The sequence below is a fragment of the Embiotoca jacksoni genome, unplaced genomic scaffold (assembly GCF_022577435.1).
Source record: "Embiotoca jacksoni isolate LCO1_2020_lvr unplaced genomic scaffold, fEmbJac1.0.p SCAF_11, whole genome shotgun sequence".
Classification (NCBI taxonomy): domain Eukaryota; kingdom Metazoa; phylum Chordata; class Actinopteri; family Embiotocidae; genus Embiotoca; species Embiotoca jacksoni.
This window is the reverse complement of record NW_027185241.1, coordinates 13,572,260-13,716,438: the sequence shown is the minus strand read 5'-3', so window position 1 is coordinate 13,716,438 and position 144,179 is coordinate 13,572,260. Positions and strand designations below refer to the sequence as shown.

Here is a 144,179-nt window from a genome sequence, read left to right as displayed (position 1 = left end):
TGGATGACACTGCTAAGCTTGTGACTGTGTCCTTACTATCTACAGTGGTGACATGTCCCACACCCCCACCCATCCCCAACGGCCTCCAGGAGGGCTCTGTCCTGGAGTGGGGCACCAGTGTGAGCTACAGCTGTTTGCCCGGCTACGAACTGTCCTTCCCTGCTGTTCTTACCTGCACGGGGAACGGGACCTGGAGCGGAGACCTGCCTCAGTGCTTGCGTGAGTCAGCATCTCCTCCTTTCATTTGTACCTACCTTCCTGATAATTATAATCATAAGTATAGAAATCTGTGGAGGAAGTCTCTCTGACCTTGGACTGAAATGGTCGCGGTGACATTTCTGTTGCCACCTGAAATGTGGCAATATACACAGTTAGTGAAATAGGATCTTTTCTCCTGATTTCTCTTTTTAAACATGTTCAGGCATATGAAGTGTAGGCCACATAATTAAATTCTGGCATCCTGTTGCTTTCCCTCTTTCTCATCTATTGATCAGAAATTCATATTACATGATTGGGAAATAAAGATCAAAGATTCTGTCTTGCCACATGTATTTGACAATGAAACTACCAAGGTTTCCACTGTGCATGAAAGTTGTGAAAACAGTGAATACGGAGAGGTACAATACTTCCCTCAACATTACACATTATTCTTTGAGGAAGTCATGACAGGTAATGTCTCAACGCTCTCTTGATGGTGATACCTGCGTGCTATTTTACAATTTGTATCACCATCATTACACTAGTTTTAAGTTGTGCTCTCCACACCACTTTGCTGTGTGGCCCTATAGAAGGTTATTTCAACTTGATAAAATTAATGAAATTCACGAATAAGAAATATAATTTAACATCAGCACCTTTGTGGAAAAAGCTGAATTATGCTAAAAATAGAAGAAGACAGGTTTGTACACAACATCAAGGTCCTTTTTGTAAGCAGTCCGTCATACTTAATCTTAAAAACACTTTCAGAGCTACAAAATGGCCTTTTTTAATATCAAATATTGGAACTTTTTTGGGAGGAGAAGGACATTAGATCCTTCTTGTTCATGGACATTGCATTACTTGTACATTAGTACATGAAATGGAACTTCGAATTAACATTTTGATTAAATGAAAAGTGAATTGACCTCTAGCCCGAGAGTCAAAGCTAAAATGTTAATGATTAAGATGATGATCCGAGTGGAGGCATGAGTGGAGTGTCTGATGCTCCAAACTACATTAAAATCTTCTCAGACTCATCTTTGCAAGCATAATAATAACCTCTGGTATGCATGACTGCTCAACAGTGTCTCGCTGTCATCAGAATCACTCTTGCATTATATCAGTCAGACAGAAATGAAATATCAAGAAGGTTCAAGTACTTACACTACATGTCTTTCTTTTTCTCAGAATGTTAGTTAGGACTGAGTGGAATAAAACAAACGCAGCTAAAAATAATCACGTACGATACTTGAAGTGCTAAAAGATGTGTTGTTTTTATCTGAAGCACTATCACTGAAACTGGTTAATGAAGACATTCCTTTTGTTTTGACTGGTAAAGAGCTGCATTTTCTATCACACTGATTGGTAATTGCACCTTTTTTACTCGATTTCATTTTGGATTTTATTAGCTGCATTCATTAATAGTGCATACAGTTACTACAATGTATTTCAGTACCACATGTTGGATCACAACAAACACAAACTGTCAGAGAACCCTGAGCTCACTTAAAAAGGACTTCATTTACATGTGTGCTCCTTTGAAATTGATGCTAATGACAGGATTGGATGCTAGTGGCCATATGTATTCAGGCAGACGTGGCCCCATTTGGGTACTTAGGATCTGAGATTGAGCTGACAGACTGCTTGTGTTTGTGACCATGCAACTAGAAGCACAGTACCTCGTGCAGCCATTTGATCTCCTAAATGCCCACATTGCAGTCGCTTGTTGTTATTTGTGCAAGTGAGTGTGCACATTGCTTTCTGTCTGCAGATATGTGCTTTATCAAAGCAAAATGACCAAAGTTTTCCTTGAGGCACACTGGTATCTCTGTGTTGTGGCCCTGCATTGCTGTGATGGGTGAAACATGTCAGGAAATGGAGAAGGTTCCACTTGGTAAATGTACCATGTCTGGAAGCTGTATGCTGCAATTATGACGAGCAGTGTCATTCCTCAGCACACTACAATCATTTTTCCACATCAGCACCCCCAAAACAACCCCCTACAGCACCGTGTGTGTTTGTGTAACATTGACAAAGAATTGTTTGACGTAATAATTACATTTAATAGCTCCATTATTCATGACACAGAGTGCAGGTTCCAGTGATTGACAAAATCAAAAATTTACACAAATTGAGAGCCATTCACTATAAACATAATTCAGTGTGATCAATAACCAACTTCTGGAAAGGACTTGGCTCTCCTGCTACATTACCCGAAGTTGGAGTAAGTCTGTGATAAATCACTTTGGCTTACCAAGGCAAATAAATGAGGCTGGGAAATGGGAACAAAGGGGGAGAAAATGCTGATCATATTTGGTGTAGAAAAGGCTATTATCTATCCATTAAAATGTCAGCACAGCACTGCCTACAGCAGCCTCAGGTGGTAGTTACTATAAATCCTGAAGCCATTATTAAGAGGTAAATCCTTAGTTAGTGTAACCGCTTGCATGTATTTAAAGTACTGACCATTACTGTAAATATGCTGTATTATTTAATAAATACATGCATTTGTAATGAAGAAAGTTTAAAGTCACATTGGCTTATTATGTTTCTGTATCAGTGCATGATGTGCAACTACAAAAATATTATCCAAGAAATAGTCAATACTTTAAATTTACTCATACCAACAGAATATTTAACTCAACAGGATGGATAATCAGATTTGGCTCCATCACACACATTTGCTGCAAATGAAACCTGATCATTTTATTCAATTTATTTTTGGTGCAGACTCAATTTAATGCCACCGCCTTGCTGTTTATTAGGCATACAGTATGCTTGCACTGCTGAATATTTCAGAAATGGAATTGCAGTTCATCTTTAACTCAGCACTTTTTTAGTTAAAATACACTACAGAAAAACTGCAGGAGTTACAAGGAATCTGCAGAAGCCAATCTTTTCTTTATGTCTGTACTTTGGCAGCCAAACAGGATTAAGATGCATGGTCATGTTCACTATAATAACACGCCAAAAACGGTCAAATTCAGTGTCTGAGAGCGCTGGTTCATGTGTCTGCAGGGATAAGTCTGTGATCCCAACTTTGAATCTCGCCTTTGCATACTGATTACTTCAAAGCATTGATAATTCATCAAGGAAGGGAAGAGGGTGTGAGGGTGTGAGAGTGGGAGAGAGAGAGAAAGTTTGACTCATCTCTCTCTCTCACTCCTCCACCTACACACACACATATACTGTATGTACATATGCACACACGGGCACATTAAATATGTTGAGCTTGGGTTGGCCTGGGACCATTTTTCTTATATATCCATAAAACAGTACATTATTTCCCTGCAGCTTGAAGCGTATGACTGATGAGCATGTCACCTGTTCGGCCTGTATTGTCAACCCTCCACAAAATGCCATCTGAATACAAAGTCTTTCTATGCCGGTTGAGAAGTGACGGGAATCGTTTTCAGTTCTGGCCCGACATTTGCATCTTTATTTGTTGTCATATCAAACACGGTCAAACTAGTGCATACTGGGGGGGTTGGAGCTCATAATGCGGCGTTTTCACAGGGGAACCTACAGTGCTGGCAAACACGTTTTCTTGGAGAAGATATGTCTTTGAAAACAAGGATTTATTTCTGAAGATAATAGTATTTGCAGTAATGGCTTTATTCAACCATTCCTGCATGGGCTGGATTCTAATCTCCTCTTTTACCAGATATCTATTATGTATGGAATTGGCTGTGGGAAGACCCTGTTGGTTCCTGACTTCTAGGAAGAGAGAAAGCAAGAACTTATCTCTGTCTCCAGACCTCCACGCAGCAGCACATGTCAGGTCTGAAGGAGCAGTCTGCCTTATTATTGGCTTGATCCCGCAGTGTTCTGGCTGCGTGACTGAATGTTGTGACTCTCATCCTTGCCTCTGCTCTCACACACACTGAGCATTTGTGAACCTCCTTCAGCCAACAAAAAACTTTTACTGATTAGTATGCTTATAGTTGATTGATGGATGCACATATAAATTAAAGATGTATAGAAAGATACTGTGGGAGACCGTAAAATGGCCTAGTTCTCTCACCATCAAATCCATTTAGGCTAAATTATTCCAGTCAGTTTGATGAGATGTCTATAAGCAATAAACTGAAGCAGCAGAAGTGATAATCCATCGAGCTTCGTCTGCCGAGGCTGCGGCTGGAGTCCCATTAAAAAAAGTGATATCATAAGAGAGACTTTAGAGAGCAACAGCAGCAGCAGATGGCTTCAGTTACGTTAACCTCAGGGCTCTGTCAGAGAAATTAATATTTCACTTGCTAATTATTTTGATCTAAAATTGAGAGGCATGACCTCCCTCTCTCCCTCTTTGCTGCCAAGATGGATATTCACTTACCTGCTGGAACCACTCGCCAGCAAGGCTGATTGTTGAGAACAAAAAAATGATTAGACGGAGCAATTCATCCTGAGACAGGAATGTCAACGCATCTTCCCACGTGCAGTAAAGAATGGGTAAAAGACTTTGTGTAACGAGCACAATGTCAGTGCAATCTGAATAATTCAGTCCTTGAACTTAAATAAATAGGATGTAATAAAACATTACAAAAACAGAATGACTCAACACAGCAACGAGAACCACTGCAGAAACTCGTGGACGGATCATGTTTAGGTACAGCAGAAGCCGACACAGCTTTTTATTTCTAAATTAAAAACTGAACAGACATCTGAATGCTGCATTAATCTGACTGTCTGCTGCGGTGTTCCTGATGTATCATGAAGCGAAAAAGTAACAAATGTTTGAGTTGTAAAAATTAATAACCTGCAGATCAATAGGTCGACTGTGTTGACACGAAGGAGAAATGGTGCAGCAGTGCAGTGTGAATGTACCCTGTGTAGTTACAGGAACATCTGCGGTGGATTTGTCGGCTCCGAGCTTATCATGTCATATTACACACTTTTTCCTCTGCAGCCAAGTTCTGCGGAGATCCCGGCACACCTGCCAAAGGACGGCGAGAAGGACGGAGTTTCATTTTCAGGTCAGAGGTGACGTTTAGCTGCAGTGCCTCCTACCTGCTGGTGGGATCAACAACAAGCATGTGTCAGGAGGACGGCACCTGGAGCGGATTGCAGCCTCGATGTATAGGTATTGATTATTAGTCTGTGCACTGATTCAGCTAGACCACAACTAAAAAGAATGTTTGGGACTGGAGTGTAAAGTGATTTACGATGCACTAAATGGTGTTACAGCAGAATCTGAGACATAGAGACAGACGGAAACAAAGACTATTCACACTCTCATTAACACCTAAGGGCAATTTGTAGAACCACCAATTAACCTGACATGCATGTTTTTTGGATGGTGGGAGGAAGCCGGAGTACCCGGAGAGAGCCCACGCAGGCACAGGGAGAACATGCAAACTCCACTCAAAGTATTCACAGTCAGAGAGGTTAAAGATGGAAAAGTAATTGTGCCAATGTTACCACGCCACTTCAGTAATTGTCCTACGCTACATGGTACTCCAGGGAGAAATTACTTTTTCATTATCAATGTTTGCCCCTTTGTCGTATTCTAATTTTTGATCTCCTACAATCTATTATCGTCACAACTATTTCTTGTTCCAGAGCCCATGAGAACCACATGTGAAAATCCAGGGACACCGGAGCACGGCTTCATGAATTACACAACAGGCTTTAAGGTAAAATGAGCACTTGTTATTTGTTGAATTTGTCCTAATTATTTCAAACAGAACCAGAAAATTGCAAAGAAGCTCAACGCTGACCTGCATTATATGGAAAGGTGTTTGCAACATGTTGTGCCTCAGTGTAATTGACATGCATGCATCATAAAAATGGATTTTTGGGCACTCAACTAGGAGAACATACATGATATTTGAAGTGTTTGGGTATTGTCCCGGAGAGGACGAGAGAGATGGCCGTGAACAAGAAGCACCAAATCAAAGTACCACTTAAAGTGCTCAGCTCCACCGTGTTAACCGTACTTAGTCCTCCAGTGGGTTTTCCAGGTAAAATCATGAGTTATTCCTTTGGATGATGTTATGTGGGTGCAAGGATGTAGCAGTGACGCATGCACATATCCATCCCTGGTGGTTACACAGAAGAAGAAAAACAACCGGATTCCTCTACTGCCTCGAAAGTGTGTGTGAAGACATGGTGGATTTGTCTAGATCTATGATAATGTGTGCTGTGTGCAGTTTGAGGGTGTGTGTGTGTAAAAATGAGCGAGGAAAAAATGCATCAGAGTCAAGAGAAAAAGTAAATTGATATCAGGACCACTGGTGTATGCTCAGTAGCTCCCTTGACATGCTCTCAGGCAGTGTCATTTTATTTTTTCATTTTATTTCCTCCCAGCTGCTTTTAGAGTGTCACTTACAAGTTAAGTGCAAACAATTTCTTCACAACATTCAGCAGAATATCTGATATGAAATTTGTCTCAAATGAAAGCAGAAGCAGCTTATTTGGATCAGTGCTTTGTAATGGCGGATGTCATGCATTTTTCTGCATTACTGAACAACTTTACCAACATCTTGACACCACCGAACGAGAAAAAGACTTTCTTTAAAGAGTCGACTGGGATGGATGCTGAAAAAATAAAAGTCATTTATTAAGATAACAGAAAACAGCTTTGCTCCATATTTTTTTTTTTTACCAAAAAAAGCCATCTCCCCCACTTTCTAATGTTTGTGCATCAGTCAAGAACACAAACATGGACTAGTATTCATCTGCCTCCACACGCTACAGATAATCATAAAAAAAGGGAAGAAAACCTCTAGTGTGCAGTATTGTTTCCAAGCTCTTCAGATTTGATGCTGGGAGCCTATTGGCATTTGCATCAGTGTATTGACTCTGTCTGTTTGTGGCCAGGTGGGTAGCAGAGTGGACTTCCAGTGCCAACAGGGACACATCATGCAGGGCTCCACCACCAGGCTCTGTTTGCCGGATCTCACCTGGACCGGCATCCAGTCCACCTGTATCCGTGAGTGCTTGTTCTTCATGCTCTCGCTATGTCTTTAGATCACTCTCCCTGGTTTTGTGTTTCACTACCCCTCTGGTATCTTGTTACTATTTATCCGCATTGCTGGCTCCTCTCGTTTTTCTTCTCCTCACCCCACACCCTCTCTGAGTCTGCTGATGTCTTCTTTCAGTGCAACTTCTCTCATTCGCACAGTTCTGCTGTGACCTCTGACCTTACAGTAGATTACAGCTTGTGCCTCAATCAGCCTGCCATCATTCTGAGAGTGAAGTGTTGACCATGATTACTGTCATTGTGTTTGAACTACCCAAACTGTCGACCATCGCCAAACTAGAGCCGTGCAGTGTAGCCTGTTTGCTTTGCCGAGAGAAGGGGTTTTCTGAAATGTGATGCAATTCGCTATCTCAGTGGAATCCCTTTCATCTGAGGCATTTTTTTTTTTTTAATGGAAATATTCCCACTTCAAATCTTACTATAGGCTGCCTTTCACTAAGCACTTACATTGTAAACACTTGAGCTGTGTGATGATAAGGGGATTCAGATGATGTTTTGCAATCTTGATTTCATAACTACAAAAAGACGTGACACCCACTTGAGGCCCGAAGACATTTATGCTGAGGAAGCAGAAACATTGTATTACCTACCCTTCATTCTCCGCCTGATCTACTGTGCAGCATGGCTTCACGTGTGTGTTTGTTGCAGTAGGAGAAGGGGAACTTTTATAGGGATTGTGAATTCTTGAATATGTGCTTTTTACTGTGCACACACTCAGCAGTTTATCAGGTACACCTAACTGGATCTAATGCAGTCTATTAGGACATCACTGTGAAATCCTACTCTCATGAGAGTTAACAGTGTGTTTTAACCGCTTTAGAGACTTGTTGATTCCACTTTGTGTTCATTTTGGAGGTTGTAGTTTGTTAAGCTGCTGAATTGAATTGGGTTACACTGCAAGGTGCTTCAATATTCACCATCACTGAATTAAAGCTAGTAGGGTGCATTTATATGGTTGAAAGCAACCAAATACTTTATGAAATAATAATTGTATAAACTGTAATATATAATGCAAATTTACAATAATATAATTTGCACTCTTTTTCCTTTATTGCATTTTTTACAGTTAGAACATTAAATAACAAAAACAACAACAAAATAGTCATTAAATCATCACTGTCAGGGTCTGATTATCATTCCTGGAGTTTATTTTCAAATTGAAAATGTTTTAAACATTCATTGACAACAAAAAAGAATGCAAAAAGCACGCCTGTCTATACTTCTGTCACTTGATGGCTCCTTAGCCTTTTCTGCTCCACCTGCATCCTCTGTAACTGTTGACCCTGTCAGCCTGCTCACTGTGAAATGGTTCTGGATGTTGCGCATCCCCTGACTGATAGGTACCTTAAAATAAAGCAACAGCCAGAGCAAATTTAAGTCAAAATAATTATAGGCTGGTGCTCCAGCAAGCGCCTAAAAACTGACACTTAAAAATGTCATTCTAGCCAAATAACTATCATTTTGTGTCTGGAAAAGTTTCAGCAGTTGTGGGTGGGGAAGAATATCTGCATGCAGATGAATGACTGATGCAAACTGTGCCATACATAGTGTGAATGCACTGCTGCCAAAATCTTTGAAGGTTTGAGATGACATGATCCTTCGGGAGACAAACTTTGTGTTGGACCTGCTGAGAAAACAGGAAAATACCATAACATAAGAAACAGACTCCCAACCTCCAAACACGAATATAGAGTTTCAAGTTTTAAAATGAAATTTCACTTTCAAGTCACTTTCAGGTTGTTAAACACCAGACCTTTTTATTATCCTGTGAGGAAGCCTAATACATCACAATGTAGCCTGCATTGTCATGGAAATGAAAGTGAATATTCTACCAGCGCTGCAGTTTGTCAGCAGCATCTCCTTCTGTCTTGAAGGGGGCAACACAAGCCAAATTTATAATCCTAAAAAATTTGTATTGATATCTAACCTGCTATATGTTCAAAAACGGTAGTTGAGGTTGTAGACTTTAAATATAATAGTGGGATTAATAGATGACCCAAAAAATGTCAATATTTTGACAAAAACTCAATACAGACTTAAAGTTAAGCAACATCTGTAAACATAGAAGTGGATTTTATCACAGATAAAACATTTTTAGATTTTCAGTTTTTACTGAATTAAATGATCAAACATTTCAAACCTACTTAAGTCTTGTGATTTCATTTGATCACTGTAAATATTTTTACACAGCAGGTGACACATTGAACAACAATCTTTGAGAGGTTTAGAGGAACATGGATTTGGACCCCCTAAAAAAACAACATCTCCGCAGTCACATTAACTTTAATGGAAGATATGATGTTTTGAGATTTTTCACTTCCTCGACTCGTGCTGTTCAGCAGGTACTGTTTCTTTGTCAGGTGGGTTGCAGCATTTCAGGAGCAGCTCTCTGGCCTGTTCATCGCCTGTTGTGGCTTGAAAAATGTCCTGTCGTTTTTTACTGCTGGAATTACAGTACAGAAACGTGTCTTTGCTGACCACCAGTTTCTGTTATCCCACACTTTTAGGAATGAATTCTTAAATTTGTCAAATAGTGTTTGACAGAAATGATTTTACCTTAATGTCACAGAAACATCAGTGAAGTTTGGTTAAATATTCTTATTTATGGCAACAACTCTGCAAACTGTCAGATTTATTTTATATACAGATATCTTTTATATCAGGTGAACTTGCCTTTAACTTTACAGCACATCGGCTCTTAAAATGGAAAGTAGTGTAGAAACATCCAGCAGATTGTATACATTCATACCATACTACACGCTCTGTTTTCTGAATATTTTTTTTTTAAAGACCTGGCCAACTTTATGTTTCCAGGTCTTGGCTATGAATATATATTATTTGTGCAGGAAGAAGCCAGCTTCATTTCACAGCTGCACATACAGTGGCCGAAAAAAGAATCCAAATCCTTTGGAGTTACCTGGTTTTCTGCCGGTCATGAAATGTGATCTGACCTTCATCTACGTCACAAGTACAGACAAATACAGTTTGCTTCAGCAAATAACATACAAACAGTCATCTTTCAACATTAAACATTCATACTGGTGTTGGAAACAGGGAGTGGCCCTTTGGATTTAATAATGAGTCAAACCTCCATCTGCAGCAATAACCTTTAGCTTGTAGCTGCAGATCAGATCTCTGCAACTTTCAAGAAGACCGTTGGCTTGTTCTCCTGTGCAGATAGCATTCATTTTTCTTTCTTATTTTTTATCTATTTGATTTTTTTTCACCACAGTAAAGATCCTGTGTGGTGCTTTTGAAGTAATTTAGCAAGAGTAGTTACACAACTAAATTGTCTGTATTTATGGACATTGTGGACTGATGGATATCTGAACTCCTTAAGATTACTTTGTAACTCCATCCAGCTTTATGCAAATCAGCAATTATTGCCCAAAAAGCTGTAGTTTACATCAGTACAGGCTTCTTGTGAATAGCAATGTTAAAATGGATTTTCTATAAGTCACTAGTTCTAACTCGCAACTCCAGTCAAGACTCATTGATTGTTCTCCAGGTTTGTTAACTCCACACTATAATTAGCTTTTGTTGAGTCTACAAGTTCACATACTTTTAACACTGTGAAAGTTCTATTCAATATGGACCAGAACAATACCATGACGTGTATGTGTTAATAGTTCAAATGTGCTAGTTCGTAATCATTATTTCTTGGAATAGGTCTTAACAGCCTAAAAGTATTTTATAATAGTATGAATAGTGTGTTTATATAACAATTTAAACATAAAGTTATTTCTGTTTCAAAATGAAGCAGGTTGATTTCTAACTTTTATTTAGTATTCATGTTTCAGACATGCAACCCTGATGGTGGGCATACAAGGCCCAGTGGGCTGTCTGGCCCATAATTTATTAAGGGTAAATGGTGGTTATGTATATGTATTTGAGTATGATTGCTTTTGTACAGATCCGACACACTGTGTCGACCCTCGGTCACAACTGAGTCATAAATCCTCTGAAATACCTTTATCTGTGATTAAATGACCTTCTGTTGCTATTAAGCCACTTAAATGGATTTAAAAGTGAAGCCAACCAATCTTGTACAGCTGGCGAAAGCAAAAACTTAGAGGCATTATCAACACAATAAATGTAATAGATGCAAAATGGACACAAGTCTGACTTTAGTATCACTGGCTCTTAATCATGTTATCTTTCTATCACGTTAACATTTTTGCTTAGTTGTACAAAACCTAAATCCCCAAATGTATTTCTAGTTCACTACCTGTTCCTCACCAGCGTTTTTAAATTCAACAATGAATACTTCCAAAACAGCAACAGTGAAATTTTGGGATTTGAGTTTAGGAAGCATTCAAATCAGTAATAACTTTAAAATTAAAAAAATTAAAAAATTGATGTCAAAATCTGCATGCTAATCTGTAAACAACAGCAGTGAATTTGTAATTATCATAATTTGGATATCAAGGCATGTTAACAGCATCGCATGTAAAAAGAAAAAAAACAAAGAAAAAAGCTGCAAGGAAAACATTGTAAATCTAAAGTTAACTTTACTGTAGCCTGCCGTTACTGAAGCTCGCCAACCTCCTTCTCTCCAACAGAAATCCATCAGCAGGCCTGTCTATACGTCTACCTGTATCTGTCTCTGTCTGTCTGTGTCCCCAGTCCCTAACTAATGCACTCTGTCTCCGTCAGATTTACCAGCTTTGAACTAAGAACATTACATGCTGTCGTGTGACATAAAAAGTGTCCTTCGATGCCAAATGTAGTCAGCCCATTGCGCTGTTTGAAGCATACATAAACATGCCACAGTCAGCAGACCCTGATGAGGAATATGAAATGTCGTTGATACAATAATTCATCAGCATTGTATGTGTCTGTAGTATTCATGGTCTACAGACTCTACAGCCACTATGGACATGTGCTGACAGTCCCTCATTCTAAATGGGTTACATATACTTGTGCTCAGGCAGCGAAGACTTTATAACTACAACTTGGGGAATGAGTGAGTTATTCCTACGACAACGCTGTAGGAGGCATGTACACTTTGACTTATACAGTTTCCCTTGTGCTTATCCTATTAGTCTTTCTTAGAGGTTACAAAATTGTTACATCACTTTGTAGCTGAGTATAAGATGAATCAGAGAAGTATTCTGCTAGATCTCTGCACACAACTTTCACCTGTGTGTCTGCCGGCATACGCACACACATATAATATAACTAGCTCAAACAGCAGCAGAAGTAATATCCAACAAGAGGACTTTCCTACAGTCTCCTCGTCTTTCATAATGCCCAGAAACTGGGTTTCATCCTGGCTTCCCCCACATCTTATTGCCACTAATGTCATTAAGACGCCATGAAGGACCGATTTGGTACTGTGACTCACTTGCAGCTGTCTCCCATTTGACAGCTGGCAACGTATTCTTTCACTCACAGGCTGCAAAATTATTTCACTATTTGCACATTATTGTTGACACCTTGGAGCCTGAGTGTTCAACCCCTCAGTCTTTTTTGCTGGTGTAGCCTGATTTGCATAATTTGTTGTTTTGTAGAGAGAGTTTGTTGATGTGAAAAATTAAACTAAGTATACTCAACCCACTCATGAGAAAATGAAAATATTTAATATGGTCTATAAGAGGCTAGTGTTTTGGAAACACTGCATTAACAGCTTTTGTCCCAAGTTTCCCATTTAGCTAAAGCTTGTAAAGTACACTTTATAACTCTACTGTAAATCACCATATCACTAGCCACTTTTGCAGTAATTACAGCTTTTGAGTTTTCAAGGGAAGTCTCTGCAAGCTTTGGACACCTGGATTTAGGCAGTTTATCCCATTCTTTCTGGCTGTTCCTCAAGCACTGTCAGATGATCCGCCCTGTTCAGGTTTCTCCACATATGATTTGTGGGGATTCTGTGCGGCTAGGCCGCTCAGGGACACTTAGATACTTGTCAGAATGCCACTCCAGTGCATGTTGTCTTGACTTTAAGCATTGGGCCTTTGTCGTGCCGAAAGGTGAATTATCGCCCCAAGTCTCAGTTCATAGCACTCTGGAGAAACCTCTCTATATTTGCTGCATTCATTGTTCCCTCAGTTCTGACCGGTTTAATGGTTGCTGCTGCTGAGACACACCCACATAACATGATACTGCCTCCAGCATACTTAACTGTAGGGGTGGTATGAGACACATGATGAGTAGTGCTGTTCTTCAGGCAAGGTGCTCGCACATCTGGCCAATAGTTCAGTTTTTGTCAAATCACACCACAGAATCTTTTCTCGTGCTCTTAGAGTCTGAAATACAGTCTAAATGCAGTTTGACAAACTTTAAGCGACCGTCATATCTCTTTTACTTCGACTGGTTATACTAAATACTCCATTATTCAGTTTGGTCGGACAGGCAACTTGAGGAAGCATCCTGATGTTTTCAAACTTCTGGTGTTTCACAATGATTGAGAGTATAAAGTTTTAAAAATGGTTTTATACCCTTTGCCTTATCTATAGCTCTCTACAGTTTTATCATGGAGGTCTATAAAGAGTTCCCTTCATGGCTGGGTTTTTGTCCTGACATGCAACGTGCAATGAGTGGCTTTACATACACAGGTGTGTGCCTATCTAAACATGTTCACTCCATTCACTTTGCCACAAATGGACTCTAATCAAATTGTAGATATCTCAATAATTATAAAAAAATATTTGACCCTAACTTGGAGTGTCACTACGAAGCATCTGAATAATTTTGTAAAGGAGAGATTTAAAATATATTTTTGCTTTTTCATTAAGAGTAATTGAGTGACGATTTCTGGACGGCTGTGTGTAAGAATAGCGGTTCAATCCTGCAAAAACTGTAAAACGCTTTGTAAAGTACAAAGGTAAAAAGGCAGTATTTAAGTCCATACCATTTACCATTAATGGAGAAAGTGGAAATTTCTTTCTTAAGCATGTATTCTTAGGTTTTAGTGGTTGTTGTTTTTTTTTTTTTGAGAGAGCTCACACTCTTTCGAGCATGCAGCCTGACCAGGACATGGGCTGCACTTCTAAACCTCCCACTGGCCAATTATTTTAGTCAGCACTCTCTTTCCTTGAAGTGCCCATGAGTGTGTGACCGTGCAACCTTTACGCACATTCTCATGATAGAAAATGCTCTCACAAGGTTAAAATGAAATTCACTTCAGCACTATTGTGCAAGGGCACTCATGAGCTCAGTCCAGTTTGGTCTTGACCTTGAAAATGTTGATTATTTCAAGAAATACAAAAACAACACCACCAAAGGGTTTTCCCATCGACTGACTGAATTATAATGAGGCCTTGTGTTCCATTGGCACTGCATTGCAGCATGAGATACCTCATGTTGTGGGCTAATTTAAGTCCAAAATTAAGCATTGCATAACCTGAGCCACAAGTGACCACATTCATGTCAGAAAAGCATCCAAAGATATTAAAGTATCAACATGCTTCCTATTAGCTCTTTGGACTCAATGAAATTAAAAAATGTGTTTGCTTCCTTTTTTAGTCCGTTTTTTTCCTTTCACCCTTCCCGATCACTCCCTCCCACTAGTGAGTGCATAAATCTGGATGTGTGTGTGCGTCTGGGTGTGTGCATGTATACTGCTCCCGTATTATGTGTATCTGGGTGTAGATGTGTGTGTACTGATGTATTTGGCCCTTTGCTTGATCTCCAGCTCACTCCTGCAAACAGCCGCGGAGCCCAGCCAATGCTGACGTCACGGGTCTAGACCTGCCCTCCTACGGCTACACCCTGGTGTACACCTGTCAGCCAGGTTATTTCCTCTCTGGGGGTTCAGAGCACCGTGTCTGCCGCTCTGACGGCAGCTGGACTGGCAAGGTGCCTGTGTGCCGAGGTACGTGCTTGTCAGAGGTCTGCGGGGGCACATGATGGAGAAGGTGGAGAGAAGATGGAGTGAAAGTTAAAATGTTCCACAGGAACGTTGTGCAGAATATAAAAGTAAACTCTTGATATTTCAAATTCCTTCCTGTGACATCTGCTGTAAATAAATTAACCCACTGTGTCACTATCATTATCCAGTTTATATAAACCTGTTGAGATAATTTCTTTTGTAAATGTTTACGTTCGAACTGAACCAACAGACTTCTTAGCTAAATAAGGAAAAGTGTAACTCAGGCAGCACATTACAGTTGAGTTGTATTTACTTTGAAAAGTAAAAGTTTAGGCCATGCTGTGTATCACTGTATCTTTGTGACATCCATATTTATGTTATTCTGCAGTCGGTTCCAAATCACATGAGAAAACTGTCAAACCCGTGCTCGGAACTCCAAGCCCTAAAATGAATGGTAAGTACTGAATTATACAAGCTGTTCAGCTAAAAGACACAGTTGGCAGTGCTATATCTGCGTTTTGATAGGACCATTTCAGCTTCAGGGTAACATCTTGTTTTATGAATGCAACAAAAATCTTCTAGAACCTCCACTCACAAGCAGTCGGTGACTTTTTCATTGTATGCACTTCGCATAGTGTGAAAAGTGCAGCTCTGTGCCTGCACAGTAATCTCTTATAAAGTGAATAAATCTGTGTGTTTTCATCTAAAGCACAGTCTTTTAGTCCTTAAGTGTTGTTGCAATTGTGGCCCGTTGTCAGCATCTTGTCAGTTTAGAAGAGGAAAATAATTAAACTAATAGGAAAATTATTGGCATGTGTATTGTTTGTGTAATGACAATATTACAAATAAAACAGTAATTCATCTTTTGCAGTTTAATATCCAGCACTTTCTAATTGAGTAAATAATTACGACAAAAATACAAATAAATTAAATTAGTAAGACAACAAATTGACAGTTCATAATAGAGGCAATATCTACTTAATATGCACTATATAAATCATTTATAATTAAAAAATATTGGTTCAGCAGAGTTATTAGTCCGATATTCTCCCATAATACATGCATGTAATTGGTAGACGTGTGTTTATGATGTAAATATTCAAAAGGCTCTTGATCTGCCAATCAGTGTGAGTGAGTGTTGTAATACCATTCAATAATAATTTCAAATGTTAGTTTGGAATATTTTAATTAAAAGTAAACAATAAATACAATTAACTGGAACCATGCGGTTTGAAAAAGAAAGCTTTCAGTATCAGGCTGTTGACGGGTTTTTGGAGACGTTGCATTACTTTTTATCAGTACTTTTTTTTGTTACCAAATTCTTGCAACTATTGACTTTCCCACGAGTTGTCCTCAGTTGTACTCAGTGTTTAGTGCTAATTAGCAAATTTGAGCATGCTAACATGCTAAACTACTCTCAAATGGTGAAGATACTAAACATGGCCTGCTGAACATCAGCTTTGTCACTGTGAGCATATTATTGACATGAGCAGTTATCTTAAAGGTAGTCAGTAAAACATGAATTATCATCAAGTTTTGTGTCATTATTACCAATCAAGTATGGGAGGCAAACCATTTAAATTTATCCAGGAAGGCAAAACATGATTGTTAAAGGAAGTGCTGGCAATGTTTAGCTCTGTTAGAATTACATGTGGCTTTTGCATAATCAGTATCACACAAAGTAATTAGTTATTAGCAGTAACTAACAGTAGTCACAATCATGTTGTATGCGGCATCAGCAATACATCTCCTTTCCACCTTACTTTGCCTAGTAATTCTAATTTAAGTACTCTGACAATGACTTTCCTGTTGTTAAGTAGCAGTAGGCAGCTTTTTATGCTCAGAAGAAACAAAACAAGTTATTGTTGTACAACTATTTAAGTTCTGTGATTCCACAGCGCCAGTCTAGTTTTATCTCACTCATAATGTGTTTAATTATCATTAACTGAGATTGCCAAAGCATATAAGGAACGTGATGTTATTCAAATTGAAGGAAAAGATTATCATGTGATGGATGTGTTGATTCCGCTGCATGTCTAATTACCCTTTCGCTCTGTGGGTGCAGGTGTTCCACTTGAATTAAAAACATAACGTCGATTTGATATTTAAAAAAAAAAATATATATATATATATACATATACAGTGCATTCGGATAGTATTCACAGCGCTTCACTTGTTTCACATTTTGTTATGTTACAGCCCGATTCCAAAATGGATTAAATTATTTTTTTTCCTCAAACTTCTACACAAAATACCCCATAATGATAATGTAAAAAAAGTTGTTTTGAAATTTTTGCAAATCTATTAAAGATAAAAAATTAAAAAAGCACATGTACATAAGTATTCACAGCCTTTGCCATGACACTCAAAATTGAGCTCAGGTTCATCCTGTTTCCACTGATCATCCTTGAGATGTTTCTACAACTTGATTGGCGTCCATTTGTGGTAAATTCAGTTGATTGGACATGATTTGGAAAGACACACACCGTCTATATAAGGTCCCACAGTTGACGGTGCATGTCAGAGCACAAACCAAGCCATGAAGTCCAAAGAATTGTCTGTAGACCTCTGAGACAGGATTGTATCGAGGCACAGATCTGGGGAAGGGTACAGAAACATTTCTGCAGCATTGAAGGTCCCAATGAGCACAGTGGCCTCCATCATCCGTAAATGGAAGAAGTTTGGAACCACCAGGACTCTTCCTAGAGTCGGCCGCCCGGCCAAACTGAGCGATCGGGGGAGAAGGGCCTTAGTCAGGGAGGTGACCAAGAACCCGATGGTCACTCTGACAGAGCTCCAACGTTGCTCTGTGAAGAGAGGAGAACCTTCCAGAAGGACAACCATCTCTGCAGCACTCCACCAAGCAGGCCTGTATGGTAGAGTGGCCAGACGGAAGCCACTCCTCAGGAAAAGGCACATGACAGCCCACCTGGAGTTTACCAAAAGGCACTCAGACGATGAGAAAGAAAATTCTCTGGTCTGATGAAACAAAGATTGAACTCGTTGGCCTGAATGCCAAGCGTCATGTTTGGAGGAAACCAGGCACCGCTCATCACCTGGCCAATACCATCTCTACAGTGAAGCATGGTGGTGGCAGCATCATGCTGTGGGGATGTTTTTCAGTAGCAAGAACTGGGAGACTAGTCAGGATGGAGGGAAAGATGAATGCAGCAATGTACAGAGACATCCTTGATGAAAACCTTCTCCAGAGCACTCTGGACCTCAGACTGGGGCGAAGGTTCATCTTCCAACAGGACAACGACCCGAAGCACACAGCCAAGATAACAAAGGAGTGGCTTCGGGACAACGCTGTGAATGTCCTTGAGTGTCCCAGCCAGAGCCCAGACTTGAACCCCATTGAACATCTCTGGAGAGGTCTGAAAATGGCTGTGCACCGACTCTCCCCATCCAACCTGATGGAGCTTGAGAGGTCCTGCAAAGAAGAATGGGAGAAACTGCCCAAGAATAGGTGTGCCAAGCTTGTAGCATCATACTCAAAAAGATTTGAGGCTGTAATTGCTGTCAAAAGTGCTTCAACAAAGTATTGAGCAAAGGCCGTGAATACTTATGTACGTGTTATATTTTCGTTCTTTATTTTAATAGATTTGCAAAAAATTTAAACAAACTTTTTTCACTTTGTCATTATGGGGTATTGTGTGTAGAATTTTGAGGAAAAAAATTGAATCCATTTTGGAATAAGGCTGTAACATAACAAAATGTGGAAAAAGTGAAGCGCTGTGAATATTTTCCGGATGCACTAATATATATATATATATATATATATATATATATATATATATATATATATATATATATATATATATTACAATGTAATTTATATCTTTATATCATTATTTGATTATGTCTCTGTTGTTTTCTTTTCCTACAGTTCCTGACGATGTGTTCGCCCCGGATTTCATCTGGAAGGGCTCGTATAATTACAAGGGCCAGAAGCAGCCAATGACTTTGACAGTCACAAGCTTTAATACCACTACGGGAAAAGTCAATGTAACTTTAACAGACAGTAACATGGAGTTTCTGCTCTCGGGTGAGTCATCTATAAATCATCTGTCGTCGGCTTCCTCCCCTCCGCCTCCTTGCTCCTCCTCTCACTACCCCCGTGTCACTTCCATTTATTTTGAGGGTGCCTCATGTCAATCAGTCAATCACCAAATGATCTCATGCATGAGAGTGGAAATTAACTATTGGCTCTCAATACGGATGTATTATTCTGCACCGACTGACTGACTAACTGCCCACTCAAGAGCCACTCGTCTCCTCCCTCCTCACTCTTCCTCACCTTTCCCCTCCTTGCTCCTCCCTACTCTTCTTTTCTTCACCATACTACCACCCACATATCTTTTTACTCGCATCATTTCTCTTCCTGCCTCTTGTCCTCTACCTTGTAGGAATCTACAAACGGCAGGAGGCCCGGTTAATGCTCCTGCTGTACCAGATGAGAGCACTGGCCCACAGCTCCTTGAGCAGGATTACTGATGAGACCTGGGCAATGGATGGATTTGTGAGTATACACAAGAATTTGAAGCACATGGCTGGTGATCTTTTCAAACTAACCAGGAGGTTCAACCGTATTTAAATGTATTTTATTTTGTCAAGTCTGACGGACAAGTTAAATTACACGCAGATGGACTGGAACTTCTTGGAAGCCAGAAAAATAAGCCAGTGTTTCCTCATTATTAGTTTGTTGTGATCCTTCGAGTGCCAAGAAAAGCAAATTGAAATCACAATAGATGAGAAGAAACTGAGAACAAGCCAAACAGCAATATCCAAGTACTCTGTCATATGCAAATATATTTGCATTGGCTGCACATCAGATGCATCAAGTGCTGTGTATGAACTATTTCAGTGTTGCTGCATTGACAATTTGCTGAATAAGCTCCGACATCCACCTGTCATTGAAAGGACCTGGAACAACTGCAGAGCAATTTTTGTCTGTGGAATTGAAGTTCCTTTTTTAAAATAAACTTCAAGGTCCACCTTATTACTGTGACAGCTGACTGCACACCGCAGAGCTATTGATAGCATCCTGCACAGCCTCTCGAGCCGAGTTTAAAAAAACAAAAACAAAGGTGTTATTTTTGAATGTAGTATGACAATGCGTTGACTGTCATATAAATACAGTATTTCAGCAGTTTGTAATGTGGTCTGGAATAGATGCGACGCTCTCGTAGGTGCCAAGAACAAAAACACTTTATTTACAGTATGCAGTTGAAACAAAACATACTGTATCTTAAACTGTGTGTTACGTTTTTCTACCAGGTTTCAGCTGAGCCTGAGGGAGGCAGCTACGTGTTCCAAGGCTTTATACAGGGTAAAGACTATGGACAGTTTGGACTACAGCGGCTTGGTAAGTGTCTTCATTCACAACAAATCCCATTGCTGATGGTCACTCATCATTGTCGTCCATTTTTCATGATTAAAAGAAAAGAGGTTGATGTTGAAGTATCTCCTCCTTTAAAAAAAAAAAATCTGAGTATCATGACTTCTCTTGCATGTTTGAGCATCACTGTGCAGAATGATGTATGTGAGTTGAAGGGAGTTTAGATGTGCTCACCTTAAAACTGAATTTAAGACACATATACAACTATGATTTAGTCTAATGATCAGCTTCTGCTGGGGTCCAACTGAACAATATGGATGAGATGGTCAATGTGTCAAATTAGGAGATTAAAGAGTCATATATTTTTGCTGTGACTCAGTCGAGAGACATGACTGACCCCAAATTGGTCACTGGTCAATCACAGCTTGCCGTCTTTCACAACGTGCATTATGTTGTCTTACCCAGCACCCGTTTTCAGTCCTGATGCCCTCAATCTTCCTGATGGGGCTATATTTTCACAATGTTACATAGTCCTAACACTGTGGGATGTGGAGACCTTAAAACAAACAGAGAGAAAACAGAAAATGCAACTGCGTTTAATTTTAAAACATATTTTTTTTAAACTACAAACTGAAGTCAAAAATGGGTCTGATGGGTCTTTCTAGTTACTCCTACAATTTCTCTGGAAATTGTATGTTTTCATTAGTCTGTAATTTATATTTATTGTGTATTTCTCCTTGTACCTGGTGTCAGTGTCCTCTTGGCACAGTCAAGCAACAGTATCATTTCCTTCAGCATTATTGTCCTTAATTTCTTTGTGCTCAGTGTTGCTTCTGCCATCATCATCACAGTTGTCTTCAACCACAATATCTTAGCGACACTGATGATTATCAGTGTGATCATTATGATTATCATCTTAATCAACTGGCTGCTGTGTCTCCAACTTGTCAACATTGTGATCTTCATCTTCACCATCATCATCATCATCATCAGTATCATCATCATTTTCGTCACCATCGTCGTCATCAGCAAATGATATGTATCTTTCTAATATTCCATTTTGTGTCTACAGTGTCTGTTTGTAGCATTTTAGAATCCAAATTTTAATAAATACACTTCATATTTACTGTTTAAATGTTCTCTGGATGAATGTTCTGTTTTATTTTCCAGGTTTGAGTGTGAGAGAAAACGTTACGCTCACTGACCCTGAAACCAATGGCTCCACCAACAGCAGTTCTGTTGCCGTCGCTATCCTCGTGCCTTTCTTTGCTCTCATCTTTGCAGGCCTCGGTTTTTATCTCTACAAGCAGCGGTACGTCATGTATCCCGGTGTCTTCCATATTAGCTTGGAGTCTAAATTTAGCTTTTTCTGTAATCTGCATTTTTTTGGGGGGGGGGGCTCGAATGACATAGAAAGTTTTAAAGTTTTAGTAATTGACTCCAGATGTGAAAAGTTTGAGAATGTTAGCCAAAGATGAGGTAGACGGTACACAGCGGCCCACTTCCTGTGCCTGCTTTACAGCGGTGAGGTTCCTCTCTGGATACAGTTGCTCACTTGTGAGAGACTTTGTGAGAAAGCATGATGCAGTAGTAGTCAACATATTACCATGCAAACCGTATTACACAGTCGCATACGTCAGAGATTTTTAATGAGAGCTATTTTGATACAGTATATAACGTGCTGTACAATATGTTCACGTGCGGCACAGTGTGAATATGTGTAGATCGGTTGTCAACACATTACCTACCTCAACAGTACACACACACACACAAAGTGTATGACATGCAGATTTTGGACTCATTGTGTTTGTTACCAGTGAAATGGCATAGGGCTCCGCTGACTACTCTTTTCAGCAATAATTCAGCCTCATTTACCTACTGCAGCTGTCCACACCAAGATAATGGAGGCATGTTTATTTGATTGGAAGGAAGGGGATATAATTGGGCCTACTGTCTCTCAACTAATATGCAACCTCCTTTTTTTTCCCCTGCAGGAAAACGGATAAAGCGCAGTACACAGGATGTTCTGTCCACGAGAACAACAATGGACAGGCCACTTTTGAGAACCCTATGTATAACACAAACACAAAGGCCGCTGAGGGGAAAGTTGTCCGCTTTGACCCCAATCTCAACACCATCTGCACCATGGTTTGATGTCTACTGAGTGAGGGAAAGACAGAAGGAGAGAAACACATGGATGGAGAATACAACCTCTCCTTGTTTGCTTCACATGAATATATATATATATATATATATATATATATATATATATATATATATATATATATATATAGACATATTTATATTTTCCCAGTTTCTGATAACACACTGCAAAGACAGAAAATTGCTCAGAAACATAAAGCACACTTTCAGCAACACTTATTTGGTTGTAATTGATCGTCTACAGAAGGTAAAAGGTGAAAGATGGGGGAAGGGGAGGTCCCACACCTTTTCAGATCTTCCCAAAGTGCAGAGAAGAGAAGTGTTCTTGCACTCTGTGAGTGTTGACTTTATGAATAGAAGAGCCTCTGGCATATATAGAAAATAGAGTATTTTATGCTCTCTAGTATAAATATAGAGGGGGTTATTTCACAATGCCAAATACGAAATTTACGGTCTTTCTTTTCAAAAACACAGCCTAGATCTAGCCCATTTCTTTTATGTTGTTGTTGGTTGTTTTTTTTTGTCTTCGTCTTGCATTCGTCCTGATGAGAATTATTTTCTGTTATGGAGCTGTGGAGCTCCTCGACTGTGAGTTAATCAATGTAATCTGTTTTCTATTTTCCAAGCAGTAGGGTGTGTAAGAGGAGATGAAGAAGTCGAGAAGAAACTGCCTCTCTTTGAATTGTGTCGATGCTGTAGTCTGTTCAAAGTTACATGGTCAATTATACCTCTTAATTGGACCGTAACTCCTACTGACGAAGTATACGGCCGGGGATTTAATTACCGACGTGCAGTACAATTTTTCGAGTGCCAATGGGAATGCTAGGGCTTTTATTGTTACAGTGCAGGTTCTCTGACAATAGAGTGCATTTTTTTTCACCAGAGATACAGTCAGTGTTATAGTTTATTATCAAGTTGTGCTGTTAATTTGTTTTACACAGAAATGTTCATTAAGTGTGACAGTTGCCGACCAGCCTGAGACACTTGTCAAGGCATACTGTACCTTTCAGTACACTGGTGATGTAAGGGCATATTAAACTATTCTGAACTATTGAGTTATATTAAGGTAATTTTTCTGAGTGTGATTATTTTTCCAGCTCTAAATCCTGTTCCTAAATAAATCTTATTTGGAGTGAATTAACCCCAGCCTTGAGCCTGGATATATCAAGAATCTTAAAGTAGGAGTTTCTTGCCTAATGATTTCAGTTTTTATTAAATGACAAGGTTTAAAATAACCACAGCGCTAATAGCCACAGTTTCTCAGATGTTTATTTAAGCCGTGATCTAGGTAAATCAGTGAAAAGATATGTCCGTGAGGTTGGATGAAGTTTGATGTCTTGGTTTATGTTAGTAAAAATCTTGGCGTGCGTCTGCCTTACTTTCGTAGAACTCCAAGACAGAGTACGTGCAAATATCACATGATCTCTGGTTTTCATAAACTGATCAACGTTTGTTGTTCTGTGATTCTTTTGGGAAACCGTGCCTCGCTCAATAAATTCTGGATCCACACTTCTACTTTAAGACTCTTGATGAATACACGGCCTCGGCCTATTTTATTAACACCCACTGATACAAATGGTTATTTCAATGTCTTATAGAACCATCAGCTTCTGCCAACAAATGTACAGTATTCATGAAAGAATTTGCACACTTACACATGAGCCACCATCAGTATTGTACGATCATCCCACACCGATTATGTTTTTAAAAGTGAAAAATGAATTTGAAACTGTCATCACATTTCTACATCATTGCAGTGCCTTGAATACTGTATGGGCATATGTTTTTTAAGGAGGACAGAACGTTCATTAGTAAAACTGCACACTGTTGTAAGTTATCTGCACAGTTTGCAATGATTTAGCAGAGTGATGTCAGCTGGTTTATTTATGGAGAGCAGCTCATAGTTTCATACCTGTACATGTTGGCAAAAAGTGATCCAGTATAGCAATTGCTGCTATTGTACTTTGTACCACTATGTTGACTCCTGTCATTGCTGTTCCATTTTGTACATTTATACAGTTTTAATACTTGATGGCATTCTTTGGCAAGATGTCTTGTGTTATCGAAATGTAATATATTTTGAGAGTTCATATTTCTTATGGATGAGAAAAGACATGCACCTGGGACAAACAGTGTACAGTCAGTCAGTCTTACATCCCAAGACTCCGGAGTAGAGTAGAATGCTTTTCAATGTACCACACAATTGTTATCCCATTCGAGAACCTGTGTATATGAATATGTACATATGACAAAACTTTTGTAAAGAGATATATTTTTTATGCAAATAAAGCATTTGTAAGTTATTGAATATGTTGTGTAAAGTTTTACATGTATATGTCATGTAAGATCAACAAAGTTTTGTATTTTTTTCTTTATCAGCAATGTATAAATCGTTAATTTATATATAAAATCTAAAATAATGAACTTGTGTTGATATTCTGTTATTAGTTGAGCTTTGAAGGCCTCTCTTACAAAACTCTGCATTTGCAGTCTAAGGAAAGTTTTAGTAAACTAAGCAGAGGACTTTCTAAGTTGCTGTCCACTGCTTAATTTACCCAGAATCAGATTATCACAAATTTCCTCTTATCCGAAGGACTCTAGATCTTTAAAGATTGCCTGTAGCAATGTAGCTGTTCATTTTTTAACATTATCAGAAATTCAGTCTCAGCCTTCAAAACATATTTAAACCGTCTTTCCATCTATTGAATCTTCACACAGCTTTCCACTCCCCTGCAATCTGAGTCTCATTTAGTCTTCTTCTCTGGCTACAAATAGCTGGAATTTACTCCAGAAAAGGCATGATAAAATGTTAATGTACTTTACTTTGCATACAGCAAGACATGCAGAAGTAAACTGTTGTTGTTCTTGTTTCTCTCAAGTCATCCAAATGAGCAGTTTTGATGATGAACCATGTAAACACAATAGAGATACAATACTGCAAAAGTCTGACTGTTTTTACATGTATGTTGTGAACACTGAGGCATATGAGACACATACTCCTGATTTAGCTTGCATGGTAAAGTGTCTTTATTTGTGAATGAAATAGTATAATTCCTGTGTGTCTGTAGAAGTTTTCTCACGTTCAAACAAATTAGAATAGGGTGTCAGAAATGATTGAAAGCAGAAAATGATTGGTCTTCCACCATACCTTTGTGACAGCCTGGATTGAAAGAGGTGGTTCCCTGCCACATAGCTACAGTATGATCATCTTTGAGGTGATAGTTTGTCAGGATGTTACGTAATGGAATGAGTTGAAGCTAATTTCAGCCATCAAACTGGAGGCGATCAGCAAGGGAGTGTGACGGAGAGCACGTAACCCTCTGTAATGAAAGTATGAAAAAGCCTCGTATAAATCAAACAACATTCACTTGAATGGCAGGAAGTGGTTTGATTTGAGACTCAGGTTAAGCATATACTTTAATGTCTAAGCCTGGGATTTGTGTATGGATTAGAAATATTTGCCAGAAGGATTTTCCATTGACATGACTCAGAAGATTCATCAAGCAGGTTTTTGCCAAAGGGGAGATGATGTAATGTAAGCTGGTGCTAGGCCAAGATGTCAAAAAGCCTGCGGATGTTTGCTCAGTATGGGTGTCGCTCTGTGTAATACACTAATAGTAACACCCTCTAAACACCGACCCTGTTTGTTCTTGGAGCTGCATATTGCTTCATTAGAGCTTCTGCTTTCTGTGTCAGTGAATCCTGTGAGGAATCTCTGATGGTGCTCGGTGCTCAGGGTTCCTGCTGCAGTTTGTACCCTGTCATCCCTACATAACTATCTCTAGTTATGTAGGTGATGGAGTACGTTTGTGCAGTAAGCTGATTTCACTGTCCTGTTCATGAAGTGCATTTTGGAGTCTTGTGGCGTGGGCATGTGGCTGGTGGAGAGAATCAATTTGCAGAGGTGCATGCGCACTAACAATGAAGGGGATGTTCCTTGCTGCCTCTGATGTTCAGATACCCCGTGGTGCTCCGCCACTTTCATCAAGAGGCTGAATGTGTACCGTGAAATCACACCCCACAGCAGCGCAATATTGGCACGGTGCGTCATAGATGGAAACACTTGTGTTTTTATGTATAACTCTAGATTTCTCACCAGAAACTCTTGCTCATATGCTTAAGCATTGTTAATAAAAATCCTCTAAGAGGCAGAGTTTTCCACTCCTCGTCCTTTATTGCAAAATGTTTTATGTTTACAGTGAGAAGCACAAGAAGTTGTTGGTTTTCTTTCCCAGCGAATGTCAAAACATAATGAGTAGTGTGTGTGTGTGTGTGTGTGTGTGTGTGTGCGCGCACCGCGCACTTTCATGGATCTTTTGGCTCAAATATGCTGCATTGTCAGTTGACTAACTAGCCCCTCTCTTGCTGTATATTTCAGTCATTCACTAATGAGCCATTTTCAACCACTCTCATCGTCCAGATGTCCTCAGGGTGGAGGACTGTTCATGATAAAGATGGGAAGCTGTTGAGAAAAGAAAACCTATTGGAAATATCAGTCAGACACTTATATTCAGGTGAAGTAACAAGACTTTTATGGCCTAACTATCTCGGCACACACAAAAAAAAAATACGAGAAAAGAAGTATTTTTTAATTTCACTCTGCACTTTCATCGACATTTGACAAATGAATCAAACCTAAAACTATTTTACTCTGGAAGGTTTTAAAGGGCACAAATTCCTAATGAGCCGTGTACTATGTGGCAGCATTATATCTACTCAGAACAATAAAATGTATTTAAAGGTTATGTCTTGGAAAATGGTCTGGGATTTAACATTCTGTGGAACAGTTTCCGAGAGCAGGACCTGGAAGAGTTTTATAGTTTAATATGCTCATTTTAATCTTAAAGTGGATGAATAATGTAAATTCCTCCCCAATCATTTTCAGCAAAATAAATGTTTAACCTACAGTGAAATCACGGGGGCTTTGGGAAATAGCCCACAGTACAGGGGGAAAGTCTCAGATTAATACAAATTGAATCATGTTAAACTGAGGTCAACAAGCACCATCAAAGCCGTCGTAAGAGCAACTGAGAGGGTAGAGAGAGACTTACATAATGTTTTAATTTGATTAGATGAATATGTGTTGATTAACTTTTTTGTAATCCTACCCAAAAACAATGTGTCCACCTAAAACAAAGAGGGAACAGTGTGACAGTTTGAAGAATATGCTTATTCGTTTCCTTGCCCGCAGATGAAAAGATACCATTGTCATTTCTTGTTGTCAGTGTGAGGTTACCAGGCAGCTATCAGAGGCTCAAGAAAGGCATTGTAATTGGCCAAAACAAGTCTGGCATATATCCGCCCTCCTGTGCCAGTGCTTTTAGACACTGTTTTTTTGTTGAGATTTAACAAACAACATTCATGTTAATTGGTGACCTATGGTGGCAGATTTTGTTTCCTGCAGACAGAGCCAGGATAGAAATTTATATTCTAGGTTAGCTAAGCTAATTGTCTGCTTCATACTGTATTTAACATGCAGACATGAGTGTGATATCAATCCTCTCCTCTAACTCTCTGCAAAAACAACTAATAAGTGTGATTCCCAAAATAGTCAACTCTCCAATTAATATATAGATTCCAGAAGAACTACCTTTGAACATCTCTATGTCTTATTCAGTTTAAACAGATACACACCATGATGACCCAGGTCTAAGAAGGAGATTGGGTATTGATGTAGAGAGAGTGACGAAGTTCAAACACAGGACTCTCACCCAGGAGACCGGTGTTCGAGTCTGTGAGAAAGCAAAAGTCAGCATTGATTTCTTTTAAGTAACATTACTTGCATAATAATTTAAAGTATGTTACTTACGTAAATTAACTTTACATATGTTAAATGACATCATTTTACCTTAAACAAGTAATTCTGTTGCCAAACCTGACCAAAATTGCAACCGTGTTACAAGTAACCTAAACCAGGATCTTTTCCTAAACATGCAGTTTTTGGGTGCCTAAACCTTAGACACCTTACCATGTCAAAGTGTATGAGACTTTGACAAATGAGACAGATGACAATGAGTTGCAACTTTTCCTCTCTTAGTGTTCAAAAATACTCCATAAAGATAAGTAAATGTGTACAAATCATATAAATTAGAACCACAGCGCCCTCTGGAAATACATTGTATTCATGTCACAACCCAATAGGTTGCTTTCATACCCATTGAATCTCAACATCGCATAAAACGTGAAAAATACTTAGTTTGTGCTGCAGAGACGTATTGACCAGTCAGATGTTGATGATACATATTAAATCAACAAACTATAAAGTTTGACAACTCCAGGTGTGAGGATTCCTGTCTGACCCTAGTGTGTTTCCCTCTGTTTTGTCCCCAATCGCCTCTCCTCGTGTGTGCTGTCATTTCCCTGTCTGTTTGTGGTTGTTTGCCACGTGCTTGTGTTTTGTTTTGTGTTCCTCCACAGTACCCTCCTCTGAGCTGCGCCCACTCACGCACCCATCTCCAGAGATCCAGCTGGAGCTCATTCCACTGATCACCTCCAGCTGGATTAAATACCTCGGTCTTCCATCAGCTCTCCGTCAGTCCGTCCGGTTACCTGCATGGTAAAAAAAAAAAAAAGTCCGTCTGTCTCATCATTGAGAGTTTCCGGTTCTGACTCCCGTTTTGTTTCCTGCCTACCTGCCTTTCACCAAAATGAAGAAGATTCCAGATCGTTCCTCGGAGATCATCTGCTGCAATCTTGGCAATCCTGTGTCGAGCTTCGAGCGTCACACAGTCGACCCTGCCTTTCCGTCCAGTGTCGAGCCACAGGTATCACCTGTACGAAGAACCCTTCCAGTTCGTTCCTTGGAGATCAGCTGTCGAAGGTTTGGCCATCCTGTGTAGAGTCGCGAACGTCACACAGTCGATCCTGCCAATCAGCTGCGCTGGTGGAGAACCGCGGGATTCCCACCCAGCCACGTCAGCCTGCCGCTGGCTGTGGAGAAGCCTCGGGATTCCCCAGCGAAGCCACGCCCCGCTGCGTTCTGCCTGCCCGTCCGTCCGTCCGTCAGCCTGCCCGCCGCGTTCGCGGAGGAGCCAACTTCCGGCTCGGATTGGGACTCAGACTTTTGGTGTGTTTTCGTGTTTGCTCTCACTGCCAGGGAGAAATAAATACCTGGTTCCAAAGAGACTTTGCTGTGTGTCTGCATTTGGGTCCGTTTATCTACACACCCCATAACACCAGGCTTGATTAGATGATTACAATGATAACAATGTGTTTCAAACAATAGCCTGTGAAAGAGTCAGTCTGAGAAACGGGATATAAAAAATGTATCAGTGCCTCCTGCTCACAGCTCTTTATCCAGAATCCCTGGACATGCAACTCAGAGAATACCTGGGAAGGGAATTACAAAGCCTTGAGCTACATCCATATGACCTTGGTATACTGTACCAACCCAGTGTGAATACAAAACCTCTTCTAGGCAAATGACAACTTTGATCTAATTGCTCACAGGGTGTCTAACTTGATAGCCCCCCTGTCTCAACCAATTAATTGTGGACATTTTCCAAATTAGCTTCTATTGCCTTGTGACACTCTCCTGAAGGGAGCAGATTCAGTCTGATGTAAAAAAAAAAAAAAAAAAAAATAGCCGCACACAACAGATTTTTTTCTTAGAAAAAGATGCTTTTGACCAGCCATTCACATCTGTCACGTACGGCAGTCTTGGCCACAGAAAAACCATGTCTCCAACAAGGCAAATCCTTAAGACCTCAAATGGAAGCTGTTAATGTCCTCCGCTGTATGAAGGATGAGCCTTACAAACGACATGACTGTGGTTTTAAAAACACATGCTAAACTATTGTCATCAGCTCTCAAAAGCCTCAATCACAGCAGTCATATAAAAAAAAGAAAACTCCGACGCTTCCCAAAATTCTCCCCAGGAAAATCGAGAGAAAAGAAACCCACATCAGAACAGAGGAGCCTGCTTTTGATCACTCCGGCTTCTGAGTAATTGGACTTCATAACTGAAACAGCATCTGTAATATTTTATTCAGGGGTCCAGAACAACCCAATAGTATTTCTGCTCTGCTTTTGTTTTCTTGTACTTTCTCTCTTAGATTTTGGTGACAACACAAACCAAACAAACATCCCACTGGCTTCATGTGGAGCTGTAAATACTGAAGTTTTAATGACCCACCAAGATATAAGATGTGTAAAATATTACAGTATTAAGTACTACAGTTTTTTTATTTTCCAACTGAGAACATCAAGTGCAATCAACCCGTCACGAGAAGCTTAGAGATGTGTTCAAACCCTCTCACCTCGTCCAACCAGTGATTCAGTCTCCTTTGTCTGTCTTGTTTGTCTTATGAATGGAAACACAGAGTTTGCTGTCACTGAATATCAGATAATAGGTTATTCAGATTCCACCGGCAGAAAGTAAGCTGCTCGGCGAGGACACACTTTAAAAAAAGATGATGGCTCGGCACAGTGATCAGAATATTTATACCGTATCGTTTTGAGAGATGTTTTAGAGGAGGAAAAATAGCTGCAGTTATGAGGCATGAATTAATACATAACATTTCATCTTGTCAATGAAATGTTTGGGCATGATATACAACTGCTCAGTGAAGGAATGTGGTGTAAATCACAGGAAGATAGCATTTTGGATTTGTTATCATGCATGCTGTGCAGGAAGAACATCTCATTTTCTCATTAAACCGAAGGGGAGGGGGAAGTGTGCCACATATGATGCTATCTAAGCATATGATTGAGCACGTTTGTCCTGCGAGGAATAATTACATGGTCTTCTGTTGACGTTAATGTGCCACAGTGGTGCCTGCAGCGACTTCTGAAGGAGGACGGCTTAAGTTATCCATTAAACAGCAGAGAGAACTCATGGCAGGGATTTGTGTCTTCTATAAGTGGCAGGTCTAAGCACAGGTTTATTTATTTTTTGGTGTTTAGTTGGTTTGTTTTATTTCCTTCTTTAGCTCCATTCAGAATTTTGGTGACTAAATGTGAACTTGAATATGTCTCAGTGGAAGGAATGGCGTCGGAAGTAATGTGTGAGAGGCTATAAAGGGCTGCTTTTGTGTCATGGATCACTCCATGTGTCCGTTTTGAACACCCTTTTCTGCTCGGATGAAGTCAAATGCACAAAAACAGACAGGCACAGCTGCATTCTGGGATACAGGAACACCTCAGCTCACTATCTGTTTGTGGTCAATTTAGCAGAGTTGATGTAGAAGTAGATAAATCCAAATGGCTCGCACAGTTAAAAAACTTATTCTGGCTGTTTACTCTTCAGATGTCAGAGACATTTTTGATGGATGACCCAAACTGTGCCTGCAGTCTGCTGCCACTTCTGTTGAACCGTCCTCTCGGACCAGACCAACATTATACGGACGTCTAATGTAAGTGAAGGTGCCGTACATTGAATAATATATTGAATATGTTGACCAACTTCTTTGGATTCCTCCTGGCTTATACTTTTGTTTCATTCTGCTTCAGATTTGTAGCTGCATTGCAAAATTATCAAAGCTCACTGGTTTTGGAAAAGATGATCCGGTTTGCGATGAATGAAGTTAGTCCTGATTTTGTCCTCCCCAGGTTCCGAAGCTTGCTGCCATCTGGCCATAATTTCCAGGAGTGCGTGGTCATTTCAGAGCTTTCTGCCATCATCTGGGTTTTGCATCATTTAGTATTGATTTGCACAATTGGAGCCATATAACAAAGGTCACTTTCTTTGTGCTGCTGATTTGGAACGTACCGCAGCTTTTACCAGCTGCCTCTGAATGTGTGCTGGATGAAAACAGTTATGCATACAGCACACAGAAGCACGTTCCACTGGTGAAATATTCCCACTTGTTATCATGTAGTGTAGCAAAAAACACTGCCAAAAAGAAAGAGTTGCATAATGTAATATATTTGAAAATAATATGATATTGAACAGTACATGAAATATTCAATGTGAGCACAAAGGAAGCATTTTGCTCAACGTATGAACAGAATTACGCAAACAAGGATGTGTTGATTTCGAATTTGTGGATTTGGGGTCTTCCCTCATACCATTACTAACAGCAGGTGCCATGGAGGCTATTAGAAAAATAATGGATGCGTGAACACGTTGATTTATTCTGTGTATCACCCTGGAGCTAGCATAATGTGCAGACGGGGAGAAAAACATAAGTAACAAGAGCAGGAATCTCAAACACGGTTTTTACTCAGACTCTGCAGGTGCCCTGCTTTTGTTCCCTCTGCTGGCACAAAGCAGTTTGCACACAGAAAGTTCAAGGTGCACTGTAGCTGCACTGATCTTCATCCTCTGCTGCAGACCAACGTGGCCCTTTGTCATCACTGTATTTATTTTCTGTCTTCTTAGTCAGCATGTTGTCCTCCAATGCAGCCAAAGAACACCACATAGGACATACAGAAGTCGTTTTCCTGCATGGGAAACACCTGAGGCTCGTTCTTTTTCCAGCAGTTTTTAACTTCTTTGTGTAACAAAAAAAAACCTTTTCCTCAGGGACTAATGAGCAGTCAACGCATCAGTGGACAATGACGACGAGTGAGAGGCATTGCAGTGCTGCCAGCCGTTGATCTGTCAATCCTTTGTCTCCGCCTCCCCATTAGTTTGTCAGTCCATCCAGCACAAGTCCAGTCAAGATGTCATGACATCTACCTGGGTTACCATGGAGATGACCACCTCTTCCTTTGTCAATGCCCCAATGATAAGCTCGATAATTCCTATTTTGAAATGTTTGTCTATTGTTCACCAACAACAATTTTTTTTCCATTTTTAAGCTTCTCTGTCAAATCGAAAGTAATAGGCTCTGAATAGTCTTTGGGAAATAGAGTTTAACCCCTTAAAACATTGTTTAAAATCATCAGGGTTTCTCTACAATGTCACATATCCATGACAAGCAAGTTTAGGATCAGAAAAAAAAACCTCTATGGTCATCATTAAAAGTTAAACAGCAGCCATAAAATAAGAAAAGGAGCCCAAAATCTTCCATGTGAAAATACCAGAAGCTCTTTTGTTTCAGTTTTCATACAGCGGCACTGTTCAGCGCTTTCTGGTCCACTAGATGAAGAAATGCCTGCTGCTGTATGTAAGAACATTAACCAAGCAGGCTGTGTCATTAAAGTGAAAGAGGAACAGGCTGACATTTGACCACTGGATGGTGGCAGCAGTCGTTCCTCTTGTCAGAGCCATAACAGAAGTGAAATGCCACTGTCAGTTATTGTTCTGTGCCTGTCACGGCTTATGTGAAATCCATTTTCTCTGTTTGAATACATTCTGTCAGGGAAGAAAAGACACAAACTCAAATCTTCTCTGCCCAGTTTTTGACAGGGAGCATCTGACAGCAAATGGCTGTATGGCCTCTTCACAGATCAGACATCCATCTGTCCTTGGACTGCCCGCTGTCTCTCACAATGACTTCATTTTCTTTACACTAGTTTGCACTTACTTTAGTCCTGTTGCCTTGATCATGTGCCAGATTGGAGGAGAGATTGTCACAGTGTAATCACAGGCATCAAAGAGCTTTATCGTTCCAGTGATTTGTATGTTCTTATAGTCAGAAGATAGTTTATCCTTTTTATAGCATAATTATGTTTCGATAAACGTTAGCAGAAGAAAACCTTTATTCCTCGTTAGGTTTCCACTTATTTAGACATAAATAGTGCTGTATCTGCCTTTTGTAATCAAATTGACAGATTTCATATTTGTGCATGTATGACAACAATAGGTGCCATTCACACTGAGATTAACATCAGTAATTGGATGACAGATTACACATAAAATCTCAACATCATTAGGTATATTGTTAGGTATGTCTGCTGCAGGAATACGTGAGGTATCCATCCGAAGGAGGTATCCACCCGAAGGGGTTTCATAGAGCTCCAGCATGTATTTGACCTGGCAGGATGTACCAAACCTTTCAGACACAGCCAAGGCTTTGAAGAAACTTTCCCCACGATCCTTCCGCAGCATCATGCCACTCCACTGCACTCTTAATCAAGCCAAACAACTCAAAGTCTGTATCCTAACATGGAAAAGTAAGCAGTCAGACTGCAGTCAGATGGTCAGATCAGACATCTATAGACCCGTATTAACTGGCTGAGCTCTTGCAGTGAAAAAATACAGAATTTTTCTGTTTAGTCTCGGAAACACGCAAAACAGTGTAATAATATCAGAGGCCACACGAATCAAGATAACATAGCCAATATTAATACCAAAACACAATGTCCGACATAAATCCAATTAGCTAAGTTTACTAGCTCAAAACTGTTTCATCACTGACAACAACATCTCAAAGCATTTCTACATCTATTGAAGTATTACATTTCATTTTAATTAATTTACGTCTGTGATGTCTTAAAAACTCTCACAATTTGGGTTTGCGTTAACAGTATGTGTATTAACCTGAAACAACTTGGAAATTGAGTTGGGTGGAGAACTGTTGAAACAAGTAGGAGAGTGCGATATGTGGCTGATTAAATCAATAATGACTTTAATTATCAGCGCGGATATTTATGTATTCCAGTTTGTGAGTAAACGTCACACAATAGTGTGACAGAGCTCTGAGCAAAATCAAAAGTTAATATGATGCAGTCTTTTACAAGTAAAAGTGAGTCAGAGAGGAGTTAGAGATACACGCTTGCCAAAATCCCACAGAATTAGTATGCTGTAGGAGATATGTTAACATACATGAGTTATATTTTGAATATGCTCATTATTGCCTAAATTGATTTTACAGCCAGATAGATGATTGATACAGAGCACATGAAAGGTCATAGTGGATATTTTTCTTCATTCTAGATTAGTTTTATGTTCCGTCACTACATTGTGATAAGTATTGCATTACCTCACGATAAGTTTTGCATTCCTTTTGATCCATATAAGCAGTTGACGTGTTGGTCTAGTCCACTTATAATACAATGCCAGTTAAGGGAAATGTGGCCCCAAATTCTTTCACTGCATTACTTTTATGTTACCTCGCAAAAAGTTTTGCGTTACCTCAAGAAATGTTTTGCTTCATCTCACATCAAGTTTTGCTTTACCTTAAACAGTTTTGCGTTAACTCAATAAGTTTTGCATTACCTCTAAAGGTTTAGCGACACATAATTAACATTTTAGCTTTACCTCTGAAAAGGTTTTCTGTCACCTCAGTTTTGCGTTACCTCATCAAAGGTTTTGCTTTATCTCAGTTTTGCATCACCTCAGTTTCACGCTACCTCAGGAAAAGTTTTGCGTTACCTTATACAGTTTTGCGTCACCTCACAAACAGTTTTGCGTTACCTCCAAAAAGTTTTGCATTTAGTGCTCATCACTCATTATAAAAGACGAACTCTAACAGGATCCAGCAGCTGGTTATGAGCACAGCTGCTCAGCCTGGCTGTGATAGGTGAATCTGTGGCTGTATATATGGTTATTGTTTCACCTTCTGTTGCTGCTAGGGTTAAAACAATGCTGCTTTGGGTATGTCCTGATGTTGCTAATTCAACCTGCGGTGCTTCTCTATGTTATTGATGGGAAAAAAAGATTTGTCTCTTCCTCTTGTTTGCATTGTGGCTCCGGAAAGTCTCTTGTCAAGCAGGCTCCGAAAAGTCTCTTTTGTTGTCTGTCTTATTTGCAAGTGATTCATTTTTGTTTTTTCGTTCCGCATCTAATTGACAACTCCCCTGTGTCCTTATCTTGTGACCTACAACCAACTCAGTATTACCATACGAAAGCAGATACAAAGGGAATGGGGGTGACTGTCAACTGTTTGTTACTGTATAAAAGCTGCCCTACAGAGGAGATCTGGGAGCATTGCTGGACACCTCTCTTTGAGTGTACATGTATTTGCTCCTTCTTGCAAGAATAAATGTCCGATATGTTTGATTTTGACCCAAGCCTCTTGAGTAATTTTTCCAACAGTTATTAACACATTGCACGAGTTCTGGAATTCAGAAGCCTCAATACAACGCTCAGCTAACAAAAACATCTCATGCAACTGCTGCAGGTAGTCAGTGCTGAACCCATTTGAAATGAATATGTCACAGCCATAATCGTAACAAACAAAGAAAAGCTATGGCTACAGCCACAATCACAGCGACAGCTATGTCATCCCAAGTCTGTAGTCCTAATCAGAGCTACAGTCTGTCTTGGCAGAGGTCAGGGAGAGAGCTGGTGAAACAGCTCTTCTAGTTCTTTCTCTAAATGCAATGGTACAGGCTTGTGCCTAGGCAGGCGAGGCTGACGGTGCACTGGCTCTCACTGTTGTCACGAGCAGTGGTGGTCTACTACATAATACATGATACTCCATCATCATACATCGCAGCCTTTGTTTGTGGGTCAGAGGCAAATAAAACATTGTTGTGAGGTAACACATAACTTATTGTGAAGAAATGCTTTTGCAGTCCTCTGAAAAATTATCGCCGTGTCCTTTTGGGGGCTTCGAAGGAAAACAGTCTCACAACTAAAGGAAGAGATGATGTGACACATTACGAGATGCATTTGGTGCATATTTTTCATTTCAAAAGGCCGATATCCGACGGTATACGGCTGGTGTTTGTAAGCACAGCTGCAGCTCTGCTTCCTGGCTATAACAGGTGAAGCTGTGGCGGGACATGGCTATTGTTCAAATTTCTGCTCAGTTCAGTCTCCGGAGTTATGGTAATCCTGCTGCTATTATTCAGACCCGTGGTGCTTCTATGACAGAAATTTGAGCAACAAACCCCAGAAGTTTGAGAAGTTGGTCAGTGAGAGAGGTAGTGAAGTAGCTCCTCCTTCTCTGAGGGTGCACTGACTCTTGCTGTGGTCACAACCAGCGGTAGTCTGCTGCATAATACATGAGGCTCAGTTCAGTCTTTTTCTGTGGGTCAAAAGAAATGCAAAAGTTACTGGGAGGTAATGCGAAACTTTTTGGAAGGTAACACAAAAACTTTCCAGAAAAAAAATTACCACCATGACCTTTTGGGGGCTACGGAGAGTAATTATACAATCGGACCGTACAATGTAGATTTCCACTTCAAACTAAAGTTGTCTTTCTTAGCATTAGTGTTGGTATCTGTTACTACTGTAAATGTTGTTCCTGTGGTTGCATAAACAGAAAAGTTGTAATATTTTCTCAATGGTGGCTTTGCTGCTGTGTGCATTAGCTGGTGTGCTGAAGAAGAGTCAAATGACCGGCAGAGCTAATTGTTAGACTCACTAGTTTCAACAGCGTAGAGTTATTGAGATGACCATAGGCTACAGGTGGTGTTACCTTTATAGGTTTAGCCTAACTAGCCAGCATAGCTGTAATTCCCTAGCACCCTGCAATGGAAGTGTTAGCTCTGGTTTGAAAACAGTTTAGCTAATTAACATTGAGCCAGTAAAGATATGCTTGACTGACAGCTACCTCGATATACTCAAAGAACTGGGGTTATGCAAGTAACCTCATGTATTGCTGTTGTTGTTTTTAAAGGAAACTCATTATGACATTTTCAAATAATTTAAATCTCAACAGTTGAAACTTGTGTATTTCGTGGCATGTGCTACATCAAGTGTGCCACTGTAAAGTGATTACTTAAAATTGGGTCTGTGAGTTTATTTATTTTGCGGACGCCAAATAATGTCAGACTAATTTCCTTTTAAGTTATTTTGAAGACAAATTGTGACAGACCCGCAGATGAAAATAACTTTATTATCGTGTATCATTTCAGTGAATGTAGTTTAGGTATGTCTGCAGCACAGCTGATGATACTCAATCAATTATGCTTCTCGTGTTAGGCAGAACTTTCTCAGAGATTATTTATAATTCAGTAATGAAGTTCTCATTGTTGACATAGCTATGTAAACTCTGACTCTAATATGGATAAATTCATCTGCAGTTTTGTGCTCTCTGCTACAGTAGTGTAATATATCAAATCTACTTTGGATAACAGTCATTTATTCACTTAATTATGTCCATTGAGTTAGTTTGACGGCAGCTGTGCCTTTTGTATCACACTCATTTGCTTAACAAGATAATGCAAGTCATTCTAAAAACCAAATGCAATGCTGATTTGGCCCGCACAGCAAGTCAAAATTGTCAGGGTTGTTCATTTTACTGAAATAATATTCCTTACTCGACAGAGCTGGACTAGCTGAGGTCATTAAATGTAACACAGTGCATAGAGTCTCATTATTTACAGTAACACATGCAGTTCCACTGCGTGTGACTGCAGAACTCTCCCACCAGCTATACATCCTGCTGAAATTCTACATTAGCAGCTTCAAGAGGGTTGTAAATTAGAAATGAAGAGGCGTCTAGAGGCACAGACCCACAGACCTGTGCTGTGGCTCTCCGAGGTCACACAAAGCACCATTTCAATTCTCCAAATAAATCCTTCTGTGGCCAGACTGACTGGGGAAGCAGTAATTCATGAAAGCATGCAGTGCAAAGAGAGACTCACATGATGGCTACATCTCTTCCTTCCTCCAGTGACACCAGAACACTCCCCAAAGCCCCAAAGAGCATCGTAGCAGTCTGACGAAACACAACTGTCACAATCTGTCCGCATCGAGACGGAGAACATACTTAAACTATGTACGTCTGTCTGCCTTTCTGCCTTTTCTTCCTTTCTTTTTCATTTTCTTCAGTCTTCACTCTTCAGTATCTGTTTGTCTGTCTGTCTGATAGATACATAGGTGGATAAAGTAGATAGATGGATGGATGACGGATACCCTGCTTCTTCTCTACGTCCCTCCTTCCTTTCTTCTTCCGCTCCATCCCGCCGTCCATCCTGTGTACCACGCTCTCGACACAGCTCTCTGCTCTGCACACATTTTGCTCCGTGTGGCTTCAGCCTCATGTGTTGCTCCTGTTTGGACAGCGGCGAGGCAATCAGATCTGTTAAATGCGGCCTCACACTGGGCTCCACACTGATTGGTGTGTCAACACAGGCTGGATTTCAACTGCCTGCTCAAATGTGACTTTGTTTGTTGTGCCACCCATTCAAATCCGACCGAGATCTCATGAATAGGTGAGAGCAAGCTCATCAGATTTGAGCAGGCAGTGTAAACCTAGCCTGTGTTGACTGACACACCAATCAGCGCAGAGCAGAGTGAGAATCTGTGTTAGTTGCAGAAAAGCTTTCTGCACCTTCAAACTATGATACTCATAAGTATTTATTTTCTTCTTGTATTCATGTTATTCTTTATTTATTGGTGTCTAAACAGGAAGAAAAAACAATGTCCTGTTTTGTTTTAGTCACACTTTGATAGAGACAGAAAAAGATCACATGTAGGTTATAAAAAAAAAAACGAGAGTTTTGAACCAGCAGTTAAAATGAAGTGGCAGCCAGTTTAAAAGCTCTCTGGAGGATTTGATGCTGCTGGTGCTGTGTGGAGGTGGCAGACTGAGAAGGGGGGGGGGGGGGGGGAGTCACAACCAAATCACTGCAATTAGCAGAAGAAGCACAGGAGACTAGTGCCCCCCAGTGTTTGCCTGGTGTATATATAGTTTCTGTATGTTGCTGTGAAACATCAGGCTTGAAACCTCACATCGAAGAAATCCTCCTTTTTTGTGTCATGCGCTCTGACTTTATTTTATTTATTTTTATTTTAGTTACACACATTCTTATGTGTCTTCTCTTATTTCTCATTGTCTTTAAGCATGAAGATGCAGGCAAGCAGAGCCGCTGAGTGTTTGTACATGAAGTGATGCAGCAGGTCTGTTGGATCCTTTTTGCCATTTAGACGTTATCTATAGCATTGAGTCGTTACATATGTAACATACGGAGCATGTAAATGCCAGATTAAAACACTTAACGTCTTGTGTAATCACATGTAATCATGGCTAAAGCAAGTGAATATTAGAATGTACTGAAGCTAGTTTTTTGGAGGGTTTTTTTCACAGAAAATGGATTCACACTGGACTGGTTTCGGATTCATGGATGAAGTCTTCAATATTACCCTTTCAGCGGCAATTCTCCACGGAGAAACACTAAGACTGTATTGACCTACATTACTTCATGTTTTTTCAGCATACAGTATGTCTTTAGCTCCTCTTCCTCAGCGTGACTCAATATCCATAATCCCTTTGTATAGGCTGGATTGATGGCGTGCATCATTCATTCGCCTGCTTGTCACTGGAGGCTTTCTATGTGCAGGGTGCTGTCAATGTGTAACCAAGGTGAACCAGGAAGGCCACGTGACTCATGGGATTTGACAGGGTGCCCATTGTGTGCTTCATTTTGCCTTTTTGTATGAAATGTCAGAGGCTTATCCCACACAGCAGGCTAATGATACATCATTACAGGAGATTGAAATGTAAAACTTTATTTAAGTGTGTGAAACTAACCAGTATTAACTTATCCCACAGGCCTGTGTGGATCAGTGTTGGGGGGTAAAGAACAAGGTGTGGACTCGCTTTGCTCTGACAAAGTGCCGGCTTCATCGGTCTCATGAGGTTTTCAGAACTTCATCTGAATATCCCATTGAGCCTAATGAGGGATACATCCTTCCCCCCTGGAGCTAAAGTCCTGTCTCTGTGGGAACCGACTGATAGCAGGTAGACTTTGCCCTGAAGGGGAACCAACACTACAGGAAGAGGAGCGGAGCAGATTCCCATCTGTCACAGCAGAGGTAAGACACATTATCACGAGTTCATTGATTTGTGTGAACAACTGATCGCTTTTTGAAAACTTGTAAACCAAGAGTGATGCTTTAAAAAGTAGTTCTTTCATCATATGTCTGAAATGATGTTTAAACCTTTAGGTAGGTAGGTAGGTAGGTAGGTATTTACTTTATTAATCCCCGAGGGGAAAATTTTTTCGCTACAGCAGCATACAGAAGCAATAAGATAATAATAGAAATAATAGAAAAAAATAATAGAATAGAATAGAATAGAATAGAATAATAGAAAAGCAATAAAATAGCAGTGAAAATATAAATATAAAATATAAAATGCACAGTTTATACAGTACATCATATATCATTTTCCCTTTGTTTTGTCCATCTGGTTTTAGTCTGGTTTTAGTTCTAGAAGTTGAATTGAGGAAACATTAAGTAGGAAATAAAAGTCAAAATGTTATTTTATCTGGTAGATGATTTATTTAGTTTGTGAGTGCAAAAGTCATTACTAAATACTGATAATACAGGAAGGGAATATTGTTATTCATTAAGCCATGAATGGATTCATGTGCGGTGCTGTTGTATGTAACAGATTCTTATCTTATGTCATTTCTGTACTGAAGTTTTCAATCATGCAGCATTGATAATTGTGTGCCTAATTATGAGTTCATTTCTTGAATGATTAATGCAAACCCAGGGACCTAAAAGGGAACGTTTTACTTTCATGTTGTCACTTCATATAAAGTAGAATCCCAGAGTTTTAGTGTATGCCAATCCTTCATGACAGCCGGATTTCCTCTGACATCAATTAACCACAACCTATTTGGCCATTAAATGTACATAGAGCTCCATTAATTTGAGGTTTGAGGTCGTAATTAAGGATGTTAGTCATGGATGGCTCTGTGTTTGTGTGATGCATCAATTTGTAATTACCCATGTGTTTGTTCCACGCTGACATCCCTCCATTTGTCACTTTAACATCACTGATGAAAGCGCTGACATTGTCCAGAAGGATGCTTCTGCATCTCAGCCGTGAACTGAACTCACTCGTACATCTTGGTGTTTCTTCTCTTGGCAGTTTTGTTCCTCGGTTGATGAAAAGATTTGGTAACTTTTGGAGGAATGGAGGAGACTAATGGCAGCAGTAATGGTGGAAATGGACCTCGTCCCCCTCCGTACAGCCCTCAGGACTACGGACAGAATTCTTATACAGGGATGAGCTATCAGGTCAGCAGCAATACTGAATGAGGCAGAGAGCTAAAAAAAAAACATTTTTTACTTTTCATTTAGGATTTTTATGGGCCAAAATCACATGTGGAATCATCACAGTGCAACAATGAAATGCACTGTATTCACACGTGTAATTACACATGGATGATTGAGTTCCTTTCATTAACTGGGTTTAGAAAGAACATTAAGACCTCTGTTGTGTTTTATTTGAAAATAAAGGGTAGTTTGAACTTCCTATGTTGCTGCGCCTGCTTTGGATGATGTAGGTAGGGAAGGGTGACATCGCAGTGGTTTCCCCTCCCAGCACCTACGACAATGTGGTCCATCCTGAGGGCCCAGCAGCAGTTGGAGGACACCAGGAGAACAGTCAAGCTCCGCCTTACGACTTACCATTCGGCTCAGAGGAGAGCGGCTTTAGTGACGCTGCCATACGAAGAGGTGAGAGGCCGAATGAGGGGACAAATAATCCGAGAGACTGAGAGACTGAGAGACTGAGAGACTGGGAGACTGGGAGACTGGGATTTGGAATTGAAAATTGTTCCTTGATCTCCACTGTGCCCTGCCTCAGCTCTTCACACTCCCACACGCTGCAAAATCATTTAAAATGAGAAAATGAAATGCAGGTTGGGGTGAAAACAAAACTATTTTGCAGCATAAACAGCCCTACCTGCATGTCAGCTTCGCTCTGACAGATCACTGCTGTTGTCTTTCTTTCTCCTGTCTATCTCCTTTTCTATCTGTCTTGCCTCACACTCTGGGTCTTTTTTTTTTTCTCACAGGTTTCATAAGGAAAGTCTACTTGACCTTGTTGATTCAGCTGCTGTTGACAGTCGGCATCATCTGTGCTTTTCTTTACTGGTGAGGCAACATTACGCCAGGGAATTCTCTCCAAAAAGAGATGGCACCATGTCAGGCACCCATCCATCGAGCCACCTTAAGAGTGTAGCCTGTCAGCGTGTAGCACCCATCATCACAGTGTAGTATTATAGCTGTACACATAGCCTACATATCTGAGCATGGTGAAAAAAACCACTGTTTAAACCAGCTGTGAGGTGAGACAAGATGGAACACAGGATTTTCTGTTGTTTGCAGTGGTTTTCTGTTTTCTATAATATGTGATCGACGGCTGTTGCAGCCATTTCTTTTTATAAATTGTATTCAGCTCCGATGTGCACAAGGCACTGTCCTCTGTTAATATTTATTAAAATCATTCTACTGCTTCAATCAAATAAATGTCGCCTTTATTAAACACTCTCCTCTCATTCTCCATCTCTCTCCCTTTTCCTTATCAAATAACAGGGAAGCACTCCGGAAATGGACATGGGCCAACAACTGGTTCTCCTACTCCATGATGTAAGCATTAAAAAAAAAACATTCAGTTACATTGTCTGGATTCTGCACACTCGCTTGTTTGAACCAGTTTGTCCAATGAAATTAAAATGTGGAAAATCCATAGACGCAAATCACAAACTGTCATTTCAGTCTGAATCCAAGAAACTGCCGGTTAGGCTGTGCACGAATAATGCACTCAGTGAATTCACACACTGAACGCAGTGCCTTTTTTTTTTTTCTTCTTCTTCTGCTTATAGGCTGTTTATTTGCTATTTACGATACACTCTATATTCTGTGTGAAACAGGGCGGCGGTGCTGGTGCTCATCGTGGCCTTGTCCTGCTGCGACAACCTTCGTCGTCAAGTCCCCCTCAATTTTATTGCCCTGGGTCTGTTTGTGAGTAGACGCAGCAGCAGCAGCCAGGCATCAAATTAAACTGCCATCACACCTGCTCTATTTCACAGTTTTTTCTTTTTTGTCATGTATTTACTTTCCATTTGTCTCTCCGTCTCCGTTTCAGACTGTAGCAGAGGGCCTGATGCTTGGATCAGTGGCAGTGTGAGTGTTTGTTTCCAGGGATGACTTCCCCACCTGATGGGGACTAATTTACACAATAATAATCCTATTTGATCCTTATCTGATAGCATGTTGGATGTCAGCAATGAAGCCATCACCGCAGATAAGATGTTATCGCTGCTGGTTATACTAAATTAAAAAAGCATATGGAATCCCATTTTCTGGGGTTTTGGCTCAAGATAAATCTGAAGCATCACAAACAGTTCAAAACCAATTTCTCTGTGGCAGTGCCTGTGTAAACGCAACTTACTTTTTTCTCCATCTGTGAGACGCTTCTTTCTTAGCAGCGTATCATTCTGTCAGAAAAGGCATCGGTTGAGACCTGACTATCAATAATACATTTAAATTATCATATTTATAGGACATTGCTATAACTGAGGCTATAACTGATATGAAATGAACATTGGCGATACATTATGCAGTGCACGTCCAGTGGGGGTCTCTGTCATCGCTCCAGTTGAGACACATAATACGGACTATTTAATGACAAAAATAGCACATTTCTTATAAAAAAGTAATGTTTCTCTCTTTTGGGATAGAACAGAACCCCACTGTTCATGTATCCTCTCTGCCTGCTGAGTAGTTAGACATGATACTGTGGGGGGGGGGGGGGGAGGAGGGGCGTCTTCCTCACTGCACATCTGTTTGATATTTCCGTATGCAGGTACTTTGAAGCCGAAGCAGTTATGTGGGCCGTGGGGGCAACCGGGCTTGTGTCCTTCTCCTTGAGTCTGTTTGCCATGCAGTCAAAGGTAAGATCTGTCACACACTCTGAGCTCCGTTTGCTGTGCAGCCAAAAGTGAAATTTCATAAACTGCGGTGACTTAGCTATGCAGGCGGTGGTAAATGTCCCCACACTGAGCTGTGGTTCCTGTGCAGTCAGAGAGAACATGTTGAGCTGAGCTGTTGGCCAGGTTCTCTCATGCAGCATTTGCTATATGCACCCAGCGAAAGGTTTAAAATGCTGAAGGGTTTGCTATTCAGGCAAAATGATGATTACTGCTGAGATCAGTATATTTGTCGGTCAAGTTAATTCCTTACGTCCAGCGGCGGGACAAAGTTAAACCTCTGTCTGGTGTGTCGTCACGCTGACTGAAGCTCTTACCACAGATCTGGAGTTCAGAAATGAAGTCATCTTTTTAATCTGCCCTGTTTACCAGTTACTGTCTAATAAAGCAAATATCTTACCAAATTTATCTTTTAAAAAGGCCCATTCAGAACAGCTTTGTATCATACAATCTGTGCAATACACCCGCCAGTCCACTAGAGGGTAGCTTGTCACGTATGACAGTTTCCATCCCCGATGCGGGAAAACGTCTACGTCACAGCCACACGCTGTATATAGCAATGGACGCAGCTCCCCGGTCCGAAAAATTAAGCCAATACGAAAGTGCCTTAAAACTGCAATGCCACTGATGGCCACAAAGGGGCGGGCTCCTGTTCAACTTCGCATGAAAAACAAAATCATTTTGATTTCATTTGCGAAATTCACTCCCTCTGTTCGGTGTTCCGGTCGTCCATGTGAAAATAATCCCATCATTAATTAGACATCAGGTCTCATAAAGTGGTACATTTGGTGGCTTGTCTACTTTGATTGAAATGCCTTGGGTGTAGTCAGGTTTCAGTTACAGGTGGGTGGGCGTAGCATCATCGGGTTGTCAGTCAGGTCGAATCAGATACAACTCTTGCTCCTTCCCAGTTTGTCCAAAATATGGTCACTTCTGGCTCCAAAAAACCCAAGATGGCAATGGGGAAATGCTGAACTTTAATCCTCAAAACTGCAGTTTACGGGCACTGGGTAACATCACTGTAGTTTGCCACTTGGTCACATCAGACAGGCCATGTGTCAAGGTCATTTGACAAAGTATACAACCAGTGAAGCCCTTGGATGATAGTGTAAGGAAAATTGCGGACTATTGTGCAATGTAGTTTTGGTAGGACTCTTAACTATGTGGGTATTTATTTTTTTCCTAACCACGTTTGTCACGTGGTTTTGTTGTCACAAACCACATGATTTTGCAAGGCAGCACAAAGACACGCCACCTTCTAGTGGACAGGCGGGTGTATTACATGCTTTATTGTGATAGCAGGTTGATCCGAGGCACATGATGCTCCTCCAGAGAGAAGGTTTGTGCAGTGGCATGTCCGTATTTTTGTTTTGAACAAAATAACATTTCCTGAATGGCTAACTTAAGACTTAGATAAACAATGATGATTTATTTTGGGTTGATCTTTATCTGAAGTGTCATTGACTTTATGTAACATAACTAATGCTTGTGTACGTGACATTTAGAAGCTTAATTACAAGCTTCTGTGTTTTATTAGCTGCTGAGCAAGTACGCACAAGTTGGGAGACCTTTTGAGAATCGCATTATTGATAGCTTAGTGTGCTGCTTCAGAACTAAATGCACTCAGAACAGAAGTAATCAAAATAAAATGTGTTTACAAAAAAAGTAAAAGAGATGTCAGCCACATTCAAATTGCATTCAGAGTCTCATAATTGCTTATCAATGCAGTTTGGCTTTTTACACATTCTGTCACTGTATCTGAAGGCGATGCAGACTACTTTCTGCTTAGACTAGATAAAACATGCAAGCAGGTGTGCAATGATCACACTGTCTACCTTTAGATGCTCTTTCCTCAACCGTAATCTGTAGCGGGGAAGGCGTGTACGTCAGGTTTAAACAGCCGGCACACGCAGGGAAATACTGTGCAGTAAAAGGTGATCGTACCCTCAGCACATATAAGAGTTTTATTGGCTGAGTGAGCGGTCACCACCACAAACACTTATAGTTTATTTTTTTACGACTTCCCGTTCATCTTGCAGTTTCCAGCGCTGCAGTTTTCACACGGCGTTTTGATCCCCGCACCTCGCTCGCTCGCTCGGCTCACAGCTTCCTCAGGTGATCAGCGTTAGTGATTCTCGTGCAGTAACTGCCGTCTTCCGTCGATCTGAAAAGGACACTGCGGGCTAAAAGGGAACCTTCGCTCCCCTCCTCCGTGTCTGAGCTGCACCTCGTTGATTAACGATCCAGGATCATTATATCCACAACTGTCAGGATCTGAACTCCACTACGTCTTCATCGTTTCATAATCTGCGGGGCCTCGCAAGCACAGCTGCAGCGCAGATGACCTTGAGCGCCCTCACTTTTAGAGGAAAGATTAGTGTAAATGAGAGATGCCTATGTCTACAGTTTTCTGTCATCCGCCCCCCTCCCCCCTTTTCTTTTTCTGCCACCAGTGGGACTTCACCGCAATGAGCGGGAGCCTGTGGGTGTTTGCCTCGACCCTCTTTATATTCGCGTTGCTTTGCGCTATCCTGCGCTCACAGGTAAGTCAAGAAGCGGCCGTGTCTCCAGGTGTGTTTGCAGTGAGAACAAGTTTGAAATGAATTGCTGCAGTGTGCATTCAGAGGCAGACAGTATATACGGCCTCGTAGCTTTTATCCCCACAATGCACTGGCACTGACCTGTGTGCTGAGCAGACTATAAAGAAGAGAGCGTGCACGCTCAAACCTCTCACGAGCCTCGCTGATCTCAGACTGATGCATTTAAATGTACTCTGCCGTGCACTGTGACGGCTGCTGGTGCGTTTGGGCTCAGGCCGCCAGCAGGTATTTATAGAAATAAGCTTTTTAAAGTGCTGTTTGTACAGGATACAAACAAAGGGGAACAAAAAAAGATGCGCTGCTTTCTTGAAACGTTTTGTGTCCACTCTTTATCAGGTATCATATTTACTGTAACTAGAGTGGAAACGGTAACGGTAGTATCTACACTTTTCCATGTTTTGAGTAAAGAATAAAGCTAAACAATAATAATACAGCTGGGAGGGTGGATCAATAAGTTCAGAGACTGCGCCAGCACCGACCAGGAGCAAGCTATAAGCCTAATGAGTAAATGGTACAAATCGTGTCGCTTGATCAAAATCAGCAGCCGCATGTCTGCGATTTCTCTGCGGACATGATCAGAGGGCGCGCATCATGTTTTGTGTCAAACTCACTGAAAGTGCTTTAGAAAGTCTACAGCAATGAAGCGATGAGCCTGGGGAGGTGTTTCAAGTGTTCTGAAGGGCAGAATGTCACCGTCCAAACCTGAAAAAGACACATCAGGTCGGGCGTGTAACCAGTTGGGCTTTATTTTGACATTCACGGGGTTGTGCCTCTGAATTCCTCTCCGAGGGTCAGACTGTCAACACTCAAATGTTACTGTGACGTTCTCAGGCGTCTGAAGGAAAACATTCAGTGCAAATGAGCTGAATTGTGACGCGATGACACTTTGGTTCTCCCACCTGGCAACACGCCTGCTCGCAGCGCATTAAAAACACCCACAACAACCCAATCATCGCTCCCCACCGCTCCTGCTCACCGGATTTGGCTCCCTGCCGCTTCTTTTCGCAAACTTTAATGTGCACTCCCCGCTCGAGTTTTAGGTGCGTAACAAATTGCAGGCACACCCGGACGCACCGCTCACAAAAGCATGTGTAACCCAGGTGCCTATTTTAATCAAGGAATGACGCTCGGAGTATTGACTCACAAAGGGTACATCTTCTCTGTGTTCTCCGCGCGTCACGATGCTGCAGATCGTTCGCGCGCAACGGGCAATCTTGGGAGCTTTATGATCCACCCTCGTCGAGAATGCTTCATCTTAAATGATAACTAGCCCACTTGTGGAGGGAACAATCACAAGTCAGTGTGAAGTCAGTTGTGTTGCCGCATGCTGCTGCTGATTGTGTGTCTGATTCTTTTCCAGTACGTTTACATCGTATACGCCTGCCTGGGAACTTTGCTGTTTTCTTTAGTAAGTACTCTCAAACTTTAATGGCACAAAATGACTTTCTGCGCAACAGTTTGAATCGGAATGAAAGTGACCTTTCAAAGAAGGCTTAATGACAAACGGGCGTACACAGTGTAAGGCTCGATGTCCGGGCCGAGCAACCTGCCACCAGCGTTTGTCACAGTAGTTAGTGTAAAAAGAGCCTCTGATGTCCTCTTGCCCTTTTATTTCAATTATTCGCTGCTTAACAGCGGTGGGCCTAATTTCCACAGCCACCTCTTTTGCGTGCTGTTGGCATTATCAGCAAATGTTGTGACCTATCCCGTCAGCCGGTGGAAGAAACTGCGGCTGCACGCGGAGCTGAACAGGGCTGTCAGCAGCAAGTCACAACTTCTTTTCAGCTACCCAATTATTTATACGGGCCCGTTTATCTTCACAGGCCCACCACCAATAAGAAACAGTGCCCGTGTTTCCTTTCAGGCCCATTCCTGTAGCCGGCACTCGGTCGCTTTCATCCCACAAACATGCTGCCTTCCGACGTCAGCCGTCGGTAGTGTCGGAGCGTCTCATCTCTGTCCGTCTCTCTGCAGTACTTGGTGTTTGATACGCAGCTCATCCTGGGTGGGAAACACCGGAAGTATGCAGTGTCTCCCGAGGAGTACGTGTTCGCGGCTCTCAACCTGTACTTGGACATCGTCTCCTTGTTCCTCCTCCTGCTGCAGCTCATTGGCCTCTGCCGCTGATCCTCCACCTTTTTTTTTTTTTTTTTTTTTTTTTAAGAGACACTCACTCTGCCTGCATACTCTCAAAATCAATTTAGATTCGATTCACATTGAATGAAAAGTCACACTTTTGCGGCCTTCCGTTGGAACTCGTGTACGACATTGTTCTTGGCGATAGCCCTGCTGCCAGGCAACGACAACGTGGTACTCCTGCACTAACACTCACTATTTTGAGCGCACAAGTGCGTTCACACTGTCAAATACTGAAACATGCAGTGAGCTACAATCACCAGGATGAAAACGCCCCCCCCCCCCCAAAAAAAAAGAAGTTTGAAATGCTGGACACTTGCCATCCTGGCTACTTAGAGGAAGGGGCGGGGGCCACCGACGTAAAGAATTTTCACATTAGGCTCTTGAGTACGCTGCCACTGTTCCTGAACACCACACAAAAGTCGTTATTTTTCACTACTGCTACCGGACAGAAGAATCGGTGTGTTTGTTGGGCGTGTTGTTGTTTTTTTTAACCTTTGTTTCACACACGATTAATAAAAATACTGCTAGCTGCTATCCAACAGCAGTTTTAGTGAAACATTGTTTATGTCAGTGGTCCCTCCCTTCCTGCTACGCAGCCAAGATGGCGACCTTTGAGGGTTAAAAGTGTCCAGTGTTTGATACTCAATTTTTAAACCGTGTTAAATGCACCATCCGGGTACTTTTTGGTGCACTGTACGTTTCTGTACTTGACGGTGAGTAACGCACTTTTGTGCGTGGTCAGCTCCTGTTGTGGAGATACACAGCATGTAACTCGCTGTCCAGTGAAAAATGATGGTGGCCTGCACCATTTCAAAAAAAAAAAGTCCGCAAACATGTCACAACTCCGAGCGTTCAGAAAATATAGAGGGCAAAGGCCGCAAATACAAGAGGGGGAGAACACGACCCCATTTGAAGGGAGCATTTCAGTTCAGTTTTTTCAGGAGAGCTGTATTTGAGATCTAATTGTTTTAGTCCATATTCCTACCCGGGATTCATATAGTAATTCATGTGCTGAATATTTGTTTATATGAATATGGTGCTTAAGCTTGAACTCATAATTTAGTCACTCAGCTGTTAATTTATGTTGATATAAATCAAAGCATTTTTTTTAATCCCTTGTAGTTTGAATGAGTCTTTAAGACGCAGAAATCAAACTGAGTCTGATAAAAGTCTGACTGTAATTGCCTGCGCTTTGTTTTCATGACAAAAAAACACAATATAAAACTCAACACGTGGTTTATTGGCATTACACACCAAACATTTGTTTCATATAAAGAGGGAATGTATCAAGTATAGACTATGAAAGTGCAAATAGCATTTCAAGGATTAGTTGCTTTACAATAGAAAATCTCAATGAGTTACAAAATGTTATTTTACCATTTTAAAATAAATCACCTGGAATACTAATAAAGTAGAAATTCCATTTGTACTCACTTCATGCACAGCATACTGTTACACTAGAAGGGTTATCGCTTCTGATTAACTTACATCAAGTCCAACAAAAAACATTTGGCACTCACAGTTTCACAACTTCAAGACACTTGTCAAAGCAGTCGCTATCTTTAGATTTCATGTTGCTCTATATGTCTGCTAGAGGGGGAAAGATCATGTATGTACGTCAGTCTGTACAGAAACATATTCAAGTCTTCATAGTCAAACTCCTCTTTCACAGGGGTTCTTCACAATCCACTCTTTAAATGGATCTTTTTTTAAAAAAAAAAAATTTGTTTATCTCCAATAAATACCTACTTTATATTGCCACTTTCCACCCTTTTAGTGTCTTCAGGTAAGATACATAATGCACATACAGTAGGTCAATTCATTCCAAATCAATACAGTGATTTTAGTTTGTAAACCACAGGAAAACCAAGCGATGGAGGGCGAGAGGCCCTCCAGCACGACGACCAGAGATGAAATCGTTCTTCAAAATATTTGTGAACAAGAGCAGAAAGTAGAACGTTAACCGTTAAAACCTTTACTACCAAATCAGTGTTAACATAACACCACTAGAACCAACAAAAAGCCTCATGCTACAAATATTTTGTTGAAAAAAAAAAAAAAATGAAGAAGAAGAAAATCAAGCGCTCATGTGCACTATAAATGTTACGAGAGAAATAAGTTTAAGGTAACAGGTGATTTTTGTTCTGCAGATCCTGTGGAGTTCAGAACGCGAAAAAAGAAGTGAGTAACGATGAGTGACACAAAGGCACTGAATCTCTAACTCGGTAGAGAGCCGTTTCAAACACATGGACGCCCCGTGTGGTTTGAGATGCTGCACACATTCTCCATCCGTCACCCTGCAGTCCGCGACATCCGCGGAGATCTACGAAGGCTTTGCCGTTTATCAAACGGGACGCCGAGATAAATTGTCGTGACTCAGCTTTGATTCGTTAATTCTCCCGAGTCTGAACGTGATTGCGTAATTATCTCTTTCCTTGGCCCTCCCTGCAGTACATAAACAAGACTGCTCAGTGTCTACTTAATCCGTGACACTCCACCTTCGGCTGCGGTGCTCAAACATTAATTTAAAGACGGGCTACAATGGAATTCAAGACTGTGCTGTCACAGAAATGTGAGCCGACTCGCTGAGCCCTCTGGGCCCGTCAGCATTTGTTGTTAGTGAAGCTCGGAGGACACTTCGTATTCAGAGTGGGTTAGGACTGAGGCTTTGAGAGAAATAACCATTGTCAAGTCCATCTAGAAATGTTTCTGAGCAGCCCACCTGCTTTTCAGCTCAATCATTTATCAAACTGTTGTTTCTTTTTTTTTTTCTTTTATGTGAATGTTTCACAAAATAAAGTCCACAACCATTATGGTTTGAAACTAGTTTTACAAAGCACACTACAGCTTTTAGCTACCTGGAAATATTACTCAAATAGAAATATGGCTCGAGTCGTTGAGATTGTAATAAGCAGGCACAATTTGCTTCAAAGAATCCACTTGGTGACTGCAAAGTGTTTTTGCGAGTCAGTGTTTGGCACCTATGACGTAGGCAGGTGTGGACAGGACTGTCTCTCAGCCGGCGTCTCACAGATTGATGATTGGAGCAAAGTATTAATCTGCTCACTGTTGACAAATCTCCTGCCAACCTGATCCAGACTGATACAGTAAGCTTTTTACTCCAGTGGGGGAAAAAAACACTAGTTTCTACATTTTTTTTTTTTTTTTTGTCTTCTCTAAACTCGACTTCAGAAAAAGCTACTTTTTGTATTTTATCAGTACAGCATCCATTTTAGGGAAAGACTCTTAAAACTAGTAATTTAATGTGATCTCTTTAGTTAGTGCTTTCTTTGAAGGGCTGAGCGTACAGTGGAAGCAGGAGACCGATCTGACTGCACCGCAGAGCTGTCTTGTTCTAAATATTCCTTCCTGCATTCACCGGCCGACTGACGCGTTCTTCATTCTGTGTACATTCCGCGTGAACGTCAGCTCCATTTCTTCTGCTGTCTAAAGCGCTTTTTGGCCTCCTGAAAAAGCTCCCTCGCATCTCAGCCGACCGGATCATACCAAGTGCACTTGGTCCTCCCACTCGGAGGAGCTGGTGCTGGGCAGCTGGTCGGACACCGAGTCACATTGCGGAGTGTCCACGTGGCAGACCTTTGAGCCTCTGCGCTCAGCGTGCTCTCCACTTGCGTCGAGGGTTGCCATGTAAGGAAGCGGCATGGCGTCCAGCCCCACCAGATCTAACTGAGTCGGCCTCTCTGCGACAGCACGGTCCTTCTCCTCCATGTCACTCGGCCTCCGGGAGCAGAAACCCACGTCTGCCATCACCTCCTGAGGTTTCCGGCTTTCAGGGAGGACGACGACTCTCCCTTTGTCATCGTCCTGGAGGCCGTCTCCTCCGCCCGCACGGAGCGAACTCGGGTTCGAGTCGGTGTCGGAGGAGGTCGGGGGGACCAGGGTGATACCTTGAGGATTCATGTCGTGAAACCAAGCCATGATATTGCCCAGCAGGTTAGCGTTTGCTGCTAACGCGGAGGACGAGGATTGGTTGTGGCTGCTGCACGTGGTCGAGTCCGTTGTGTCAGTGGAAGAGAAGAGGCCGGTGGAGGAGCCGCCGCCGCCGCCGCCTGAAGCTACAGGTATGGGCACAGAACCCCCGAATGACCGGTGATAACTGTCATAGTGCTGCATGGAGATGGAAACACCGGTGGCTGCAGAGTACTGGCTGCTGATGTTGCCGAGCCTCGCCAAGTTATCTCCCAGCTCCAGCAGTTCTGAGCTGCTCAGAGAGGCTCTGGGGAGGACCTCGGCACCTGGAGCACTCTGCTCGAGCCTGGAAGGCAGCGACGTGCCGATTGCACCGAGTGAGGCTTCGTTGGCAAGGACCTCGTGGTTGGACCCGCTCCCTGCCATCCCAGTGTCCTGGAGTGACAGCTGAATAGCCAGGAGAATGTTTGGGTCGTCATCGTCCAGGGAACCAAGACCCTGCAAGAATACACAGGAAACACAGTGTCAGCGACGCGAGCCAAACCACTATCATCTAGTTACAGAGCACCAGCGGGATTTACACTCGGAGTCACACCTGTTGGCAAAGAGCGTAAAAGCAGCAGCAGGTTAGAACTGCAGATGAAGCGAAGCAAACAACAGCAAAGCAGCCACAGTTATTTTTACAGCTCTTGTTCGTTCTGCGTTTCACATTTGAAGAACTTCATAACAGTGAGTGATGACGGTAGTTACGTTGCATTTGTTTTTAATAACAGTGATTTCGTACCTCTCTTAGTATGCCTCTCTATACCCGCCAGCCCCAAATCAAATACCCACTACACTATTTTAAAAGGGGAAAAAAAAATCCTAAAAGAGCTGCGAGCTGTAGTTTTTAACAAGTGTTGCTCAAACCAGAGTGAATTGTTTATTTGTAATAGATTATTTTCAGTGAGTATGAGGGACCTCGGGACGGTGTATGTGGGATTGAATTCAAATGAACTCGTGTATCCATAATGATTGTGATGAAGGAGAATGTCTCCTGTGCAACAGTTGGGCTAACTGGTTGTTTTTAAAGGTTTTTGGACAAGAACGGAGCTCTTTATGTGACAAACTGTGGGAAAACTTTAGTTCATTTATTTGTTTGACCAATCAGAAATCATAAAGGTGAGACCATACTCCTTACTCGTCAACATGTGTTGTCTTGTTTGTATTTATCTCAGTTGGATTCTGTGGCCAAGCTTTCATTGAATTTTGATTCTGAATTTTTAAAAGTAACAAAATTATAGTGGGAAGAATTGCATTCGAATTTAAGTGTTTGTTTTTTCCAAAGGCAATCAAGTACAACACAAAGTATAAACCAAACCCAGTACCAGTCAAACTACATTTAGTTATCAGATTCTTATCCAGCTGTAGTCCTGAAATCATTTCAACCAGATTCCTGCTGTACTTCTTTGACATCGAACAAGTTTTAAAGGCTAAAAGTCTGGAGGTAAAATGAAAACAGTAACAGTGGACTCACCATCAGATGACCTTGTCTACGTCCATCCTGGGTGTCTTTAAAAATGGATAAAAAAAAAAAAGAAGAAGAAGAAAACAGTCAAATTTACAGTCATTAAACTGAAGTAGAACTTGAAAAGAAATTTAAATCCGTTTCTAATTATGACATTTCATAAAAATCATCTTCAGTCTAGTCAGCACTGCACACTAGTCATGTAAGAGTACAGTGACAGAGGAGGGATCATGAGCATTTCCCCAGGAAGTTCACTTATTCAGTATCTTCATCTGAAATCAATTCATCCTTCTCGGCACAAAAGAACCAATTAGCTGGCTTCAAAACTGCAGGTTTCATCCATCTTTCACTCAACACAGCGAAAAACAAAGCAGCAATGTGATGAACGAGACTCGTGGATTAGAAATATTGTCTTATTGAACCTGAGCAGTTGTGACTTTCCAAGAGTTTTGGGCATTAATTTGGATGCTGTACAAATTAGTGCATCAAAACTGAGGGAGGGTGACTGGATCAATGTTGTTTACGGTGTCTACTAATGTGCTAATGGTTTAGATGCTTAGATTCTTATCAATCAGCAAATACAATCAGGAAAGCGTCTGATTGGTCCTAAACAAACAGAGCCTCAGGATGAAGGAGACCTGCGACAGATGGTGTGGACGGAAACCCACAGAAGAACTGAGGTGAGTTCTCCAAGACTCTTGGAAACTAAACAAGCATACCAGGAAAAACTGGTGCTGGTTTAAAGCCAAAAGGTGGTCACATCAGACATGAATTTGATTGAGGTTTTTTTCTGCTGACTGTACTTTGTTTAAAGTTGATTGATAAATATAAGCCAAGCTGTACATGGTGTTAATTTTTTTTTTTTTTTTACTTCATGTGTTCATCGCATGAGCTCGTTGCATCCGTCTCCTGTCAGAGTCACAAAAAAGTCTGAGTGCTTCCATAAATGTTCAGTGGTTTGGAGCTCAGCGGATTATGGAAGAGGTTTCTTTGGTCTTCATGTAGCTCTTGTAAATATTTCTGGTGTGTTTGAGCTCATTATTCTGCTGCAGTATGAATCTTTCTTTACAAAGACGCTAACCAGAGGAGGGAGCATGTCTCTAAAGAATGAAGTGCTGATTTTTCTTTGGTCAGGGTGGAGTTAATTTGATGCAAGTGTCCAACTCCAGAAAACACCCCCAGACTTGAGTATTTCCCACCACCATGTTTTAGTGTGGGTTTGATACACTGCAGTATCCTTCTCTCTCCTGTTCATCTCCTCACATCCACCCTTCTGTTACTGTCACTAGTTTGTGATTCAACAGTAAATAAGACTGTATTTCATCATCCACAATGAAATGTTGTCATGTCTTTGGGGTGGACCCCAAATGGTGGCTTTGTTTCTCCTCCTGAGAAGCAGATCAGAGACACTAGTTCTTTTGATAAGACTTTTGCTGATTGAGTCTTTCATTCTTTATTTTCTGTGTCTATAGAGAAGCTGATTTTCTGTCTCTCTATCTTTGATCCTCTGATGATTTTGTAACTTTTGGTCTGCCTGATGTGGCTGTGGATCCAACCGATCCAGTTTCTCCAAAGTGTTTTAGACCGCCACACATTGCTCTCTTGGAAACCTTTCAGCCCAGCCATGGTTTGATGCTGAGAAAGCCCTTCTTTAATTGGAATTTAATTTCACGTAGATCTGAAGCCATGTTTCCCACTATCACAATGCTACTTAGTAATCACTGTTCTGCTGGAAACTTGAGGGACATTCATATTTACAACATGTTAACAATGGCTGCAGGTTGATTCATCTGAAATGAAGGGAGAGACTAACTACCAACAAAAAAGTTGTGTATATCCACTGCAGTACCTAAAGTGCTGTCGCTGAGGTCATCGGGGTCGGGTGTGTTGCTACGGAGACTGGACATGTCGCCTCGCCTCCGCTGCCGATGTCTCCGTCTGTACTGGAACTCGGCATACTCCTTAAAAGAGCAAAAGTCACCATTAAAAAAACAAGTAATACTGAATTTACATTCTTTTCTATTGCTCAATTTCAATAAAAGCTCTTATCTTACAGTATATTGAGTTATCATGCCCCGAACTCTCAGAATCAACATGCAGGTTTATAAAAAAAAGAAAGCTTTTTGTTAAATATTAAGAAGCAGATTTACAAAATAGCTGCTTTGATTGAAGCCGAGAAGCACTTTGCTTCAAATGTGGTCTGAGTCTTCTGTTCCTGTAAAGCTTCAAGCCCTTTCATCTCCACACCGAGACTTCAGTCATTAGGTTCCAGTCTAGACTGCATTCAAGCAGAACACTCGCTAACTAGTGGAGAACTGTTAAAGAAGCAACATGAGGATTGAGATCAACATGTGCATCCCTGACTACTCTTAAAAGCAATGACAGTATTAAACGTGAGTGAGCTTATTCAACAGTAGAGAAATGTAATGATTTTAATGTGTGAAACACAAAGTCCTCATGAATGTTTTAAGATGTGGGTTATATTAGATGGTCAGTAAATAGTCAGTTCACATAGTCTGTGTGCTGGATGCTGGAGAAATGGTGCAAGTCTAAAGATCTGAGCGGACTTGAACTAAAAATCAAAACATTACAGATGGAGAACTGTGTCCGAGAAGAGACAAACCATGAACCGGTGGCAGAGTGTTGGAAGATGTGCTGGAACTAGACTGATCCGTCACGCGCAAACTCACAACTTGCAGAATTTAAAATGATCTCCTGCCAATGTCTCAGTGCCAGTTTTGCGGTGGTACCGAGTCCAATCTTTGGCAGGTCGGCTCTGTTTTGGCTGCATGTGAAGGTCCAATGGCAAATTAGGCACAAGGGGTCCAAATATTTTGGCTCATTAGTGAAAAATTCTTCAAAACTGAAAAAAAGACAATGCATGTATCTGATATCTTACTCAACCCGGGCTGTTATAATTTTGAAATCAAATGTCAGCGCTCTGCTATGATGAGAAGGTACTTGAAGTGGTTAAGTGCCAACTGAATGAAAATTTCACTGCCAGCCCTCACGAGCTGCTGATAAATGCAAGGTTACATGTAGTGAATTTTCACATCATCCTTTCAGTACCTCGACAAAAGCATTCATCATTCAATCATCTCATTCATTTGCAAAAGTCACCGAGTCACATTCATATATAATCAAAAGCTTGTCGTCCAAACTCTGTCTTTCATGTTTCCGGCTCACTAAAAATAGCCCTGTATGAAGTGATGTGCAGGCATTGTGAGAAACATGGAGCCGACCATCTGGAGTCGAGCCTCTGAGTCAGTGTCACCCGGCTTTGGTTATTACTTTGGTGTTCCCATTAACTACTGCAGCTGAGAGACAGAGGCTCTTAATTAGGGGACAAAAATATAAAATAAAACCTTCTTCGTATTATAGCTTGGTGTTCCGAATCTGGTGACGATATTCACTTTTAAATACACGTGTACAAAATAATTTGTTGACAATAAGAGAATATGGCAGGCTTGATTGTTATTTAAATCCTGTAGGAGTACAGAGGGTGGAGGTGAGATGAACATCTCACCTCAATTTGCATTGATAATTTGTTCTTTAGAAGATAAGCCACAGCTTACTGGTGTCGCGCCTAGCTAAATCTAATCTTTTCTTGTTCTTTGTATACCTGCAGGTGCTGCAGTTGGCTTGTAAACTAAATTTCGATTAAGGAGGAATTATTTTGCTCATGTCCAGGTTTTGTGTTTTTATTCTGGGACTCAAGTAAAGGAGTTTTGCAAGATTCACACTTCAAAAAAAAAAATCTCTGCACTTCTTTATGTTTATCCTTAGTCTCAAACAAGCTCTTGGAGCTGCTGTCTAAACCTACTAGCTTGATTGGAGACGGCAACTTCTCAAATCTATCTGAACATGTTCGAGCGCCCATCTGATGCCGTATACGAGTGCACAACAAGAACATCCGCAGCAACAAAGGTTACAGCACGATTCAAGTAAACTACAGCATCAGTGCAACTAAATAACTAAATGAAAAGTAGAATACAAAATAGCAGAATTAATGCACTGGGTCCTGCTTTGGTTCATGAAAATATTTGTCCAGCAGTGGCTGTTTATTCAGTGGACCTTAAATAAATATGCCTCACTGCATGGTGCTGAGCAGGCAGAGGAAAAGGACGATCAAAACTTGTTTATCAAACTGGCAGATGGGACTCATCTTGTCAATCGCCCATTTTCACAGCACACATTTGGACTTGTCGGGAGAGCGCAGCCGTATTAATGATGGCTGCATTGAACTCTGGGAAGGTTCAGCTTTTGTGCATGCTGGCGCACTGACACGGTTTACTGGGACACTTAACTGAACTGAGCCATCATTATTACACCTGTGCTTTGCTCACTGTGACAAGTCAGAATGCCTGCTGTGAAAAAGGTCTGCGGGGAATGCCGGCTTCGTACTGTTGCACAATAACCTGAGAGGCTTATGTCTGATGTAAGATTTGCATATTTATGTCGTGTTTTTAACACTTCCGAGGGAAGTTGCACAACGCCTGAGGAGCGATGGAGCTTTTAAGCCGTTTAAGTTGTTTCAGGAGAAAAGCCTGTATGTTTCAGAAGTGCCACCGTCTAGAAACTAAACAATAATGGGAACCTGGAGTAGTAACTTCCATACATTGACTTATGCACCATTATCGAGAGGATGCATCAAGCTGTGCAGGGAAAGGAGGCAGGTCAATAATCAAACCATTATCTGGCCTACAGTTTTATGGCTACAAGTGTTAACTACAAACACCCGTTACTAATGTGCAATGATCCAGAGGTACCTACTTCGGTGTTTGCCAGAGTACTGTGCTCTTAATCATTCCAACCACGCAGGGGAACATGAACCATCCGGCCTGCTTCAGTGTGTTGAACAACATCTCTAGGTCACCATTGGTTTGTCAGAGCAGCCAAATTCACACCAGAGATGTTGAAGATCGAGAAATACATACAAACTTAAAAGAAAGATGTTGTGTGAGGCTGCATAATTTATTTATATAGCAATCTTGATTTAAGTTTCTGTACTTGATTAAATCTCATTAGGTGTAATATTCACACAGCAGTGTCTCAAATCAAGCACCGTCATCACAGACAAATGATGCTACAAATCGCAGGTATTTGATTCAAGCACGCCACTTTCAGTTTGAAGTATATGCGTGATTGCTGATAAGCTGCAAGTGTACAGCAACTACATCTTCTACAGGGACGAATCCTTTCATTAGGCAGATTTGAAATAAACTGATTTGATTTTTGGTGAAACAATTGTAATAATTTCGGTCATAACCACACACATCTAACCCGTTAAGGTTGATAAGTTAACAGACACTTAAGATCTGTCAGACCCCAACATACAGAGTCAAAACACACATGAACATTTTCGTGGGGTTCAAACACGGGTTCAAGCAATGTCAATAAACATCTTAACTTTTCACTGAAAATAATAAAGACTTGTTTTGTTACCTCAGGTGATGCGAAGCCTAAATATTCCCAGTCCCATGTTCCGCCAGCAAAACTGCAAATCAGCAACAGAGAGAAATTTGTGTTAGTGTAAAAAAAAAAAAGTGTGTGATTGACAGCTCATGATTTCATAGTAATAAAAATGTCATGATTGTTTCATTTATTGTAAAGATAAAGCAAACAGGCAAATTCAATGAGATGACTGAGGTGCTTGTCTGCATGTTACCTGCGCCTGGGGGCCTCTGGAGAGTCATTGGGGGCCACTCCCCTCGCTACTGAGGCCAGAAACTCCTGCCTCTTCTGCTGCACCAGACACGCCGCCCTGATGATCCTGTGGCGCGGCGTTCGCAGGTAAGGCCTGTTGACCTTTTGTGCCAAGTCCTCAGTCACCATCTCCAAGTCCGTCTGAGGGCAGAGACATGTGGCTGAGAGATTTTTTTTTTTTTTTTTTAAATAACACAGTGAGTCAGTGATTTCAGTGTATGAATGCAGAACTTCAACTTCCGACGACAAAGTGACATTCGAAGTGGCCCTAAAAATGGACTACTTTTAGGGCGACTGTTTCCATACCTAGTTTAAAAAAATGCATTGATTTTACAAGCCTTTAAGAAATGGTAAGATCTTTAGGAGCCTCACATTCATTTTACAGTATCTGAAAGACCAAAATATGAAAGATAGCAGGAAAGTGCTGCACATTTTGTGTCTATACTTGCGATCATAAAATATATATAACTATATGTTTAACTAAAAGCTGAGACGTGCAGCTATAGCTGAGGCAGATTGTGAAGATCATGAGGTAAAAAGCTGTAGTCCCACATCGCTAATGGCCCACATGAGAGTGACTGCTGTGATTTGTCTATTCTCAGTAAGTAGGTCTGAAACCTGCATAAGCTCGTAGATCTCTTTCTTTGTGCTTTTGGGCTCCAGAAAGAACCCATAAGGATAAGAGCACTTGAGGATGCGGCGGGTCTTTAGTAGTTCTAGGACTGCATCTTCAATGAATGTAGTGTCAGGTGGGCCTCCTTCCCCTGGGAGAGAGAAGAAGAGACAGTTAGATATCTAAAATGAATATCTGCTTTTCTTTTGTAGAAGACATCCCTTGTTGCAGCCTAAATTACTGCACTTTACTTCGAAGCAGATCAATACGAAATGATGGGAAATCCCGAGACAAAACATGTGAAAGAACAGCTCCGGTGTACTGAATCGGTTGTAGATGCTTTTCTTCTAAGTTATATTATATCTTTGGTGTCTGGCTTGATGGGATGGGAGGGCCTTTGGTGAACTGGGAACTTAAATTCTGCAAGTAGTACATCTTCTTCCAGATGCTAAGTGGGCACCACGCTCTGATTGTGATCTGCTTATTTGAATATTATTATTTGAATTATTTGACAATAACAAAACAAAAAAAAAGCACAAGCCAAAGAAGCAAAACTTTTTTTTTGAACTCGTGTCTCAGAACAAAACTTTGCTAAACAGATTGTTCTGTCATGTTGTCGAGACAAAGTTTGTACACAAAGTAAAGCTTCCTTTTAATTTCAGTGCTGAATAATAACTATTAGCTGTTGCTAATACACCTTTGTTTTTTTCTCCCTCCTGTCTCATTCTCAAAGCTCAATATCAGAGGACTAGATTAAGATGCATCTTAGTGTGTAATAAAGATTGACACCGTCATGCCAGACTGCACACTCACTTCCACTCAGGGCTCGACTGAGCTGCTCCATCTTCTCTTTGGCGGTTTTTAACAGGCGCTGCTCCAGCTATTGTGAGGGAGACAGAAGCTGCTTTATTGTTTGATTAAAACCATCTTGATAAGCCTTCCCAACCAAACAATGAGTGAATGAGAGATCGCCTTAATATGAGGCCAAATACGTTCACTAATGTGGGAGCAGCAGACTTTTTGGAATCAAGGCATGGTGATATGCAGAATACAGATGTGCCACAGTTTTATCAATTTAAAGTTAAAAGCATTGACTTCCTATTATGTATCAATTTTACATGAGATGAGAAGTTGCCTCTGGCTACATTCATTGCATGACTGTTTGTATACTACGCCAAAGTCGACATCATTGGAGGGCAAAGCCGGCTGTGTTTACCTGATAGCTGTGCTCATGGTTCTTGAAGCGTGTGTAGTAGTGCATAAAACGGTCGAGTTCCTGAAAGCTCTTGTGCTTCTTGTCTGCCTGAAACGTGATGAGACACCAGTCACAGTCAGTAAACTCCTGAGGACGTCTCAAAGAGAGTAAATACTCTGAGCAGTCACAGGAAGCAGTGCTACAGATGAAGTTAGTGCTTGTGATTGGGAAGAATGAACTTCTTTTTGCCTTTGATGAAGATAGGTGGAGTGGATTGAGGCTGGCTCCATGGTCAACACTCTAGACATACGTTTTGGGTTATTTTTGTATGCGAGTATCTTTGTGTTTTCTAAGTGCTTTCCTGTTAGTGTATAAGCACAATATCACAAGTACTCTTCTCAGCTGTCTGAATATGTCTAGGTTTGGATCAGGAGTGTGTGTATGACATTGGTGTGACTATCAATAACAACTATTAGCAGCTGAGGAGAGGATTGACTCTGCTGATGCTCTTAACAATTATGAATTATGAAAATTATATTACACAAATGCTATGCATCAGTTAATAGGCCTTGGGGAGCACTACTGGATAAGCATAGAAAGTTGTATAATGTCTAGGGTGGAATATGGAGCGAGAAAGTGAGTTTGCGAAACCTCCTACTCCTCATCTCTCCTTGAGGGTGATGGCGTTGTGGTTAATGTATGCAGTCTGATGATGTTATAGATATGCGATGCTAAATTGTTGAAGTCGCCTTTTAACTTTGAGGACCAAAATAAAAACAGCTCAAGCTGTGCTCTATCCAAAGTATTTACTGTGCAGCGTCATAACAAGGGGCTCCCCTGGTAAAAACTGCCATCACTCAACTCTGCTGTGAAGTCACATTTTAGAAAAAGTACAGCTTACTGGGCTGAAAATATTTGAAACGTACAAAATATAGATAGAATAATAATGTAGATTGCAGTTCTACCTCGTCGGTTATCTCCTTAGACTGCTCCTCCACCTGTTGGATGACCTCGTAGCGGGTGCAGCGATAATAGCCCCCCGTGGATGAGCTGTGCTTTTTCCACTCCTCCAGACAGATCCAGCAGAAGTCATACTTACACTACAGGGAAACATCAGTTTTTGTTAATTCCACTCTGTTCAGCCACTACGTCAAAAAGTGGATTGATAATTACCAACGCTACAAAAAAGACAAATCAAAAATGGCTGCGTACTTTTTTATAATTGTCATCAGTCAAAACGAGTCACTCTGTAGTGTATGAAATGACAGCTAAAGTCATTCCTTTCTAAATAAACAAGCACACTATTGTTTATTTTTACCCGATTATTATAAATCAAGCCTTAATTGAAAAAAATTATACACACACACACATATATATATATATATATATATATACACACACACACACACACACACATATATATCTCCTTTGAACTGCTAAAAAAAAATGTGGATGGTACTAAAGGAGTCCCTCGGCCTGCTAAACTAATTCCTTCACTTTTCTGTTTTATCTCTATCTCAGGCTTCTTTTACAATTGGTGGAGTTTACAAAAGGACTTGGACAGATGTTTAAAGCTAGCTAGCAGTCATAGCCTGCTGCACTCAGTCTACATTTCAGATCAGCATGCAGAGCAAACAAAAAACTCTAATCCGCAGCCTATTTGGAAGTGAGTGATTTCTCTCCCCGTGCCACAAGTACCGCTGTGGGTGATAAGTTCGCCAGAGCAACACTAAACCCAAAAGACGGTCACCTCTGTTGTCCTGGAAAGTCTATGTTCACAGACACTTAAGAAAAATCAATACAAAATCAAAGAGCGTGGGGTGTACGGAGGGACAGGCAGACACAAAAGGACAGCATGCGAGAAGAAGGAACTAAGATAAAATGGTGTGAAGCCACAGCAGAGTAAAGAAAATGGCAGAGAAAAGACAAAGGTTCCTTGGCAACACTGTGTCCCGTGTTTCCAAGCAACAGGGGTAAAGCCATTTCTTAGTGGGTAATAACGGGTCAAGAGGCTGAGCCCTTCATGGCCTCTCAGCTTGTGAAATATGCTCCATTCCTCCCCAACTAATCTCAGTCTCTAGTCTGCCTCTTTAACCAGCGGAGGCAGTGACAGCACTGTCACGGAGACAAAAACATCCCGGCTGTATGACTGCACTGTGCTCCTTTCATGGTCTGCCCTCCAGCAACAGTGATAGTACCATAGACGCAACATGACTGTGTCTGATCACTCTGTGCCTCAAACACAAACTTGTGTTTTTTTCATCTCAGCTACCACGGTCTTATTCTCTCTGGTCCACAGAAGCTGCAGGCTAAGTACAGGACATAGTGACTTTGCGGCTGTTTGTGAACATGACAGCACCGTGCCACTTGTAAAATTGAGTGGCATAGTGAGTTTGGTGTAAGAGAAATGCTTGTGGAAAATCCAAAGTGAGAATGGTTCATTCTACCGCTTTGGAAATTAGACTCTGACATTTATACATATCGTGTGTCTGAAACAAAAAACAACCTCAATTTTCCACTTAATTGTTTGTTTACGCTGAAGACGGGAGTCGACCTACAAATACTTGGCTATCAATCATGAAAACTATTCTCATGAGTTCACACGCACACTGATTCCTTCCCTCCCATTACCAGAAAAATAAGAAATCAAACCAAAACATAAAAATCTGTCATTTAAATAAATGTAGTCACTTGATCTACACAGACAGCAGCACAATAGAAGTAGATTGGCTGAATACAAATTGAGGACTTCAGTTGTACAAACTGACGTGTTCACTGTCATCACATCAAATCTTTAAGGGTGCAAGATACGAGGATTAAAAGGCCAGAAAACTACAATAAAAAAAGGTATTTTGATTACCTCTAAAGTCTACACCTCTATATTTCTGAATCAAGATATGGTTGAATATTACTTCTAGCTCATGATTCAAGTAAAGTTTTTATTACGTTTTGAATATTATCGTTTTACAAATTCATAATAAGTTGTTTTGGAGGTTTTTGTCATGAACCAAGAGTGTGCGTGTATTTGAAAACTACAAATATGTGTTGCAAAGAATTATGGTTAATTAAATCAGTGAAGTCTGGTGAAATCTGCACCCCAAGCAAACTTTCTGGAAGTCTGCAGAGAGTCCGCGTAAATCCTCGAGGCCTGAATAAATTCTGAGTTTGGACAGTCCCTCACAGACGTCCCGAGTCAGCAAGAGTGTGGGAAGTTTGGACATATGGATTCAGCTAAAGTAGCTCTTCATAACAGCTAACTGCACCCTCGGTAAATGATGGTGTACAAATCCCAATATTATTAAAAGCAGTTTCTGGTAAATGAGGTAATACAAAAACAGTGATATTTCCTAGAGCTGTTTACAGGTGCACAAACCTCTGAGATGGAGAACAAATATGTCTATTTTCTGAGTTTAAATACAAACATCAATGTACTCTGGCCAATACACACATGTAGCACACGTGAATTGTTCAGGCAGCTTTTATAAATCAGAAGACAGTCTACTCAAGGCTAGATTAGTCTGCGAGATAAAATAGTCACCTACTTCCAATCTGCATTAGTCAGTCAGGTAAGTGAAACCTCCGGCCTAACTTACCTTAGCACACTGCATGTGATTGCAGCCCTCGTTTTTCTGTATCGGAGACTTGCAATTTGCGCAGGGTTTGGAGTTAGTCAGCAACCACAAGCAGTTGGCTGCGTCCTCGTAGGCTACGCTCACACCAGCCACTTCAGAAGAGGAGGGGGAGCCAAATAGAACAAATAAAGGCATAATGAGACAGAACAAGACTGGCTAATACCACAGTGTCAAAACAGACCACTGCACTGAGTGGGAAATTGTCCTGCTTGACTAATGTGTATTGCTTATATATTTTACTAACATCTCCCAAGATGCTCGTGCACCCAGCCTCGCGCACACACGTACACACAGAATAATTGGCTATTATCAAAGCACCTCGAATGTACTATTTGAAATGCCAAGATAAAACAGAATATGGGGAAATCGAAGCCGAAGATGGTTCCGAAACAAAATAATTGCTTTCATCTTTCGACTGTCACATCGATGAAGTGGCACTTTGGAGCGATTTGGATCTTAAATCATCTTTTAGATTGGCCATACTCCAATTCCTGCTTCTAAACATTGTGTGCTTTCCGTGAGTGGGTTGTTAGTTTTCATTAATAATTTAGCATCAACATGGAGGATTTTAATAGGACTTGTGCTAAACTGTTTGTAATTACTATGGTTGACTTCCAGGCAATTTAGCTTCAGATCAATCACTTGTGTGCAACCTCTGTACCTGGACAAGTACAGGGGTTGGCTAACACATTAAACTTCTGTTATAATAATTTGTCACCAGACAACTTAATCCAGTTTTTTTTTGCTATGAACACTTACATTGTAGAAATGTAATACTGCACTTATTCCAAAAAGACATTTCACTTTATGTCAATACAAGAAGAATGACCTCAAATGTTCTGTACAGTTTGTGAATTCTACTTTAACGTCATGACTGAAACACATCCAAAAGCTAAAAGAAGGAAGTTATTTTTTGTACTCACATTCCTCAGGTTTCATCTCTGTGACTTTCTGTAGCCACAACCTCCAGGTCTCGCAGTCACAGGGCTCATGGGCCTCACCTTGACACTCCCTGGAAAAATACAGACAGGTAAAGGTGATGCAGGAGGAACGCCTATTTTGATGAATAAACAAATTACAAAGTTCCCACAAGAGTTGCTGTAAATAACCTGATTCACTATTAATCAGCCAAATCTGCCTTTAGACTGAGAGCCTTCGTCATGTCGAGGGAATTATGAAAGTTGAACCCTTGTTTGATCCATTTCCATTAACAAATTTTGTGTCAACTGCACCCCTGAGTGAACCCACCGGCCATTTTCATCAATCACATAACGAAGTGAGGTGCACTGAGGTATCATCATTATTATTATTATCATTAGGTGGGGGAACTGCAGGGCTCTGGGAGAAGAGCACAGATGGTGAATGACAACACAGAATTCGGGCTCTGCTGCCAAGTTAGTGTGTACACACACACACACACACACGTACACACACACACACACACACACACACACACACACACACACACACACACACACACACACACAAATAAATTGAGTAGCTTTACACAGAAAATTAATGAGTTTGAGTAAACTCCCAGTTTTCAAATGAGTCTTAGAAATTTCAAACCTTTTTGTAAACTGTTTTTCAATTTTTACAGTTATATAGCATTTGAGAGTTTCTTATGACTTTAACATAAAAAAAATAAAAATAAAAAATAAAAACAATTCATCATGACAGAAAAACATGCGTTTCTAATGTTTTTCTGTAAAACACTACAAATGTAATAAACAGCTTATCTGACTTCTACTCAACCAAATCAAAGCATCAGTGTCAATACTAGACAACAATATGTTGTTTTCTGTCATCTCCATCATTACTATTAGAGAAGGGAAAGTTCTGAAAAGCAAAGACAATTATACACAAACAGAAATCTTGACATCTCCATATTTACAGCACTAATTACTGACCAACAGAAGAGGTGTCCCTTGCCACAGTCTACAGCAGGAGCCCGAAGGAGGGGGAAGCTCAAAGGGTCTGCGGTGGAGATCCCAGAGCCTTGGGTGTTCAGTCGGACCGCTCTTTCACAGCCCGCCTCTGGACACCAGCGGATTGCTGGATTGTTTTCCACAAACGCCTGTCAACAGAAGAAGAGAAAGGTTAAATGAATAAATGATAACAATGAATCAGCTGAATATGCTGCCTTACATATTGCTCTTGTTCCCATGACAATTCAAACAAAGAGGCTGGTCATTTATTTTTGGGTTGTATCTCTTAGACTTCTTAATTAAGGAACCCATGTAATGAATACAAGTTTCTTATGTGGAATCCAATGTAAAGTGAATGTTATTCATGGTTGTGGCAAGTAAAGCTCAAGTAAAGCTCAGTTTTTAATTCATTCAATCTCTAGTTTCATCATTTATGCCCTTGTGCACTTACATGTCAGTAAACTTGCATCCATATTCAGTGCAATCTTTAGATTAAAATGTAACTGCCAGAGTCTTTTGTCTCGCTCCCAAGTTGATATTATTATTTTAATATTCTGTACAAAAAGGTAATAGTTCAGTGCACATGGCTATTTTTCATCTTTACCTTGATGTCAAACTGGAGGTAGCGCTTGTCCATCTCTCTGGAGACCACACTCTCTATGACTTCCACTGGCACTAGCTGGTAGCAGTCGAAGGCCGGACAGAAAATGTTGTGGGCTTCTCCTTCTTGGATCTTTAGATTTAGAAACCTTAGAAAACAGAGATATATTGCAGACAGTGTGAGGAAATCAGATTCACCCCAAACTAATCTGCAGAATTCACAGGCCAAAACAGATTAGGACTCACCCTTCCCAGCATGCTTTGCAGAACTCATGGCCACATGACACGTCGACAGGTTCCTCAAAGACGGAGATGGAAGACATGCATATACCACACTGCGAGACAAAACAGAGACATGAATATCAATGAATATGGTGCTTTTTGCCACAAGATGACACCCTATTTTGTTTTCCGGTCATTTTAGACAAATAAAGCCTGTTTTAATCACTAAAGAATCCGTGTTGCAATTTCAAAAGGCCCTCGTACAAGATCCACATCCTCATTTCAATCATTTACAGTCTACACAGCTTTACAAAAGGTCACTGTATCATGACCTCTCCTGAGCATGTGGCTCATTCAAACTCAATCTAAGAATGTGCTGACTGGGGCATCCTCTCCAACGATTGTGATGTCTGGCCTGATTTTAATATCTAAAGGAATGTCATGGATGGAAGGGAAATGTGTGCCCTCAATGAGTTGATATGTCTGTGTGTGTGTGTGTGTGTGTGTGTGTGTGTGTAACTGCACACAATAGTAGCCAGAGGTTTATAACAAGCCACTGTGCCAATATCATGACCTCTCCTGAGCATATGGCTCTGCTGCCAAGTTAGTGTGTACACACACACACACACACACACACACACACACACACACACACACACACACACACACACACACACACACACACACACACACACACACACAGGCCTTGTTACAGTGAACGACCTAAAGAAGGCAGTGTACTTTGACAATGTAAGTATTGATTTGTGAAAGAGCAGAATGTGATATAATCAACTGCAACCTTTAAACAGGCCCTTCAGTGGACTCGGTCGATTGGCAGTGCAGTTTAAGGCATGCCTTTTTAGCCATGACAAAATATAGTGAGTGTCAGACAAATGCAACCTATAATTTCTCTGAGAATCATTGATAAATAAAGTCTGTCAGCATCAGCTATCATCTAAGAATTGTTTACTTCACAGGGGGAAAAAAAAACTTCTACAACATCTACCAGTCATGTGTGCAAAATGATCAATGTCCTTTCAAAAGCTCAGGCCAGTGATGTGTCACATTAACGCCCCAACTTTTTGTGTACCCACTTTTTGTGGGATCACTTTCTAAATTCTCAAATACACGTCACCCGTGAGGAAGTGCCATTTGCTTACAATACCTACACTGAAGCACCAACTTTAATGAACAACAAAGTTTGCAGCATTGATCCCAAATACTGCACTGTGATCTAAATCTGGCCAGTTGAAAAAACACTCAACACATATCCATACATCAAGCACCTTGCATTAAGTGCTCCTGACCCTCCGGTTGCCCACTCTGATGGTTGTCAAACACATGATGAAATCACATTCCTGTATAGCGAGTGGTCAAAAAAGATGACGTGCCAACACAATGAAAAAGCTTTTAACCAACTAAACATTGTTTCGGTGCGGGGCATCCTATTATCAAGTGTAATTTCAATCCTGACCATTGTTGACTCAGAAGTCAGCAGAGGAAATTGACAAGCGCAACTGGTAATTATTGGGAAATCCCAGACAAGGTCATGACAACAGGTGGGCAGTTTAACAGAGGGTGTTAAACAGCAGGGGCTCAATGAAGGTCCATGGTGACCTTGCAGACTTGCAAATTGTGTAATCACAGTGGAAAACACACCTTCAATGAGGTTTTGACAACATGTCAATCACTCATGGGAGTTGTTGATGTTTAAAACCAACAAAATATTTGTCTTAATTGTTAAAATGGCAAAATGTAAAAACTGAGAAGAACAGCTAGCAGACAGCTACACTGACACTTGTGTATAAGCTTTGCATAAACGTACCTCAGTTTGATTACTAATGACGTAATGTTTGACACAGAATCAGAGAGTGGCCATGAGATTTTCTTTTCTACCTATTCGCTCATTGGTCGATGGATGATTCACATTCATAAGATAATATTATTTTGTTTCTTTTCTGTTCACTGGTTCTCCTCTCCTGCTGGTGTTTATGTTTGCAGGACACTGCTGGCATGAATACTAATGATTGCCAGCAATGCAAAGCTGGGAAATAATGAAATATTATGCAGAAAGACAGGTGTGATAGTGAAAATGAAAGAATTCAGCAGAAACACTTCAGGAAATCTGCAGCACCGTGGGGACTTGATTTAAATAAACATTGGTGTAGAGTTTTTATGGGTCCACTGCCAGTTACTATTAGTCTGTGCACTTCTATGCTTCCAGCTATCCCTTGCTGGTATAGCAGCTTCTTGGTCACGAAAATATGCCGCTCCCTGGGGCTACCTGCGGTTTAATTTCATCTGATGGTTCTTCCCTGATAAGTTCCGTTGAACAGACATAAAACGATGTTTTCATATATTGCACCTGTTATTGCCATTTAAAGTTGCCCTACACTTTCTAACATTACAAATTCTGGAAAAAAAAAAAGAAAGAAGTAAGTTTGAGGCTTAGTCTGACCTAGTGCTGTTCCTAAGAGGCACATAGAAACTCTTGTAAACCAAGCCCCATTTTTTAATTTGCATGCGTGTCTCACAAGCGGTGCTTATACCTATTTTTCAGGTAAAAGTGATCATTTTAGTTAATTACTTGTCCTCAATTAATTTGGACTACTTTGTGAATCAGGAGTAGCAAACAAAATCCATGGTTTGGTCTGTTCCTTGCTTTGGACAAACTGTCTGGTAGGCTTTCAGCACATCAGTAAAAACAAAAGATAACACAGGGGGTGCTGAACAGGAACCTTATAACAAACAGAGCGTGTCGTACCAAACAGATATGTACAAATACAGGTCCCATTACATCTCGACCTTTGTGATAAGGAACCTTATGGCATCTCACCAGAGAAGACTCGTCATCTGCAGGCATGAGGCTGATTTGGTCTGGGGAGGTGATGGAGGAGCGGGTGGTGCGTGGTGTCCGGGGTGAGGGCAAGGTGTCCCACGCGTTATAGCCACTTGGAGGTGGGTTGTGCATCTGTACCCCTGAGCGTTGACAGCACTCCTCTGCATTGATCATCCAGGCCTCAAGGAGCTTCTCTCTGTCCCAATCTGAAACCAAAAAATAGCAGCATAATGGAAGTATATATGAAACCTAATAGTTCTGTTTTGACCACATTACATTTTTGTTTATGTCATGCATCATTGAGTCGATAGAAATCACTATTGTGTGATTTTAGGTTACAATGCTTTGTGGTTGAGCCTTAAACAGACATGGATAAAGATTATAGACAACATGTGGCAGAATCTCAATACAACCTGTTAAAACAAGACTTGTTCTCAACTAAACTGTCATTTCTTCCACAAAAAAAGTATTCGCAAAAAAAATGTGTCTGTCCAGTCACAAATTTGTAAGAATTGGAAAGCACAAAAATAAACACAAATCCCACTACAGTAGCAATACTGCCATCTAAGCCTTTCAAATAGCCAACAGCGAAGACCTGCTGCCATCTGGTTTTCTGTTTTAGAATAGCTGTTCAATATCACATTAGCACAGGAGCAGGTTTGAGAGCCTTTCAGTATAAATATTGAATGCCTTGTGGACAGTGCCTGAGTCCAAATATCCTCCCCTCCTAAAATAAGGAACATGACCCGGTCATCTGTGTAATTAGGCCATTATCAGCCTCAAGACACGTTTCCCCACCAATCAAAGGCCTCAGACTCTAAATGGCCTCGTTTAGATAATAAATGTCGCAACAATTCCTCCATCGCCAGTCAATTAAAACTAATCAATGAGTATGACCCTATCTTCATGCCTTTGGCCATTAAAAATAGTCTGAAATTAAAAGTCTGCACATTTAGTCTTAATTTTCAAAAATGACAAATTATCAGAAGTACAGTTTGACAAGCAGACAATTCAGCAGACAAGCAACAAGAACAATTACAAGAAAACTCTGAAAAGACGATTATGGAAATATAAAAGTTAGAATGTGTGTAAATTTGTGAACGTTTTCATAAGTAATAGATGACATGCAACGCCAAAAAGCCTTCTCCTAGAGATTATCAGAAATCCCAAAATGGCCCATCCATTTTAAAGAGACATGCAGCATTCCCATGATAGAGGTGAATAAATATAGCACCGTTCTGGGGTCACTCTCCCCCCACTAAGCTCCCAAAAGTATGTCTCATATGTAGCACACACAGCTCAGCAGAGAACTACTAAATCCATTTAATTAGAGAATGGGGCAGTAAAGTCTTTGACAAAAATTTAAGCCAAGTTAAATTGACTGAAGTAATGCTTTTAAAAAGCGTCAAATCAAATAAAAATGTCTTGAACTTTTGAAGTTTTTTATACATTTGATCTTATAGCTAAGTGACGCTGGTTCGAGAATTAATGGCTTAAGGCTGTAAATCAAATCCAAACTGTAATGCACTTACTCAGTGCCTTGGAAACCCAAAGTTACAAGAGCAACAGTGAAGTAATTCAAACGAAGAAGGAAGTTAAGATTTCAGACGCACTGCTTGGCAAAGTGACCTATAAGAAAAAAGTCAATGTCCGCATGTCATGTGACTAAGAGAAATCAAGCAACCAAGCTTATATTTAGAAATATAACCAAACAAGTGATGCCAACAAGTAATGTCCTTTTTGTAATGATGTAATATAGCTCAGTTGAGCAGCATTTCACTGCACACATTTTTCGAGTAAGAACAGAACATTTTTCACATGAAAACGCAAACCTATATTAGCAACAGTAATATATGATAAAAAAAAAAAAAGATATGAAAAAAAACACATAGTTCAGGTTGCTTGTGGAAGCCAGCGTGTGTGTTGTGGAAACTCTTGTTGAAATTAAGTCCAGTGACGAGTGTGAGTAACCTAATTTGTGAGTGTATCAGTATTTTTTATCATATATTTGGTAGGAAGGAAAAGACCACTGAAAACTTTTGAAGTATTTAACAATGGTCTCCACTGAGAGCAATACAAGTGAAATTCTTTTAAATATATCTCTAATCATAATACAAAAAAATTACACATTTAACAGTGTTTATATTCAACTAAAACAGAACTATTAAATATGATTTGTTGAGCAAGAACCAGCTTTTTGTGGAAACAAGGAGTTTGGGCAGGATCAACCCAGAGATGTTACAGACAGAGTCAAGTGAAAACATAAGTGCATCCACAGATCTTTCACACTGAAAAAGCAAGTAGTATACACCCCATAATTTATCACACCTTCAAATTCATCATTCAAATGTTAATTGAGAGTTCCAGATTAGGTGCCAATTATTGGAACCTCCTTAGGGAGCGACAGGTGCAGTCTGTATTATTCAAACTCTGTCATCCAGGGTGTCTTTGCAATTGAAGTGTGTGGTATCATAATGCCAAAGTCTAAAGAGCTCCTTAAGGCCTTCAGAGAAAAGGCTGTGGATCCGTATGAGTCTCAGTAATTCAATCTACAAATTATCTCCAAATCATTTGAAATAAATCCTTCCACTGTGGGAAAATCATCTACCAGTGGTTTAGATGTAAAACGACTGCCAGTGTGTCTTCAGCAAATTCAGTCTAAAAGCAGACTGTTTGATTCAGAGAAAAGTCTCCAAGAAACCCAAAATTGAATCAAGGAATCTGCAGATAACTCTTGTTGATGTCAAACTGCATGACATTTGAAAGAATTTGACCTGTATGGGAAACGTGTCAGGAAAAAGCCTTTGTGGCACAAAAAGAGCATCAGAGCAAAACTATAACTTTCCCCGGACGGATAAGTCAAAGAATTGTTTGGTCATAGTAACAGTTGATATAGTTTAGTACAGAAAAGCTGTACTAAAGGTTTTTAAGGAGAACAACCTGATATGAACTGTGAGACACGGTCATGGAAATGTTATGGTTTGGAGTTGCTTTGCTGCCTCAGGAACTGGGCAACTTGCAGTCATTGATTCAACTATGAATTCTGCATCATATCAAAGAGTGCTTGAAGATAATGTGAGGTCACCTGTCTGTGAGTTGAAGTTGACCCTTCTACAAGACGATAATCCAAAAAACACGAGCAAATCCACAAAACTTTGGCTCAAAAAGAAGAAATAGAGGTTTATTGAATGGCTCAGATTTGAATTCCATTTAAATGTTGTGGGAGAGTTTCAAAGTGCATGCTAGAAAGCCCTCAAACATCTCAACTGAAGGGATTTTACATGAAAGGGTGGTCAGCACTTTCAGCAAGCCAACGTCACAGACTGGTGGACAATTATGTAAAATGCCTAGAAGTGTTTTCTGCAAAAGAGGGTGATACTAGATTCTGAGGCCAAGAGCGTCCACAGAAGAATATGAATATGACATCTGTTGATATTTCTTTTGAATAAATGATTGAAATAGCAAAATGTATTGTGGTGTTGTTCAAGTATATCACCTTTATCTGTAGGCACTGTATCAAAGGGGATCAAAATCCAAGTTTCCCAGGTATGTGCTTATTGCTTCACATGACTGTAAATGGTATTTATTTAAACCAGGAAGCAACCAGAACATTCCCAGTTCCAACCATTTTCAGGACAAACCGATGGTTTCCATCTGTGTTGTGAGTGTGTCGTGTGTGTGTGTGTTTAATTGTACCATGGGCACGTAGCAGTGCTTCTGCAGTGAAAAGCGGTGCCTGCAGCATGTCGGCCGTCTCCACTATCAGCATGTCCTTCAGCCTCCGCAGATCCTGAGGCCGCAGACCCTCATACAACTAGAGAAGAGGGGTCACAGACAAGAGAGGACAGGAGAATAATAATGAGAGGAGAATAAGACAGGAGGAGAGGAGGAAGGTAAGGAGGCAAAAACAATAGGGCAGGTTGGCAGAGAAAAGTAAAGCAGAGGGGAAGACAGAGGGTGAAATCAGGGTAAAGGGGAGGGAGGGGAGAAATGAGGGTGGGAGTAAAAAGATGGGGCAAAGGAATACAAGCACATCAAATATAGATGATTGCTGACACATGACTTACCCAGACTTTAACAGCATTTAGATAATAGGAGTCATATGCCTAATGCCAGACCGTTGTGTGTGTGTGTGTGTGTGTGTGTGTGTGTGTGTGTGTGTGTGTGTGTGTGTGTGTGTGTGTGTGTGTGTGTGTGTGTGTGTGTGTGTGTGTCATTTAGTGTCTGGTTCCAAGAGGAAACTACAGACCTACAAACTCTTTGACTGAAATCATTTCAGATCTTACAAATGATGTGTCTTCTGTTCCCTGCTTATGTAGCTTCAGGTATATCAATATCAATATTACACCACTGACACAGTGTTATGCTACAACCTCTGTGTGGGTTTGGCTACGTTAGAGTATGCAAGGCAGCTCACTCAAAGAGTTGTATCAGACACAGCAATAACAATCACAAAAATGACTTTGTTAGGCCGAGGTTTGATCCTGATAATACTGCTCGTGCTACCAGCTGAGGGTGACAAACCGAAAGCTGCACACCCACCGCCTCTTGCTATGTTATTGTGTACCTCTCTTCGGTCGAGGGCTGCATACTCTGCCTCTATGCCCTCCGCCTCAGGGGCAAGAGAGAACACCATCTGCGACTCCAGGCGCAGGGCCAGCTCCTTGTGGTGCTGCTTCTCTGCACAGTCACATGGAGTCTCGCGGTTTTCATTCTCCGCAAACAGGTCTGCTTCTCTCTGCACCAGGAACTGAGCAAGTGAAAACAAAAGGAAAATGTGGCTTTGACTAATGGGACACATTTTGCATTCAAGAATGTGTAATAAAGCTTACTGGCTGTATATGTAGCTGAAAACACCACAAACTAAACCACTAAATATGTACTAGTAGTTCAAATAGAGGCGACAGTGATCACATTTAATTTGATATAGACTACAATACAAATGTCAGCTTCAGGAACCATAAATGGAAATGGTGCTTCTGTGAAAACAGTTATGATCGAGACATTTTACAAAAATTATAAAATTGTTCTCTCAAATATAAATGTCACTTCTTGTCACTTTACTCCAATGCGGGGTTTCTCTTTTTATGTCACAACAGACCTATCTGCATCCCAACCTTCACACCTCGTTTTCCACATGGTGTGAATAGTATTTTGCTACATGTCACTCTACAGCTACAAGGAGAAACAAATATTCAACAGGAAACATTTACATAACCATGAATCATTTAAATTTAAATTAAAAAACACAGTTTAATTTAATTATTCATAATTAGTTGCGCAGCCATAGATGAATCCATCTGATAATTGTTGTTGTTCATATTGTACACCCAGCCTTTAATTATGAGGATTAAACAATTAGGTGGTTGTTTGTCTTTCTTAGAGCATCAGGAGAAGCACTTATAATTTGTTTGCATTCTGTTCAATGACAATAAAGGCAAAACTGGTTTTAATACTATACTCAAGCTTTGAATAGGAAGATACTGAGAGTCATTTTTTTTTTTTTTTTTATCTCTTTCACTTGTGTATGTGATGCATCCTGCCCCAGAGATTAATAAGATGTACGGTGTGGCACAGTATGTTCTGAAAACTAACGAGGGAGGGCTTTGATCTAATGATTGTGAGCACGCAAATTATTGTTCCTTACCCTGGGTCGCGGCTAGAAACAACACAGGCCACACACCAGGAACTATTCGACAAATAATCATAGTACAAAAGGGCAGATATTGAATAATTTGTGTTCACATCAGGGTTACCCCAGCCTCTTTCATCTTCCTTCCCCTCAAATTGCTCCCTGTCTTAGTACAGTTTGTCAGTTCCCAACTATGAACCCTTTGATCTACACCTAAAATGCTTTACTTGAGAATATTTTAGCTCAGAAAAAAGAAATCCTACAAATTTTGCAAATCTCACCTCAACACAAGTCTTCATGCCTGAGGCGGCAGCATAGTGTAGGCAGGTGTTTTTCTTGTTGTCAGTGGCATTAACGTCAGCACTCTCGTACTCTCCGTGATCCAGCTTTGCTCCGGTCCATGTGAGGACGACTTGAAGACATTCTGCCCTGCGCTGTTCGTCTTCATACGGCCGTGAGATCCGCGGCTGCAGCGCCCCCTCTGAGGTCAGGATCTGGGGCCCCATGCAGAGAAGGTGCAGGGATGTCTCATTGCCCACATTACGCTTGTTAGGATTGCCATCTTTGCTGAAGAGAAAAGACCTACGAGAAGAAGGAGACAGGATTAACAGCTCATTTAAATGCTTTGGCTGTGTAGGATCCACGTGTAGTTAAATAAAAACTTCAGTGTTGGTCAACAAGGTAACTCACAAGTGTTTACAATTCTTAGCCCACATTGTTTTTGATTTCTTCTCATTTTGTATGCACATTTTAGCGCTACTGACATGTATTTTTAGGGTTAGGGTTATAAACAGTACACTACATAAAAACAAATTGCTAAATTGCGCAAGCATTCTGCTAGTGGAGAAAGAATAGAGTCTGAGTGGAATAAAGACAAGCACATGCAAGACTGTTAGCTTGTAAAATGGGAAGCTCATGGAAGCCCATTCTATTCCAACCCAGCATGTTGCATTCCTGAGTGCTGCTAACAGATGGCTATGTGGCGAGGCAGATGGGACGGACTCGTATAGAGACAAAACAGGAAAAATGTTCCCTTACGATACAGCAGTACCGTAATAGATGGAACCAGTTGATCAGCAACAGACTGCTAAAGAAGTTTAAAGAACACTTGACAGAAAGCTGGAACTTAATCAAATACTCCTCTCATCTATCAACATCTACATGTCCGTTTTCCCCTCAGTGACAGAAGCCAGTCCAAAAATATGTGACTGAATGTGTACATTAGGTCTGCTTGCTTGTTTGATTTTATCTGGGCCACATCCTCACCTGAGTAGGCGTGCCATGGCGTGCCGGGCAGCGTAGTGGAGAGGTGTGTTGTGCTGGTAGGACTCTCCATATGTAGCGTTGGGATCCAGAGCCTCCTTGAACTGCGGGTTGCTCTCATAGAGTTGGCAAGCGAGCACCTCATCCCCGTTGATGAGAGACTTACGGAACTTGGTCGCCGTGTTCCCCATTTCTTCTCCTGCCGTGGATTCGAGCTCCGACTGACACAGCAGCCTCCCAAGTCGTCGTCAACCTGTTCAAGTCCAATTAGCCAGCATACTGCGTGTCCTAAAGAAGAAGAAGAAAAAAAAAAAAAGAGAAAAACTGAATTTCACTTCGTTAATGGCCGTTTCTCAGTCCAACAAGGCCTAGCGAGGAAATGGTCAGTGAGCTTGTGATTTCCCCCAATAACACAACAACATCGTCAGCTACGGTTCAAGAGAAATCAGCTCTGCCTCTATGAAAACGTAAAAACCTCCGCTCCCTCTGAATCACAAGGACAAGAATTCCATCCTCAAGGTTGCTCAGGCTGCTCTGCCACGAGCGCCTGTGTCAGCATCACCACAGCACTGTAAACTCCCTCCCTATGCATCTCTTTTTATTTTTTTTTGTTTGTTTGGAATAACTAAACATAGAGAGAACAAAGCTCACACAGAGAAAAGGACAAGACTTCCTCTGGCATCACCAGGAGCTTCCGCCTCTCTGTGCCAGCGCTGCCCGTCCCACCGAGGCCAGGAGTCATTATGAAGCAAGACATCCTCAGCTGAAGAGTAACATGCAGCGAGTCAGCATTCTGCTTCCACCGGAGCACCATATGGCCGTGACTGTTCGGGCAATGTGATGCTTTTATGCGTTTCTGGAGACCTGCAGCTCAAATCTACAAAACACAGCATTGTCTTCTTTGGTACAATATGTCGTCTACTTTATGATATTATGAAGTCTCCATGCAAATCTTTGTGCACAATATTGCCTTTTGTAGAGACGTTATTCAGTTATTTAACCATGAAAGGGCCAGCTGAGATTAAAAAATATTGTTTTCAAGGGAGTCCTGGTCAAGTCAGGCAGCACCAACAATTAAGAACAAGTTAAATATATAGAAATAGCACAAAATGATTTGCAGTATAAAACATTCCAAGAAATAAAAGTGCGATTCAAGCAATGATTCCAACAACATCAGTCACAGCAGCAACTCCATCTCCCCGTCTTACAAAGTGGATTTAAAAGCATTCAAATGTATTTAAAACCATCCGGTCATGAAGAGAGAGAGAGAATGCGATCCAAAAACCTTTGAGGTCGACACACCACATACTCAACTCTCCAAAGTTTAGAAAGCATGGCAAAGGTATTTTGATATTTCAATTTGTAGGACAATTTACTATGTTCCACAGTTCATGTAAAAAGACTGAAGACGGGTCTGAAACACTGATTTGGGAGGAATGACAAGAATGGACAAGTAGGGAATTCTGGGTAATTTTCATAAAACCTTGGTAATTTTCTGGGAACATGTATTACTCACTGTGAGTCAAAGAACTCCCACAGTTATGAGGCGCTGCCTTTCCTATTAAAAACAGAAGCAGATGCCCATTTAAGTTCAAATACGGCCATAATTTCACACTGTGGTGTTTGAACTCCTCAGAAAGACTGATGGACCTGGAGGGTGAGCAGAAGACAGGTGGAGCAGGACAGGACTTCTCACTCTGTCCAACAAACACATTAATACGACTTATCATTTGTTCTCTATTCAGTCAACCAATAATTAAATACCGTGTACTTATTTAACTGGAGTGAATGTGTTGACGCTTTTCCCGGCAGCATATAAAAACCCACATATTTAAATGACACGTCCCAATTTACACGTTAAAAAGAAAGAAATAAAAGAACAATGTAAACAGTGCAGCCGGTGGCACGAGTTAACGTCCCCTGCATCTGGAAACGTGTGTCCAGCTTGTGAGGAGCGATGGGGGGGGGGGACAGGGGACAGGGGACACACCGTCAAGAGGACAGGACAAAACACGACGTCCCACCTTGGCGGAGCGCTTTGTAAACACCTGATCTTTGAACACAGTTATACAACCACGTCGACGGTGAACACATCAGTGAGTCGGACTCGTCCGACCGGACTGAACGACGCCTCCAGCTGCTGCAACAGAGAAACACAACGGTGTGTCTGCGTAGCGGCCACGAGTCCCTGAGCTCCTCCGTGCAGGCCTCCTCCTCCTCCTCCTTCTCCTCCTTCTCCTCCTCCCCGGGTCGGGTCGTGTTTACCACGTCCGCTAGCAGACTGTCATGTTGTGTTCCGTGAACACAGTTTGTTATAATTCTGGTGAATAAATCAAATCAAATAAAAATTAAAATAAAACCGCTCACCGACCTTATTAAACAACGCTAGCTGTAAACCGACCCTCTGTTTTGGTGACAGCGCTGCTGGCTAAGCTGTGTGTTATTCAAACAAGAACAACATCATGACGCGAACAGCTGCGTGGACGGACTGACGGACAGACGGACGGACGTCAGCGCGCACGCGCACACACACACGCGCGCGCACACACGCGCGCGCGCTAAGCTAGCACGCTAGCCGCGCTGCTAGCCAACTTAGCGCCAGCTAGCACAGTTGATCAACTTCGTAAACAAAGAGGAACACGTGCTCCGACTTACACCGACGGTCCGTCTCTCTTTCAAAGACCCGGCCATGTCAACGTGCTGTCAAGTCCCACGCACAAATACCGCAGGTTGGTCTCGTTAAGCGACGTGAATCCTCCTCCATAAATAATAATGTGGGCTGACGCCGTTCAGTCAACTCTGCTGGCCGCTGCTCGGGTTGCCAGGTTTCAGCACAACCCCCCAAAACAGGCGGCGAAAGACGGGATATTTTTTTTTTTTTTTTTTTTTTTTTTTTTCAACGTCTAAACGATTGATTTGGGTTGAACATAGTGTTAGATACTCATATTCATTCACTTGTTGAGCACTTGCATATTATGTTGGGTTTTTTTATGCGAAAGCTCAACATATTTATCACAAAAGTCCACTATTACAATTGTGCCTTTCGGTGGTGCTACATCAAAAAAATAAGTCGGACATCAGTCTATCCTACCCCGTGTTTATCAAATCCTACACAATTATATCGACAGAAACTAAATAACAATCTTGAAAAAAAGAAAAAAAACACCCCAAAAAAATAATTAAACTCTCCCCTTATCGGCTCAGGCTTTTATCGTGTAAACATGGGATAACATTTTTGATTTATAAAATGACCACTAGAGTGCGACAAAGTCCACAGAAAAGAGTCATGCCATCACATTCCTGTGCATGCTGTGATTCTTGAGTGTAATGAACCAATCAAAATGTATATAAGCATCACGCACAAGCTTGTGAGTAATTACAGACAATCTCTGACTGTCATATAACCCTAAAAAAAACAAAACAGTATAAATATTAGCCCATGATATGTAAAGTAATGTGCATTTAATTCGGGACAAAGCTGTCTTCATTTACTTGAAATAACCACTTAGATACTCAATAGAACACGTATGCCTTTTATTATCAAATATCTGAACTTTGCAATGAAGATATATACAGCATATTATTCTCACATTGGAGAGTGCGCACATTTCATAGGAACAGGCCTTCAATAAATAATTTGTAAACACATCATCTCGGTGTAAAGATAGATACATAAATGTATGCACCAATAAAACATACAGAACACTGTTTTTTAAAAAAAGAATTAGGGCACCTTCAACAAATGCTTTGGCACTTTTAAAATTCCAAACATAGAATTACATAAATGGGGTGTTTAAAAAAAAAAAAAAAAAAAGTAGTCCAGGAAAACAGATGGACTTTAAAAATGTGAAGATCGTCATGCTTATTGTGCCACATGCATGTCTTGAATTTTAATGTCTTTATTTCGAATGTGTTATTCATATGTTCTGTGTCACCACAAAAGAAAAATAGAACATTTATCACAGCCAAAACAAATTAATGGTGTTCACATAACAAAAAAGCAGAATACTATTTGTCATTAATGGTAGCAGATGAAGAACAAACAGAATGAAGCCCTATTTTTCAGAGACAAAATATTTAAGGGTTTGTGTAAAAGGAATAGTAAGCCATGCTTTTGGATGGAGGGGTTTCCTTGATGTAGGAGCTACTGTTGGTGGCGACAGAGGCCAGGTCCTCACACTTGGTGCTGGTGGGTGAGTCCTCTGTGCTTGGACTATTAAGAGACAAACGCCTGCGCTTGCACGCCATTGAGAAGGAATCAGCCTTGTCCAAGCTCAGAGCTGAAGGGTGCGTCTCTGTCCAGGAGGTGATCAGAGCTCCACTACCGTTCACCTCCTCGTCAATCTGTGGTTTAACTTTGTCTGAGTCTTCCGGGAAGCCGGCAGTAGGACTGGGCCTGGGAGACCACGGCAGACTGGGAGTGACCTTTCTTTGGTATGTTCTGGACCCCCAACCTGCAGACATGGTGGTGAAAGGAGAGTCTGGGTAGTAGCTGAGAGCAGGAGATGTTTGCATGGAAAGTGATTTGATACCATAAGGAAGCAGGGAGCTTGAATAGTCCCCCTCGTAAGGTGTGAGATCTAGCTTGCTGCTGGTGCTCATGCTGTTTCCGCCTTGCTGCATGGAGGTGACAAACCACCTCTGAGAAGCTGCGTCTTCTGTCTGCGGTGAGAGGAGGCTGTTAGTCTGTGGCACCGCTCTCTCACTGTTGTAGAAGCGATTCTGGGGAAGGTTGTTGACAAACTGGTCCTGGAAGAGTGGCTGTATGGCGTAGCGTGTGCTGGGGACTATCTGGTGGGCGCGGGGAGAGTCGGTGGGAGACGGGGTGAGGCGGTCACTCTCTGGAGCCGTGTACATCCTAAAAATTACATGCACATGAGGTCAGAACAATGCAATGTGTGGGAAACCTTCTTTCAAAGTGAGTTCGCACGTGTTGTGAAAAAGTGATACAGTACTTAGGCTCAGTATAACAGGTGAGGAATGCATGACAGTGTGATGCAAAATACTCACGAATCATAGTTATCTCTGAATCCTTTGGCAAAAGGGTTGTGGTCAATTTTCAACTGTGTAATCTAAAACAAAGCAAAAGGGAAGAATGAGCTATTTTACAGAAGAGAGCACAATTATTTGGGGTAATCATGCTTTTACATAAACACCACATGCATGTCAAAGAAGGAGACTGCAGCTGAACAGTTAGACAATTTATTCCTACTGAATGAGTTTTAATGGCTATAAATTAATCATTAATACAAATTATGACATGCAATTTATAATATAAAGCATGATTAGAGTCATTTTGTTGAAAACCCATGTCATGTCAGAGGGTATTTTTTTTCACACTCACGTCAGTGTTCTGGTAGGCAGTGACTGCTATAAACTGGGTCTCTGGGAAGGTGAAGCACTGCGTCTTAACGTCACTGCTCATGTCCTCCACCCCATCCTCTGTCACCTCCACGATGTGCAGCCGAGGCTGGTACTTATGCAGCGACTGCAGAACAATCATCTACACAGACACGTTAAATTTAAAAAAAAAAAAAAAGAAAAAAAAAAAAGCACGCTTTAATTTTGTAAATTAAGCATTAAACGATGTCAAAATGTTCTACACACATGCGCACTAGCAGCTTGTGCCATCGACTAAAGCGACTTTAATGATATTTTGCACTTAATTTTATTTGACTAAAGCATTCGTTTGCAGAGGCCTGTTGAGCGCAATAACGCATGTCAATTAAGTTCCCTCCAATTATCAATTACCTGGGAAGTATTGTGATTGGTGCCTTTGTTGTTGGTGAGTTTCAGTTTGCTGAAGGAGATTTCTTGTCTCATCCAGTGGGCTCCTGTGTTCGGGGACTCTGGATGGATGTAGACTTTGTTCCCTGAAATAAAGAAATAAAAAGTCAAACCCAAAATGAAAAATAATATTTGGGTTATGCATTGAAAATTTTTTATTTCAAATTGCGCAGCTGCAGCCTATTTGAAAAGCTATAAAATGAAATGTCTTACAAACATAAATACATTTTTACTGTTTTTCCAAATTGACTTATTTTCACCATCCTTCTAATTACTTTTTAATTAAATTTAAGTACGTGTGTTAAGTCGACATGGACCAAAATGTGATATTAAAAATGTTGATATGGACCTGGCTTACCTTGGCTGCTGTTGTCCGCCTTCCCACAGGTGACCCACTTGCCACCCTGAAATCTCCAGTGGTTTGGATCTGCCAGCACCACCTCGACGAACACGTTGTAGTGCGCTGTCACACTCAGACCAGCGATGTTAAAACTGAGGAAAGGGAACATCCGTCTGCAAACACACAGCGAAATCTAATAAGCAGACAGTAGCACAGTAGGCCTATTTAAGTTGTTGTTTTTTATTTATTTTTTATAGGAAAAATCATTCAGGTAATCTGGGGTGAGATGCTGTGTTCAAACTAAAAAAAAAAAAAAAAAAAAGTTTTGTGTCCTTGGTTGTAGACTTGTCATCTCACCTGCCCTGCTTGGTGATGATCATCTCGGTCTGGTGCCGGTGGAACTTGAGCCACAGCGGCCGGTTGCAGAGGTAGACTTGGGCCCTCATCCCCGGGCCGGCGGTGGGCAGAGCCATGTTGCTGAGAGCGGACGCTGAGCCGGTGTAGTGAGGGTAAATACAGCCGGGACTCTGTCCGAGCTGGTAAGCTGGGCTAAAGTGACTACGTCCGGCGGTGGAGGCGGGAAATCCCGCCGGAGACAACACGGAGCCCAAGTGGAGAGATGACGGATACCTGCCAGCGCTGGACGGGGTGTAGACCGTCCCGCTAGGGGTATATGGGATAAACGAGCAGGGAGTGGCTGTGTCTGGGCTCTGCTTGGAAATAGGGGGTGGGATGTAGTACCGCTCGGCGCCCAAGCCATGCTCTGTGTACCTGTTGCTGACAGCCGGATCGTCCCCATCCACAGCCGGGGACTTGCGCCTCTCGTCCGCTGCGTCTTTAGAGGAAGAATATGTTCTGCTTTCTCCCTCACCGCCGAGCATTTTTCTATCCTTCACTCGGGCTTGTCACAGCTGCTGAATGCTCTCCTTGATCCCACCTGAGGCTTTTCAGGAATGCTCTTCCACCTCAAGAAGTCACAAAATTATTCTTAGTGTCTTCGAACTTCTGCAAATCCACTGGAGTCTGGATTGTGGATGGAGACAGAATAATGGTAAGCTAAACTTATCTGCAGTCATCAGGCTACCACAGTCACTAACACTTGAGAGGCCTAATGCCAAGTTGTCAACTCGCGAATATAGAGTTCGTTGTAGAAAGTGACCGTCCTATCGCCGAAGATCTTTGTGGGCGTATCAGGCTGTGGTTACAGTGCCAAACTTGATCTGATGAATTCCAGTGAGTCTCCTAAAAAACAGCAACAGTCATTTTTGGCGACTTCTATTTTCTCCATTTTAACATCTTAATTTGGGGTAAAGAATCCATAAGTGTATGAAGCACCATATGTCCGATTTTTCTTATTCTAATTCACAAATTCAATAGTTCATAATTTATATTCAGTGCAACTAAATTGGTAAGTATACAGTTTCTAATCAATAATAACAAATAAACCACCCTTGATGAACTGGTGATTGTTAGTTTAAATTTTTGATTATACTGGAAGAAGATCGCTTCCAAGTCAGTGCCAGTTTCTTGTAAATCATATGACAAACCTGAAGTAAGGTAGATTTTTTTGAGGGTGGCTCTGTGGTGTAAAACTAAAGTGAAACTCGCCCACGATTCTTAAAATGTATGGCTTAAAGTAAATTCGCAGATTTGAGTAAAAAAAAAAATTGTTTCAGTAAAAACAATTTGCTTGTATTATTTCGTACGTGAAATAAGTCTTAAAATAGTAAAATACGGCCTAATTTAATTATCAATATATTTATCTTTATAAAAATATATTTATTTAAATAATAATGACAGTAAATTCGTAAAAGAAATGTGTTTACTTTCTGAGTGATGGATAATGCCATTATTATTCAGGGTTAATGAATTCGCATTCATTCAATTCTGATGCGCTTCTGTGTCCCAACGGGATAGCAGACGTGAAAAAGGGGAAATAGCCAATTATTTTTCCGTTTGAAGAAACCTGTGATGCTTCTTGGATCAGACAGTCAGATGTGAGAAAAGAGAACAACCAAATCTAAACGACTCCGAGACCAAAAAATAAAACAAATCAAAACTAAATGGGTGTAAGGACAAATGTAACAGTGAATTATTTCCATGTGAATAATTCCGTAGGCTAAATTAGGACAATTATTATCTGTATTTTGAGACAAAAATGTGTTTTTCTTGTTATTTGTAACATAGACATTAATTGAAATTATTTGACCTCTGACAGTGTACAAAGTTTGCAAATTAATTATCACGTGTCCAAATATAATAAAGTAAATGAACTTACCAAGTGAATTCTCCTCCTGGTTCAATAAAAAAAAACTTTACTTTAAATCTTGGACAACGTCAACTCGCGAAAAAAAAACCTGCGAAGCTGCAGCCCAAAGCAGAAAGTGACATCATGTTGTGTTTGGGGTCGGAGGAAGGAGTATTGTAGGCTGTAAAAATATAGCTCGAGCCATGTGGAGGCAAACTGATCAGCGCGTAGAGACGCAGTCTCGCTTTCACCGGCGCTGCTCCCTCCTTGTGACCATGACGCACGGAGAGCAGCCTATTATCAGATTCCCCTCTGATCACCAGGGGAGGGGCAGGGGATCCTCATCATCGCAGACAAGGTGTGTAAGAGTGATGCAGCCTCCAGATCTACCCGTGAATTTATCTTCATCGGGGCTCTGGTGGGGATCAGTGGTGATAGATTTATAGTGAAATTTATATTATAACGTGGATCATTTCCCCTCTTGTGTAAAAACTGTATTTATGAAGCAAAAATAAACTTATTTCAACACACACACACACACACACACACACACACACACACACACACACACACAAGATATTGACCAATTTCTGAAAGTTTACAATTTACTTTTTACACACTGACAATTTAAGGGCTAACCCCTTAAAATACATTAAATTAACAAGATAAAGCTGCTCATTTCAACAGTGGTAAATCACAGAGCAGGGAAAGTCCATGTTTTAATGTACAACATGTAGCAGGAAAGGGGGAAGCATTACCTCCATGAACATGTTAAAGAGTTTTCCCCGAATAGCTGCATAGATGAAACTTGTCTTGAAATGTATCACTGCTGTGTTTAAAAAGTGCAGATAATCAATATGATCCCTCATTCCTCAGGCTAACTGTGCGGAAGAGTGAGGAGCCCCAACTAAAGAGCAGCTAAGGGATAACAAGGAATAACTACTATGTGAACACTGAGAAGATGTTTTCTCTGCATGTTTAACGTCACTGAAACAAAAGATTATTTTATTTTGAGCATGAGAAAAAGCTCAATTCAACATGCAGGTAGCATTTCTTGACTGTCTTCTGTAGCTCTCCTTACTAATGCCAATTCAACTCATAAGTGTGTCACAAAAGTACAAAGTATTGCCTGATAACTTTGAAAGGCACTTAGACTGTTTCCTCCTTTACTATTTATTCTACTTCCTCAGTTCAAAGGAACCCAAACTCAGACTATGACTTGTGCTCAATGACTGTGTTAATGGGACACCTTTTAACAGCCTACAGACCAGACGACATTCAGCTACTGCTGCTGTTTGCCCAGAGAAACGTTTACATGATAAAGGCAGAGAAGATTAGTGAGGAAGGTCGCCGCCTCTCAAATAAACAGAGGCAAATCAAACAAGACAAATCAAAACTGTTTGAGCAGTCGAAAGCTAATACACTTCTGCTGATGGCTCTGATAAACTGATTGAATCGTTTGATTGTTTCAGGAACTCGTGAATGTAAAGTAAGTATTCACAGATCTTAGTGCACATATGTGGTTTCAATGGTCCTAAATTTACTTTGAACTAGAAGAGCTTGCCTGTTTCCCTCTTTGCCAACTGTGATACAGACCTGTTTGTGCTGTTATTTGTATTCTTGCATACCCTAAATCACTTTATTATCAAACAGCAAGTCTTTATTATGGTGTAAATGTAAAAACGTGCCCACTGTGAAGAATCATTTTGCACTGGATTCTCTCCCTTTGACTTTCTGTTTCTTTATTTAGTGAACCATACATCCGACACTCTAACACACATGATCACATGCTTTGATGGTTAAACCGATGAGTCAGAAGTGAGAACGCAGAGTCGCAAAATGTTTTTAATGAAGTTTCTTTATGAGCTTCTTTTAGTCCCAGGAGTGCAGGGACCTGCACACACATTATTGTACAAATCTGCATGAGCTCACCCTCCTTCACATACCTCTTAAAGTCTCCCTCCACTCCAAAAATCTTGCGTTTTGTTCATTTGGATTTTTAATACTCGGAGAGGTTTCACCTTTGTTGGTGAAGTGTGTGCGGTTTGACACAGAAAGGCTGTTTTCACACGTAACCGCTGAAGGGAGAACATTCGCCTGTGTTTATCTTAAATATGAGTTCAACATGTGTTCGTACAAGTGTGATTTTGTGACATCACGAGGAGAACCATTCAGGGTCTAAGATGCAGCACAAGTATGACATTGAAACCTTAAAACCTCCAGTGTACCTAAGATTCTGAATGCACGAACGATTTTTAAAGGCAATTTTTGTTTAAATACCATATCTAACATACATTATAATTAAAAGCAGACTATTTATGTCTATCAATAGTCTCAAAATATGACTGGAGTGAAACTTTATATAAGGTACTTTTTTAATATCTGCCTTGTTTGCATTCTGCCTTGCTCTTTATATACTCCCCATGACAAAAACATACAATTGCCTGTTTAAATCAGCTCACATGTTGACCAAACTTCTTTTAAATCACATCAATACCACACATAACCTTATTTGGCTGTTATATATTTATTGGGCAGCCAGTCTGTGGAATGGCCTCACTCCTCTCTCTGCCACGCTCAATGAACAGCTTCCCCTTGCTGTGCCTGCTTTTTGACACGTCTAAAGGGCTGTTTCTGACATCTTGCCATCCTGCCGGTCACCCTCCTGCAGTGCTCATGCCAGGCAGGAGGAAAAAGCTGGTGACCTGGCCATCGCTGCCCTGCCCTAGGCCACTGCCTCCCTGCTGGCAGCAGAAGGTCTGTTGGTCTGAAGCCATGCCAGGAACTCTGCCCACTGCAGCTTGTGATGTCACGACAAGCACGCTCTCAGAGGAAAGATCTGATTGGCTCGGAGGGTTCCCACTTCCTGGGAAATGCCCTCTCAACAACTTAACAGACATACAAACAAAATTAATTATCACTTTCTTTGAATGTGATCCCAGCTTTCTGCCCTGCATCACTAATCAGCTGCCTTCACAGATCATACAGGACACCAGGAATATGTTCTCCCCTTATGTGATGTAATACTAGGAGTTCTGGAAAAAGAAAACAAAAAACAGCTAATATATGAATGTCTCTGATTAAAATTTTTACAACTCATCTTTTACTTCCTTTTGTTAATGAGTTGCCACTGCATAAAAACATACTTGATATTTGTTCAAAGTTTTTCTTGCCAAATCCAAAGTAAACTTTCAGTACACTTTTAACCTTTTAAAAATCAGTTTGTCTCAAACTCGACTGGTAGAAAAATGATATAATTACTAAATCTGAACAGTAGATGATGCACAAAGATTTGTAGTGATGGGCTCTGAAACAGAAATGAACAACAAAAAAAAACAGTTATGTAAATATTAGAACACCTGGATTAACAACCATTGAACCTCAAATAATCATCCCACAAACTAATAGTCACTAATGAGAGTTTTTAAGGCAGGGCTTTTAAAGGCAGAAGGTGAAGGTCTCTAGCGACCTACTTCCTTGTATCCCCCTATGCTTACATGTATGGTTTGGTCCTACATCCTGTTAAGAGTATAGCAGCAGGAGCAGACCATCACATTTGGTGCTCAGCGTGGGGGCAGTTGGTGAACTGTCATGTTCCAGCTATCCCATGGAGATACACTTCTGCCTCTCTGTGAAGATTTGGTGTCTACTCATTTGCATTTGCTAATGAGATCCTGTTTGCATGACTTTATACTGGAAGCCTATCTCTCTCAATATCTCTTTACAAATACAGGTGGACGAAGTCCTATTTATCTAACCGCTATTCCCCCCCGTTAAGATTAAGGAAGTCTCTATCAGGAAAAGATCTGGCCAAGAAAAGCAGCATTATAGTAATGTAATGTTGCAGACAAATTAATTAGCACTTTGTGTTATTTTGCTTGAGTGGACTTCACATTCTTGGGATTCACAAATTTGCTTGAATGCATGAATCACTTTGGAATTTTAATTCACAAGTGGAGCAACAGTTGTAAAATAAAATCAAGATGATACTGTAAAAACTTTAATGCTGATGCTCAACAAAGGAGAGGTTTCTGCAACCATGTAGTCCTAATTTGATCCAGTCCTTGACATTTGTCCAAAACAAAAGTGAAACACCTTTTATGTCTTATATTTTACTGTTGGTATTTAATACAGGGGACCATACCATTTCACTGATGTCTGCCCCAGCCAGTTCACCCTAATCACAACTTCACACAAGAGATTCATCCTCCCTGAAGCTTTCCTCAGCCAAGACCCATGACTTCCAAAACCATCTGATGGGAAGTTCTTGAAGTCTCTGGCCAATGCCAATTAAGGCCCGTTTAGAGCACTCCCTCGTTATTATCACCCAATCTGTACTGTTAAGAATTTCTGCCCACCAATCTGCCAGTGTCAGCAGCCCCAAAACACAGCAACAATTTGATCCTAGGTCATTGTTGAGCTACTGCCTTCAGAAAACTAAACTGATCATTAGAGGAGGCGATGCATAACGACTCACAAGCGATACAAACACACCCTTTAAACAGCTTTTAACATGTAAAACGACAGAAGATTTGGAGAATCCATAATGTAATGACTTCTACTGCAACTTTTGCTTCATTTTAATGGTTAGAGGTAAGATACACATATTCTTCCTGCTGAGCGAACCATTGCATGCTAACTATTGCATGCTAAGACTTACAAGTATTTGGATTGTTTTATGAGTAAAAAAAAAGTACTAATAAAACAATGTAAAAATACTCCATTACAAGTAAAATCCTACTTAATTATCAGCAGCAAAAGGTAGCTATAAAGTATTAAGTCCTGATTTGATCCCTCTGAATGATATGTGATATGACATAATTAGATTACAAATAGTGAAGCATCAGTGTCAGCAGCATGTTACTGTTGTAGGTTCTGCAAATGGACCTGATTTGAACAACATTACATCCAGTTTTACATCCAGGGACAGCAGATAAATTTAAGGGGCCATAGGACGATTACTGGTTGTGGAAAGAAGAAAAAAATATATACAGATCTGTTTTCAGTTTTTTTTTTTTTTTTTATAAGATGTATGAAGACAAAAAGGTTGCAAACCAGTTTAATCTTTAGCACTGAACTGTATTTTAAAAGCTTGTTATATTATCCATTGTGTCAAATCTTCTTCAACGAACTAAAGTTGTCAAATACATGTAATGAAGCAGAAAATTCAATATTTTCCTTTGAAATGTGATGGAGTAAAAGTATGAAGTAGCATCAAATGAAAATAATCAAGTAAAGGACAAGTCCTTTAAAATTGTATACAGTACTTAAGTAAATATACTCAGTTACTTTCCAATAGAGACCATATATATGTACATTAAAAAAAAATATATATATATATATTGCTTGTGTTGAGCAAATTCTCTCATTACATCTGATGTATCAGCTATGGCTGAGCGTACATAGATATTTATTACATCTATATATTTACCAATGTAAAAACATCAAACAACAACAAAAAATACATTCCCTGGATTGTTTGGAAGAGCGTCCTTCTCTCCAGTGGGGTGGAAAGAATATTTTCTGCATTATGTGCCCTCTCATAGTAGACAGGCAGGACCCTGAATGTGTTTTTCTCATATGGGGAATTTGCTGACTGTGGTATCACATTATGATTAACAATTTAACTGTGAGCCCCTTCTTTCCCATTGTTATTCCACAGATGACTGAGAGTAAGAGTGAAATACCAGCAACGGCACGCAGGCTTCATTAGATTCATTGATTGATTTATTGTTTTCCATGGTTGTAATCACTTCCCCTGAGGTTATTTGTGAGCTCTTTATGGTTCAGAGGTATAAGCCTGAGAGTTAATTAATCGGCTTTGTTTAGAAGTTTGGAAGTAGAAATGCCCCCTCTGAATTGGGCAACCGTCTTTGTGACTTAGAACGCCTTGTTTACCATGACAAAAGATCAAACATAAGCAGGTAAACAGATATAATTATGTCGGGATGATTTCTGGATCTTTTGAATTTACCTTGATCTATCTTAACCCTGTTCATTTTCTTCTTGAAGAATTCAAATGTTTGGTGTTGGTATGTTTCAGAAGACACTACAAAATTCCCATCAAGATTCATGGTTCAATCAAAAATTCAGTCTTTACCACACAATAAAGAACCATTACACTACACACAATCCAAATTTACTCATTAAACAAACATACAGTGACATTTTTGAGGCAATTGAATTTATGGAATATTCTTGAGTAATTACGACCAGCCATAGTTTTTGTGTGTGCTCACTTCTAGACCTATGTTGGGCTTTTTTCCTTCCCTATTATCAGCCCTCCTTAACTAAAAAAGGGTAAAAAGCAATGTTTCTCTTCACTCAAGTATTATAACCCCTGAATCACAAAATACTACATTTTTGTTCTGACCCAAATCTTTGGTTGTATAGCAAAAGCCAAGGTGACACACATGTCCAGTTCCTCCTACCACACACAAAACCCCCTGATAATGTGTCACCTTTGTCTATCCTACTTGAGGTTCGGGCTTTTCAATGGTATGTGAGTGGGAGCTGCTGTTTGTGAGTTAAATGCATCTTAATCAGTGCTTTAATCCAATCATTAACAGAGAAACATGAGGTGTCGAGAGCAGTGAGGAGAGGTTGATAATTGAGAGGCTGCTTCCTTGCTCCCTGTGCTGTTTGTCCTTGTAGGGTGTGTGTGTGTGTGTGTGTGTGTGTGTGTGTGTGTGTGTGTGTGTGTGTGTGTGTGTGTGTGTGTGTGTGTGTGTGTGTGTGTGTGTGCTTACTTCAGCGGTGCTAGGAGTTTATCAGGAGAAAGTGGCAAGACAGCATGGAGCAGAAGAAGGTAAATCTTATAAAAAGTTGGCAATGTCTGAAATGTTATACATCATTTTTGAGGACATAGATATTATTTAAAAAAAAAAATTTCTTACATTTTCCTTATTAATATAGATTACAATCAGCCTTTATACCTGGTAGAAATGGAAATGATTTATTAATTAAAAAAAAAAAATAGAAATCCCCAGAGAAAACCTTTCACTAAACAATTCCTTTATTTCAGACCATGTATTGGTTTCCTGGTGAAAATACACTTTAGTATTAAAAAAAAAAAAAAAAAATTGTTATTACAAAGCACAACTTCTCCAGCCCCATTCCTCCCCATTGTTCAGCTGTCACATTCTCACTGAGTTTTTCTCGCTGTATATTTTAGCACCTGTGTGAGGCCTCTGTTCTTCTGTACCCCCACTCTTGTCCCCATCTAATGCACACACACACAGACAAGCACACAGTCACAGCGCACCGAATCAACGAGTCTATATTGAATAAACATACTGCTTTTAGATAGGGTCCTGATTTGCATCATCCTTTGCACGGTGTATTTTTCACCAATTTTAGTGCCATTTATTACAGACTTACACACACCTACTGATCCCATAAAAGCAGTTTGCTCTCAAACCTTCCGCGCTAGTCACTGTCTCAGAGAGGATCATTGACAAATAAAACCCTCTAAAATAGCCCATTCATATTCTGCTTGTGTGACACAGCAGCTGAGCAAATTAGGCTGCCAGAGAAGAGATACATTTAATTTGCGTGTCTGTAAATGTTGTGATTGTATTCTGTCCACAGTGAGTCTACTATTGAACTTGCTTAATGAATTACATCTCTTATTGGATTAACAATTAAGACTCTGAAGTACCAAAAGCTATAAACTTAATGAGACTGTTACTACCTGTCAAGAGCTATAACTCAAAATGTATTTGATTTGGATCTAAATCATTTGGAATCGAATTCAAAATGGCAACAGCTACGAGAACCCAACCCAAGTGTTCACCTCTATGTGCACATTCTGCTTTGTGTAACACCTTGCCCCTGTGCTTGTCACTGCTGTGTGTATTTGTGTATTATTCCAAGGTGTGAAGGGGCTGATGACAAGATGAAGACTGTGGGCCAAGCTTGACCTCTCCCAAACCACACACGACTCTCCCTGTGAAAGTGTGAAAACATTTTACAGGCTATTCACAACACAAGATGGTACTTCTTCCCAGGTCAGTGGGGTCACACTCTCACAGATGGCTGTCAGCAAAAAAGGAAAGCAACGTCTCTTTCTGACGCTAACAGAGTGCAGACATGAGACAGCCCTGTTGCCTCAGGTATTTATTTGAATAAAAAAAATGAAGAGAACATTAGAATTACCGTCTCATGATTGTCTGCCTCCACCAACTAGTGAAGTTGCAGTTTAAGTCCATATCAGTCCAGACTCACATAGTGAAGAATTTGAAGGAATTCTTATTGTTCCCATGTTTGGTATATAAAATTATTTGACAGTAAACAATGATTCAAATATTTATTTTGCTGCAAAGAAGTTACAAAAGTATGGCAACCTGCAAAGCATGTAATTGACACATCCAACCACAAAAGGAAAATGTGTTATTCTCACAGCGCCAGGCATAGCTACCTCACGTTTTGCTGCCCTGGATGGGCGTGTCCATGACATGCTTTGCGGTGATACTGGGCTGAGTGTGGATGCTACACACACATCATGAACCCAGCAGCACAGAATATCTAAACAATCACCACACTTTAACCAAGCAGCAAGTGGAAACCAAGCAGCTGAAAAATTAAGTGCCAAGAACTGCAATTCCTCGAATGGCCTCCTTAACCTGGCTTCAGTTTTGAGTTTTCAGTCCCCCATAAACCCCCTTGGTAAAATGTCGAACCATAACTGACCATAACTGTTTGACGCTCCAGATTTTATGTACCCAGCTCCACCCACGCGTCACCTCTTTTCCCATTTTTCTAATTAGCCAGGAGTCAGGCTGACTCAGGCACTGCTAAGTTGGTGATAAACTGAGCTTTAAAAGATAACATCACAGCGGTTACATCCATTTTTTTTTAATATACAGTCTATGGTGCACATACAAGATTAGTGTCACCAAATCAGCATCTTACCAAATGTAAAATAAGGTCCCAGTCTCCCCTGCTGTTCCTGAGGTATGGTGTTAAATAAAGACTTTTTAATAAAGAGTTTTTGCAGATCATTTTGATGTCACAGTAAGGTTGTCTTTTGACCTTTTGGGTATAAAACGTTATCACTTCATCATTTTTATCCCTTTGGACATTTGTGGGCACAGTGGTGCAATGGTTAGCATGGTCGCCTCACAGCAAAAAGGGTCCGGGTTCAAATCCAGGCCTAGGCAAACTCCACCTTTCTGTGCAGAGTTTGCATGCTCCCTTTGTGGCTGCATGGGTTCTATTCAGCTTACTCCCACCATCCAAAAACATGCACCTCAGGTTAATTGGTGGTTCTACAAATTACCCTTAGGTGTGAGTGGTCTTTGTTTCTGTGTTGGCCCTGTGATGGAGTGGTGGTCTGTCCAGGGTGTACTCTGCCTTCACCCTAAGTGAGCTGGGATAGGCTCCATCCCCCCTGTGACCCTGTTCAGGATAAAGTCGGTATAGATAATGGATGGATGGACATTTGTGTGAAATGTTGTCATAATTCATATTCTTGAGTTGTAGCCAAAAATGTGAATTGTGAGGCCACAGAGACATTGACCTCAGTTCATCCTTGAGTCCAATCCTAATGAATGTTTTTGCCAAATTTGAAGACATTCCCTCTAAGCGTTCCAGAGCTATTGTGTTCAGGATGGATGGGCGGACAACCTGAAACCATAATGCATAAAGATGGTTGAAAACAATATGGATGCATATTTTGAAAGCAAGTGAAGAAGTAGTCTTTGCATGCATAAAAGCAAATACTAAAATATCTGGAGGGTGTGGCCCTAAAGCTGATTTGATTCCGAGTTCAAACAGACCATTACAAACTGTATTCGTAGCATAGACTGTGTATAAAGACTGTATGGTCTGTAGCATGACTGCACTTAAACATATTGCATATACAGTGAATGAAGGGAGTCTGGACTTTTGTGCATGTAGAAGTCACAAATCTGATTTTACTAGAGCATACACGTAAGCACAGTCTCACACACATACACACTGTGGTGCACATACATGGCTACTTCTGAGATGTTACAAAAACTTCTCTTTCTTCCATCCATTAAAAAACTATCGATCTTGTGCTTTGCCTTCTCCTCTTGATGGGTTTTTTTCTGTCATAATGGAAAGTCTCCCCAGCAATTTCTTCAGCCTATTCTTCATTTGGAGTAATTATAGATGGAGAGGTAAAAGATGTTTTTTTTTTTCCCCTTTCTTTTCTTTTCTCTTTCCTACCTATCTTCCCCTCCCCTGCGTGCATTCAGAGGAGCTCTCACCACTGCATTCTTATTAGGGACATGTCTGAAAGGCTCTCCGCAGCATGTGGTGTCCTCTGACCATCCGCTATGGCTGCTTTTTGTTGGCATTAACAAGCCAAGCAACCAAGGATAGCTTTTCAACAGGTACAAACTTTTCCTTTTAGATAATTAACTGCATTCAGACACTCAGCGCAGTGTAGGCAATGTGGGTACAGAAGCCTGGAGGATCATATTCTAGGAAAAAGGACAGAGAAAGGGAAAAAAGATGTAGAAAAAACTTGATCAAAAGACAAGATGTTCTCTTTGGTGTTGTTTAGTGCTAGGGGATTCTATATCAAACTCCTATTCCAATGGTGTGGTCTTCTTTTCTGCTCTCCTCCTCGTTCTTGTCTCTGTCCTCTTCATCTTTTCATCATGATGGACCATGTAATGAGGGGAAACTTTGGTCATTGTAGAATGGTCAAAGGTGTGCTGCCTTAATGAATGAAAGAAACACAAGAAGGGCTGTCCCTCGTTCCTCTTTGCCTCGCCGCAAAAAAGCCACAGGATGCCTCCTGAAGAAGGCATCCTCCATCCATTGCCGTCTCATCTCTTGTTAAAGGGGGCATAAAGCGAAGGCAGAGGGGAAAAGTAATTTTCTTCTCCTGTCTATCCATTCTTTTGGTGGGTTTCTTCTACTTTTTGCTGCTGTGTACTTTCATAAAGCTTATAATTATCTTGGAGAGAGCCCCTCAAGTGAGAACGAATGGGGTCTTTGTACCCTTCTCTCTTCAGCCCTCTCCTGTTTCTGGGAAAAAAGAAGTCATATTAACATTTAGTCTTCCTCTTTTACAGATGCAGTGAGAAAGCCAGATGCGTCTCCTCCAAAAAAAAAAAAAAAAAAAAAAAGGGCTTTCAACAACTTAATTTTACAAACTGATTTTTGGACTCACCACTGAGCAGGACTGAAATACAATATAACTGGAGGGAGCTCTCAAACTTTTTTGCATTCACTGTCTGCTAATTAGTTTGTCGTATTTTTATGTGATCTGTGGTAACAACTTCAGAGCAGCACTGATCTACAACACAAGAGACTGAGAGATGTGCCATTGAATGATCTTTTTCTATTGTTACTTTTTTTTTTAAAATGTACATTAGATGAAGACAAAGAAAGAAAATGTTTGACACCAGAAAAACAACCAGAAGATGAGCAGGAACGGCAATCGCAGCATCTTTACTGACCAAATAACAGCAGAGATCACTGGTTTAGGGTCTCAGTACCATCCATCCAAACCACTTCCCTTCGCTCACCTGCCCCTCCCATCGATCCCTCTGACCTCCATCCCCAACTCTTCTGGCTGATTACTCCTAATGTAATTTTAATTAAAAACTGTGGTGTCAAAGGGTTTAGCCTGCCTGAGAAGCGGGTGCAGATTGTGGCACAGTGGCAGACCCCTTCACTTGCTTGAGAGGAAATGCATCCTGACATTGCTCGGGTGGTGCCAACAAAACCAGAGCCAGTGTGAGCAAAAAGGCATTCTGGACCATTTAAATATCACGGTATAACTTTATTCTAGGAAGGTGGGTGAGGTGTCCAGGAATAATTATTTTCCATTGTTAATTTTCCTTTAAAATTTGGGTTTCACTCATTTTTCCCAAGGTGTCAAGTGATTCAGTGACACAATATGCCATTAAAGCTTCAAAACCTGTATGATTTCAGACAGAGTAAACTGTTATCCAGTCAATTCTTTTCCTTATTTTTTTCTTACATACATCTGCTCTGGATAAAATACACAAAAGAAGCAGAGAGACTGATGATAATGTAAAAATGTTTGGTTTCTCGAAACAGCAGAAATGTTTACAATTTTGTGTGCAATAAATCAGCAACAAAGAAAGGTGAAGCCATCAAGCTGTGACTCATTCTAATATCATGATACACTTACTTGACATTGACAATAACTGCCGCAGCCAAATGTCACAGGGATGACCTGCGGAAGGTGCCCCACAGCAGGACTCAACAGCAGAGGTCTGCCTGTAGGTTTGTAATCCCCTCACCCGAGCCGTTGGATTATCTGCTCTCCACCGACCCTGAAGATGCTCCCCGCAGCTCGGGCTTAAACACTCTCTAAAATCTCATCTCCACACCCCATCTGCCGGCTGAGCGATGTCTTGGAAGTCACAGACACACAGAGGAGTGGGGACGGAGGCAGCAGAGCAGACGAGGAAGTCAGAACTCGCGTCCTCCTTCTTGCTGGGGCCACAGAGAAGAGGAGACTGCAGAAAAATACAATCTATATACTTGCTCGATTTTATGAGACTCATCAAAATTATTTTAAAGATCAGTCATGAAATGTTTACACTGTAGAAACTTAAAATCTCTCCTCGTATCTATTGCAGTAAGGCTTTTACCTCCTTTATGTTTTACAGTATTTTCTTCCACTTTAATCAGTGTGTTAACAGGATTGTGAATCCCTGTTCTGTCATCGATAAAACAGATCAATCATTCATCAATGATTGGTTTTCTGGAGACTCACAAGTCGAAGAGGTGTCAGTGTCAGTGACCCTTTAACATTCTCTGACAGGGGCCTTGTTTTGTGGCCGTCAGTGGACAGTTGGAGGAGCTGGTGGTTGGCCCTGAGCAGTGAGGCATGTAGTAAGAGGGTTTAACTTTGCTAACCTCCTTCTGCCAGGTTCATGGGGGCCCTGCTGCTTGGGTAATATTGGATCAGTGTTGGGAGCCCGTGCCCCTGCCATATCAGCCAGCATGCTACCTGGGGTAGTGAGCACTTTTCACTGCAGAGCCAACTGGACCTGGTCAGGGTTCAATTTCTATGTTATCTTCCATGTTCTTGAAATCAGCCATTTATGTAATTCTTTTTCCATCTTGTAAAGTATCTTATAGACGAGGACATTGTTTTAAAGGCACATTTAGAAAGATTTATACTCTTCTATGATGTGAACGGATTATATTGTATACAGCAAGGTTATTGTTTAGTACCGTGGATCAACAAATATTTCTCATGGTGTGAGGAGCTTCTTCAAGCTGACTGTCCATGCCGTTAACGGTTTTAAACAAAACATCAAAACGCATTTTTAGTTACTGATTTTGACAATGTAGGTGGAATGATAAACAACATTTTAATAAAGAGAGGAAGCAAGGACCGTCTCAGCCTGTAAGTAGGGAAGTGGATTAGTGAAGATAACTGAATATTTCACAGCTTTACTACGTTTGTATCTCACCACACTTACATCTGTTTTATGTTTTACAATCTACAAAAAGTTTTGCACTTGTGACAAATAAGCATCTGGTGGTTCTGTGTATTTTGTGTCTTTTTGCTTGGTCAGAAAGTAATATAAGGGAAGTTTTCTTTGATTAAGGGGTGACAGGAGTCATGATAGCTGTGTTCAGTGAAAAGAAATATGTGGAGTCATCAAGCTGAAACTTTGAATGCTTTTACAAGATATTTGAAAATGATACACATAATTTGATGTTTTCCTACAAAGAGGGAAGCATTTAGCTGCTATATCCTTATATTAAATAGAAAGTTTTTGGACCTGCATGCTGCGCATTAAATGTGATGATTCATCAAAACCATTTGACTAATTTATTTTGTTTATGTCACTTCGTAAAGAACACAAAAGTGTGTTCTTAGGCTATGTTAGGCTATGTTCGTAGGCTATTTATTTGTCTCAAAAAAGCAAAACTCTTCCAAAACATCACCTGCATCAAGGCTACTCAAACTCTGGCCTGCGGACCAGATGCAGCCATTTGAAATGTTCTATGGCCCTCAAGAAGATGCCCATCTGTATACTGTTTCACTGTTTTCACCTTGAACAATTATGGAAATGGTCCTGCTAGAAGTACCTTATGTCTGCTTGGAATTGTTTTGATTGTATCATAAACAGGCCCATGCTGTTTTACATATGTTCATCTTGTATATTGCTGTAAATTGATACCATAAAGGGGATATACATGAGTAGTTTATTCCATGCCTAAATATATATATTGATATTAAGAGTTACTCTTAGTTATTAATTGACAAAATAACCTGGCCCTACATCATCAAAGCAATAGATTTGGTCAATAAAAGTTAACATTTGTATTTCTTTTGTGCCAAACTTCATTCTCACCATGGATTATCTTCAGGCCTTTGCTCTTAGTTGCTTGATTTATCATATGACATAATACATTTTTGCCACAAGTCACTGTACATTGTGCCAGAGACCATTTGAGTACTTGCATTTGACTTTATTTACAGTTTATTTACAGGATAGAGGGTTATCTAATAAAGTTAATGTTTTGTCAGGTATTCAAGAGATATTAGAATATCGTTTTTATCAGATTGGTTCAGTGGTTGTGCAATCATTCGTATGAGCTCCATTTGGCCCTGTTGTGGAAATTTGGCGAGTGTTGCATTTTGGAGAGATCTGCTGATATTAAAATCTGCAGATGCCCACCTGGTGTCAGGAGGGGTGGAAACAGAAGAGTGTGCTGTCTGGGCTTGGAGATGTGTGTATCCATCTGTCTATGTGTCTATGTCTGTAGGGTAACCAAAATAAAAATAAAAGCATATGCTGTGCATACAGGTGATGGCCTGTGGCCTCTTTTTGTTAAAGCTGACTTTTTTCTGTCTGCAGAAATCACAGTTTTGCTCTTTTGATTTGTAGATTAAAAGAATGAGCTCCTTCACAGACAAACGTGTCAGCTCTAGTGTTGTAAGGTCGTAGAGCCGTGAGAACTTCAGAAGGACAGGCAAAAGATTCACTACATCACCTTTGTGTGTGGGTGAGTGTGAGTTGTGAAGGCGCACTGGGTGTGTGTGTGGTTTGGATGTGGAGGTGGATAGCTTACATCTGTTTATTATTGCAGTCTATAGTCTCACTAAAAGTGTGAAGACTGTCTTTTGTTTAAAGTGTGTGTGTGTCTGTGAGTGTGTACCTGTCTTTCTTTGATTGAACAGGTGGGCCCTCTTTGCATGGGATCTAGACAGCCGGTCCGCCACACAGCTGAATGTGGTCAGGCTTACTGTGCTCAACATGCAGTCTGTGGTTGCAACTCAGATGCATTGTGGTTGGATGTCTACGTACTCTCAGGAGTATTTCCCCACCATTTTGCCATTATTTTATTTCACTCTTGTTAGTTGGTCCACATAACAGATTTTCTATTTTAAATTGTGTATCCTTTTGCATTTAAAAAAAATGTGTAACTATGTAAAAGTAACTTTGTAGTTATTAGGAAAATATCGCAAATACATTTTCTATTTGGGCATTTCTCAATTAAATGTTGCAAAGCTTAAGCTGCAAAAACACTGTTTCATTTGTCTGTGATGCTCATCATAGCACAGTTTTTACAGCTTCAACCTAATGGCCTATAAGATCAAATGAACTGTAACATTTTGCTAAAGGGATTTATAATGTTAAAATGGACTACAATATATTATATAAAGCTGACAAAGCATGCCATAGAAGGAAAAGCACAAGTGTTTATCATACCCCTTCAACCTGTGCTTTTGCTGCTGCAACCTGTCAAAATGTATTTTTAGATTACTTTTAAAAGACTGTTAACAAATGAACATACTAATCTGTACTAATCCATTCATGACCCTGACACAGTTATATTAAAAAAAAACCAATACAAATAGATATAAACAAGACCACCTCAGTACAGTATGCAGTCCTTACAGTGATATACCGTATAGCTTCAGACAGGCTATTCAAAATCAAGTCTACAGCTCCTCGGCACAGTCTCAACAAAATATCAGATTTTTAATTTTATATGGGTTTAGCATCAACTTCTAGCAGGAATATTGTTGCATTCAGGTGGTTATACAGATTTGATGTGATTATTGATAAGGTCAATGACTGATGATACCAGACTTCATCTTGTTGTTGTTGTTGTTGTTGTTATTATTATGGCTGTCTCTTCAAACCTAGATGATAAAGCAACAGGAATTATTTACCACTGTCCACTATAGTAATGACTATAGTAATGAAACAACCGCGGAGCTAAACCACCACCTTTTTGACAGTCGGAGCATCACTTTGTCAGGTGTCGCGGACTGTCCGCAGGGCATGACTGAAGCGAGGTCTGCACGTGATTCTGGGATTTGTAGTTCTTTAAACCGCGTGATTACGTCAGCGGAAGTGTTTTGAACGTTCGCGAGCGAGGTCACATTGGCTCAGTTTTGTAATATTTTGAGAAACATCACTGTAATGGAGGCAACACACGCAGGTAATCATCACTGGTGCTGTTTTAAATGCGTTGTACGCCTCTCATGACACGCCGTTGACAATTAGAAAAGCATCCGAGATGTTCTTTGAGCGCTCTTTATATCCAACGTTATGAAGACTCGTGTCTGTAGTGTACAGTAATGCTAGCTAAGCGGCTGTCTCCAGGAAAGGCAAACGATGAATACTTCTTCATATGTGAGCAAAGTCACGTGTCCGCCACCGTCATTAATGGTCCACGTTTAAAGGTTTTGACTGCCTTGAACCCTGTTCGTCATCTGCATGGATGAAATCAACAACAACAACACGTGTTCCAGCAAAAGTCTCTCAAAATTACCAGAAAAAGACATGATGATGATGATGATGATTTCCGTGTGCCTTTCTTGTTGCCCTGCATCATCTGCAGAGGTCCAGCTGAGACATGTGGAGAAGGACGTACTGATCCCCAAGATGATGAGGGAGAAAGCCAGGGAGCTCTGTGCTGAGAAGGTTGAAGGTGTGTTTCTGTGTGTGAGATATATTAGGATGTTATTTGATCGTTTTTTTTTTTTTTTTTTGAAGTAATAAACATGCGTTGTCTGTAAGTTGATGCCTGTACATTTCTTTAGGTGTCGGTACAGTACGTTTTAAAGCCCAGCGGCCCCATTTTCAGTCAGTCGTGTGCGCATGGCGGTTTAACGGGGAACTAAACCTTTCCCGTGGCAGACCTTCTGAAAAACACAGGTGTGTTTGACTCGTAATAATAATGACTGGCTCAGTGATCGGTGTCTTAGAAGGACCCATCAGTAAAATTGGTTTCGCCTGTTCTTTTCTTGCGATGAGAAGTCAAATGCTCTTGTCTTGAATTGTGTACTCGTGTGCTAACGCTCACTATTTGGAGTGCACAAGTGTGTTCGCTTGTCAAGTGTTGGAAAAATACAGTCCACTGTAAGTACCCGGATGGAGTCAAACTTTTGAGTGTGAACCTCTGGACACTTTTCACCCTCCACGGTCGCCATCTTGGCTACGTAGCGAAAAGGGACTACCAGTGCAAAGTGTCTTGAATTGGTATCTTGCAGCATTGGAGGAAGCCGCAGGCGTTGCGAAACACCCCACGACAACAGTGCAAATTGTAATCGTCCAAACACAAAACACAACAACACAAAAGTGTTTATTTTTCACTACGTACCTCTTTACTGCTGTTGGGCAGAAGCCATCGGTGTGTTTATTGTGTGCGTTAAACAGAGGGCACAAATACACGTTCATTTCCGGGTAAAATAATAAAAGCCTGTAGATATGTTGGCAGGTGATGCATTCAAATGCTACGGTTATTTCCAGTAAGATCAGAAGGACTGTGCGTTTTGAGACAACACTACCCTCTGTCAAAATTCAAGTACTACACAAGCCAGTGAGCTAACATGAAAGAGTGCAAAAGCACCGTAAACAACAACCTCCAAAAGAGCTGCATACAGACCGAAATATCTTACAAGTAAAATGTAACAAGACATGTTATGTACAGTGAAACAAAGTCACAAAGCACGTTGTCTTTCTACATACTGCTCAGTGCAATCCCCCCCCCTGAAGTACATGCATGCTTATGCAATGAGAAATCAGTTATTCCTTTTTAAATCCAACAGTATAATTGCATATTTTTTCTAAATTCTTGTATTTTCTAAAATATCAAAGTTTTCTCAAATAAAAAGTCAAAAGGTAACCTACTACAATACTACATTCTTAATTAAGGTCAGGGATTTGTACAACCGAAGCATTATTAATGTCAGCGTGAATGAGCAGTGATTTGTAGAATAGAATCATTAATCTCCCATTCTGATCAATTTAGAATAATATTTGGTTCTCATTAGAGTCGAGCTTCACACTAGAACACTGCTGGTTTTAGGAACTGTCTGTTACCTTGTGTGAAATTATGATGCAAAGCTTGTGTTAAATTTATGTTCATTGTTTGTTTTTTTTTTGCTGAAAATCTGCTTCTAGTACTCTACTCGCCACACTTTTTTGTCTGAGGGCATTTTTACACCTAAAAGTCCGAATTGAGGTCCAAACCAAGGTTCACGTTGTTTTTTGTACACGATATACTTTTGATTAAATTAGTTTTGGTTTCACTTTGACTTTTCCCTGAAATTTACTCTTTTTTTTTTTTTACATGGTAACTCCATCACCTGTTGTCAAACATCATCTGTTGGATATTTCCCTTCTAAGGAATGTCTTTTAGCCTTCTTGTTCCTGTTCTTGACCTTTTGATCCTGTTTCCTGCCACTGTTTCTCATGTGCTCTTATTTTGTCTGAAAAGCAGAGCAGGCCAATTGGCATGCCAGTAGTTGTCAGCCTCATCGATGGGTTATGTGTTTCTAGAAATCTGATGACAGCCTGCACGAGCTGCTGTGCACATGCAGCCCGAGGTAATGGGACAGTGGCAGTGTGGGTAGTGGAAACCCCCCTCACGTTACATTGCTTCTCTTTCCACTCATTTTCACACCTTCATCCGCCGCTTTTATGCTGTATGTTTGTGTTTGCACTGGGCTCCTGGATGTATGTCTATGATTGTATATTACTAAGAAAAGTGAAAAAAAAAATCTTTTCCTGTGTTACCTGTCTCTGCATATATGCCTCCAAACACCTTCCGGTTGTATATTGTCTGCTTTGTTGTTCAAACAGTCAGTACAACTGACCTGCACACAACATCTTTGCAGTTTTGCTTGACAATGATTTGTCCCGCTGTGATGATTCATGTTAATACTGTCACGTGTTTTTCAGAATCAAACTATTGGAACAACTCACATACTCAGTGACAACTACTTTCATATTGAGTACTGTTGCATTTTTGCGAGACTTTGATTTGCAGAAAGCTAATTGGTTGTAAATTGAGTTCATTCGGCCCGTGTTTGGATCCCAAAAGCCAAAACATGCACAAACAAAAAGTCAATTTACCTTTCCGTCTTTTGCACCTTTTCCACTGCTGGTTCTGTTTTGGCTTGAATCTACTCAACTCTTTTCTTTTTTTGATTTCTCTTCAGGCAAAACTTGTGGATAGTACTGATAGCTGCCACTTTTTAAGTATCACCTCCATTGAGGTTCCAAGCAAGCTAATCTGATAATGAAAGTTAAAAACTCTGTACACCACTGATTGGTCAGAGAGAATAGTCAAAGTTACTGTTTCACCGTGTGTGTGTCCGGCGCAAACTCTCCATTGTTAACTTGCCAACCTACTATAGCGGCCACAATTTGTTTTTAAATTCACTGGACTACATGATTAAAACCTCACTGTGGTACATGGAGGAGGTGCAGACTTTCCTCTGTTGGGTTGCCAACAATATCCTCCATTGTTCTTGTTTGTGTTGCATTGAAGACGATGTCACAGTAGTTTCATGCGGCGTTGCTTGCCCTTAAGTAACTACAGTGAATTGAGGACATGGCGCCTGCAGGGAAGAACGAAATCCAGAAAAATGCCTTGTGAAAAAGTGAGTCGGTACTGGCAGTGAAAAAGGAGCTTGTTAAGTTGGAGTTTCATAATTCGTTCATTTGATGATTTAGAAATGCAGAAATCTTGCTCCAAATCCTGCCATTTATTTTCTGCTCTAACTAATTATGTATTAGAGGTTCACACCTTGTGTCTTCCACTAAAGCTCCAAATCTCCCTGAATGTTCAAGCCTCTTGCTTCTGCTTTCCACTAGCTGCCAAGCTACACTTCTGCATCTTTAAAAACGGCAAACCAAACGCCCTAAAGTGAAGGTGGCATCACACTTTTCTTTCGAAAAGGCTCTTCTGACATAAAACTAGCCTCTTTTGATATAGTTTTGCTACCGATATGCGATCAGAAAGGCGACCCTTCTGCAGCCTCTATTACTACCATGGGACAAGGATGAAGCGTCTGTTGATTAGATTAGTCGCACTGTTCTGCTTCTCTAAATTGGTTTTGCAGTTCGTTTTTTTTTTTTTTTTCACATCTGCATCCTGATGAAAGTATCTGTGTGATAATAATACTGATGCCACTGATAAAGGTAATTATGATGTCAGTTATTTGAAAGGGGACATGGGAGGGCAGTGGTTTTAATTAAAGCCTTGAGAAAGAGCTTGCTAACAAGGTGAAGACTCAGTCTTCAACACCTTGTTTACAACAAGGACCTCACGTTTAACATGGAAATACACCACTAGTCTGGGCACAGTGTCACTGATGCATCCGTATTGAGGGGCTTTTTGTTTGTATCTTAAGTGACAATTACCGCGTGCTACAATTTCATGCTTTTATCCCATTAGACTTTAATCTATACAGAGACTGAGCTGGGTCAGAGGAGACTGACATGTAGCAAAGGTTAAACTTGGACGTAACTATCTTTAATAAATTGCAACCATTTGCACAAATTCTCTTGTCCGTAAGGGTTTTCAAAACTCACAAGCATTTGGCTCTTGTCCATTAATGACACCGGTGGCCTTCATGTCACATGTCTCACGCTTCTAATAACGCAGAGCACATGATTTCTGGAAAAGCTCCGTTTTTGTAGCTTGGTTATTGTAAGAAACACCATCTACGCCCGGGCCTCATCGGGCACCGTGATCGGTGAAGCATAACCTATATTTAATTCTTGAGGGTACAGATGTGTGTATATTTGCGAATGGTGGGATGTGTGTAAACAGGGCGACCACTGATACACCCACTCTGCAGCCGGTACAGTTACGTTTAGAGCTTCAATGAACAAGGAAACATGGGTTTCAGTTTGATAAGGGACACGACCGAAGAACAAGTTCCTCGTGGAAACGGGAGCCAACTCGCTTTTGCTTGTAGCTGCTTGGATACATTTTTATTGAGGCTATTTTACGAACCCCTTTCTTAGAAAAGATGGTGAATTCATGTAAAATGTTACAAACATCTGTAATTTAATTAATTCTCTTGAACCTTTATTCAATAATAAAGTACAAAGAAAGATTTCCACTGTTCTCACTGACCATCTTAATTGTATGTTGCAAATGAATTTAGGACATGAATGCTGAGGCCCTGTGTCACATCACATCACCTTTCCTTTTAATTAGACTTTTTTTATTGTTTGGAAATTGAAGACACGGATTGTCGCAAGTAAACGTTTTGCCTATTCTTGCTTGATACAAGAGTTCAGTTGCTCAACAGTCCGCGGTCACCGTAGTCTGATTCTCAACCTTCTGATGTGGCATGCATTTTCAATAGGAGATAGATCTGGACTGCAGTAAGGGAAGTCAAGCACACGCACACTGTGTCTACAAAGCCTCGTGCAGAATGAGGCCTGGCGTGGTGTTGCTGAAGAAACCATTGATTCTCTGGGAAAAGCTGTCACTTTCACAGCTGCATATGTCTCTCTAAATTCCCAACTTGAATATTCTATGACCTTTTCTTTCTAATTTTGCCTCGATGCCAACTTTTTTTGAGTGTGTTGTAGGCAACAAATTCAAAATGTATTTATAATTACATTATACAATTAATCTGGTCAGTGAAAACACTTTGGAAATCTTTTCTTTGTACGTTTGTTGATTAAGTAAAGATGAATAAAAATGAACAAGTCGCAGACTCTTGTTTTTATTGCATTTTACGTTAAATGTCCCCAACTTTTCTGAAAATGGGGTTTGTACATGTTGAACCGTTTCCCTCTTTTTCTGCTAATATATTTTCCTCTCTTTTCCACCTTCTTCTCCACTTCCCTCCAGCCTTCAACCACTGCTGTAAAGAATCTGGCTTCTTCATGGTGTTTAAGTGTCGAGTGGAGAATGCAGCCCTGAAAGAATGCCTGACGCAACAGTGAGTATTTTGCACTCCTGTCTGGAGCACAGACACAGTAAGGTGGCTCCCTCTGTGTTATTACACCACTTTATCCCACCAATAGCTTTTACGTGGGCTTACCCACTGTGGCCCACCCTTCGCTGACACTTTCAACTATTGCCTCTCCGGTCTCAGTAGTCTCCAAACAGCACAGTCGCCATCATAATGATGTTGCCGTACCTTTTGTCTTCCACCAGCTACAAGGACCCTGCGTTTTTTGAAGAGTGTAAGCAGGAGTACATCCAGGAGAAAATGGAATATGAGAAGACAGGGGTCGCGACCAAGAACAGGAAACAAAAACTTCCAACCAGCATGTAATAAACGACATGAGAGCCGAACATCTTGTAAGGTGCGTAGTTTCGGACCCTGCGCAGAACCTGGAAACAAGTCCGGCGCACCTGTGATACACGGTGACAGTATGGCCGGGTTGGCCTGTGTGTTTTACTTAAATCTGTGGAATGAGTGACTGAAATTATTTTGGTGTAATCAAAATGATGCCTATGCTGATGTTGCATTAAAATAATTGGACTGGTTGTATCACGAGACCTTTCACCTTCTTGAAGATCTTCAGAGAAGTGCAGCTCTTCTGCTTTGATGGTGTGCAGTTGGAAACTGAGGGAGGCTAAATCGTCACGTGTCTGATTTGTTGCTGTTTCTCAGAGCTTGGAGAATCATATGCAGTAGAAGATGTGTATTAATTTACAAAGAATCTGAATAAGATGTGGAAAATAAAAAGTCTTGCACAGTATATGTTAAAGACCTCTGTCATTTAACCGACATCATGTGACATTGTGAATACATTTTCAATTGCAACAAAGTAAAAAAAAACTAAAAGAGGTTGCAATTTACACAAAACCTGAAATGTTCTTGAATGTTTTTTTTGTCCCAGATAAATGTTTAACATCTTCTGATTGATTCATTTGAACTTATATGATGATATGTGTTTTATAGAGGTTTATAGCACTCGCATTCAGACACCTTCAACTTAAAAATTGGCAGCCTGCAGTGCACTGTGTTCTTCAGTTCAATTTGTCCGATTTAGTACAAGCAACATTACACTGGAGGGTGTTCTTTAACGTGATTATTGGCATGACAGCGATGCGGTCAGCTGCCAATAAATGATGTTAAAACACACCCTCGAGTGTAATATTGCGATTTTACAACAAGTTACCAACTAAATAAAATATGTAAACAAAATGTATTCATATTGTGGGACAATTCCCTCTCAAAATATAAAACTTTTTGTTAGTGTGACCTCCGTTTCCATGGCAACACATGGGGTATGACTAACAACTGGAAAACAATCAATCGCATCAGTAGAAACGAATGTAATGTATGCAGTGTTTACCACTCCAGGAAGTAGTCCGACCCTTAGTAACAACGTAGCAACAGAGAGACGAGCTCTAGTCCATTTTATTACTTTCTAGAGATGGTTTCTCAAACTGAATAAATACAGCACATAGAAACACCAAACTGCTTAGATCACTCAATCTCGTTGTAAGTAAGATATCCGATGAAAAAAGTTATCGATGGAGTCATGTATTTTTAAGATTTTAGCACCGTGTCGTGTTAAAACATTACCGGTCAAGCTTAAGGATCGTAAGTGCGCGACTATCTGTAGTGTTATGGTACGTCTGCTCGGAGCGACAAAAATGGACCTAAAGAGACCAGATGTTGCCAAATGAGTCACAATTAGTAGGCCTATTACAAATATAAACAACATTATATTGCATATTATATGAAATTCAATTCCAATTATATATTCCCATTGAGAAGGCGGAGTGATATTTCAAGTGAAGAGCAGGGTGTACTTCATGCTGATTTGAGCATAGTTTAAATGTTCTGTTGACCAATCAGATCGCTGGGTCGGAACTATTTGTCATCCAATAAACCTATTATAATTTAATGTGACACTTTTATTGGCTTCACTTCTTTTAATGTCACAGCTTTAGTTTTTCTTTGTTTCAGTATCTTTTGTACTTTGAAATTAGGAGGGGGCCTTAAATTCAGACTACACTAACAGGACAGCCAATTTAACTTTTTAATTTTTAATAAAAGGATCAAATTGGTTCTCTTCCTGTTACATCACAACCACTTTACCTTTTCATTCATCATTGTGCTTTCGTTTATGTTTCGACCATCTCACCTATATTGTTCGATCTGTAATTCCAAAGAACCAAATAGTGGACATTACGAGGAAGGTGTCAGTGAGTTATTGTAATGAGATATTGTCATAAATACTGTGACAGTGTTGTTCTCTCCTGCCATCTCAAATATGTTTTTCTCTTCTCATGATGACTGAAATGGCTCCACACTTCTGTTCTATGGATGTGAGCGAGCAGGTGGCTGAGGTTGGTATTTATGGGAAACATATCAGCATGCAGCACTTGAGCATTGCAGTATCCTTTTTTTAATAAATAATGTAAAAATATCAGTGGGCAGATGTTTAGGTTTTTTTATTTCTACGTTTAAGCGACAGCACATGGCAGGTTTTTAGACCCTAAATCTAGTTTTAAATTTCTTGTCTGCATCCTTTCGAAACACAAGATATTCAGTTTTTATCTGTATGATTTGGAGAAAATCTTATAAAGATGCTGGAATCTGAAAAGAGAAGTTGTTCTCTTGCAGAGATCAACTAAAGCTCCCAAAAATGTATTTCTGGACAGAAAGACAACAAAATGTGTTTGCTGGTTTAAACATGATTGCAGCTTGAAAGGCCAATGCCTACAGCAGTTTTAATTCAATTAAACCAGCGAACCTTATTGCTACAGACACAGAGAAACCTCTCACAGTTGCTTCCTTTCATTCATTTATTTGATCATATTTACAAACAGTCTGAAGTGCAGTAAATCTAAAATATAATCCATATCTACTGTACATTGCATTTTGGTTTGCAAATTGTTTACAGAAGTATGAAACTACTGCTGTAAAATAACATCTCTTAAAAATTAAGAACAGAAAGACCACAGTTATGAAACAGATTGGAGAAAATGGAAAAACAAAAAAATATTTGCAATAACCACGGGCCTTTGTGCTTTGTGCACCTATGTGTCTGCTCACATTTCTTCAGGTTAAAACATTATTGTCTTTCCACCATCGCAGACAGCTCTTAAACACATCAGAAGTCTTCGGGGTGGGGCGAAAAAAAAGAAAAAGTTTAGAGTGCAAAACCACGTTTGGCCGAGTACTGAAGCCCACCATATACATTTATACAGATATGCACATTCTTCCTTCCGTTTATCAGATAACTTATTTTTGTTTGTACATCCCTCAGTTGATCTGACTATTAAAAAAAAAAAAAAAAATCGATTACAAACTTCCCTCATCACTTAACAGCAAGCCTGACATCAGCACAGTGCAGAGTTTAGGTACATTTTCTATTCTTCAAAACAAACCTCATTTGAATTCAGCTTCTCAAAATACGGGGGAGTGTATATGTCGTATTCCAGGAGTCCTTCATGTTTAAAGGCCTATTAAATATCCAGCAATTCACAGCCTTACATCTACATGTCCCTTAAGAGCTGAGAGAAGAAAACAAACAACAAGTAGATCTGAGAAATCCAAATACGTGATAACAGGTAGGTTTAAAGAGACAGTTTTTCCTTTTTGGGTGCAGGTGAAGTGCTTTAGTTCAAAAAGCCACACATTTGAGATAAAAATAATGGATTTCTTTCTCTCTTTTCTCATCCAAATATTGTATTCTCAAAATCATTCAGTAAGCCGTGGGTAGATTGACAGCCTGCTTTGATAATTATCAATATGGATTTTAATAAAAAATAATTTTTGGGAGGAAAAGATTTAATTTGGTAGCTGGACAAAAAAATAAATAAATCTGCAATTACCCTACAGTGACTATATGTCTGCCTCCACCACAGTACAAAAACAAACATCAAATCCTCACACCTAGACACCTCCGTCACGTGATCATGAGACAAACATGGGACTACATACCTTGTATAATTTACAGTGATCAAATGTAAAAAGACTTGCATTGGAGGGAGTACAGGTATACAAATTCTAGTACTATGCTGCGGCTCCAGTCCTCACTGGCCACAGTACATGGAGAAAGAGGCCCTTTGAGCCCTAATAGGTTTATTATAATGAGATACAGATACAGGCAGGCGAAAGGTGCCCACACACTGATCTGCACACACAGGCACACTGTTTGATGTGCATACACATACACACGCTCAAATTAAACGGCATGTATGCATGCTTGCACACACGTATGTGTGCATACAAGGACACATACACACGGACAAACTATTTCTGTTGAGGGTCTCTCGCCAACTTTTTCTATGCAGAGTCAGATATGTTCACCGATGCGGTGTGCAGAGATGGCAAATTCATGAGTTTACAGTCTTTACCTCGGAAAAAAGGCCTCTTCTGGCCTCAGTAAGTTCCCATAACCAGTAGGTCCGGTCTGTTCCACCCTGGAGGAGCGGTCTCATCAACTTAAGGCAGGTAAGGTGGTAGCTATGTGGCAGGGTCGGAGAGTTTGTTCATTCTTCCACTCGTGTATTTTCCACCCCTATTTAATCATCTATTCTCCCATTGAAGTTTATCTTAAAACGGCTTGGCCCACTCTGTATTGGGAGGGCTCCTGGGACTGCAGTTTCCCATTGAGGATGAGGAGTTGGATGCAGCGGAGTGTCCCTCCCAGAACATGGCGTCGCTCGGCTTGGGGGGACTGGGGAAGGACCGCGAGCTGTCATCCAGAGAGGCCTGGTTCAGGGGAGGCGGGGGCAACACGACGGAGCAGGTGTCGCTCCCGACCAGAGCCTCTCCTGAACAGCTCTGAGAGGGCCAGGGCCCATTGTACCAGCAGTCCTCCCTCAGACTGTCAGGCAGCAGGTTGACCGAAGGGCTGCTGACAGGGGGGCAGGGGCGGCCAGAGCATGAGGGGAGCGGGGGGGCGCTGGGGGGACGAGTCACTGGTGCCCGAGGAACTGGGTGGTTGTTGTTCTTTTCCACGTCGTCCAGACACTGGATTGGAACTGTTGAGGCAGCTGAGGACAGAGACAGGTGGAGGGGACAGACAGAGCGGGACACAATGAAGGATAGAAGGAGAACAGAGGAGAGTGAGGGGCAATCAAAGGGCGGATGTGGTTGTACAAAGAATTGCAAATTGTTCTCATCTCATGAGATCTGACTACACAGGCTGTCCACACAGTGATTGCGGCAATGTCAGTAATGGAAGCAGGACATCAGTGGCAGCAAATCTTTTTAAAACACTTCATCTCTATGGTTATATTTAAGCTACAAATGTCATTGTTATAGTATGGTGATACTATTAGACATACTACATCAACTTCTGCCTGATATATCAATTAAATATATATTTTGGTCAGTCTTACTCTCTATTTTAGGAGTGTGGTCCCCCTTTTGAAGATGAAAATATGTAACAAATAATAAATGATCAAGAATACATTTTAGGTGGTGTCATAAGTCCACAGCTCGTTAACAACTTGCCATTTTAATAAACTGGTAATTGAAAAAAAGCCTTTCAAAGTCTAATACCTTCCTCAGGAAATACATTTAAAAAAAAAATATTTGGCACAGTTCAATTTCAGTGCACTTACACTGCAACTGTAGATACATTAACAAAGCACAAAAAAATAATAATCATGGGTGTGATTGAAGAATAGTTGAAAACAGTGATTATTATGTGTTGGTAATTGTCATTAACCAAATTACTTTAACTGTAATCAACAGTCATACTGTATGACAGAATTTTATATGATTCATTGTTCATTTCTCAGTTAATTTTTAGCAGGCAATAAAATCAAATGATATACTGAAGAGCAAATATCCTGTCTGATTTTGTGTGGACTGCAAAAGCGTGTACAGCTTTATAAATGTAAATATCAGTGACTGAGTGATGAAGTTACATCATTGGTCAGCCAAATGCCCATGACTTCCTTTATACTTTCAAAATGAAAAGTGCTCGTTTCAAATTAAAAGCCCTCTCTAGCCTTTCATATATCATAAACAAGGTTTTAACTTGATCTTGTTACAATAAATTTCTTACATTTTTTGGACTGAAACAGATTTCTTATTTCAACTTCACCACATCTGTCTGTAAAAAAAACAGCTGCCGGTTTAAATCAAGCCATCTATTTTTTCCTGATAGGAGATTTTTTTTTTGTTGATTTGACACCGTGATTGCATCTCTGCACTTATTTACACGTGGATTAAACGTTGGTTTCTAAAGAGATTGAAAAATTCTAAGTCGCGTTCAACAAAGCCTTTTTGATCTCTAACTGAATAATAGACCTGATGGTGTAAAATCTGACACCATGCAGCACACTTACACAATAAAACCTCGCCACCATGTAAATGTCACCGCCTGTGAATCAAGTAAATATCCAAAATAATAATTAGATTTTGTTCTTGGGAACAGAACCTCATCAAACAAACCTCGATACATAAACAAAGCCACTCTGGTATTTTACAAAGCAGATCCACACACAAATCAGATGTCTTAATCTCACACACACATCATTGCTTTGCCATCAAATCATCATCTTGAGCAAATAATAAAGTTTAAATGAGAGTATCTGATTCTGCTTTTTTTTTTTTTTTTTCCATACCTCTCTCCATCCACACATCATCTATCCATCCATCCCTCATCGCTATGCTTCCATGAGATGGTCTCCCGAGTCTGGGATTTGAATAAAAGTGATTCCAAAGGAGGAACATTAGAAGAATACAGATGCACAGTATGACTGAATAAATACATAACACACTCTCCTCCCCCTCCCTCGACCCCCCTCTCCCTTTCTCTGCCACTCCTGCTTTCCTTATTTCACTCCATCTGCCTCATCTAAGTTACAGGATTACCCTCTTATTCAGTGGAATAAATAGGACAAGATTTATTTTCTTGCCATATTTCGTTCTAATTTTCACCTCCTGGTCCTCTTCTGACACTCCAAGGAATCGACATCAGAGTAATCCCTCCTCGGGCAGCGTACATCACCGCAGAGGGAGGGGAACGGAACGGCAGACCGTTTCATGGTGTCCTTTATCGAAGTGTTTTGTGTACTTTGATAATATCCACAGTCTATATCCACACTGCATACCTACTGCACCGAGGAGCAGCAGAAGTCTCCTTAGTGAGTAGTGCTTTTTTAGAAGAGCACTGCCTTTACTTTACAGAGGCTTTAATAACCCTCGCATTTCATTTCATTAGTGTTTGTGTAGAAAAGCAGTGTGTCATACTTCAAATGCTCATAAACCATAAATCTGACATTAGCTGACAGCCAGGTTAAAGATTTTTCAACGTCAGATCAGATAAACATTCTTCTCTCTAGATACATTTCACTTCTTTTTATTGGCTGTTAAAAAATATATATATACACACTTGTAACTAGATTTGAATAATTTTTTGTAAAAAATATTTGCTCATTTTCCTTCACTGCTGTCATATGCAAGCTATTTGGGGGGTGGGGAGGTGTTTGTGTGCACGTATGTGTGTAAAATCTACAATAGCAGTATTACAATATTTGACTGAGTTTTTTTTCCATGGGTGAAGAATAAAATTATGTTGAATTAGATGCACAGCAGGCTACACACAGACACATACAATATGAAAGTTTTGCAATAGAAATACTAAAATATGAAACAAAGAAAAATAAAACATGATCAAAATGATTAAAATAGGAGAAAACATTACCTGATTTTTGAGGGTAAAAATATTATTGTTTTTAAGGTAGCCTAGAAGACATAAGGAACCTGTACAAAGATTTCAAGGATGTCCTCCTGTGTAAAATACAAAAGGAAATATAGGGGATACAGGAAACGCCCCCCAGCTGTATATACAGGGTGGTGTGAAAAGGCAGCAGGGGAGCAGAGTTGTGGGTTATCACATACACTGAAATGGAAATTAAGCATGGAATGATGATTCAAATACTTAACAGCAGTGGTGAAAGCATGAACTCACCAACATGTTTGTAAGTGTCTGTGTGTGTGTGTGTCTGTCTGTCTGTCTGTGTGTGTGTCTGTCTGTCTGTGTGTGCGTGTGTGTGTGTGTGTGTGTGTGTGTTCCTCACCTTGTCTTGTCTCGCTGATCGATGGCCTGAGTTTCCTAATCAGGCCTGTTTGGTGCTTCATCTCTGAATGGAGACGAGAGACCTCACAGCACAGAGCCTTGTATGTCTGCTGCATGCTCCTCTCCCTGCAGGTGAACACAACAATTCATTTAAACGTTAAGTTAAAAGCTTTTGTGCCGTTCGACACACCTTGTGTCGTTAGAAACATTCAACTGGATCTCATGTAGTACAAATCATGAGCTGTGTGGCATACTGTGGCTCATAGTTTCACTACCGTACCACTCAGAAATATCCTTTATATTGCCATATGTACTCGAAAAGGAAGACACTTTTTGAAGACAACTTCCCCGTCCTTAAACTCAAGCAATTTTCACCTGTTTGCTAAAGTTCCAGGATGTAAAAGTGGCTTCATGGTGATAACTATTTCTGCCATACGATTTGCTTCTTTTGCTGACACATTTAACACCACCTCTGACTGTGCTGATTTCAAGTCACGGAGTGGTTTCGCAGGTTTCGAGCATAATCACAGAAGAGCATGAGTTCACATTATTTAGTTCCATTGAGACCATATTTCACACAGAAGTCTGACAGAGATGCTGTTTTTGAACTGTATGGATGGATTTAATGCTAAATCACCCGGTAGCATTAAATGCATTAAAAACCAAGAATGTGGTAAAAGATAACAAATAAACGATGATGGTGGTATTTGAGCACTGCAACACCTACAAACTGTCCTCTCCACACCTTATGTAAAGATGCAAAATCTAATCAACGCTTGCTTTAACGTCTAACACCTCCCGACAGCAAAAAAAAAAAATCCTGCAAGGAAAGCTTTTTGTGCTGCTAAAAATTAATCACCAATCATTATGATACACCATGAAGAGAATGTTCTTCATTAAATGTGAACAAATGCTCACTCACAGGGAATCAAGTACATGTAGGGGAATTCCATATGGCATCGACCTTGGACACATCAAAACACCGGATTAAAATTTAAACAATTTCTACTGAATACAAGTGTTAAGGGTCTAAAAAGTTGAATCGCTTATGAGGTTATCTGCACATCATAGATGTTTGACGCTGTACCGTCCTCTAGTGGCCAAAGAGGAGAAGTACAATCCATAGTGAATACAGATACATGACAGTGAATATTAAGTTGTGCACAGTATATGCTTTGCAGTGGAAAACATGGACTGGAAAAAACTATATATGACCATGGAAGGCATTACATTTACAAGCTTCAACTCGAAAGACTGAATGAATAATGAATAAATGAATAAATATATTAATTCACTTTATTAAATCTGGCCAGATTGTCCTTGTGTGTCCTGTAGTTCTCGGCAAAAGATGTCGCCAGAGTCTCCGTAGTCTAATTTTAACATGAAACCTTTTAATCGAGTGTTTACACTGATGGCTGCGTTGTCATTTGTGGTCAAAGAAATGACAGTTGGCCAATGAACTGGCCTCCACTCTTCAGTGATATTCATAAAACATTTTACCTTGCATTATACTTTGCATCACAGGTCTGGTCCAAGTCTGGTCCGTTATGGCCATGGGGTTCCTCCTGCAACAGAGGTGAGTCATGCCAATTTGAATTGCATTGTGACTTGGCCTTGTCCCCTCAACATCAACTCATACTCATCTTCCTCTTTTTTTTCAAAAATAAATGTGTTTTTTCCTCATAATAGCTGCAGCATATCCTCCGTGCCTTCTTCCTCATTCCCACCTCTCCCCACTACTCTGTATCTCGCACTGCCCGAACACCCGTTGTCCCTTTTCCTCCTTTTTTGTTACGCCACATCTCTCCAGGAGTCTGTTGTTTTCCAGGGCTGTTCTCCGTGGCTCCTCTCATCTCACCCTTTCTTTTCTCTGTCCTCCCTTTTCCAACATCCTCTCCTCTTTAATTCTTTCTTCCCCCTCTTCACTTACAGCACTTCTCTCCAGCAGCCGGCTGTTCTCCAGCGTCACTCTCTCCAGCTCCTCCTGCAGTTCGTGGATCTTTAGCTCAGTGCTGACCCTGTCCACCTGCCAGTAGTCCTGTGGGCTGTTCAGGCTCTTCATCACTAGGTGCAAAGACATATAACATTAAATCAAATTATTTTTTATAGATATTTGGTACGTCAAAATGTTCAGTACATAAAGCATGTTGTGGTTATTGCTTCAATGAGAGCGTCTTCTATATCCATACCATCGGTTATTTCTAGATAAGGTGCCACAGTTAACTGAGCAAAACATTCTAATATGTGGTTTTATACAGTGGTGGAAGAGGTCCATTATGTAAATGTACCTGAATTGAAATTGTACTTGAGTGAAGTAACTACTACTGTATTATTTCTTTTAATGTGTAAACAGTAAATTGATGTGGTTGGTCATAGTATTATAATCTTAACTAATTAAAATATTTCTTCAAGTATTATACTTAAGGACAAGTACTTAAGTACATGTTAGTGTCACACTTCAAATATCAAAGATATCAATGGGCAGCTCAGAGGAGGAGAGTGTCCGTTTTGGGGATCTCAGAATTGCCTCTCGCAGATGATGTGGTTCTGTTGGCTTCATCGGCCTGTGACCTTCAGCAGGGACTGTTCGCAGCTAAGTGTGTTGTGGTTGGGATGAGAGTGAGCTCCTTCCAAGTCACAGTTCTCTGCTGGAAATAGGTGGATTGCCCCCTTTGGTTTAGGGTTGAGGTGCTGCCCCCAAGTGAAGTATTCAGTATCTTAGAATATTGTTCAGGGTAATATTGAGTATGATACAAATTTGACATAGTAAGGGGTTACTTGCTTTGCCTCAAAGACCAAATTATCGAACTATGTCAGAAATAAATCTATTCTATCATTTTAGTCAGATGATTTTTTTTTTTCCCCTTTTGTTGTACCTAATACACATCTAAAGGTCTTTGCAAAATCATACACGAGTAAAATAAATGTATGCCATGTGTACTTTTGTCAGTGCTTAAAACAATATCCATGGCTCATCCAGTGTTGAGAGCAGTGTACAGCTGTTACACAGAGTAGAAAGCAGGCCGTGTGCTCTACCTGTACCTTGGCTGGTCTCCATCTCTGTCCTCAGCTGAAGCAGCTCCAACTCTTTGGCCTGGAGCTGCTCCGTCAGCAACCTCTCACTCTCGCTCTTCTCCTTTTTCTGACCGAGAAAAACAGGACAGTGAGGTAGAGGGGGAGGAAGAGGACCGAGTGCACCAAGCTCTCTCAGTCCCAGTATGATCGGTGCATATGATATCATGAGCTCTGTTTTTTGTGTGTTTTTTTTTTACTTTAGTTCTGAATCAAAATCACAGAAGAATTAGTTAGAAGACAAAAACTCTCTTTATTCTCCTTAAACTTAAAAATCAACAATGTTTCAGCCTTGATTGTTGTGTCTGGCTGCAGTGTCAGTTTGTGTGAGGGTCAAATTGATCAGTGAACGCACCAGTTTGTTAAGCTCCATCTGCAGGTCCTCCTTCTCTATATAGATACCTCGGTAAGCACTGAAAGCCTTGTTCACATACTGGGGACCCTCTGATGGAGGAGCATCGGGCCGGAAGAGCTATAAAGGTGAAAGAGAGAACACGAAGAGGAGAAGATAAAAGAGATCAATTTCATTCTAGGACGGAAGTTTACCCCACCACATCCTATCTTGATGGGCTACATGTTAGAGTGGATGAAACAAATAGTGATATAGAGATTGAAGATATGTCGACATGCTAGTGCTCTGCCCACATTGTGTAGAGCATTTTCATTTTAGCTCTCCATCTGTATTAAAGCTCTTCCTGTCAACACAGCTCTCTGTGTATTTTACTGGATCCTTTTTTGAATCCAATTTCAGGAGCCTTCTCCTCCACCGTGTAATGCTCCAGCACAATGTTTGTCAATGCCATACTTTTCCAGACCTCTTCTCTGTTTTAGACAGCGCACATTTATTTCTCATTGTTTTATAATTCTGACTGGAGGCCAACAATATTAATGATGCTGGCATGCAGACTCTCCCAAAGCCGAGAATTTTGCAGTGTGGTGTTCAATTAGCTGACTTTTTCTGAACTTTCTCCAAGCATTTTGTGTTTGTCCATAATTCTGTTTTCATTTATTTTTGGCCGTAGCTCACGGTTTCTAATCCTGACTCTCAGGCTGTTTAGCCAACAGAATAAACAGGATGTCCTTTTACTTCAGCTTTTATCTCACTCTTCTCCCTTCGGCCAACACCCCTTATTTTTCCATTGACACTTTTACCTTGTCCTCTAGCTGCTTAACCCTCTTCCTCAGCAAGGTGTTCTCTCGCTCCGTGTCTCTCAGCCTCTTCTTGATGTCCTCATACGCTGTGACCAAGGCGAAGTGGGACGCAACAGATTCGTCCCCGGCGCACACCGACACAGGGCTCTCACCAGCAGCAGTGTAGGCTGTCTCATGTTTAAGGATGCAAATGTCATCATCCACTGCCAGGGGCTCCATGCCTGCACAGGCCTACTCTGTAGCAGATAGAAGACCTATAGGGATGACATAAAGACTTTCATTTTCATACTGTCAAATCGGTTTTTTGTAAAGGAATATATATATATATATATATATATATATACAAATAATTAAAAAAAAAATTACAGTTTCAATAAATAATTAACATTAGTTGTTCTTATCCTGCAATCACACAGCATCACAGCAATGTAATGTTGTTCTGACACAATTAACATCTGTAGGTGTCACTCTCCTCCCCACACATGCTTATTGAAGGGATGGTCGTCTGTTTCTTCAATGCAAACAATTGTTTCACAAAAGGCATCACTAGAGTTTTTTACCATAAAAATCCCCGGTGGGAAACAGGACTGCTGTTATTATATTTTGAAAACCAAACCGGTTTGGCTTTGACACACACGCGAGTTTGATGAAGCTGATTGTAAAGGTATGTGAACAAGGTGCGTGTGTACTTAATTATAGATGCACGTTTACTCTCACAAACACATCTGTTTAAATTCTGTGGAATATAATGTTGCGATAAATCACAGGAACAATTTATTAAAAAGCTTCAAAGCATTGGTGTCACGAAAAAGTCTGTAATGTAAGAGACACAGATGGTGTGAACAGAAAACGGTTTGCGGTTTTCAACACGGGTCGTGTGCACTTAAGTGTCGGCCTGCGTCTTTGGATCCATGGCTGCTTGAGCTGGTCGTGTACATGAAGTAGTGCACACGCAAAACACATTTGGAGGAAACGATTCTCTCGAGTTTTACACGCAGAAACAAACTCTTGATTGTGCACAGGTGCAGAGAAAAGTCTCACGTTGACCTGAATACAGATGTGACACAGTCCAGCTGGAGAGTTTCAGCAGGCCATCCAAGCTCCTTCACACCGACACGGACTTAAACCCACGTCCTCCTGGGTTTGTTCAGCAGAGACAGTGCAGCTTGAAGCGAGTTGATGATGTCAGCATGCGATGATGCAGCAAACACAGAGGAGCCAAGTTTTTTTTTTTTTTTTTTTGAACAATGAAGGCCGACCGCTGGTGGAGAAATAAGTTTCAGCACAGTAACTCTGCACAGGATGTTTAGATCCACGACACGAAGCACGACACGAGCCTCAGTTAGAGTCGATGACTTTAAAGGACGAGCTCGGTGAAACGGAAACAACCCGAGCAAGTCAAAACGAAAGTGAACGTGGATCTGAACCAAGAGGGACGTTTGACCTGTCTCAATAACACAGGGGGAGCAAACCGACTACCAGGGTCCCTCAAAGCAAAGAGGAGCCGTGGTTGAGAATAAAGAGGCAGACTTCACGGACATGTAAACAATCAATGAACCCAGCCTGAAGCGATGCTAACGCTGTGACGTTAGCTTCCGTGAACCCTGCTGACAACCGACAAAACAACCGGGACGTGGTTGTTTTAAAAAAAAAATAATATATAATATGCTGCATGAATAAATAACACGGTCACGAGACAACGACCTTCAGAAAGCATCACGTGTAATACACCACCACAGAGCCGCGGTGATCAAAACGATCGATCTCCTCAGATGATAACAGCTAGCTGAGCGGAGCTAGCGTCTTCTGGCTCGGTGGAGCACAAGGAGGCGATTTATTTCTTCCTCTCGACTTTCACTCACCGCGGGGAGATGTTTGTCCTCAATTAGGTGTCGACTGGCCACGGAGGATGAGACAAAGAGAAAAAGAGCGGCTGTTTGTTGAGGGACAGCGGAGAGACGAGGCTCGGACACTCTGCACCGCGTCTCGTCCGAGCTGACAGGTGAGAGAAACAAAAACTTCCGGGAGTCACTTGACGGCTGAAAGCTTTTCAAAATAAAAGCGTGTAAATATAAACGCGTCACACTTTTTTTTGTTTTTGTTTTTGTTTTGTTCGTGGTAAACTATTTAGTGCGTCGTGGACATTACAGTTCAGACTGAGAGTAGATTTAAATTAAAAGAAGTAGTTATATGCTTCGATGAAGCTGTATATATACATATATATTTATATATTTTTTTTAATATAATGTTATATAATATATAAAATATATAAATGTATGTATTTTTTTTTATATATACACATATATATATATATATATATATATATATGTATATATAAAGTCACCTGAGGGGCTGAGGTCTTTTCTGGATCATGGTGCCACGTGACCGGTGACGGGGGACCACATGACGAGCGAAGGACAAGAAGCAGGTGGTAGGCACTGATTAAAAACAAAACATCTATATAAAGGAGAAGAAATACAAATCATGACTGCCCTAAACCCTGCTTCATTTAAATACGGTCTAATATAAGACGAGGTAACCCCGTGCTAAGTTAGGCTAACGATAGCAGACTAGACAGCACAGCCCAAAGTTGGCTAACTTTTCTCACGTCGTGGTTAACTTCCAGTGATGCTGCCCAAATATAGAAAAACAAAAAAGAAAATTATAGATAATACAACAGAACACACGTTTTGCTATATTTTCTGTCACAGTCAAAAGGGCTTGGATAAATATTGATGTAGCTAACCAGCTGGTTCCTAACCACCAAATCACCATCAATCACCAAAGAATAAAAGCTGCTGGTCTTTTTTTTTATTTTTGTATCCTGATCACTTTATCTTTCTTGGCCATTTTCAGAACAACTTTAAAATGTGACTTATGAACATTAGTCCCCACTTGAACTATGGTTTATGATTTCATATATCTGTATTTATTTGAAATATAAAGCACAAGTACTTATATAAATATTGGCCAGTCAGAGATATGTTTCAAATCAAATGTCCAGCTGTGATAGTTGATCAAGACATTATGTACTCTAATGTGAAACTTTTTAATAGTTTGATGTACATGTATTGTTTTAGTGATGTCTAATGTTGGTCGTCACTTCCGTGTTTTGTGGATTTTGTAATTTATCATATTCACTGCTATTAAGATTTAATAATTTGCTAAATTTAATGTATTAAATCATATCTAAATATGCTAAATTGATCATTTTAAATAACACAAAAAGTGTAAGATAGAAACTTTTGTTTTACTGTGGAAGAAGCTGCAAACATCAGCGACATGACATGTGAAGAGGAACCCGAAGTCTGCATCTTGAAGACTCAGCAGTGTAAGTCCAGCACTTGCATATTAGCAACCGATCATGCAATTTTAGTCATTTCCTTCTCATAAATAGTCATTTAGTTACCTTATTCTTCACAGGCCCAAGCTAGTATGTAGCCCATATTTTCTTTTTTTTTGGCACGACATTCATCTTGGTTTGAGGCCAGTGTGGTTGAGAGTAAATAACTTGATGCGAGATACATTTCTTTTCTGAAGTTCACGTTATTGTTGTGATGATTTTAGGCTTATGTAACAATTCCAACCAACCAGTGAGTCCTCTATGTTTTTCCCATCCTGTAAACCTCTTTCTCTTTCCTCAGTCCACGCCTTCATCCACATTCGGTTGAAGCCCACGTGTATATATTGGTGTTGTAGATATACGTCTGGGTGTTTGTGATATTTTATATCCAAATTTCCAGCAAAACCTTTCATTTCATTGCATCACCACTTCCTGTTTTTATGTTTATAATTTTGCCTTTATATTTTCAGTTGTTTTAAAAGAATCTAGGTTGACAATGTCGTGCCGTGCCCTGGAACTGAACATTTGGCATGTCATCAGAAGTGCTGAAACACTTCAGAAGTGGGGACTACTATTCGGTTTTTGTGTCAATGTCATTACAGTGTTGTCAGAAGCTGAATTGCTGATGAGAGACATAGAGGAGATGCTCGACTGGAGCACATCAGTAGGCCCCTCCAGCCAGAAACGGAGCAGAATGGTATGCTGACTGACAGGAAAGCGAATTCTTTGTACAAAACCTCATGGAACCATATGACTATGACACAGACCACGCTCAACCTTTAACCTAAACAAAGTATTTGTATTTGTAAAGTATTAACCACTGCCTTCAGGGAACTCAGTCGGCCTCATGCTTACATGAGGTTAGTCTTCTTTTCCCTTTTGACAATGCAGCTCTTTCATTACGTGTCAGTCAGCCAGCCACAATATTTGTTTATTGCATTTATGCCTATCTTTACAGCCCATAATAAAGCAGATAGGACCGCAACATTCGTTCTGTAATCAGGTCACAAGTGGACAGGTTACTTGACTTCCTTACAGTTGCATAGCAATACAGTAAATTTGCCCTTTCAGCAGCAAAACACTATGTATTCGTAAACTGAATATCTATCAACATAAATAATGGTTGACACAGAAGCTGCTTAACTCTTTTACCTTTTAAGTGTAACTGTGGACTGTATGCTCAGCCTCTCAGTGCCACAGGGGGCGACAAATAAATAAACTTTTTCCACAATCTTTAGGCAGAATAAGAAAAATGACATTTGCTTTTCTTTTCAGAAATACCTTTAATGCAGGTGGTTTTGATTTAGGAACTGTTATTTTGGTCAGTAGAATTACAACAGCCTTGAAAGATAGTTGTTAAAAATGGTGGATACACAAATTACCTCAGGCAAGGTGTCCATAGAACAATACTCTAATGTGCTTGTTGTTGTTGTTGTTGTTGTTGTGACAGATTCAGCACGAGTATTTGGCCAGCATAGAGGAAGAGGGAGAGACATTGGTCATAGAGGGCTTCAGGTTTGTGAGTGGAGCGAGCAGAGAGGACCTGAGGATGCTGAGTTCACAGGCCGGTGGACAGGACAGGACGACTGCAGAGTGACACATGACTGATGGCTGACATAGTGGGTTGATTACACAAGGTCATCGAGGTCAAATGACTGACGGAGGTAACAGTGGCAGACAAAAAGCCAACAAATGACATGATGATGGCAGTAAGGCCACAAACTGTCACGTGTATCTCCTCAAAACAGATATACAGAACATAGAGACGATTTTTAGATAAATGTTCCAATTGTTTCCAAATATTTTCTAAAAGAACTAATTGTTGTAAAATATTTCATCACAAAGAAAATACTGAGACAGTTTAAATTTGTGTCGTTTTTTGCACAACATTTTTTAGTTTCTTTCAGAATATGAGCATACAGTTGGCTTTGGATGTTGTACTGATGATGCTTCTTTATTCAAGAGGGAATATTGTCAGTTAAAGTTATTATTCCGTTGTTCAGGCTAATGAATATTTCTTTGCATTATTTATTTCACTTCTGTTAGTCTCATCCAAACCATTATAGTATATTCAACATTAGCAATAGTGCAATATTAGTCACCTTCAACAGTGTTGGTCATGCACACTTTGAGTGTCCTGCTATACAACAACACACTGTGCAGGACAGTTGAGGACACGGCTTTCTGTTTGATTACATGGAGCTTTTAGACTATTCACTGTCCTTCCTGTTTATACCACAGTGTGGATCATCTAGCTCTCTAAAAGCATCTTCAGTGCTTTGATTTTAGGAAAGATTCACAGCCCTCTGTGCTTTCTACTGCAGTTTGATAGATATACATGACAGTGCTTAACTTGGGTATTCATGAATAAGTCTGTTAATAATCCAAAAATCTTCCAACTGAATAATCAGAAGTTAAGACTTATTGTTCATAGATACAAATACTTAATATGACAGTGCAGTTGTCATCTGAAATATGGTCTTAAACATTATTTTCTGTTTCTTTACTTCATGGCCGATTTCAATGTTAAACTGGTATTATGAACATATTGAACATTTTAAATGCATTTTCAAACGTGGTACTTTCATCTTATATAATACTTTTTGTTCAATTAATCAGTGAAGCTACAGGGAATGGTTATTTTATATGTTTTGACCTTATTGTGTCAAGGCAAGCAAAAGCCAGTGTCAGTCGGAGCAGTATGCGTTAGCCATTTATTATCTTGGAAAATCCCCTAAAATGTGGAGGGCTGTTTCTATTCTGTGGCAGGCTGTTCTACAGTACAGCACCGCTGCAATCACCAGTTTCTTGTATAAGCAGCACCAGTGATTTGTTGTCATGGAATTAAACACGAAAATCTCCCCTTTTTTTGCAAATACTTTTTCAAATAAATTACGAAGATTTATTTGGCAATTTATTAATCAGTCCTGCCTCGCCATGTCTCGCCCTGCGTGAAGTGGGAAAACACGGAAGGCTGTTTGGTTCCGAAATGAACAACCGAGACCTGCCAGTAGATTAAGAAGAGCATCAATGTAACCAATTAACAAACAGCCAATTAGAATGTCAGATGAACACTTCAACCCAGAAGTTTACCAAGCATTAACATACTAAACAGACTGACATAATATATGCAAATAAGGTCATTATTATGCATGTGCTAGTTCAGTGCCCAAATTAAGTGCTTGTTTGGAGCACTCGGGATATGTTTGCTAGCGTGAGCTCTATAACAACATATTACAGAAATAATGGTCACTTGAAAAATGTAATTAGTTTTACATTTGGCTACTAGTCACAGGAACGCAGAGACAGCTTGAATCGAAATTAGCAAGCATTGAGCGCTATAGAGAGAAATTGCCTTATTTATAGGAATAGGGGGAATTATTTAGGAATGGATTGTTTGGACATGTAATATGCAGATACAGTCACAGTAGGCACACAAACACATGCATCCTGTAATCAGACTGAGTGGTAGAAAAAGTGGCAGAAAAGCCTTCAGCGGGTGCTGAATTAGTAACGACCGAAGTTGCAGATTGACTGCTGATTGTTATCTTTTTGTGCTTAAGTGCTGCATGAATTATTTATGTTCCAGCCCATGTAATCAGAAGTTGGTGGGAAAGAGTGGACCGGGAAACCTCGATCATTAATCAGGCACTTGGTCGTTAATCATTTTTGACAATATTAGGACTGTGAACCTCCTCAAACGGATGCAGCAGCATCAGCGTCTTGTAACAGACTGACGCTGCTCTGTTACCTGGTGTCTTTTTGTTTGGGTGCTCATCTTATGTCTGTTTTTGAAATAAACAGCTGTTGCCAATACAACTGGACTGATGGAGGAGGCGTGAAGCAACAGAACATGCCTGTTATGATCATTTTCAGCCAGAAGAGGTTGCTGTTTCCTGTCATTTTATTCCGGCCTCAGTGCTTGTGCATAAGGCATTCAAGGGATGACAATGAGACATTCAAAGGCATATGAAACCCAATCTATAGAGGTAATGCATCTGACGGTTGGACTCTTGCAGCTTTGCTAAATCTTAACTCAGAACATGATGAAATCAGTGGCTGGTCCAGACATACGGAATATACAGCATACTCACCTTTGTCTCTTGGCAAAGTAGAACATATATTCACCTATTATTAATCACCAGTGAGACATGTATGGAAGGTGAGGTCACTGCGTACCCTCTATGATCCCTCTCTCTGCAATATAACACCCCATCAAGTGCTACTGCACTACTGCAGTTAAAGTTAAGATCAATGATGCCAGTGCCATGGTCATATATCACACTGCTGTCTCAGAGTTGTTTCACACAGCTGAACTAAACTGCACCAACACAGATTAGACCTACAGTAGACATAACCCCAGTACTTCTCTCTATCTGAACATGCTGGGGAGGTTTGGTCATTGTGGATTCCATACTGTGATGGCTTATTGCCTATGGATGGTATGTGATGCTGCAATGGAGGAAATACTGTCATAAACGTGTATCGGAGACACGAGTAGCAGCTACATTTTGACACTCGATGAGAAAAGATTCGACCGAACGTTGTACAACACGCTGTGCCTTGTGTGAGATGCGTGGCGTCAAAGCACTATTTGCATGTGCATAGTTAAGGAGACCTCCGTTGATCGGCGCGTTCTTGGCACCCCAAAGGGTGTTTTTTTTATATTGTGCTTCAGAACTGTACTGAACTGAAGTGGCTGCTTACTGATTCATTACAGACCCTGAAACAGTGCCATGTAATCAGGCCTTCTTTACTCAGCACAGAGGTCAGCTCATATCCAAAGACCCTGTATGTGTGGTGGTACAGCAGAGGGCATCCCTGTAGACTGAAAGAGCATCGCTGCAGCAGGGCATCCAAGGCCCTGCCTTTGTTTTCGCTGAGCCAATTAGGGAGAGATAGCATCTGCTGTGAAAGGAGAACAATGGCTTGCCCACTGTGTGTGTGTGTGTGTGTGTGTGTGTGTGTGTGTGTGTGTGTGTGTGTGTGTGTGTGTGTGTGTGTGTGTGTGAGTCCACGAGTATATATATGTGTGTGTGTGCGTGTTTGTGAATACGCAGAAAGTTTGTGTGGGTGTGTCTGTAGGCTAGTAAGTGATTGTGTGTTTCTGTAGCTACAGTATATGAGCATGCGGAGTATGTGTGTTGAATAGTAATAAGAGAGAGAGAGGGGAGTATTGTGTACAGCAGAGGAGAGAGGAAACAAGAAAATGAGTGCCTACAAAGTATGACAGACAGCATATGGCTTCATCTGCTGTGATTCAGTTAAGACACACACGCACACGAACACACACTGCAAACCACTAGAGAGGCAAATATAAATTAGGAAAGCTTCCTGCATTTGTGAGTGAGGCACATACAATGCTTGTAATTAAAAAGTCACTGTTGAGTGACAGTCTGGCTCACGCACAGTCAGTTTATGTCCTTGCTTGAAATTCTGTGAAACTTTTTGACAGGAAACGCAAGTGATGATTTCACAGTTGGCCATAACACTCCATCTATCCAGAGGACCCGCAGGTCATTAACCCCTACCTGCTGCTGCCTTGAGTTATGCAGAGTTTGATGACTCCTCTTTTCTAGCGAAGGAGTGAAAAGAGAGAGGTATGAGGACGTGTGTGTGTGTGTGTGTGTGTGTGTGTGTGCGTGCTCGTGTGAGCGTGTTTAGCAGAGCTTGCTAGCACCCCTGTCTTGGCCAGCTGGCTCCACCATATGGCCACATTTATCATGTATCTCACTATTCATTAAGACTGCCCTTGCTGGCTGCAGAGACACTGCAGGGGGCCTCAACTTCACCTCCGAAAGGCAGTGGACAATTGACTGCAGTCCACTGTACTTTTAGGTGTGAATGCTGCAAGATTAGATGTGGTCAAGTACCTTTAACCAAAGCTTATTTTCCTTTAAAAGAGACGTCCTCTTTTAAAGATTATGACTGACAGGCTGATTAAAGTGCAGTTTCAATTCAAGTATGATTAATTCTGATAAACTAGTTTATTGTGCCCAAATATGTAATATGTTGTAAGGCTGCGTGGACCAAATGTCTCATACAATTCACGTGATATTTATGTTTCTTAAAAATGTTACAGTTTAACTGTATTAACTGACAACATTGAAATCAATAGTTAGTTTTTTTTTCAAATAGATCTGTTTCCAGCTACGAATGACCTGCTTATACTGAACACTATATTTAGCATATAACTATCAATGCATCATCTCGTGTTCTTATCTTGCTCAGAGGACAACATGTTTTGGTCGGTTTACGTCAGAGTTCTTAATATAAAAAAACTGTCAGAAGCTTTTTCACTTTAAAGCATAACATTTGTTTTAACACAAAAGAGAAAAATAATGTAAATTCTTAAAATCATGTATGAATGAATGGGTTTGTGCATCAACTAAGAATAACACTGACTAATGCGTCAGTCTTGTTTCCTGAGCTGACTGTGGCAGTGCAAATAATTTAACTTTCTGGTGGATTTTATTTTGTTAATATCCACTCCATACATTGAGGAAGACTATATTTACACAATGCACACATTAGTGTTTCTGATCTTGTTTTTTTTTTTTAAATTTTGTTCTAATTTAGTTTTTCTGTGTCTCAAGTTTAAAGAAAGATAAGTTAGACTGAGCTCCTAAAGTATATTATTATCTTGTTTTTTTTTTTACAATTTACAATTACAATTTGCAAACTTTGAAGATTTCCTTTTTCTCCTCTTTTTTAAATAAACAAAATTATCAACACCTTTAAAGAGGAAAATTTCTGGTGGAAATTAATGAGAATAAATATCCATAAATGTCCATACCTCCATATACAGCAGGTAAAATAAGTATTGAACACGTCCCCATTTTTCTCAGTGAATATATTTCCAAAGGTGCTATTGACATGACATTTTCACCAGATGTTGGTAACAACCCAAGTAATCCATACATACAAAGAAACCAAAACAAATAAGTTCAGAAATTCCGTTATGTGTAATAATGTGAAATGACACAGGGAAAAAGTATTGAATATGATTACTGATATTTATTTAATACTTTGTACAAAAGCCTTTGTTGGTAACGACAGCTTCAAGACGCCTCCTGTATGGAGAAACTAGTTGTATTCATTGCTCAGGTGTGATTTTGGCCGATTCTTCCACACAAACAGTCTTCAAATCTTAAAGGTTCTGTGGGCCTCTTCTATGAACTCTGATCTTCAGTTCTTTCCATAGATTTTCAATTGGATTCAAGTCAGGTGATTGGCTGGGCCATTGTAGTAGCTTTATTTTCTTTCTCTGAAACCAATTGAGTTTCCTTGGCTGTGTGTTTGGGATCATTGTCTTGCTGAAATGTCCACCCTCGTTTCATCTTCATCATCCTGGTAGATGGCAGCAGATTTTTATCAAGAATGTCTCGGTACATTTTTCCATTCATCCTTCCTTCAATTATGTGAAGTTTGCCAGTACCGTATGCTGAAAAGCAGCCCCACACCATGATGTTCCCACCTCCAAACTTCACCGTTGGTTCTGGTGTTTTTAGGGTGATGTGCAGTGCCATTTGTCCTCCAAACATGATGTGTATTATGGCATCCAAAGAGTTCAATGTTGCTCTCATCTGACCAGACTATATTCTCCCAGTATTTCACAGGCTTGTCCAAATGTTGTGCAGCAAACTTTAAACGAGCTTCCACATGCTTTTCCCTCATCAATGGAGTTTTGCGTGGTGAGCGTGCATACAGGCCGTGGCGTTTGAGTGCATTACTTATTGTTTTCTTTGAAACAATTGTACCTGTTAATTCCAGGTCTTTCTGAAGTGGTCCTTTGCTCTTGGACAACTCTTCTGATAATTCTTTTCACTCCTCTGTCAGAAACCTGGTCTTGGCCAGTTTATGGTGAAATTATATTCTTCCCACTTCTGGATTATGGCCCCAACAGTGCTCACTGGAACACTCAGAAGTTTAGAAATGCGTCTGTAACCAGTGCCATCAGTATGTTTTGCAACAATAAGGTTGCGAAGGTCTTGAGAGAGCTCATTGCTTTTGCCCATCATGAGTTGTTTCTTGTGACACCTTGGTAATGAGACACAATTTTATAGGCCATCAGTTGGAACTGAACCAGCTGATATTAATTTGCACTGACAAGAGGCCGGATTGCTTTCTAATTACTGATAGATTTCAGCTGTTGTCTTGGCTTTCCATGCCTTTTTGCACCTCCCTTTCTTCATGTGTTCAATACTTTTTCCCTGTGTCATTTCACATTATTACACATAACTGAATTTCTGAACTTATTTGTTTTGGTTTCTTTGTATGTATGGATTACTTGGGTTGTTACCAACATCTGGTGAAAATTTCATGTCAATGGCACCTTTGGAAAGAGATTTTCTGAGAAAAATGGGGACGTGTTCAATACTTATTTTACCCGCTGTTTGTTACTTCTTCTTTTTTTTTTTTTTTTTTTAAAAGGAAATCAGTACTTTGACATTAATATTGACTAATTGGAAGGTTTGATAAGTTAAGATGTCCTCGAATGTAGTTCCTATTTTTTCACTTTCATGTAGGAACATTTGAAATACCTGTCGGTTCTTAAGAACTCTGTCGTCGGGAGCTTGGTGTGTCTTTGCGAAACCAGACAAAGCAGGTGGGGAGCTCAAAGCTAATATTTACACCATCTGCTGACTTCCTCCCCTCACTGGTAACAATTTTAGACTATTCAGTCAAAGCAATTTAGGAAACAAGAAAAGATAATTAGGTGTGTATTGCAGAACAATTTTTCCTTGTTTTAGATGAATTTTGGCTCGAGCATTTCAGTCAGTGAGGAGAGACTCTTTGAAGTCAGAGGAAAACATGATATTGTGTACACTAAATGTGGAGATATTTGCCAGATGTTGCATGACATTACGTTGCATTTTCTTAAATTATTGGATTGTAGATAGCAATCGGTGAATGAGGTATGACATGCATTGCGGGACCCTGGCTGGAATTAAACTAGGGATGTTGGGATTTGCACCTTAGCCATTATACCCATAGCAGGGTGTCTATGACATTATCATTTTTATTGGACTAGTCATGCCACAAGCAGTGCAGGAAAATTCACCCTGATTGAGTCGAGACACAGCCTGAAGAACATTAAGCCGAGCTAAAGATCTGGATGGATGTGAACTGGAGCGGGATTTGTGATGAGCTCATTGGATGGGCCCATTAGACAGCTGGCTCTAATGCAAATTGAAAGTGAAGTGGTAAAGGTGGGTTGTTTCAGTCAGACACTGAAAAGACAGCACAGCTGATTTTAGAATTTCAGCAGCACCAAGGTGATTGGCTCACAGAAGTTGGGGCAAAATGTGATTGGTTGAAGTGAATAATCAGTCCAGTTAAACTGGAACTAAGAAAAGACAAATAGAAATAGAAAAGAGGAGTGATTTTGAACACAGAATAATCATGACAGATGATCTTCCTGGTTATTTTTTATTAGACTGTAGATGTGTGATTTTGAATTAGTTATACAAAGCTTTGAAAGTGCCATGCCAGGACAAGAACTTGTGCATTCAGTGTGCCATCTTCCTCAGATACTGAGTCTGTGATTGGTGCTAAAGCAGCGTGACTGTTTCACTTGCTGTGGCTTGTGCAGGGACTGTGAGGCCAGATGTTGTTTCTGCGCATCACTGTTAAGCATCAAAACATCAAAGCGCAAGCATGACTTAACTGCCCTCAGAAGATCAGAGACCGTTGCCGTGCTTGTCATTTTTATCTCAGGAAGAAGTCTTTGCATTTCTCTCCCACTCTGTCAAACACTCTTGATTTTCCTCTTATCCTGCCTGTCTGTCTTCCTCTGTCTCTTCTTGACAGTTTGACAGTGTGACAGCGGTGCAGAGACATCTTTAGTCTTGTGTGGGGATGTCAGCAGGAGTGAGATGTCTGTCTTGGCACCACTGATTGCTCCGTGTGTGGGTGTTTGTCCGTGCTTGTGTGAATTTGACGCTGGCGTGTGGCTACTGTAGCTGTGCTTATCTGTTGTGCATTAAATATTTTTTGGATGAATACTCTTGCGTTGCTCATGCGTGTGAGAGTCATCAATCTACAGTTACTGATTCATCTGTGGGGCTGGATGACAAATATCATGACATTTTTCACCAAATACCTCAATGTCACCATTATTATAATACTGTAAAGATGACTCGATGCTTTGAAAAAATACTTACGAAGAGATTTTTGATAAATAATAATCAGTAATACTAATATAATGAGTACATGGGCAAAGGCAAATAATAGAACAAATAGAAGTTTAGAAAATGACATCACTTAATTGTAATGTAGCCTTTGAAACCACAAAAACACATAGTTTATGCCATACCATGATATTTCAATATCCAAAATCTAAGACTATATCTAGTTTCATATCATGGTATCAAAATAAAAAAAAAATCCTTAAGTACAAACTCATGTCCCAGCCAAGGTAGGTTGTATTCATTTTTTAATTGTCTATTACTGTATTCAAAGCATCAAAGGGAGAAGCGCTTTTACATTTTGTGTTACTTAGGCTTTCATTTTTTTTAAACTATTCAATAAGACAGAGGTTTGTCTTGATTTCTAAACAATGTTAGTGAAGACTTGTTTGTTGCACCCACTCACAGACATATTGGCAACTGAGATTGAAAGATTTGAAATGCTGCTTTAGTCTGGGAGAAAAACACCAGATACACAATTGCTTTATAATATGTGTCTGATATAAATAATGAATAGTGACTTTACTAGCTTGTGGGAACACTAAACAAGCAGTAAACTGTACAGAGGAATGATCATTTGAGCTAAATACCTTAAGAGAGTTTCCAACAGTTTGTTATTTTCAAAAAATATATAATACAAGCTGTTTCCTGTGCAGATACCTGCTTTTGTTTCTCTTTTCACCTTTGCTAATAAAAACTGATTTGAATTTTATAGCCCTGTAGCATTGGTAGAAATAAGAACTGTGGTTTGACAGTTTGTAAAATCCCCCCCGCTGTAGATTATACAGTGGAGGGGAGACATTCAGTAAGAGGACTTAATAAACAATGCTAGAATCTAGTCTGTTGATACAGATGTGGAACAGTCATTTTTTACTGCCAAGCAATGCAAAATATAGCTTTCTTCTTTCAGCTGGTAGAGTCGCATTGTATGGAATATCTTGGACAGATTCTCAAAGTATAATCTTTTGTTGTGCTTTGTCTGTTCTGTCTCACATTGACATACAACATATGGAGCCATGTGTATCCAATAACAGATATTTAGGACAGACTTTTCTAAAAGTCCACCTTTCTCCAGCTTCCATTTAAAATCTCCATTAGGTATTGTGATCAGCTGTACCAAAAAACACAGTAATTGCACTCAAAACAATGCTGTTGGCTCCCATAGGCAGGTATACCTCAAATAATTGGTGGCATAAAGCCTTCCCAGAAATGTCCTCTGGATTCACAGCGGCCAGCTGACTTGCCGTTCGGAGGTCAGGACAAAGCAGCTACAGTCTGTTTTAGAAGGATGTAACAGGAGGAGCGTTGTAGTAACAGAGCAGCCGGTAGAGCTCAATTGTTATCAATCAATTGTAGTGTCGTATCCGCTTTCTTTTTTCTTGGACTTTTTTTTTATTAAGGTTATTATTCTTTTATTAGTTAGCTAATACGCAGTGCTTTGTTTATGCTCAGCTTTTTGGCTGACTTCAGAGGAGATGGGTTCAAAAACAGATTTAATTCAGTTTTAGTTGTGCTCTGGCTTCTTCATTTAAAAGCAAAATAGTACAACAAACACTGTTTGGATCAGATTTTTTTTTTATTATTAATAATGATAAAGAAAGAAGGCAAATAGCTTTCATGTGGAAATAAAATAAAGTTTCCTAGTCAGAGTTTGGAGTAGCTGGAATACTATAAAGTGATGTTATCAGGACGGGTTTGGTAGACCAGTTGAGGTGGTTTCTATACAATAAAGCAGCTGGCAGAGACATGCTGAGGCATATGAAACCAGGGGGATGAGAGGATGTACGGCCACAGATAAGGAGGAGAGTGAAACCACGACCTTGGCATAGTATTAATGACAGACTCGATCGCGTATAACCTTTGATGACAAAAGAAGCCCTTATAACTGCAGGGAGGGGAACCCCACGAGGGTGGTATTGGCATTCGGAAAATGATAAACTAATCAGTTTTTATGTGTATGTGGTTTGTGTGTGAAGGAGGTTTCAGTGGAATTTCCCCTGTCTTTGTATTTCTATCAGTGGAATTACCCCTTAGGACACCTGATGCTTCCCTGCATGTCAAAACACACACATACACACTCACCAAGCCCTGTCAAAGTGACAGGGAATTGTTTGTCTGCTGTGTCTCTTTGGTCAGAGCCTTGTTGTTGGGTCACAGATGTGCTCCCTTGTGTCATATTTATGTGACATATCACACTAATATGAAGCAATATAGAAAAGGAGAACCTGCTGTCAGTCCACATGACTGAAACACTTTTTCCTGAGAAGCTTTGCTGTCTTTTTGTCTTCGGGAGGAGTAGAAAAGCAACACCATTTGTACATGCAGTTATTCGTCTAAGTAGATATCACAGAGCTTTCCAAATGGCACATTTATTACCCCCAAAAACATCTTGATACCAAAGTACCAAGGTTTTAAGTGGACGCCAAGACAGGCCGATTTCTGGGGCCCTAATCAAAGCCAGCTTCAGCCGTCCTGCCGGCACCCACACACAGAGACTGTGGACTGGAGAATGATGTTATTTTCCAGGCTGAGCTAATTGTCTCTGGGGCTCAGTTCTCTCTCTTTCTCTGGTTGCAGTCGCACTTTGCACTGTTACACGATGCAGCCGCGGGTCTCTGGGAGGGCTCTAATGAAGAGTTATGAGGAGCTGGATGTCTCTTGGCTGCGGAGAGAGGGACATGGGAAGACAGTGAGAGATGGAAGACGGGAGTGGAGCAGAGAAGGGTGAAGACTGATGCAGGAGAAGAAAGAGGGAGAGAGCATGCAGTGAGGCAGAGAGAGAGATGGATGGATGGAAGAAAAGAAAGCAGAGGCCTGTTCTAGCTGTGATGGCATTACTGCGCATGCACATTACACACACTCTACATGCAGTGTGATGCACCCTACGAAGAGACTTGATTTCTCTGGAAGAAGCAGGCTGAATCATCTTACGTCTTCATCGGGGAGATGGATGATGTTCTGCGACCAGAACATAATTAGAATGTTTGAGGCATAAACATGCTGGCCAGTATCTTGGTTGTACTGTCTGCTGGAGTATTAAGATGAGATTGTGCGAGGTGGGTGTTGATGATGTCTCACCCTCAAGTTCACCTCAAGGCATGCCTGCATCCATGAATCTGTTTTTTTTTAATCTGTCCCCCTCTGTCTATCGGATAAATACCTCCTGTGAGATGATTGCATGTGTGAATGTTTGGAGCTCTAAGCTTTCTCGCTGTCGTTTTCTCAGTCACTCTTTTATGCCTTTTCCCTGTACGTGTCTGCTGGAGGTACAGTAAGTATCCACATTTGGTGGATTCTCTGGAAAATCATTTGAGAGATTTAAAAAGCAAATCTCAGGATTTATTCAGTCTGCTTTCAAGCCATTTAATGCACAACGTGTTCCTGCATATTCTAGGTATGCTAATAATCAAAGTGTTATCTCCAGGTTGTGTTTTTCAATGTCACCTTTTGCTAGAGAGAAAACCTACACATGAGTGTATGAATACAGCACACACATATGTCTTTCTTTCCTTTGATAAGCTGCAGTTATGTAGACTCCAGCATATGGAGAGCGGTACAGCATATTTCAAGTGCCGTTTTATTATAAGTTGCCATAACTTAAGGGCTGCGTATTGTTCAACATTTTTTTTTATACTGGTAGTGATACCTTGACTGTGATACGAGCTCTTTAGCGACTTCTTTCAATGCAAACTTTTAAAAATAAATTTGAATGAAGTCCGATGTTCCTGTCACACGTTACATGCTATCAGTAGATGCTAGCTGGTTGGCTGCATCATAGACTGTTTATAAAAGTGGACGTAGCCAAACGTGGCCAATCCAGTACCATTGTGCCATTCGCTAAAGTCACTCCTTTTTAGTTTTCTGGCAGTCCATCATTAATTCTAAAATGTGTCACAAATTGTCGTATTTTTGGGGGCGTGTCTGTTTGATTGAAAGGCCTGTGGTGAAGTCAGGTTTTTGCTATCGCCAGGCGTAGTGTCCTCCGGTCCACTATCAGATGCAGTCAGATCCACCGCTCGCTCCTCCCCAGCTCGTTCAAATATGGTCACTTCTGGCTCCAAAATACGAAGATGGTGATGGCCAAAATCTGAACTCGAGGCTTCCGAACGGCAGTTCACAAACTAACGGTTGGTTGCCGCTTTGGCTCCACACACTTACACAGTTACAGCAGCACATGCAACTCAGAAAGGTATGTGGATACAAATTAGTTTAAAAAGGGTGAAATAAAACGTTGTGATGAAAGATTTACCTCAGCTGAAACCGATTGGTTTTATGTACACGGTTGTTCCACCCAAGTAGAGCCTGCGCTTGTAAATGCTACGGTTGACGCTGATTCGATTTACTCCTGCGTAAATGGAGCAAATGTTATGTGTTTTAAAATGAAAACAAACATCTGTGGATATAGCACATAGGTATCAAAATTTGGTATCAAATGACAGCATTTTTTGGTGCTAAATGGCATCGAAGAAATTTAATCAGTGCCATAAAAGTATTGAAGTTCGATACCCAGCCTGAGGGTCCATAAACTTCAATGAAGGGGGTCTAAAATGTTAACAGTGTCACAAAAAAAGCTCTCCCTTAGATTAGTAAAAAGAAGAAGAAGAAAAAAAGATGTCTATCAAACACTTTCTTAAACAGACATGATCAGCATTTCAAGTTCTGGTGACACTGATTCAATACCATTGTGTCAGTATTTGTATCAATCACTGATTTTACAAATGGAGTCCACAGTTGCCATTTATTTTGAATGTCCCTTGCACAGCAAAAACCTCCTGCTTCTCCCATGGTTGAAGATGCTCCCTTCTGTGAATGACAGGGCAGCTTCGACCGTTTTGATTTTTGGGTGTGATCCGGTCGGGCCCTCGGAGAGTAGAGAAGGCTCTTTCTGTCGTTTTTCAGGGGAGAATCCTTTCTTTAACTTCCTCTCTCCCTTCTGCCTTCCCTCCAGTCTAAATGTCAGCCAGCCTGAGAGCGAGAGAGAGAGACAGAGAGAGAGAGGAGGGGAGGGGGGGATCTGTGGTCTTCGGGGAGAAAGCCATTGAAAGCATACATGATGACACACTTCTCCCATTCAGTCTGATGAGCTATTGAAAAGCTGGATGACATTTTGCAATAATACAGAATATAGCTGCAGAGTTTAGGGAGCTTAAACATTATTCATAATTATATGATGTCTGGCATTTATTGATGTTTGTGGCAAGATTTGCTGTCAAGTCATTCTCGGTTTCGGTTCTGTTTCAGCTTTATTTGTGAGGAAATATACCGCACCTCGACAAAGTGATGAACCATGGCAGTGAGCTGTTATTATCAGCTATACAATCACATTGTTTAGCTGAAGGAATGTAAAGAGTCACAGGAAATTATATGACAGGATTTATAACCTCCAGCATAATTATAAAAAATGATCTATTGTGTGTGTGTGTGTGTGTGTGTGTGTGTGTGTGTGTGTGTGTGTGTGTGTGTGTGTGTGTGTGTGTGTGTGTAAGCACACCCCTGTGATTGTCGAGGTTATGGAACACCAAGTATTGAGTTCAGGCTTCAGCTTTGTGTCCTACTTACAGTAGAAATGTGCTACATCAGCTCGCACACCAGCTTGCAAAATCAGTTTTAGGTGATGAGAAAAATGATTTAGTTGACATGCTTTCCCAGGAGAGAGTTTGAAAACTCTGAAAACTCCACCTTATACTTAAGGCTTAGAGGTGTGTGTGTGTGTGTGTGTGTGTGTGTGTGTGTGTGTGTGTGTGTGTGTGTGTGTGTGTGTGTGTGTGTTGCTGTAGCTGTATTTGGCAGCATGTGCAAGCATACGTCAGGTGGAGTTCTAACAATATAGTAATTTTGGGAAATCAGATTTCCTTTTTGGGGAACGGCAGGCAAAATCGTGCTATTATGCCTGTCCTCTTTCCTCATCTGCCTCCCTCAATTTTTACCCTTTTCACCTCCCTCTATGTGTCGTCTTCTTCCATCATTCCTCCCTCTGTCAGGAGAGGAATGCGTGTTATTTCCTTTTATGTCCCCAAATCGGTGTGAAGTCCCCATGAAGGGTAGCAGATTAGCGCCATTTTCATCCAGATCATTTTAACAGCTGCAGCAATGGTGGTAGCTGCCGACATCTGAAGCCTCTTGTCTCCTCAGAGACACTCAGGCTGTTGGTTGAATTTCTGTCGCTTCAGATCAGCCCAGCTGGAGAAACACTAAACAGGCACATTTTATTCGCTCCGGGCCCCCGCGGATGTTCTGGCTACACAATGCTGGAGCTGAAGTATCAATGAAGTATTGACTGCCGCATTCAGAGAAGCCAACAGTGAGGGTAGCAAGGGGGCTTGAGTTAAATATTACAGCAAAAGGGGAAAAGTACGGGATGGTTGTTGGAACCAACAAAGCCTGTTGGTTTAGATAGTGTAAGCCAGTTGTTGTGAGTTTGTGGGTTAAATTCCCTTTACGCTCAAGTGCAAAAACAAAAACCCTAATAAGGGACCATGAAAGGAGATTTCCAGTGAAGATAGTGTGGGCATTCAAACCATGGATCAAGTTTAATGTCAGACATAAGGCATGTTTCTATGAGGGTGGACACCTGTTGATATGATACATTAGGTAGAAGGTAATTCCCCTCAGGGATTAATAAAGTAACTACCTAACCTAACCTAACCTAAAGATCATATATTGTCAAGGTGGACAAAATCAAACATCATACTATTTTTGACTAAATACCTTGTCACCGATATGGCAACCATGTTGTAGGGATGACTATTGGTGCTTTCACAATATAGTTACACATTGACATTTGTGATAAATAATTATTCGTAACGTAATAATGACTTAATATAGATAAGGCGGCACAGTGGTGCAGTAGTTAGCATTGTCGCCTCACAGCAAAAAGGTTCCGGGATCGAATCTGGGCCTGGGTTTTTCTGTGTGGCGTTTGCATGTCCTCCCTGTGCCTGCGTGGGTTCTCTCCGGGTACTCCGGCTTCCTCCCACCATCCAAAAAACATGTGTCTCAGGTTAATTGGTGATTCTAGAAATTGCCCTTAGGTGTGAATGAGAGCGTGAATGGTTTTTGTTTCCATCTGGCTGTAAGTGTTGGCCCTGTGATAGACTGGCGACCTGTCCAGGGTGTACCCTGCCTTCACCCTAAGTGAGCTGGGATAGGCTCCATCCCCCCCGTGATACAGCCTTTAAGACAATATCGCGATATGATGATATCCAAGACCTTAGACGACGTCTAGTCTCATATCATGATATGATATGATATGATATGATATGATATGATATGATATGATAGGCGCTGATGTCGATCAAGCAACGTAACTTGGAATACATACTCACCAAAGCGCTGTGCACATTTCTGTGCTGCACAACAGCAACAGTCTTGAAACTTTTCGATCGCACTTTGCATGTCTCGTGTACAAATGTACAAATGTATCAGTCTCAGCCACAATCGACAGCATTGTTGGTGGAAAACAATTATTAATATTATTATATTAATTTCAGTAATATCTAAACATCAGTTATCTCCCTGGAGGAACAGTTGTTGTACGTATTAGTCTGCTCACATTTGAAGCTGTAAATGTAAACTAATAAATTTGTCATATAGCCTTGTATTAAAAGAGATATATTGAGTGTTGTTGAATACAGCATTGGAGAGCATCGCTGATGGATTTGATACAAAAAAAAAAAGGATTTATTTTCTTCTTTTCAGCCCTGTAATCACTAAACTCCGTCGCAGGGCATGAGCCAGCATCATTGGCAGATCTGCCGAACTGCCTGTGTGCTGTGTTTGCGTTGGGTGGGTATTGATTTTGTGTTTGTCCTGGTAAATACAGTATTTTGGAACCCGCTGCTTCACTAAAATCTGGACAGACTGGCTGGATGGTAACAGAGGAAACAGAATGATACACATGGGAGAGAGGTAAAAGAGTGCATGGAGCAACAGCAACACAGCCAGCAGAAAAGAGGGAGGAGAAATGGGAGTTTGAGGAAAGAAAAGGAGTGCAGATGAGAGAAGAGTAAAACAATAGAAGAAGAGGATACAAAAAAAAGGGATGTAAGGGTAAAAATTCAAAAATTAGAAAGCGAAATGAAGAGGAGGATGAAGAAGAGTTGGACTATTGATTGTTCTGTCATACTTGGAATATAGACACTTCAACTCACCTCCAGCAGTGCAGACAAGATTTACAGCCAGATCATCATCCACCACCCTCTCCTCCTACTCCCTCCGCTTGCAGCTCAAGAACTTAATTACAGCGATAATTGATAAGTTGGCCTTGTTTGTTGTTGTCATTATTATATTCTGTAAGCACCGGTCAACTAATGAAAATGCAGACAACAGATCAGAAACGTGATCAGGACCCTGCCTGAAAAGTTGGAAAAGAAAGTAAAGGAAAAGACAGAACTGTCAGCCATACTGTGAGGCTTTAACAAGTATAATAAACGCCAAAGCTTTTCTCTGCGCTCTCTGATGCCGGCAGACATGATTAGAAAAAGAATGAAAGGCAAAGAAAAAAATAATAATAAAGAGGAGTTGGTACTTAATCTTGCTTGTTGACTGTCCGGTGTCATTTTTGTGAAAATTAGACAGTGAGAGACAAATGATCCTCTGAATGCTTGCTTTGTCTCTAATTAAGTGAAATTACAGACTTTATCTAATTTAAACATCAACTAAAGACACTTCAAAAATCCGGACAAGCATAATTATAAAGAGGAGCCGCATTCACCAGAACACTGCTGTCCCTCCTCGACTCAGGCAGCGCTTTAAATATAGTGTTATTATTTACTGTGCTGTTGCTGATTATGACAATGATAGGATGTATAGAAATATCAGGCAGCAGAACAAAGCAGACGAGTGTCGATTTGAAGTAGGCTTTGTTATTGGTTTTTGAAAAGCATTGCACTCATCAAAGTGTTCAACTGAAATTACTATATTGAAGTCAGAGGAATAGATGTGACAGGATAATAATGATTATGATGATAATCCGTAATTATCGGAATCAAATCAAAATGTGGCATTAGACTAAAGTTAGTGTACTGCATATAGGTTTA

General features: G+C 40.5%; 6 protein-coding genes and 1 long non-coding RNA gene across 12 annotated transcripts in view; 4 read left to right on the top strand and 3 right to left on the bottom strand.

Moving 5' to 3' along the window:
• LOC138194477 (CUB and sushi domain-containing protein 3-like) overlaps window positions 1-22,576 on the top strand; it is a 229,342-nt gene extending 206,766 nt beyond the window's left edge. For all 3 annotated transcript variants that reach the window (XM_069143245.1, XM_069143246.1, XM_069143244.1), the window contains exons 60-70: window positions 46-219; window positions 5,105-5,278; window positions 5,758-5,831; window positions 7,018-7,129; window positions 14,817-14,996; window positions 15,382-15,447; window positions 18,883-19,041; window positions 19,403-19,515; window positions 20,274-20,361; window positions 21,505-21,646; window positions 22,329-22,576. In XM_069143245.1, the coding sequence (XP_068999346.1) occupies window positions 46-219; window positions 5,105-5,278; window positions 5,758-5,831; window positions 7,018-7,129; window positions 14,817-14,996; window positions 15,382-15,447; window positions 18,883-19,041; window positions 19,403-19,515; window positions 20,274-20,361; window positions 21,505-21,646; window positions 22,329-22,488 (1,442 nt within the window). In that variant the 3' untranslated portion in view covers window positions 22,489-22,576. The remainder of the gene's footprint in view (window positions 1-45; window positions 220-5,104; window positions 5,279-5,757; window positions 5,832-7,017; window positions 7,130-14,816; window positions 14,997-15,381; window positions 15,448-18,882; window positions 19,042-19,402; window positions 19,516-20,273; window positions 20,362-21,504; window positions 21,647-22,328) is intronic.
• Window positions 22,577-42,145: 19,569 nt separating this feature from the next.
• LOC138194476 (protein lifeguard 1) lies at window positions 42,146-49,708 on the top strand. Its single transcript, XM_069143243.1, has 10 exons — window positions 42,146-42,250; window positions 42,520-42,691; window positions 43,033-43,111; window positions 43,553-43,606; window positions 43,891-43,981; window positions 44,106-44,143; window positions 44,826-44,913; window positions 47,403-47,492; window positions 48,910-48,957; window positions 49,524-49,708. Exons 1-10 carry the CDS (start codon window positions 42,146-42,148, stop codon window positions 49,674-49,676), a joined length of 918 nt encoding a protein of 305 aa, XP_068999344.1. The 3' UTR covers window positions 49,677-49,708.
• Window positions 49,709-50,907: 1,199 nt separating this feature from the next.
• Window positions 50,908-81,543, bottom strand: LOC138194474 (ankyrin repeat and IBR domain-containing protein 1-like). Of its 2 annotated transcripts, none has more exons than XM_069143241.1 (20): window positions 81,411-81,543; window positions 78,759-79,043; window positions 77,774-78,074; window positions 76,428-76,610; window positions 75,557-75,674; window positions 71,858-72,066; window positions 69,046-69,134; window positions 68,804-68,948; window positions 68,182-68,348; window positions 67,195-67,283; window positions 66,233-66,363; window positions 63,605-63,739; window positions 62,661-62,747; window positions 62,258-62,324; window positions 61,450-61,595; window positions 60,794-60,972; window positions 60,571-60,622; window positions 56,975-57,086; window positions 55,135-55,169; window positions 50,908-54,116 (listed from the first exon to the last, which is right to left on the bottom strand). In XM_069143241.1, the coding sequence occupies exons 2-20, from the start codon at window positions 78,944-78,946 to the stop codon at window positions 53,190-53,192; spliced, it is 3,360 nt and encodes a 1,119-aa protein (XP_068999342.1). In that variant the 5' UTR covers window positions 78,947-79,043; window positions 81,411-81,543; the 3' UTR covers window positions 50,908-53,189. The 2 variants fall into 2 exon arrangements, with proteins under 2 accessions (XP_068999342.1, XP_068999343.1); XM_069143242.1 differs by lacking the exon at window positions 81,411-81,543 and adding an exon at window positions 81,127-81,196.
• Window positions 81,544-82,274: 731 nt separating this feature from the next.
• eomesb (eomesodermin homolog b) lies at window positions 82,275-87,390 on the bottom strand. Of its 2 annotated transcripts, none has more exons than XM_069143239.1 (7): window positions 87,161-87,390; window positions 85,240-86,124; window positions 84,901-85,055; window positions 84,507-84,628; window positions 84,100-84,258; window positions 83,766-83,827; window positions 82,275-83,613 (listed from the first exon to the last, which is right to left on the bottom strand). In XM_069143239.1, the coding sequence occupies exons 2-7, from the start codon at window positions 85,761-85,763 to the stop codon at window positions 82,833-82,835; spliced, it is 1,803 nt and encodes a 600-aa protein (XP_068999340.1). In that variant the 5' UTR covers window positions 85,764-86,124; window positions 87,161-87,390; the 3' UTR covers window positions 82,275-82,832. The 2 variants fall into 2 exon arrangements, with proteins under 2 accessions (XP_068999340.1, XP_068999341.1); XM_069143240.1 differs by having other exon boundaries at window positions 85,240-85,905.
• A 16,078-nt stretch (window positions 87,391-103,468) lies between these two features.
• On the top strand, window positions 103,469-111,245 carry cmc1 (C-x(9)-C motif containing 1). Its single transcript, XM_069143238.1, has 4 exons — window positions 103,469-103,558; window positions 103,961-104,050; window positions 109,223-109,313; window positions 109,532-111,245. The coding sequence occupies exons 1-4, from the start codon at window positions 103,540-103,542 to the stop codon at window positions 109,650-109,652; spliced, it is 321 nt and encodes a 106-aa protein (XP_068999339.1). The 5' UTR covers window positions 103,469-103,539; the 3' UTR covers window positions 109,653-111,245.
• An 812-nt stretch (window positions 111,246-112,057) lies between these two features.
• azi2 (5-azacytidine induced 2) lies at window positions 112,058-123,615 on the bottom strand. 2 transcript variants are annotated; one of them, XM_069143236.1, is made up of 8 exons: window positions 123,471-123,615; window positions 121,609-121,862; window positions 120,812-120,928; window positions 120,421-120,526; window positions 119,315-119,448; window positions 118,885-118,949; window positions 117,386-117,510; window positions 112,058-114,343 (listed from the first exon to the last, which is right to left on the bottom strand). In XM_069143236.1, exons 2-8 carry the CDS (start codon window positions 121,825-121,827, stop codon window positions 113,901-113,903), a joined length of 1,209 nt encoding a protein of 402 aa, XP_068999337.1. In that variant the 5' UTR covers window positions 121,828-121,862; window positions 123,471-123,615; the 3' UTR covers window positions 112,058-113,900. The 2 variants fall into 2 exon arrangements, with proteins under 2 accessions (XP_068999337.1, XP_068999338.1); XM_069143237.1 differs by having other exon boundaries at window positions 112,061-114,343; window positions 120,427-120,526.
• A 1,264-nt stretch (window positions 123,616-124,879) lies between these two features.
• LOC138192590 (uncharacterized) lies at window positions 124,880-126,771 on the top strand. The gene is made up of 3 exons (XR_011177812.1): window positions 124,880-124,939; window positions 125,554-125,648; window positions 126,402-126,771. It is a non-coding gene; the product is annotated as an uncharacterized lncRNA (long non-coding RNA).
• Window positions 126,772-144,179: the final 17,408 nt, after the last annotated feature.

Bases quoted from the DNA above. Each gene is read 5' to 3' on its own strand.
- LOC138194476 (XM_069143243.1), top strand. From the start codon at position 42,146: ATGGAGGAGACTAATGGCAGCAGTAATGGTGGAAATGGACCTCGTCCC. The intron at 42,251-42,519 runs GTCAGCAGCAAT...TGGATGATGTAG, and splicing joins ATACAGGGATGAGCTATCAG to GTAGGGAAGGGTGACATCGC. The intron at 44,914-47,402 runs GTAAGATCTGTC...TTCTGCCACCAG, and splicing joins TGTTTGCCATGCAGTCAAAG to TGGGACTTCACCGCAATGAG.
- LOC138194474 (XM_069143241.1), bottom strand. From the start codon at position 78,946: ATGGGGAACACGGCGACCAAGTTCCGTAAGTCTCTCATCAACGGGGAT. The intron at 67,284-68,181 runs GTCAGTAATTAG...GTATTTTTCCAG, and splicing joins AAGGGACACCTCTTCTGTTG to GGAGTGTCAAGGTGAGGCCC. The intron at 54,117-55,134 runs GTGAGTCCACTG...GTATTCTTGCAG, and splicing joins GTAGACAAGGTCATCTGATG to GGTCTTGGTTCCCTGGACGA.
- eomesb (XM_069143239.1), bottom strand. From the start codon at position 85,763: ATGCTCGGCGGTGAGGGAGAAAGCAGAACATATTCTTCCTCTAAAGAC. The intron at 84,259-84,506 runs GTAATTGATAAT...GTGTCTGTGTAG, and splicing joins CCAATCACAATACTTCCCAG to ATGATTGTTCTGCAGTCGCT. The intron at 83,614-83,765 runs GTGAGTATTTTG...TGTAATTTTTAG, and splicing joins TTCAGAGATAACTATGATTC to GATGTACACGGCTCCAGAGA.
- cmc1 (XM_069143238.1), top strand. The intron at 104,051-109,222 runs GTGTGTTTCTGT...ACTTCCCTCCAG, and splicing joins CTGTGCTGAGAAGGTTGAAG to CCTTCAACCACTGCTGTAAA. The intron at 109,314-109,531 runs GTGAGTATTTTG...GTCTTCCACCAG, and splicing joins AAAGAATGCCTGACGCAACA to CTACAAGGACCCTGCGTTTT.
- azi2 (XM_069143236.1), bottom strand. From the start codon at position 121,827: ATGGAGCCCCTGGCAGTGGATGATGACATTTGCATCCTTAAACATGAG. The intron at 120,527-120,811 runs GTGCGTTCACTG...TTTCTCGGTCAG, and splicing joins AGATGGAGCTTAACAAACTG to AAAAAGGAGAAGAGCGAGAG. The intron at 117,511-118,884 runs GTAAAATGTTTT...GTTCACCTGCAG, and splicing joins GATGCAAAGTATAATGCAAG to GGAGAGGAGCATGCAGCAGA.